Genomic DNA, 118,484 nt, shown 5'->3' with positions numbered 1-118,484 from the left:
AACATACTAAAAGTTTACCAAAGTTTGACTCCAAGAAAGGCCCCGTTTTTCAAAATGGCTGCCACCAGGTCCTTAAAATGACCATTACTCCTTGGTTTTCCTCGAAGACCAGAAATATTAGTGCCTGATACATGTTTTCGCCATGTAATATTATAACTAGCATATTTGCATGATAGATAAGTGATTACAAGTCCAATTATATATTAAAGCAATTGGTTACAAGCATATGTATGGGGAAAAAAAAATTCCCTTAAGTACATGGAGGTACATGTAAAAAAAAAAAAAAAAAATCATGGAAAAGTTTTTTATTTTTTTGTAATTTAATTTAAAAAAGCAAACATTTTATATTCTACATTTATTGCACATGCACAAACTGAAATATGTAAAGAGTTTTTGTTTGAGTTCTGATGGTTACGACTTACAGCTTCAGTCTATTAGTCATCCTGTTCCTCTCTAATGCCCTGTCTGACTGAACAGCCCAGGTGTGTTCCTGTTTCTCACACGCACATACTGTCGTCAATCTTTAGAGGCGGTAAAAATATCAGTTGGCGTTCACCATACCTACATTACATTGTTGCTTTGTTTGTATGGTCGTTTATGCAGAAGTTTAGTTACACTTACAACTTGCTTGATGACAGTTTTCTCTTTAGCCAGATTCTATGGTTTCCTTGGACTGAGTAGTAGGACACTAGCTTCATATTTTTCAGTGTCCACCACTAGATGCCAGTAGCACACCACTGGAGATTTAAGGTAAGAAGCACACATCTAAGAATTGACAAGAAAATAAGTGAACTAATTGGGCATGAAAACAAAAATAGGTTTCAATGCACCGTTAACTTATTAGAGCTTCCAGTCTGGAACCTATGAGCAATCAAAGCTTAATGTGTGGAACTTGTCAGTGCTTCATTGAAACCTAAATTACTATCGACAGCCTTTCAGCCATTTGGTAAGTTTGTCCAAATGAATTCTTCTTATATATTCACATGACAGCTCTTCAGTAATTTGATTAACCTTTAAGTTCTTTCTGAAGACCTAAATTACAATATTCCCAAAGTTCATGTGTGGATGAGCTTGCCCGTGGCCCAAACATACACTCCAGTGGGTGTGTTGTTTATCCTGACAGCATCGCCTCTAATCTTTAAGAGTGCCTGCTGGGATGCAAAACAAAGATACGCCATTATAATCCTCCGAGAGTTTGCATGGCACTTAAATTTGCAGGTGAAAGCTCCTGGTAAGTTGCAAAACACAAGCATTGGCTCATAGAGACACTTTCCTGGATACCCGCTTTTGTGGAAGCAAGCAGAGCATGAAACAATTCATATTTTCATTGAACAGTTTTGCAGTTCCAAGTTTACATAGAGAGTATGACATAGTTTACAAAGTTCCAGTTGAACGAAGCTGAGTGCCAATTAGCATTTTAAAGGCCTGATTTCTTGTGGAGCAAGATTATAAAGCTCTGTGCACACCTTTTAAGCACCTGTTTTAAAACTGTTGGAAAGAGTGTGATTAGATTCACAAATTAGAACACTTTCAAAGCTCCAATGAAAACTCTCTGGCAGTTTTTTGCTCTCGGGTTTTGGAGTGCTCTTAAATACAGGTCACCATTGAAAAGGATACCCTGTCCACCTACACATAGATCTGAACACTTTAAAAGCAACTAATCTATTTTGAAACCATGCCATGAAGCATAATCCAAATGATAAGGGCAATTGCAAATCATGTTTTTGAGATGCTGGTCTACTGAACAGCAGTGCCAAGAGAACATTAGCATCTTGTTATGCAATACATTTTCACGTTCCTAATCATACATTATGTCATAATATATTACACAGATTTTTAAATTCAAACTTTTTGAAAATGTAAACCATATTAATTCCCAATTAATTGAACACAAGGCTTGTGAGAGAAAAAAAAAACATGTTGCAATTTTTTACTAGCTGTGCTAATTAGGCTAACTGTGCTATGCTAACTTTTAAATGTTAACCCAGTAAGCTTAAAATTGTGCTGTGAAATAAGTTATGGCAGATCATTTTTTTTTTTTCAGATCATGTACTGTGATGAAGATATGAATTTACAAATGGATTACTGAAGAAGAAAAAAAGACGAATTTTATAAGTCAATACATCAGCAGAGATAAGTCTGCCATTTCACCAGAAAAATTTAAAGAAATTAAAAGAAACACACAGATTTATCATTCACAATAAGATAAAAGAAGTTAATTAGGTTCAGTTTTCCCTTTCTGACTTTAACAAAATCATCCTCTAGGAAGTGACATCATTTTGGAGGGAAAAATGGAATGCACAATGAAAGTATTAACAAACGATTTAATGCCCCTTATCTTTGATTGTTTAATTTTGTTTGTGTCACTCTAAAGTTATAGAGTTCAAAAGCAACTGCGTAACAGGAACAACCCTTTGAACAACAAAGAGACAGGAAGAGACTGAGTTTGAAGCCATATAATAAGGTAAAGAAACATATGACAGTGCAGCACAGATGAGAGACACACTTCATGCTTTCATTTCTCTTGCTCGGCCGGAGAACCTTATGAGGGTCTCTCTAGTGCCCTTGCTGACCATTAAAGGCAACTAATTGGAGCCCAGGGACAGACAGCTCTGAGGGCTGTAGAAACCTCTCAAAGAAAAGAGTCCCCAGATGAGATCTCTACAAGGAAAAAAAGTAAATACTACTGCAGTGTAGGAACACAGTCTATCATGTACCTTCTTGCTACCCCAACTCAAGGGAGGAAAAAGAAAGGGAAAAAGTCTTGAGGTGATGGGTTTCTGGGATATATGGTTTACTCATCATGCTTGAGAGTTCTGAACTATGGCCAGAAAACTGCACTCCTTTCTTCTCAGCTTTTCCCTTTTCTCCTCTAATCTCCTGTGAGGTGGTTTTAACTCATTGTATAGTGAAAATATAGTATCCATGTTTCTTTTGGGATACTGATCACCATTTGTATAACCACAGTTTAAATGCCATGGCCAAACTATTGTTAATGTAGCAAAACCATGGTTAATTTTTGTAAGGGAACAGTCAGCATAGACTTAGTTTTAGCAGATGTGTACACAAACATGTAGCTACGTGAACAGCCTCTTAAACGCCACTAATCGGTTCTCAGACTAGCATACAGTGACATTTAGAAGCAACGTCTTCATTCATCTTTCTGAATGAATGGTTCATTCAGGAATAATGTACAGTTAGCTGGTCATTAACGCAAAATAAACCCAGACAAGGTGATCAGGACCTTGGCATAAAGCAGATGGCTCTTGTAGCACTCTGAAGGGGTTTGCTAATGCTAATGAGCAGCTAACTGCTGGCACAGCTATTTACAACATACATAAATACATACAAGTTTAGATACTTGATTAAACACTTTTTTTTTTAAAGCATTTCAGAAATGAGGAAATCAACCAACACAGTAAAACAAATTTAGCTTAATGCTTGTGCTAATCTGAAATCCAAGGTAACAACATTTTAAGTGACAAAGTAACTTGTCTTCATCCATTTAAAGTTCTTTTGCATCCAGCTCATTGTGTTTCTTACCATCCAAGCAATGTTGAGGTTCTGCAATCTCTAACTGCTTTGAGAGCTAATGTAAGTTGCTAACCGCTAATCAGCCAAGACCATAGAAAACAAAGTTGCTGATCAGTAAAATATCTCACCTCATAACTTAAGTCAAGTTCAAATAATAGATCAAATCAAGCTGCTCATCTTTCAATATGACCTCTAGACAAGCAAAATGTGATTAGAGAGAGTATCTAGAATTATCTAAACAATCCCCAACAGGTTTAAATATAACACATGGAGTGAGAATCACAGCTTGACAAAAAGATGTTAGAAAGCTGTCATCATATTCAGCATAGTTAACACATCCCAATATACTAAATAACAACACTGATCGAGATAATAATGCAAATGTATGGCTTAATCTTTCTCTTTATTTAAAAGACCTTGAGACATAAGAATATTAAAGCAATAATGAGAGGTGGTGTGTTATAATACAAAGTGAAGCTGATTAGATAAACCCCCCTTTGTTATTAACCCCCTTTATTATTAAATGGTTTCAGCTGAAGTATCATAAAGAAGTGTTTGATAATAATAATTACATAATACAAATACAATACATTAGCTTGACTATTTACCATTGATTTTTCCAATAAGCATAAACAAGAGAACCACTTATTACTTATCTTAAAATGAAGCATATGTCTACTGAAATAATTATGTGCATGATTCTTGCACATGACTGATTAAAATCAAATTAGATGCATACCCAGAAGATTCAATCTGTTGAACATTAAATGGAAATATATCATTAAATGAAATAAATATATATATATTTTTTTTTTATTAGGTCAAAGCATCATAAAAAGTTTATAGCTGTTGAGGCCACTTCAAAATCAAAAGAAAAAATAAATAAATTATGTTTTACACATATAATGCTGTTCTTAGGACCACTAAAAGGATGGTTCACCTGAAAAATAAAATTCTGTCAAAACATTTAATTGATCAAAAAAAAAAAAAAAAAAAAATTATAATGAATAGCCAAATTAGTATAATTGAATTAGCCTATAGGCCAATAAATTAAATGACATAAACATTAAATTTCTCATTTAATTTGTACAAATTATTTTTTCAAGTATTTTATTTATTTTAATATTATAAAGGTGAAGTATGACATTTCTTGATTTGAGATGTGCACCCTCAGACGGTTTATTCTGTAATGTAAACGAACACCACAGTCAACTAACATAATAATACAACTCTGCCATGGTTTCAGTCAGTCCTGATACTCATGTAGGCTACAGTGAGACAAAAAGAATAGCTGATTGAAAGACATCAATTTAGCTTCAAAAGCATTAAGATCAGAGCACAAGAACAGACTTTGTGCATATGTTGCTTGTTTCTTTGGCACCCGCTCTAATTTATATTTCACGCACGCGCACTTTACTCTCTTTCTGTGGACGTGTCTACTGGGCTGTCTGTCGGCGAATGACTGGCCTTGATGATGTCTAAAGTATAGATAAAGTATACCCCCCCCACCCCCCATGATCTTCGTGTTCCTATTCCTACTCTGTGAAAACTCACACCACCTGTGGTTGTAATCTACAACCTGAGCCTGAAAGTGAGATGATGAAATTCATTGTCATGCCATCTTAGCGGGAGGTACGAGACAGGGAGCTACGCCTCTCCATGGAAACGAACACACTTTCAGTCACACCCATGGGCGGACACATTGGGAAGGTGCTTAAAGTTGTGAACTTGACGAATTATCTTACTGTGCAGGAATTCTTGATGTCTTCAATTAAAGATTTGTCCCATATGACTTTCCTTAATATATCGTAAAAGTCACAAAGCCCTGTGCGACAACATGTAGACCTTAAAGAGAAAGTTCTCCTAAGAATTACAAATCTTTAATCACGTTCTGCTTATACTCCACCTTATCCAGCAGCCATATCACCCTGCAGGCCAAGACTGCTTGCCCACTGAAGCTCAGCAGGGTTGAGCCTGGTCAGTTCCTGGATGGGAGACCTCCTGAGAAAACTAGGTTATTGCTAGAAGAGGTGCTAGTGAGGCCAGCAGGGGGTGCTCACCCTGTGGTCTGTGTGGGTCCTAGCGCCCCAGCGTAGTGATGGGGACACTATACTGTCAACAAGCACCGTCCTTCGGATTCATCACTCTGTCTCCTCTCCACCAGTAAGCTGGTGTGTGGTGGGCATTCAGGCGCAATGGCTACCGGTTACGAAAATTAGACCTAATGGCTATCGTAAAAGTGTAGGAACTGTAGTCATTTTTGGCGTTTACCATTTTTATAACCACAGTTACAAATACCATGGTTAAACTACGGTAAGTGTAGCAACAACATGGTTTAAGTAACCATTTTTTTTTTATTATTATTATTTATTTGTAGTAAAACCATGGTTAATTTTCACAAGTTCACATAGATTACTTCCGTGTTGCAAAATTAGTTTAGACAATTGCATTTTGTAGAATAAACATGAGGCTGTGAGGGATAAAGGCTGTGTGGCTGCATAAAGGCCCTACATCATGTAATTTTCACAACTTTCAAAGCTGTTTTAAGTGTTTTTTTTTTGTTTGTTTTTTTTCCAGAAAGTTGTTACATTGGTTGAACAATCTGTAAGTTGTATCTAAAGTATCTAATGAATGCGCTGTACTGATATATTTCATAGCCTAATTTTCATACCTGTCAGAAATTAAATATAGCCCTACATTGACTAATTCTATAATATCGACTGCTTCTATTCTATAATATCGACTGACAAAACTTAAGGTTTGTAAGTTTTATTTTTATTGAAATGTTTTTGGAAGACATATGTGTTCACCAAAGATTAAAATATAGTACAAATTATAATATTATGAGATGCTATTACAATTTAAAATGATTGTGAATATATTTTAAATCTAATATATTCCTGTGATGCAAAACTGTATTTTCCGCATAATTACTGCATTATTCAGTGTCACGTGATCTTTCATAAATCATTTGAATATGCTGATTCGCTACTCAAGAAACTTTTCTCACAATCAGTGTTAAAAACATTTGTCCATACTGTGATGCATCATTCTTTGATGAATAGAAAGTTTAAAAGTACCATGTTTATATGAAACTTTTGTCACTTTATAAATGTCTTTACTGTCACTTTCAAGCATTTTAATTCGTCCTAGCAGAATAAACGTCTTTTAGAAAAACTCCAAACTTTTGAACAGTTGTGTGTGCATTTCATAAATATTCATAATTAATAAATCAAACACTAATCAGCCTCCTCGTAACCCTTTCAAACTAGTGATGAACAGTTTATTGTCCTCTGCGTTAAAAAACAGCGAGCTGTTTAATGTTTGCCGTCCTTTTCTCTTTATTTTTGCGCACCTCAGCTAATCGTATACGAACAGCTGGATTATTAGCTATGCATGAGAGGAACTATCTGCGGCTGACTCATTAATGGCAGCCATCAATGGCCGTTAATTAGTTCAGATGCTTGTTTGTGTTGTCACCGAGATGTCTGTTTATATTTGCCAAGCGATCTGCGCTAAACCTGCAGCCACTGCACGCTCCGCCAGGCGTGACACAAACAGCATGTTTACGTGGTTTTTTAACATTCCAGTCACATTAAAGGGGACGTCCTCTGAGAAAGAGAGTGCAGCCGAATTTCAGGCCACGTAGTTGGAGGAAGGATGACAAAGGATGCTAAATTGTCTATGCCTTGGCTTGAATAACAAGAGAGATCGTTTTTCGGTCAAACTCTGCTTTACACTGCAGTGTGTTACAAATCAAATCTGGCCAAACAAATCGAAGGTCATTTTTAGAGGTGAAGCATGACATTTATTTGCCACTGCTGTCCATCACTAAACGGAATTGCAAAAAATATTTAGATCTTCTGGGTAAAGTGCGAGAATGATGGACGTTAGAATGAACTGCAAAGTGTTTCGTAAAATACACCCATTTATTTTGTTCGGAATCATTTTCACCAATATAGAAAAGTTTGAAAACCGTGAAATAAAAACATTATATTATACCTTGTACATAAATTAATATCTTCAGATATGATATTTACAAATTGAAACAGATGGTGTAACCCTGTCAGGTTGATAAGTAGTAAAATATGGGCCCAGTGTCCTCAGTGCAGCAATGACTCGTGGCATTTCCTTACCCTCTCTGGACAGGAAGCTGCAAAATAATATATATTTTTTTAATGCATTATTTTTCTAATAAAAATATGTATTTATTCATTTTAATTAATTACCTTCTTAGAGCAAAGGGTTCCCATGTAACCACTTCTGCAAGCGCACACATTAGGTTGAACACATCGGCTTCCGTATAAACACCTCTGTTCACAGATTGCTGTGGAAAAATCATGTCATTAATTACCGTTTTATTAGATATGTTTTAGATGACAGATTTTGAACGGAGTAAGTACAAATATAAAACATGATGAAATATGCATATATATATATATATATATATAGACGGATAGGAAGATAAGAAGACATTTTGAAGAATGTCATGGTTGCTCTTTTCCATGTTAAAGTAAACAAATGCTGTCAAGAAAAAAATCTAAACATAAATCATAAATGGTATCAAAAATGAGTCCATATTTTTAGCTTTACGGATGAACTGAATATATATATATATATATTAAATCCATTGTAGCTTCCCGATTGTCATTCAAATATGTCATTTCATGTATCTAAAGTTTCATGTTAAATGAACTATTCCTATGCTGCGGTCTTAGGTTCGCATTTCTGTTGCTCGGATGGGAGTCACTTACGGATTTGGCAGAGAGTTCCCTTCCAGCCGGGACGGCAGTGGCAGGTGTTCGTCCCCACACATTCACCTCCGTTTAAACACTTCTGCAGACACACAGCTGGAGGACCAGAAACGGAGAGAGAAACTACATCAAACAAACAAACAAGGCTCTGATCACTGGAACACACGACCAAATGTGTGATTTTGTTAAGATTATACAAGTAGAACTGTTAGTTTCTGTTAAATATTACACAGGAACTGTAGGATTTCTGTTTTAAGGAAATCCCTGTGACTGGAATGTTTCCACTCTTAAACCGTTGCTAACATGAGGTAAGGAGGTCACTTCAAGGTCTTGGTTTAGGATGAGGTTTGGTTACTCACGTTTATCACATCTCTTTCCACTCCAGCCTGACGCGCAGTCACACACATCTGGTCCGACGCATCGCCCTCCGTTCATACACACCGGCTCACACACACCTGTGGAGGGATGGAAAGGTAAAGCTTTGGATTTACTGATTGACTGATGTAATAAAATAACTCCGTTCTAGTTTTTTGTAGACACATGAAGGATTTTAGAGTTGGATTGGTCGATATGTGTCTGAAATACTGATTTCAATTTTGACAACAGTAACAGATCATATTACAATGATTTCTAAATAAAACAAATAAAAAAAAAACATTAAAAAAACATGAATAATAATAATGTACTAATTCATAGACTTTTTCATTTTGATTTTTAAAAGATTGAATACGATTATAATAATTATAATAATGATTATTATTATTATTATTATTATTATTATTAATGTTTAATTCAATTATACTATTTATTCATACTTCCTGATACAAACACATTTTTTATTTATTTTTTATTATTTAATACAAAATATGACATTCTTCTTATCATAACTGATAAAAGGCTTTAAATCAAATGTTTATTATTAATACGTTATTCTATTATTTTTATATTTAAAATTTGTTTAAATTATTATTTCTAATTAATGTCAAATATTATTAGTATAGCTATTTAATTTAATACATGTTTAATTATTGATAAATTATTCATGTTATGATTTATTTTTACATTTGAAATGTTCTTTATAATAATTTATATATAATACATTTTGATGTTATTATTAACATTATTATTATAAACATTATTATTGTAGTAGTTGCTGTTACTATTATTATTATAAAAAAACATTTTTACTTGGATGTTTTATTCATAAATTAGTAATTTAAATGTTTTTTATTATAAATTACATTTTATTATTATTTGAATATTATTATTATAATTTAAATATACATTATTTATCTGTTTACATTTTTCTTCATTATTGACTATGATAATATTGAATTATTATTACTATTATTATTATCATTACCATTAGCATTTTCTCTATTCCAACTATATTTAAAAGCAAAAATTAATTAGCTGCTTACTGACTATGGTGTGAAGTATATTTAGAAAAAAATGGTTTACGTTTGACCCCAACATAATGACATTATCAATGTATCTTAAATGTTATTTTAATTTGAATATTCATTTAATGAAACTTGCCATCCAAGTGACTTGATCCAGTCCTTATCCCATATGTCTCGTAATTCTCGCACTGAAATAACTCACTGTCTTTTCTTAGTTTCATCTCTCTTCCTTCTTGATCAGACAGACCATATGTAAATCCTCAGCTAACATCTGATATTGGCTCCCAGAGCGCCATTTTCTGTCATTTTGATCAACAAAACAACTCTATACTTTCCTTCCATATGCTGTGACTTAAATCCCATCACGTCTTGTGTTTCAAAGGGGGCTTAGAGATATAAACCTATACGTTTATGATTTAAGATTTACCAAAACCTGACAACACTTACTTTTCTCACAGCGTGGCCCAGAATATCCCTCCACACATGAGCAGATGTTATTTCGTATACAGTGTCCGTTGTTCTTGCAGGGTGGGCTGCAAACGGCTGAAAGAAAGAGAAGCACATAAAAGTCCAGCGTTTGATGAATGAAAATCACACCTGTGTTCTCTGAACTGATGACGGACACATCAAACAGCCGTAAGGTCAAAATCTGACATGCCTCGGTAAACTCACTCTAAAAGCTCCTACATTTCACAAAACTTGAAGCAACCCAGACATTAGAGTCATTCCCCATCATCAAAAACATCTTTACCAAGCCGCTGTTTCAAGCCATTACGTGAATCATTCCTCACCCCATGAAGCTGCTGCAGAGGAATCGATAAATACACATCAAACGTCCTGAATCTGGGGCTACGACATCTGGGGCGAGCAAGACTTCAGTAGAATCCAAATGTTTTTTAAGGCCCATCCATTTTATTGTTTTAAAGGTGCTATAGTCATGCTTCACCTCACACTCTTAAGAAATTGATATCCGGCCTTTGTAGGCTCTCAGAAAACAAGGCGATGCATCAGGAAAGTTGATTCAAAAAGAAGTGCCGTTACCGGTTTGACACCGAGCCCCGTAGAAACCAGGCTGGCAGGTGCAGGAGTTCGGCCGAATGCAGGTTCCACCGTTGAGACACACGGGGTCACACAGAGCTGCAGACAGACACATTTATTAAATAAAACGAGAATGAAACCTCGGCTGGCGTTTTGGGGTCAGATCTCACTGTTGAGTGTTTGTTGAGGTCAAAATCCCAGCAGAGGTGGTAGAAAATATTCTGCAAAGAGAGTAAATCTGGCCTATCAATGACTTTCAAAGAAATTAATTATTGTTCAATGTCAAACTAAAAACCTTTTGAAATTCATAAATAGAAATTGTTCATGATGTTTATACAATAGTGAGAGCCTAGGCTAGAATTATACACACACACACATACACACAGATATATATATATATATATAAATAGAGAGAGAGAGAGAGAGTGAGAGAGAGAAAGAAAGTGTGGTGAAATTAAACAACATTAGAAATAACAGATGAAAACCTATAAAAATAGAAAATTAGAAATGTTGCATTTGCAGTTAACTGAAATAAGCTCTAAGATATATAATTCTCAAGTACTAAACATACTAAAAGTATATATATATATATATATATATATATATATATATATATATATATATATATATATATATATATATATATATATATATATATATATATATAAATACACCTACACATAATAACAAAAGACACAATCTCATAACGAAATTAGTAAAACTTTAAAATAAAAGCATTCAAATAAAAATTTACTACATAATGATAATATAATATAAAGTTAATTCACTGTCTCTTCCTAAAAGAAAACACCCCTTACCTATAGCAACATTTTATTGCATCACCTTATTGCTTTGTTTAGAGAGTCAGAGTTGACTTCTATTGGTTTAAAGTATTATTTATGTGCATAGAAACTACAGTTGTTACTTTGAGGCTTTCTACTCAATTGCTAGTAATTGATCCTCACAGGTTGATGAGAGGAAGTTATCATCAGGCTGAAATAATAGCTGATGTCTTCTCTGCACCACCAGAAAAATGAAAAGATAGAGGTTCTACATCAGCTAAATGCCACCAGGAAGAAGCACACACAGATATGATGGATTTAGTGAGAAGAGATTGGTCCCACAGGGAGCCAACCACACACACTCTCTCACCGGTCTCGCACGATGGTCCCGTCCACCCCACCAGACATTCGCACTCATCCGGTGATGCACACTTCCCACCGTTTTGACAGTGACTGTTGCACACAACTGTGTAAATGAAACCAAAACACATGTGATACCATCCGTGGCCACTAGGGGTGCAAGAGATCACGTTTAACATCCGCATGTGCATGAAATCCAAGAAAACGTGATTTATCAGGACTCACTGGTTTCACATCTGGGCCCTACGAAGCCATAGGGACACGAACAGGTGTTTCGTCCCACGCAGGTGCCTCCATGCAGGCAAGGCAAACTGCAGAGAGCTACGGGAATATTCATACGACCAAATGCACATAAAATAAAGTCATATATCACAAAAAGCAAACCGCTAACGCATACCTCATCAAGCCTGTGCAGATTATTCGGCTCTAGCCTCTTTATGGAAGGCACAAATGGTACAGATTTGCAAAATGGTACCAAAAAACATAATGCTTGAGGCCATCTGTGTGCGATTTGACAGAAAATAAACCTTCACTGATATAAAACGGACAATCATTTTCCTCATCATAAAATGTGTATGGAAACATTCGTCAAATGAAATGCTTTCAAAACAATGTTGTCTCCTATTAAATTTATAAATGCCACTTCAACTTGTAATAAAAGCAGCAAATCATGGTTCATAAAAGTCTGTGATGTAAACAAAAGGCTATTGACCATTAACGGTTCATAAACTAAAGGCTGTTACAGACAAAAGGCTACTGACCATTGTTTAAAAAGACCTGAAAAACAGCACTTATCAAGCCATTTCATAGGATCATTAACTCAAAAACGCCTACGAACTACAAAAAAGTGGAAAAATGCACTTCTTTACACAATATTTAAACTAGAGCTGAATGGCAATGCAATTTCAGCCCTCTTACCGCTTTCACAAGCCTCTCCATGGTAACCTGACATGCAATCGCATACATCTGGCGCCACACATTTCCCTCCGTTCAGGCAAGCTGGACTGCAGATTGCTGTGAGAATCCAAAATGATGTTATTCAGCAAATGAGTCTTGAGATTATACCTATGACCATATTTACAACATCATAAACACTTGTGCGTTTTTGTTTGTGACCTGTTTTACAATTGGGACCACGATATCCCTTCTTGCAGCGACATGTGTTGGGGGCCGCACACTCCATGTTTCTACCGCAGGCATGTCTGCACACGGCTGAAGGCACAAATGGCATGCAAACACAAATAACACATGGTCAGATTCACTCTGTCAAAAGGCAAACACATATTTTCCGCCATCTGCGGCCCTGAAGCACAGGAAGCGAAAACATACACAAATTCTCTATGTACTATACTTATTTTAAGTGAGCACCTTTTAATTAAAGCAAGTCGTTTTTAAAGTTCAGGAGACACTAGTGTTATATTTTTAGAGAATTACCATGCTTGCCGTTTAAGATTCACCCTTAATTGTTCCTTCAAGCAATCAGAAAAAATACAGGACTGATTTGAATAGTTGGGTATTGTTCACCACATAAATTTTGTAGAGTTCAACGCAAAACACCTGTGACTATTTTGTGCATGTTGACGCTATATTCATACCTTCAAAACAGTGCCAGAATATAATCCGTGAATGCATAAGTAATTATTGTCCTGAGTGAATTTCAACATTGTAATGCAATAACACGGGATTACAAAAGCAAACATGTTTCTAGTGATTCTTCCACCCACTGCTCCTAGTTTTCTCAGGTTCGCGAACCCATGGGATAGAGCTCAAGGAATGTATTTATTCCTTATGCCTAGAGCATGCTCGGGGAATTAATTTATTGTTTACACCAGTTACTGTCAGTTGTCAGTCTTAAACTCCACATGCTGCACACTTTTCCGTAGTCTAGACCTCAGAAATCATGCCCACTATCTGTTCACAGACATTTTACACATAAAATCAGCAATTACTATACAGATATTGATCGTTAAAATCAGACTAAATGGCTTTGCACTGTTTCTGGGAGTCGGGGTCCACCATTTTGCCTGGGAACCTAATCAGGAATGTACTGGTTTAATAAAATGAACAAAGTTTGCCAGGTTAGGGGCATCTAAATTATGGTATTTCAACTATTTCAGGTAAACCATCCCTGAAATTACATATGGCTAGCTGACCATACTTGTCGACACTCTTAGCAGGGCAGTTTTTTTTAAAAGGGACAATTTTGTATTTTTGTCTTAGAAGCACCTTAAGGTACCTAAACACACTGCATGATTTTCGGCTGTCCCAGATGAAAGATTGGTATTGCGAATTAATCATGGCGATTTCTGTGATTGTGGCTCCTAATCGGTTGTCCTGTGTCATACAGTGAGAGAGGTTCAAAGATGGCCGTTGTCATGATTTTGCGACCAAAGTTAGCCTACAATACAGCATGATCATTGCACAATGTGTTTGCTGGTACAATCCACGTTTACTGACCAACCAACCAATTATTGGATTCATGTCGGACCCTAAGTGTGACCTGCAGTGATTTGAAGGATTGCTAAAATTTTTGGGCTATTAAAAAGTTATTAATATGCACATTTTAGGGGAGGGTAAGATGCATAATAAAAGATACATAAGAGACATTTGCACATTTTGCAGTGTAACTGGGCAATCTTTTTTCTCAGACGTTTATGTCATGGATAAGTAAGTCTCTAATGTTGGACTTGCATGGATAACTAATCAATAAATAAAGAAAAGTAATCTTGCAAATCTAAAAATTACCTCTGCACATTTGCCCATCTCCAATGTATCCCAAAGGACACCTTCCACATATAGGTTTCCCATCCCCTGCAAGCTCACAGTGGACTCCTGGGAAGCAAGGGACATCTGCACAAGTGAAACTTCTTTCCTCTAAGAGAACCACATTTTTGCTCTTGCTTTGGTGTCTACCATTCTGAAGAGTTGGTTGGTTTTCCAAGATTTTGGTTTGGCTTTGCCCACCAAGGTAGGTGTAACTCTCCTGAGGTAGTGGTTGCGTCTCATAGGGGTCTTGGATTCCGGCCCCAAGGCCTCCATCTGCAGAGAACTCAGTCTCCGGAAAGGAGAAAGAAAGGGAGGTTAGGGCTGCTGTTAGGGGTTTCTGGGAGTCTAGAGGTGTCCAAGGTCGAGGTCGGATAATTGTGACCAGACTGGATTGCTCTGGTGACTTCCTTAGTGCTTTAATGTGCCTTGAAGTGTGAGGTAATGTGACTTTTCCAGGCGTGACGCCTGCAAATCCACCTGCAGAGACTTTAAATGAAGCATCTCGCTCCTCTGGACTCGGAAGAACATTTAGTTGACTGTGAGAGCGAGAGAGGAGGCGATCCCTGCTGCTGGTTGAGGCTGGTGTGTGTCCTCCAGTCAGCTCCAACTCCTCTTTCCCAGTGACAGGTGGAAAGGTTGGTGAGAGGGGGATGCGAGTGGTGACCTGATGGAGTGGGACCCTCGCTGGTGAGGATAGGCGTCTCTGAGGTTGCCTGAATGGAAGAACGGGTAGGTGCAGATGGGGAAAGCCGTGGGAGACATGGGGTAGGTTGTTCGTGGCTTGGGTCAGTTGTGGTGAGTAGCGGGGTGCTAGATAAGAGGACAAGCTTATTATCCAAGAAGAAAAGCAACTTGTCAAGCTTATGAACAGTAAATAATTTTAATATATCTTTCAAATTTTTACTTGTCAGCCCCAACAAAGCTCAAAATGAAAAGAACAGATTGATAGTGTATTCTGCAGTTATGATTCATCAACATCTTCTGGATGTATTAAACAGACTATTGAAGATTTTTTCACAATGAGATCACCAGAAATACAGTTATGATGCAATGGTGCTCAGTACCAGCTTAAAACCTCATGGTGGTGCTGGTATATTTACTTATAAACAACAGAAAGTCACTGTGGCTGCTCGACAATATTTATTTTGTCCCCCATCCACATGCGAGAGACAAAGACACAATACAACAGAATGCAATCCCGACAACAGAGACACACAGTTGTTTCTGAGTGTGTAAGAATCTGGGATGCATGTGGCGACAATAAGGGAATTAGCTTACAAAATGAAGCTGTTTCTTTTCTAGTTCCCACTGTGTCTGCTCATGGATTTACTCCTGATAACGGCACTATTAGGAATGATTCCAGCAGTGGCCCATTCATAGGGAAAAATGCATTAAAAGTCATTAGCCCGCTCTGAAGGCTTTTACCGTCGTGCTGCGATACTGCAACCAAGGAAAATGTATTCGAGGGATTTTTCACGCAAAGGAACAGATTAAGAAGTCTAACAACATTTCCATTGAGTAAAATGTAACATACTGTACTCTGGGGATAAGAAGGGATAAGATGCAGTCTGGTAGTTTTGCTTTTTTTTTTAAATATAAAAGGAGAATCAAAGACTAAAAAAACAGAAACAAGAAAAAACACCGATACTCTGTTAAAAACCCAGTTTTCTGTTCACTCTTCCTCACTGTCTTCACCCCTACTCACCCCCTATCTAAATGAGTTTGCACACTTTTTCCCTAATTCCTTACTGTCTTCTTCTGTTCCCTATACTCGTCAGCCAAAAGCACATTGTTGGTCAGCAACCACCGATCCGCAGCCTGTGCATGACGGAGCATTAGACGTTTCCAGGTCTCACTTATCAACCGTATCAAAGCACCTGTCGCGTTCTGAGGATTACGACAGGCTTGTTTCCCGTTCGTTATGTTTTTCTCTAATTACTGGAGCTCTGCGCATTCAGGGGATAAAACGAGGAGGATTAAGAAAGGATTTAAGAGGAAAACATCGACAGACTCATTTTTAAACAAAGCTAAAAAATGTAAGTTAAGTCTTCATGATGATACAACAACTCCGAAAAAGTTGTATTGTTCAGTTTTGTGTGTGAGCTTGTGCGTGCATTTATATATTTATATACAGTTTTGAAAGACTGATTGCAATGTTGTTAAGTTAAAAAAGTACTTACTGCTTTGCTTTGATTGTTTTGTGCAGGTGCGCCCATTGCCCTGGTATCCTGGAGGACATCGTCCACAGACGTAGCCAGTGTAGGGCGGCCGGAGGTCAATGCACTGAACACCTGGAAAACACGGCCTACTTGCACACTTGGATGTCGCGTTTAGTCCTTTGGGAAAACCTGCACCATAAAGAAACATTGGTTTTTAAATTTCCCATTAATATATAGACGTGATGTTCTGTTAGCATTCACTCGTTAGCATCTTAATAGAAGATTGATGTGAATTTAGGGTCAGAAGCCCCCTGGGTTTTGCGTCCTCCCTCACCTTCAACTCCTACCAACAATTTCAGACTCCTATATGGCCTCCGCAGGCTACAAACAGTTACCCAACCACAACAGACTGGTGAAGGATTAGCTATGCGGGGAATCGAGGTCTCACTCATACACTAGGGAAGATGTCCTGATGTCAGAAGGTGTGAAGCAACACCCTGAAATCTTTACCTCATTTCCTGTGACTAAAAATGACCCCATTGTTTTATACACCACTGAACAAACCAGTGTCCTTTTTACTCTACCACATATAGGTTACAGCATCCATCTGAGCACTTTTGGAGCACGCAGGAAATTCTTTTTTGCAGCAGGATATGGGGTCACATCATCATATTTTATTGAATAAGTACACCCTCATCTTGCTCATGATCATCCAGACGCACGCTCCTGTTCTGTCGAGCATCACGTGCCGTGTCAAATAAAACAAGAAGCCTGCCCTCTGCCAGCAGAGCAGAGAAAGATGAAAGCGTTAGCAGCTGTCTTCCATTAAAAATAGATTTATCGGCCCTGTGATTACACATATGAAGGGTTATTGCCTGGGCTTTTTGTCCCATTTCCGCAAGGTCAGCGCAAATCCCTTAGACAACGACGGGATTTATCGGCCGAGGTGGGTGACAGCTTGCATCCCCTCTGCTTGCCATCTCATCTTCCTCCATAAGTGTGATGGCAGGCAATTTGCAATCCGGCAAGACTGTATTAGCAAGAGATGAGGTGCTCCCAAGGATGATAGCGGCTTTCCAGAGAGGTCTATTTGTCCCCGTTCCTCAAACTCTGGCCTTATCTACCTTTTGGAAAAGATGACTCATGGGATAGCAAATCTCTGTGGACTTTACAAATCCCCCCTAATCCTCCATCTCAATCCTTTCGTCTCCTTTCCTGCATCAATTATGACAGAGACAAGAAAGGTAGGTGTAAATGAGGGTTTGACAAAATAAAAGGAGACGTACTGTTTGAATTGCTACTCGTGCAGCCTGGGGACAAATGGCCATTGGGGACACTGTCTAATTTCATTTTCAATTAGTATTTACAAAAGAACGACCAGGGTTCCTGAGAATGACAGGAATTCATTTAACCTTTGGGATTGTAGCACACAGTAAACTCAAATGAAGGAGTCTTTTTTTTTTTTTGGATCCTATTATTGGATGTTTCTACATAGGTAATAGCCTTTAAAACAGACAGCAATTCAAAACAATTACAAGGGGTCCCCCATCTACAGTGACCCTCTTAGTTTGTAAAATTAAAATGTTCTTTGCATAGAGTGAGAGGTCCATTGTGTTGAGTCATTCAGTTATGAGACAATCAACACCTTCCCATAGGAAAGAACAATCCCAAATGAGAGCTCATGAATATCTGAGTGATTTCTCTATGACTCAAATTAGAATTCAGTGGGGATCAAATTAAGATTCTTCCTACATACGGTGTTTCTAATATTTTTTCCTCCTAAAATTTCAACACTGTCAAACTGTGTTTATTTTTTGCAATAATAAAGTTAAAAATATCTAATTATGAACACACACATTTCTAATGAAAATCTTTATAGGCCAAAGATCTTGAAATTGAAAATTATGTTCAATTTATAGCCCTAAAGTCAGTGTGCATTTGTCTATTTTATTTCTCCAAGATAATATCAAAGAAAATGAAACAAAATGTTGAGGCAAATATTGAAAGATGATGTCGTGGTGATAAAATAATAACAATAAAAAAGGCTTCAAAGATGTCTTTGCAAAGCTGGTTAGAGTACAAATGTTCCCTGGGAACCCCACTCAAGTCTCTCTGGTTGATGTTTCATCTTTCTTTCTTTCCATTTTATTCCCAGAGGACATTACCTGAGGGAGTGAAAGGGAGGAGAGAGGGAAGATGAGAGGAGGGAATGGGGCCATAAAGCTAATTTACATTCCCCATTCTGATGTCCTCCAGGGGCCTGTTGTGCCAGTCCCAGCAAATATTGTTAGCCCCTGAGCTATTTGCAGCAAAGTGCCATAAACATAGGTCTCATGTCTTGTGTGCTCTAATCTTTGTGTCTTTGTCTTTGACAGGCCTGTTGTGAGGAAAAGAAAAACATTCTAATTGAAAATTATATTTTTCCTTATCATGTTTAAATCAGATGATTGGTGGTTTAACACAAGTAAGTTTTGCACTGCTCAAAATGCTACATTTTACAGTTTATTTTAAGATTTAGAGGTTTTGAATGCAGACTACCTTGACATTCTGACATTGCCGAGATATCCTCCAAAGCTCAGAGGACATGTTTAAGATTACTTTGACTTTTTTTTTCCCCCTCAGGAGATCCCTTTAAAACTCATTTGTTGTTGTTAAAATGGAGCCTTCTGAAAAATCTCAGTAATCTTGCATACGTCTCTAAAAATAAAGATGTTGGAGCTATGTTGGAGCTCATACTGGATTCTTTGTCTTTTGATTGCAAATGTATGTCTTAGCAAATGTGAGGGCAATTTGAGACATTGTTGAGATCTCTTTGCAAACTCATGAGAAGTCAGGAGGTCTCCTTAATATATCAGTTGTTTCTCCTAGACACCAGTAAAGTGATCAGGGGAAAAGATCCCAGTAGTTTCACTTCTAGAGTTCAAGAATTTGCAGAGTTCATATTGAGAACATATTGATTGTAGACTCTGATGTCTTGGCAAATATGAGGACAGTTTGGGACATCTGATCTTTTCCAAAACTCTAAAGAAAACTACTAAAAAGATTATCTTGGAAAATCTCCTCTAAGATAACCAAATAAGAAAATAACATCGCAGTTATTTCTCATAGACAACAGATTTGATGGGATCAAATTGATTTCATTGTTTTCATTTCCTGATTCTTCGTTTTTAGTTTTCTATTGAGAAAAAGATGCCAGTATTCATTTTTAGAGTATCTCCTCTAAAACGTGATAGAATGAGATATCTGAGATTTAACAGACAATAGCATAGATAGATTACAGAGATTTGTAATTTCACTTTCCTGTGGGATTATATATGCAATACAAAACACATTTGACTGTGTGTCTCTAGACTATTACTCTTCCAAACAGAGAGTGTGAGACGTCCTTTACATAACCTTGCTCTGTTGAGTTTCATAGAGAGTCTGAATGCCTGGCATGGCTAATTAGAATCGCTTATTTCAGGCATTATACCCAGACGAGAGGGTAAGAGGTGCCAGCACAAAGGCAAGCCAGCAGGCCTTGTCTTGCTTTATGCTTAGCAGCTGGAGGAAAGTCATTTCCTGGGAACATCACACGCACAAAAAAACCTAGCGCAGGAAATGACTCGAGGGGGATTGAAGGGACATCACACTGCGTCAGTGAAAGACAAAGAATCGTTTTCCGCAATGCCATGACACCAGCAGTGGGCGATCTGGCTCCGAATGAAACCCTCACGGTTTTGTTTCCTGGCCATCTGTGGACATGTAGGGACAGAACAATGGAAACAACAACTTGCCAGTTCTCTGACTCGTGCTGGTGGCGGCTTTGCTGACCGAGGTCTTGCTTGGAGATTCGTCGGTCTCCGGCGGGAGGTGAGTGGAGGTCGTTTTAGAAAGGGGGACGGGCGTTTTGTTGATGGGCCACACAGCGGGTCGCGTTGATGAGGTGATTGGACGAGATGTGACCAATCTTGCTGGTGCTGATGAAAAAGAGAGAAAGAAATGATTCAAAATCAACTCGACAGCTTTTGCCACTGATCCCTCAAGTGCAGAATAAAGGATAAGAAGGAGTGGGGTACGATATGTCGCACCCATAATCTCGCAAACTGTCGACAATTTTGGTCACATGACCAGATGTTTAGAAAGGACCCATTAAAATAAAAATAAAAAATGTAGAGAAAAAATTAATTTGATAAAAAAATATTTAGCAAGTTGCTATTTTTTTTCCGAAAATTTGCTAATTAAAGGGTTATCTCAGTTAAATACTTCTGGTCTTTCTAAATGACAATTAAATCATTTGTTCTGTTGCCGCATGGGTAAAAACAAAGTTGTTGTTGTTCAGCGGTCTCATTAAAGAAAGCACAAAAGTCATTTAATCAAAAAATAATTAATAATAACTTTCTTCACTCTTGTAGGCTGTTGATGTCACCATGTTGGCATAAAGATAAAATACCCTTATTAACATGAACTTTGTTCTCTAATACAATATGTTCTGAATAATACAGCATTTGATATATCTTCACAAACTTATGGTTAAACTTTCACTTTGGTTTCCACCGAAGAAAATCCTAGAGAATGAAAAGATTAAGATGGAAGATCTTTATGTCTTTTTCCATTTTGAAGACTCCCACCTTGCGTTCTGTGAACATCTTGTGCCATACTCAGCCTGATACAACAACTGCCTAACCATTTCTCTAGCTCTGAAATGTTCTCCAAGGAACGATTTCAGAGTTGAGGCTGTCGTCTCCTCAGCTTGTCAGTAAAGCCGCACACAAGAGCCGTGAGAGTTTCACTTCCTCGCTGTCTCTCTCTCTTAACACGGAAACTACCGGGGAGCTGTTTTATCAATTATCTCTGGACGAGCGCAGTGTCTGGTGTGGAGTCTGTTTGTGCACAAGGTGGATAACTATCTTGTGCCATCTGGATTGTATTGCTCTCCCTCCCGCGGTTCTGCTGGTCATAATCAAAGCGGGGTGGCAGATCCAGCTCTCGCTGCTCTGTTGTATTTCTGTATGCTGCAATCAGACAGATTGTGTTGGTAATAGAGGCCCGGGCCTGGATGAAGGAGTCATCAAATCTTTGTCCCTCTGATGGAGGAAACCGTGAACACAGAGCTCCCCTGAATGAGGGTTTATCACTCGCAGATTACGGTCAAAAGACATTTGCAGAACATTTTGTCAAGGCACATGGAGGAAGATGGAAAACAGCTGTGAGGAGCCCCTTGAGCAACAGTGCAGAGAAAAATACAATGATTTGTAAAACACAAATAACTAATCACTGAGCTTTAAGGTTCGTGGTTTATGAAGGGCTCGATGACAATAGATGTCTGATGTGAAACGAATTTGATTGTTTAAAATGCATACAGGATCTCAGAAATCAACTATTCTGTATTCACATTCAAAAAAATGCATTGTCAATAAACAATTTCATTTAATTACTTTAATGTAAAGTGGAAAGTCTTCCCGATTCAAGAGGACAGCATAAATGTTTCCAAAATAAATAACACTATATATATATATTTACTTGCATGATTTACTTATTTGTTCCCTCAATGTACTAAAACGTGCACACGATTACTATTGCATTCCCTCGATTTACTGTTGCGTTCACTCAATTTATAAATTGTGCGCACAATTTACTAATTCGTTCTCTAGATTTGCTAAATTATGCGCATGATTTAGCAAATCGAGGGAACGCAATAGTAAATTGAGGGAATGCAATAGTAAACCGAGGGAATGCAATAGTAATCGTGTGCACATTTTAGTAAATTGAGGGAACGAATTAGTAAATCGTGCGCACAATTTTTTTTTCTTGCATGTCATGTGCGGGGCTCCGTAATTTCCCCCCATATTTTGAGTTTACATTTTTTTTGGTATGTATTTATTATTTTATTTTATTTTTTAAACCAATACTTTATCTTTTAATTTGGTCAACAATTTTGTCTTTTAGGCCCCCCCCCCCCCTTACATCCTTTGGAATGAATACGCCATATAGACTTTTCTTAATGAATAAATCCTTTGGTTTAAAATTAAACATCATGTATTGTTGATCTGATTAATGTTCAAAAGCAGATTATTTAAAACACATTGCACATAATTTTTTGATAAATGTATTTTTAATCTTAATATATTATATTAATTTCTTAAATAATAATAATAATAATAATGATAATGATAATAATGATGATGATAATAATAATAATAATAATAATAATAATAATAATAAAACTTATATATACACTCCCACACACATTTAACAATCCAAAGTATAAATGTAGCCATTATTTTATAAAATATATTATTTTGACTCCTGTTTGGCAATTCTGTGAGCATATTATTCAAGGATACTCTCAAGCTGAGACTTTGATGCTTGAAAACTAAAAGCCCAGCATTCTCCAAAGTAAACTCTGGGCAGAACTGCAGGATTGTGATGCTTTGGCATCTGTGGGTGAACTTGAAACAAGAAAAGAAAACAGTTTTCCACTTTTTGTGTGTACAACAAAACTGAGGTCATATTTAGTTTGGGACTGTTTAACTTCTCAGCAAAAGCCTCTTCTTCAGAAGTAGATGTGCTTTGGGAGGAAACCTTGTTTTCCCACCTTTGCAGGAGATCCCATCTCCTTGCAGGCCCCGAGGGCAGGGGCCGCACCTGAAGGAGCCGAAGCCATTCACACACCTGACGCCAGGAAAACATGGGCGTCTCTCACACTCATTCACATCGTCCTGACATGTGGCACCTGTGGACATTAAACAAATAAGCATTATTATAGAAATCAATGGATTCCACATGCAGAAATAGTAAATGTGACCGCAACTTTAATACAGTAATCAATGAATCATTCACTTAAACATACGCACAAAACACTGATTCTTTCAGAAACAAAACTACCGTATTTTTCGGACTATAAGTCGCACCTGAGTATAAGTCGCATCAGTCCAAAAATACGTCATGACGAGGAAAAAAACATATATAAGTCGCACCGGACTATAAGTCGCATTTATTTAGAACCAAGAACCAAGATAAAACATTACCGTCTCCAGCCGCGAGAGGGCGCTCTATGTCTTCAGTGTAGACTACAGGAGAACTGAGCAGCATAGAGCACCCTCTCGTGGCTGAAGACGGTAAGGTTTATTGTTAGTTCATTTCTCTCAGTTCATGTCAAATAAATTTTGATAAGTCGCACCTGACTATAAGTCGCAGGACCAGCTAAACTATGAAAAAGGGGGGCCTTTGGTCCAGAAAATACGGTAGTTACTATTTTATAAGTAACTGAATCATTCACTTAAACAGTTGCTCAAAACACTGATTGTTTCAGAAACAAATTAATCTACAGTCTTATAGGTAATTGATTCATTCACTCAAATGATTCATTCAAAACACTGATTCTTTCAGAGAATAATCAAGTCACAGTCTTAACAGAAATCGAATCATACACTCAAACGATTATTCCAAACACTGATTCTTTCAGAAACAAATCATGTGACTGTCTTGAGTTTACATGGATTTCTACAAAAATTAAAGGATTTCATGTAGGAAAATGGTAAACATGAAAAGCAACTTTAATGCGGTAACTAATGGATTATTCACTCAAATGATTTGCTCAAAGCACTGATTCTTTTAGAAACTAATCAAGCTACAGTCTTATGAAAGTAATTGAATCACTCACTCAAACGATTCTTTCAAACAAAACGATTCCCTCAGGAACCAAATGCCTGTAACTGTATGATGCTCAGAGATGTGTTTCTACTCAGTCTTTGGAACTATTTTAACCGCGGGAGCAAAAATACACAAGGTAAGTGACGATACTGTGTTTAAACGGTTAGTTATTCAGTATTAACTCACTGCTATAAATTATGATAGAGACTGCATAGCAATTACCTAGCTACCACCAGAATCATAGCTGCAAGTTTTCATCAATCGTTTACCTCAGAACGTGTGACTAGTAACGTGTTGGCCAATATCTTGATTCATTATGCATGGAGGTATGTTTATGAATATTTGTGTCACTGTCTGGGAAAAACAATGGCATTTAGAGCCAATATAACGCTTCCACCTCTAAAAAAAAAAAAAAAAACACGATTATCGAATAACTGTTCAAAGTTAAACATTACGTGTTTAAACACTTCTCAGACGCAAAACTTTGAGGCGGCAGGCTCATTTGAAATTCAAATACTTAGGAAAACACTAAAATTGTGGTGAAGCATTGTTTATAGAGAAAGATAATTATTTCCCCCACTTCTTTCCTCTGCTAAAACATCAAGTGGCCACACAAAGCACTGTTTTCAGCGAAGATAAAACATCCCTGAGCCGATTCATCACTGGGTTTTGGCCTGTTTACTACTCCCAGCAGCAGAATAGCTTACAGATGCTCTTTCCTTTGTGTGGATTCAGTAGCTGCTGGGCATTTGTCCATTTTTTTTTTCAATTTGTATTTGTGTTGTTTGTGGCTTCTCTTAGAAATGTGTTTGAAGGGGATCTTTAATAATGTCCAAACCATCTGCAAAGGCCCAAAGTATTACGAGCCACAGAAAAACACAAACTTTTATTCAGTCAGCAGTGTTGGTTTATCTCACGCAAGCATCCCCATTAGTGGAAATGGACAAACTCTTCTGACCGGTTCAATCCTTTGATAATAAACACAGAAAACACTAAGGTAAAAGCTTCAGTCTTGACAGGAAGGCTTCGCATTTCAACTTCAAGCAACAACAGTCATTGCATTCAGCCAGGAAAGATTAATTCGCACACCGGCAGCGAAGAGATTTCAACCACCTTTCTCAGAATAGACACTGCGTGAAAACATCAACTGTTCAGCTTTTGTCTGAAATTCCCAGGCAGGAGCGTTTGTTGCTTTTGAGCCTTTTTGTTTTCACCCACATACGCTCGGCTGCTTTCAAGCTTGGAGAAATTAAATGAGCCGATCCTCTCGGTCATAACCAGGAATGGGTTTTGGCAAAATATGACTTTGTAATTGGATCAAGAATGAAACCGAGCCAAGAGTTTGTGTTTATTTAGAGGACCTGCTTTGTAATCAATAAAAAACATGCACACGCCAACAAAAAAATGCTAAATATTGATTCAAGGATGAAGTACCAGAGCAATAATGTGAGAAAAAACAATAAAACCTTAGTCATAACTCTTAATTGCTCCATGTGGATTTGTATTATTGTCAATATAATTATTTAACATATAGTATACACACCTATACTCCAATTATAAGGAAACTCTTAAAGAAATAGCAGCCAAAAACAACAACAACAACAAAATTGTTAAGGAAATCAATAACTTGTGCAGCTTTTAACATTTAATAATTTAACATTTTAACATTTAAATTTAATTAGGAATTCAGTGTTTGACAACTTTATTCAATTTCTGTATATTTCATACTTGCTGAAGGGAACATACAGCTAAATATGAAATGTATTACAATGGTTTTTGTGAACAGTGTTTTAATTTCGCTTAAATTATAAGTTATTTTAAGAAGTATAATAAACATTAAGATTGATAGCTCTTTTAAAGCTGAATGGGTAAATATTAGGGGGAGAAAAACAATTTCATAGAGACATCAGTAGCATTGGTATGAACTTCAATCATTTGAAAGTTTCCATCATACAAATATTAAACATAGGCTATATCATATTTATGCTATTTTTACATTAATTTGAAGATAGGATGTGAAATTATTGCAATGTAAAAGTATTATAATTTTTTTTTTTTTTTTTTTTTTTATGGGATTAATGGAATTGGTGGGATTAATCACAATTAATTTGATTGACAGCACTACTTTTAAAACAGTAATACCATAAGCTTTTAATGAAGCAACTCAACGTTCCTTCAGTACTAGTTCCAAAATGACGTTTTCGAATTACCAACAGAGGTTTGCGCTCAACTTTAGATGTGAATCCATGGGAAGTAGTTCCACACACACTCGTGTTGACAAATTGTTGTATAAATGCAATATCACACTCATGGCCATGCAATATTGCTGTATATCAGCACGCTGTGATTACCTCCTGCCGAATCACAACTGTACTGAGTGTGATGGGGAGTAAATGGAAATGAATTTGTGCATTGCAGGTTGAACTAAATACCTGTGAGTCCAGCAGGACACTGGCATTGGAAGCCGTCTACCAGATCTACACACACTCCTGCTCCACACGGGCTGGAGCTGCATTCATTCTGCTCTTCCTGGCACAGGTCACCAGAAATTCCAGCCGGGCACACGCACAGGTACTCGCCACTGCCCGCAGGATACTTGATGTTAGTCACACACGTCCCTCCGTTCATGCAGCCGCACGGTCGCACCATCACCTGTAACATGGAAACATGGACAGAACTGTAAGCTGACGCAGATAAAAATCCAACAAAATTAATGGTCTCAAAATAGCAACAATCTGATTTTTGGTTGAGATCTGATTTTTTATTATTGCATCATAATTTACTGTATTAAAGAACAATACTAATATATTTGAATATTACACACTTTTTGCAATCCTACATTTTCCAATATTTAAATTACCTAACGGACCCAAAATATCATCTTTTCTTTTTTTCAGCAGTGTTGCTAATTGCATCCAGTTGCTCTCTCTCTCACACACACACTCTCTCTCTCTCTCTCTCTCGCCTGTCCTCAAACGACTGTATCTCTCAAACTCAGACAGTCTTTAATAAGCGCTAGGAGGCAGGAAGCAGATGCTTGTTAGCTGTCTAGGGCCCACAGAGGAGATGGAGAGAACGTTTGTCTTTCGTTGCACCGCATTGCTGTGAGACAAGACTCAGGAGAATCTGGGCAGCTCAGTTCTGCTGTCCTTATGTCATTTTGTGAAAGATATTAAACTCTATAACTCAGTATACTCAGTAGTACCATGGTAATCTTTCAACATGGAACGACATACCATTTTTAGTCATCTAATGTCATCTAGGCAAATTGCATATTGTATCTAGTAAGAAAAATGCCTTGAAGGAACTACAATCCAGTCCTGTTACAATAATTATTTTAATCTTTTTATGAATAAATGACCAGTCCTTGAAAGAGATCATGAAATTTAAATATACAAGCTTGGCATTTACATTTATTCATTTTAGAAGACTGTTTATCCAAAGCGATGAACAAATTGATTCACTAAAATGAATTAGATTTGCCAATCCTACATAAGACGGAGAAAACTCTTTAGGAGAGTATATTTCATTACTGCTTCCACTCGCACGATAAAATGTGACAAGAATGTGATGTAACACTATGTAATGCCACAATAATGCTCATTGAAAAAAAAAAATAGCTTGTTGCAGGAAATGCAACACTTATATGCTACTAAAATATGTTAAACAATTGTTACTGGAATAAATTAAAAATATCGAACAAAAAATACTTTGGAGATGTTATTTCAGAAAAAAAGTTTTACTGTTTATTTTTATTGTAAAAATAATTGAATCATTTGACCTAAACATCAACATCTGTCAGGCGTGAGTTTCTCAGAGTCTCTCACCTCGGCCGTAAATCTGCTCTGGGCATCACACTCATCAGACACAGTGAATTGAAAACTGCGCGTTTCCTCCTCATCCACTTTCCAGATGAGGAGCCCGGCCGGGGAAATCGAGGCCCCAGGGGGTCCCGTCTCCAGCTGGAAGAGCAGGGCCGAGCCCTCAGGGTCCGTGGCTGTGAATTGGTACACAAAGTTCTCACCTACAAAGGTCTGCAGGCCGTCCCGTGGCGCGTGGAAGGTCGGTGGACGATTAGCTGAGGATATGAGAGGGAATAACATGAACAAATCAACAATGCCCAGAGCTGATTTTCAGGCTACGCAATATATATCAGTCAAATATTTTGTTTATTGATGAATATGTCTGATAATATTTAGTAATGTCATTTTCATTAATTGTAGTCCATTGTATTTGGACTGAAATGAAATATATTTTTATTTGGCTAAGTTATTTATTATCATTATCTGTTTATTAATTGCAAATTGTAAAAGACCCAATTTATTCATTTATTATTCATTTTTTTATTGTAAAAATTTGTATAAATGATTGTTGATATTCTAAAAATGTATTACAACAAATACATTACAATTGTTAATTTTCAAAATAGAAAACAATACATTTAATATTTCACTTTTTTCCCTAAACATTATTATTATTTTTTATTTGCATATTTAAATTAATAAATTCTGACTAATAATTTTATCCAAAAAAATAAATAAATAAATAAATAAATTATATATATATATATATATATATATATATATATATATATATATATATATATATATATATATAACAATATTATTGTTATTTGTATCTTTTATTATTGCTAATATTTATTAATTCAAACATAAGCACATAAAGATACATAAATATTCAAATATATAAATTCTTAACTCATAATCTTCAGGATTTCAGAAAGCAAAATGAGACATTTCTAAGTGCTAAATAGTTATTATTCTTTATTGTTAAAATAAATAACCATTACGTATATATGTAATTTTGGCCATGTTATTTCTGAGAGCAAAATGAGAAATGTCTCACATGGAACAAACAGGCACACAAGGAAAATGTGTTTTCCTAATATCTGGCATGATGAAATTTGTGGGCTAAAATGTCATACAGCATCGTGCGTTACTATCTGACGGTTATTTCCCGCTTCTTCTTTCGTGTGAAACTTGACAAAAACAAAATCCGCAAAACTGAACAAAAACAATATCCATGACATGCAATTATCCACAACAAAACCCTAGAAAATAAACCAGCCCTGATCTTGAAATATGAAAGCATTTTCTGCCCCAATCCGTCACTCATATTCAAAATCTCATTCTCGAGCAGCATGACGTATACGAGCTTGTGAGTTTCTGGCTGGGAAACGTTGACTAACAACAAAATGGATCCATAAATCTGTTCTGACAGAAGTAAACAAACCCAATGCAAAATAACACGCTAAAACACGAATGCAAACCAAGTGCAAAAACAAATGCTAATTGTTTCAAAATGGTCTGATGTCTATTTCGCTCAGTAATGTAACACTGCTTCTGCAGAACGAATGCTCATTTGAATCACTTAACATTCAATTTCTAGATTTTCCTCTGATGATTATCTTGTCTAAATTCAATTTGTCTGCATGAATAAACGGACTCTCAGTTTTGCCACAGAATGATGAAAAAAAAGCCCGGCAGAAAGCGTGGGGGAAATAACCAGCAGCAGGTAAGTGGATGTGAGGTGAATGCTTGTAATCTTCCTTAAAGCTGAATGTGTGTGGAGTCTCAGATAGCATCGGAGCGCAGGCAAACAGACGGATGTTTGCTGTCATCGAGCGCTCTCTCTCTCTCTCTCTCTCTCTCTCTCTCTCTCTCTGAACACAGCGCTGTGGTTAAAGAGGAGGGAGTTTAATTCCCAAAGAACTCGCTAATAATAACAACTTGTGTGTGTGTGTTTGTTTTGCTTTCTTATGAAGAATTTTATTTTTAATTGTTTGAGTCCCCATTTACAGTATATAGTGAAATATTTTTATACTTACTCTTAAGAGAGATAGTGGCTGGTCTTCTAGTTTGAATAAATCTTAATTCAAATGCCATAAACATCTGACTCTAATATCTGATTAGATGAGATGAACATTGTTTACGCACATCAGCTGAGTTTTATATTAACACGGTTAAAACAATTTAAAAAAAATCACACATTTTTATGAAGATGATGAACGATTTATAAACGATTAATAAAAAAGTAACAATAATCAATAATTTCTGATAAAAAAATGTTATTTAAATAAATAATATTTGATGATGATGATATTTTGCTTATAATTAATAATAATTACAATAATATAAATACTATTCATATTTAAAAAATAATTGTGATGATGAAGATTGTTATTTTTATTATTATTTTATTATTAATGATACTATTGTTGAAAGAGAGTGTGTGTGTGATATATAACAAAATATATATAATAATAAATATCAGCATTAAGCACACATTAATTACTAATAAACTGTTTATTATTGAATATGTTTAATGTTAATATTACATAATATTATATATTATTATATTAACATTAAAAATAACAAACAATTGTAACAGCTCTACATTGTTTATTACTAAATTATTTATTGACATTATAAAATCAATTGATATATATATATATATATATATATATATATATATATATATATATATATCAACAAGATACAAGGTGTGCAACAAGGTGTGCATCAATATGTTTTTATCACAGTAAAGGCGTATTAATATTTACGCTGCTTTGCATCACGGTCAACAACAACACATCTGAACTGTGATGAATTCACTTCATCCCATCATCTCATGACAGTCCAATACTTCATCCGTATCCTATAAAAGTCTCCTGATATAAAAGCAGTATTTTAAAAAAAATCTACTGAAATATTACTCATCATTACAGAGCCAGAGTCTTCTCAGGGTGCTTATAATCCCAAAACTAAAGTTTATTTCCAAGTTCTTTGCTTCATTTTTTGCAATGCTGTAAAATCTGAAAACGTAACGTCAGCTAATTGAAATTCAGAGCGAGCGTTTTCCAGCTGACTCACCATATAAAGTCTGTATTTAGCTGCTGAAATAAGGTCTGTTAGTTAAGCTGTGGGCTTTTAACTTCAAACATACTGAAAGTAATAGCAAGACATCATGTCTTTTCAGATTTACCCTACTACCTTTTACAGTTTGATTAGAACTGCCAAAATAATGGCCTTATGCAATTTTCAATTAAATACACATTGTTAAGGTCACATTTACTCAGTCTTAACAGTTCTTAAAGCTTTTTTAGATATCAGGAATGGGATTCAAACCCAAATCTGCCACATTAACATGAATTAAAAATTATGAAAATTAAATATTAAGACTTCAGCTTTGTATCTTTGTGTTAATGCCATTATGTTTGTTTGATTTAGCTTTAAATGTGATTGTGCTGCAGAAGGTTGTTGGGTTGAGTCCCAAATCTGCTAAAACTTGCAACTACTTTGCAGGTTATTGCTGTGCTGTGTAAGTGTGTACAGGTTCAGATAATATTCAATATTGCTAATCTCATCAGATCTCGACTGTGTTTACCTTGATTAATGGACCAGGTGTATTTGGAGGCCGTGGAGTTACACAGGAGACAAGGAACGGAAGGACTGGAGTCTCCCTCAGCAAAACACATCCCATCTATATTACACGTTCTCTCCTGAGAGAGAGAGAGAGAGAGAGAGAGAGAGAGAGAGAGAGAGAGAGAGAGAGAGAGAGGTGTAATGATCAGTAATGAAAACTAAATACAAACATTAAAACTAAGTAAACTAAAAAAAATGGAATCTAAAATAATGATAAATAAAATAAATAAAAACAAATGGGAAAACAAAGCAAGCTGAAACTACATTAAACAACACTAAACATTTCAACATAAAACTTTGACTAATACAAACAAAAAGGGAAAATTCACAAGTGACCTTAATTATTAAACTAATTTAACTTAATTAAACTATGTTCTTTTTATTTTTTCAATATTTCTATTTAGGTTTAATATATGTCTTTTTGTTTCAGTTGTAATAATTTTATTACTTTAACTTCAGCTTGTTTTATTTGATTTTAGCTGTCAATGCAACATTTCTAGTTTTCATTTTTTTTAAAGTTTAATATTTGTATCTAATGTAACCATAACAATGCTGTACAAGACACCTGTATTAAACATATCACATTTCAAATGATACTAACTAAGAAACTAAACTTAAACTTACTGAATAAAGAAACTAGAAAACTAAGACTAATAATAAAAAAACTCAATTTAAAAATAAAATAGAAAATATACATATATATATATATATATATATATATATATAATTAATCCTGCATAAATTTTCATCAATAGCAACATTCAATTTGTGCTTTTACTGGGAATCGAACTCACAACCTTTTCATTGTTTATGCAAAAGTAAAAAAAAAAAGAAAAAAAGAAAATCCAGGACAGAAGGAAAAAAGAAAGAAGGAAAGACAGAATGTGTGTTATTGAACTGTGCCATTGAGCGCTCCTGCGGTATCCAACAGCGTGGAGATGTTTTGCTACTGCTCACGGTTATACACTGTATCTCAAGCCAACTTCCTCTGTCAAACCTTTTTAGATAATCCTCAGCAGTCTTTGCTATAAATCACCAAAGCATAAAGCCTGGCACTGATACAATCTCTATATTTCAAGTTTTTAATATCCAGCGGGACGTGTAAGTCGCAACGCCTGGAGGACAACCGTGGCAAAGCAGAGAAGATAAACAGAGACCAAACTGATCCAGCTAGATAACTCATCTCTCACGCTGAGATTACACGCTATGTGGCAGCTGAAAACCCCGAGAAAGAAAGCCAGAGAAGGGGAGGACATCGGGTGCTCAAGGGATAGGTTACTCTGTCAGTCTCTGGTTTTGATGTTGGGAATAATATTGTCTGTTTTCCACATCCATGCTCTGGGTTTTTCCAGCACACACCCCAGTGGCCTCACGTATCGCTGTTGTCCTGATGCACCGAGAGCAGTTTAGACACTAAACGGCTATGACAGACCTTTTGCCTTTTGAGTCTATAAACTCGCATCCTCTGTGACTTATTTTCCAGAGGAAAATCCAGGCTGTTAATATAGGAAGTGTTATTCCGCACAGTGTTTACAAAGTACAGGATGATGGACAGATGGACAAATGAACAGAAGGTCCATGAGGGAAGCTGTGCGTGTGCAATCATGGATGTTTTTACACACAGTACTACAAATATCCGTCATTCAAAAGCCATTTAGAATCTGTTTAAGGGCTTTCTGAACAACTGCTGTATTGAAATGTTCCTTCTTTATATTATTCTCCACATTCTTTCTGTAATTAATTCAGATTAACCTAAATGTATCTTGAAATTAAGATTAGGATATTTGTGATATTTGATCAATTAATAATTATTATTAAAAAATAATATTGTTTCTATTTTAATAATAATAATAATAATAATAATAATAATATAGAGAGATTGTTATAAATGTTAATATTACATTTTAATAAACTTAAGCATTTCAAATCAAACATCAGCAGTAATATCAATGTTTGTAGCATTTTTGTTTTTGTTGCAAAAATGGTTAATTTATCAATAATGTAATATTGATATTTGTTATCAGTTTTATATTAATACTTTTATTATTTCTAAGATGTGCATGTAAAATAGAATTATGGATATTATTTATTAATAATATTAGTGTGTGTGTATAATTAATAATATTTATAATCATATTAACATTCATATAATAGTCATTAATAATAATATCATTATTAAGAAATGTATTATACATTAAAATATATGTTCATTAAAATGTATGAAAATTATAGATATCTTCTTAAATTGTAATAATATATTTTAATAAACTATATATATATATATATATATATATATATATATATATATATATATATATATATATATATATATATATATGAGAAATGAATTATCAATAATAAATATAATTTATAAAATATTTTCTATATCATATGTGACCTTTGAATTGCAAATGTAGTTACAATGCATACAATAAATAGTTGGGAGAAATGCTATGTGCATTTGTATTTTTATTTCACTTTTTTTGTGCTAATCATGAGCAAAATATGAGATAGAAGGACCGTTCAAAGTCTATAGGTCTATTTATGCATGCATTACTAATATGTGTTTACACAGCATTACCTTCAGCTTGCAAAGTCCAGAGGCAGTCACACACAGCTGGCAAATACCGTCATAAAGGGTTAAAAATTTCCCCTCGCTGTACTGATGACCATCATTAGTCACCTAAAGGAGAAAAAGAGAATTAGAAAGGTTTAGATATCTATCCTGAGCCAATACAGTATATCTAATAAATGTATTTTATTGCTTAAAGCCTAAAATGCAGCTTTTATGTGTGTGGTTGATTCCACATAAAGCTGTTTATTATATCCTTACCAAAATGCTCAATAACTTGACATGAACATTGATTCGAGTCATAATGAGGGAAAAAAAGACAAGAACTACAAAAAATTATAATTAATAATAATATTTGGACATATCAACCAAAGAAATGTGAAATAAGGATCATGCGAAATAAATGCATATTAAGAAATATTTATGGTCATTAAACCTCAGATTGTTCGCCACTGGCGGGTGATGCAAAAAAGTACATCTTCCTGTAATACTTCAGACTTCAGTGTCTTTAGCAGCACTAGTTTGCGCAAATCCAAAAGCAAGGTTAATTTTTCACCCCCTCAGTGAGAGTTAATCCCACAAGCCTTTGAGATTAATGCGGGCAGGAGTTATGTGGATTTCGAGATGTATTACCTCACGGATATGTCTTTGCGCTGACCTTCAGAGACACCCTGTGGCTCTTTCAACATCTAAATTTATGTTAATGATTCTCCTCATCACAGGCCATCCATTTTTTTACATCAGTAAACACACTCATTAACACGTACACACATAGATCAAGCCCCACTTTGGGATTGAGCGCCGAGGTCAATGATCAAAAGACCTGAATGGAGTTTACGAACTTTTTAATGTTTATGTTAGCCATATACTTAAAGATAAAGCCAAATTGGTTTTCAATATGAACCGTCAAAGTATAAAAATGATTCAATTGATTGTGTTGCCTTTATGGCTGTCATTCAGAATGGAAAAGCTCTCCTCCATCTCACGGCTCGGCGATTTCGGCGTGATATAATATTTTAACGCACCAGGTACGCATCATTTATCTTGGCCTTAAACAGCGGCCGGCATAAATTCAAGCTGATTTTAAACGTTAAAACCCACAACTGTGAAGGAGACTTTCTGCGTAATTGCATTTCGCGAATGTCCGCAATTCAATGGGCGCTTCATCTTTCAATCGAAATGGAAAGTTTCGAAAAAGATGGCTGGCTTTTATCTTAACGATGACATTTTGATTCATTCAGTCACAGCTAAAAGTGGCACTGGAAAATCAATAACATGAACCCTCGGACAGATCTCTGTCCTTGAGATTGATGGACAGGTACCTTAATCTCCCATCTGGCATAGGGCTGCTCGCTGGCCATCATGATGTCCATCATGTCGACGTCCATGTTGCTGAGTCTCGGGACGGAGCAGTCCACCGCTTTAGAGCTCAGGAAGGTTGCTTTGGTTCTGACTTCCTCTTTAGGGATCCAAACTCCATTCATGTGCTAAAAAAACATCAATGAAAATAAATTGTTTATCTTGAAAGGGACACACACAAAGAAGTAAATTATAATAATGTAGAAATATTTTTTTAACAGAATATACTTAAGTGTGAACGGAATGTAATGTTTTTGCTCACTTAATTGTTATCTACATTTAAATGCAAATGTATTATTATAGTTTAAATTCATGTTTAGTTCCGCGAGTTAAACTTAAGTAGTTTTTAAGAAGTTTTACTCACTTAAGTAGGATTTAAGTACATCTTTAATTTTAATTTTCTAATGTCAAATGTATTTGTATTAATAAAAGTTTATTATAAACTAAAATATACTTATTCTAATTTCTTTATATATATATATAAGCACAGCATTTTTTTGGCAATTAATTTGACATTGACAGTACACTTCATAAAATAACTTAAGCATGTTAACAAATAGTAATGCAATGAATGCAATTTAAGTACACTGAATTTTATTTCATTAATACTATACTATCAGCAAGTACAGTTTTTTTTAATTAATATTGTACATACTTTTAATATTTGAAGTTGCACATTACATGTGCAAAGTGAATATAATTAAGCACAATTCTTTCTTTCTTTCTTTCTTTCTTTCTTTCAGGCCAACAAATGCATAGTTTTATCTGAAGCAGAACATCCTGTCAACTTCCCCTCATTCAGGTCATTACAAACATGTTCTGTTTCTTACATGCAAAAAAAAAAAAAAAAAACACACATTGGAATTACAATTTTAGGTAAACTTTTTCTTTACATTTTTCCACATTTATCAGAAGTTATGCTGCAAGTTTAGTATGGGCATCTGTGCTTCAGCTGTTCACAACTGTTTGAGATAAAAACTGCAATTAGAGCAATCTTCACCCCTGGGCCTTCATTCTCTGAGAAAAACAGAAACAGCTAGAATAATGAATGTCAAACCAATTTGCTCAAATGGGATGACCTCACACAGCAGGCGAAACACCCCCTGAGAAAATACGGCGAGAAAAGTGGCTGGTTCGGAAATATCTGAGCGGTTGAATTCAAATGAGATGAAAGCATGCAGGGAGCAGATTCACATTTGCATGGTGGGATTCGTTAGTTACATTAGCTTTTTAACCATGATGTTTTCAGGTCCCAAACACTTCAAATTATAATATTAATTTAGAAATTACCCTTTGGTTTGCTATTAAATGCATTTCAATTGTTCTTCTGAAGTCAAAAAGAAAGTAGACCTGATCTTTTCATAATTTCAGAAGTATTCAAAGTTAATGAAAGTATGTTTTTGAACTATTCAGGGGCTGTAGGTTTTTTTTTAGACCATGAGAGTTAAACTCAACCCTTCAGGGCATCAATTTTTGATCATTCAATTAACTTAAGCCCAAAACTTTTAAGTAAACCCGACAATTTAATAAAGGAGTCACCAGCGCATATAAATTCTCAGATAATTACAGCACATTATGTGTGTATTGCATGTTGTTTACTGGTCTTATTGTGTGCTGTTTTCTTTGTATGTGCTCTGCTGTGTTGACTGATTACTGTTTTTATTGCTTTGGTTATCTCCTCAGATGTCCCCTATGCCTTTCCTCCCTCATTCTTCTAATTAAATATACAAACAGATGGCAAGCAGGTATTAAAAAAAGCCATGCTAAGATTCATAAAGACTCCTTGATGAAATATTAAAGAAGACTGGCTTAGAAGAGTTGAACTTGTTCACTATAAAAAGCACAAAAATTGCAATTAAAAGATGGATGGATCAGTGTAATATGTGTATACTAGATGTGCAAATAATGTATATGTTTATACAAATTTAATATTATTATAATATATATTTTTTGTGATGTCTAAGTGATCATGTCTGAGATATATATATATATATATATATATATATATATATATATATATATATATATATATATATATATATATATATATATTCACACATGGTAGTATATAAAATTTTTATAAAACAAGAAATGTTATACTATAATATTATGTAGTCTATTATACCAAATTTATTTAGTATAAAATATTTTAAAGTAATACAATACTATTGTTTTAATTATTCAATTATATAAAAACAAAAATAACTTAAAATGTTTATAATATTAAATTATTCAAATTATTTAATTATGGATAGTTTTTTATTTTCTAAAAAAAAAAAAAAAAAAAAACTTATAAAATACTACATTTGTCTTAATATACATTTTGCCGAATAAACAAAAGTGACATTTGTGTCTTACCTTTAGTCTGGTTACAAGACAAGCAAGGTCAGGTGAGTCGATGAATCCCAGCCCAAAAACCCTCACACTGTCACAGTCGAACTCACGAACGTCACACAAACCGTCGTTCTCCAGACCTGTGATTTCTATTGGCTGACCTGTGTAAACAAAATAAAACACACAATTATTCAAATAACCTTAAAAAGAGCATAAGTAACAGTAGCAGTGGTTCGTTGAAGTATATGAGGGCGTGGCCTATCCAAGGGGTGTGGCCTTTTTGCTGGGTGTGGTCTCTTAAGTGACTTTTCAGACCTCAGCGACTTTTTTTCCAAAAAAGCGACTAACGACAAATCGCGACTTTCTTGGATAAACCTTACTTTGTCTCTGAGACTCTCCAGTACTGCCGCACGAGCGCAAGGTCTTGGTTTCCCAGCGCACACACCTCTCTGTGCATCTGCAAAATGATATTCTGTTGCTTCTAATTCTATTTTACATGCAAGTAAAGCCAAAATCACAGTATAACCATTGTCTTAATCTTCTGTGTATTTTATTTCATTAGACAATGTCATTAAATTTTAGTGCAGATTAATATCTTTGAGAGCTGGTTATATAGTCTTAATGGTCCTCATTTCAGTCATTATAATATTCATTTCATTGTCATTTCATTAAAATATTATAATAAAAACAGTTTTATTGAGAATTTGGCTGCATTAAAATATAGTACATTAGCACAGGGAGGCAAGACAATAGACGCACTTACGTAATTAATATGCTAATTAGCGTATGACATCATCTAGCGACATTTAGCGACTTCTCAGGGAGGGATAAACTACTTTCCATTGAAAGAAGTTGGTAACAACACTGGTCCTTGACACTGCAGTTGTACAGCTCAAGACAACCAAACTCAGACACCTAAATACACACACTCGCTTGGTAGAAAACAATTTGGGGCGTAAATGGAAAAAGTACAGACTTTTCTGGGTCACAGGGTCAAATCCAATTTGTTCTCTGTCATTCAACTCAACAACCTCATTCAAAACCTCACAGAAAAAGTCTTTCAGTCGAATGAGCCTTCAAAAATGACAGTCTGCCTTCTACTCATTGTTGATTCATTGAAAAGCCACTATGGGAGTCTTGTTAAACCCAAAAACTCCATTGTAAATTTATGTGAAGTCTTTAATAATGTGCGCACCCCATCTTTCCAAGAAGCCCCAGTGAATAAAGTTTACAAGACTCAAATGGAAAAATGCAACACCGGCAGTTTGAAAGATGCCGTTAAACCAAATGAAAGTCATTTCGAAGTACATCACCGCTAACAAACAAACAAACAAAACAATCCCAGCTTTAAGCTATACAATACAGTACATCACTAAATATTCAGAATGCTGGATTCTGACCTTGCCAGCCCGCGTTTGTCATTAAATAGGGAACAGATTCATTCTGTAAACATTACGGTATAATTAGTGCTGGGGAAAATGACGTTCTCCATAACTGAGGCTCCCAAATAATGCAAACGAGTAAATACAAGCTTGTTTGGGCGTCTCTCAGGCCTTATAAAACACAACAACATTTAATATAGTTTCAGTGACAGGCTAAAATGACTGTGCCTTGGCTGCATTGCGCTTGATTAATGCCATTATCGTTCCCATCTCGGCTCATTTCAAATCAGTGTTTTTATTACCAGAGCATAACCTTACGTTCAGATCTCCGCGGGGCGGAAGTCTATTTAAATCGCATATCTGAAACAAACGAAAATGGATGTACTGGGACGGGATACTAAACTAAGCCAGAAGTGTAGTGAATATCTAAAAATGAAGAAGGAAAACAATGAGAGATATCAGAGAAAATGGTCCTCGGAGGAGAACAATTAAGCACAGAGTGAGTGCTAATGAATTTTGGCCTCATCAAAGAACCTCCTCCAGATGGTCTCATTTTGTGTAATTTTACACTGGTTAAAAAAGTAATAACAAAATAATTACAAAAACAAAGTCGCCACCCAACACTGTTTAGAAAAGATATACTACCATCAGAGACAATTAAGTTAGTTTTAAAATATTTTTAAAGAGTCATGCAATGAAAGCTACAACATCTGATAAAGAAAATATTATATTAAGTATTTAGTTAGATTAAAAAAATATACAAATAAAAAATATTAAAGTATGAAAAATATTATTTTTGATGCTGTATTTTTCATAAACGTTAAAAACATATTAGCATATTTTACACAGGTATCAACATTTAGCCTCTATAAACTGTAGAATATAATATGTGCATATTTTATGCATTTGTCTAAATGCATGAAATGAATTAAATAAATGAAATATTAATTATATAAAAATTATTTACATTTATAATTATAAACTATAAATGAAGTCTAGCATATATAGACTTAAATGCCTTTATTATATCAAAAATGCGGAGCACGAATTCTGAGTATGGGCTGCATGTCACGTCACTTTTAAAATGTTTAAAATATATAGAAATTTCATTTACCTTTTCAAAACTCATAAGGCCTATTTCAATGATTCTTACAACTTCTGAGTTAAACAATTAGCATGTTACGTGACATAATTTGCCAATCAGTTAGCTAACCATTAAAAAGATATTAGCAGTTGAAACAAGGATAATAAGCCAAAGATTCTAGGACCTTAAAAAAAAGCATTACTCCCACTGCATGAGTACCATACATATACTTTCCTAATCGCCTTGGAGATCAAACGTTTCCAGCTCAGCAGGTCAGTGAGGTGATTTTCTGATTTTCCCATGATTCACTCTGCTCCCGAGCTCCTAAAATGCAGGTCTGAACCAGACAAGCCTCAAGCACTGACGCAGTGTACACACACACTTACATACTCTCACACAGTGTCCCTGACCATCCAGGAAGGGAGCGTGAGAGATATTCAGGAGTTTTTCATCTCTGCCACAAGGGCAAACCAAGTGCTTTATGTTTGAAGAGAAATGATGAATGAGGAGCGATCGGGATGACTCACTGAACCGGCTGTATATATATATATATATATTGAATCTAAGAGGAGTCCTTTCTACAGAATGTGACCCCTGCCTCACAGCTGAATAAAGGCAAAAGTGAGGTTTTCCATACTGTTCCACTATTGAATGAAACCCCGATATGCACAGGTATTGAATCCGGTCTGATTGCCTTTTCAATAGACTTGATTTTTACTCTTCCTGGAATTATATGAAATAAAGAGTAGTACAGCTTCATTCCTGGCACCTTTCATGTTGGCTATAATAGCATAAAATCTGCCACAAGACTAAGGAGAATATGTGATGTGCAGTTTCCTGGGAGGTGCGAAAATGTAAATTGAATCCCTTTAGTTCCTTTTCCCCATCATTTTCAAATCTTGAGGTGAATCTAATGAACACACAGCCTGAAAAGGTAGTCAGGATCCACCATTTGTATACTACAGGAATCATTCAGACAAAATGAAAACCCATTATTTAATCACCCTCATTTCGTTCAAAACCTGTATAGAGTCATTTTGGTGTTATCAATCTTGAAAGATCACTTCAAGCTCCCATTGTATGAGGAGAGCTATGTAATCTTCAAAATATTAGCTTATTTTGTTTTACATGCAGAAAAAAATATACATATATTATTATAATATATAATATATTCTGTGGTATACTCCACTCTTTGGCTAATAGTAGGTCACCAAGTCAAAAATATTGCATACAGTACACAATATACATGCTATATTCAATAGAAATAAATGTAGCATGTTAGCACGCTAACATATTTACAAATCACAAGGCCAAAGGTGAACACAAACAAAATGAAGCCCTGCAAAAAACACACATTTGACTAGATGAAGTGGAAATAAAGTCAACTGAAAATGCTTAGGCATAAACGTGTCATAGGCTTCCGAAATAAACTAATGGATGGCGATCCCAGATGTGAAAGAGGCATCAGCCGATGATCAGTTGCGCAATTAAGCAGATTTATCTAGCCATCCTCCCTGTGCTACCTTGCACGTTGATCCTAGCGTGGTTATCATAAATCAGAGCTCGCTCTCGGAGAGGTTGAAAATTGTCAGTCTGTGATAAACAGCCCTCTCTAGCTCTCCTAATCTGTTCGCTAATTTGTGTTAAAACTTCCGTTTTGTCACCAAGGCAGCCCCAGGGAGCGTGCGAAAAACATCGAGGGAGATAACGGCTTAGCGAAGATCCCAATGCTAATCAGAGCGTCTGGCACAAAGTCATGCGTTAGCATACCTGCATAACAATATCTCATTGATTTGAAGGTTGGCTGGGAAAGCTAATGGCACTTGTGAGCCTCGCAGCTATTGCCAGAAACAATCAGTCAATACACACGCTCAATGACTTTGCCGTTTGAAAAAGAGTTCCATACAACAATTCAAATAATTCACAAAATCAATAAAAAAACACACTTGCTCAATCGTACGCCATCTGTGGTATCTTTGAAGACACGCTTGAGGGAGTAGGAAATTATTCTTTGCTGAGTGTAAGGACAAGGAATGCAAAACAACAGCATCCAGAGCGAAATATAATTACACGGAATTGAAAGCATACAACAAACAACAAGACCCTAAAAATACATGATGAAAATAGCTGGCACAGGGAAAAAAAACAATCTAATGCCACAAAAATGCTCTGACATGTTGGCCACCATCTGGTAATGGCAGCTGTAGTGAACACTGTACTTGTGCCAATGAACAGGATTTTAATTACACAAATTTGGCCAAAAGAGCAGCAAAAGTATTGACCCATAGAGATGCAACATCACGTCACACTAGACAGTCATCTCCCATGCTTGTAAATGCAATAATAAATTGCCGAATTTGTAACGTCAGCTGCTATCACACAAGACATATTTCCAGAGCCCTAGAGTTATCTATAGAGGAAATAAAAATGATAAGTTCAGCAGGATTTCCTTCAAAATGTGGTGTACTGCTCACATTGCACCTGCTTTATCTCCAGGAGCAGGAAGTGATGTGCCTTTAAACATGAATTGATAGTGCAAAGCTTTTCCTAAGGTTCTCCTGTTCTTCTAAGAAATATACCCTTATAATCTCACTGGAATCACAACAATCTCACAGATTTGTGCTCTGATCTACCAAGATACTATAAACACTATGCCAATCCCCAAGACCAAATTACTTAAGAAAATACTACATCTTACTTTTGAATTTAAAGCTTTGCTCTCTTATATGTCAACAATTTTCTCACTTCTTTTTCAACTTTAGAAGTTGACAGTCACCTGAGATATGAATGAACAACCTCTGATCAATAAATCTCCTCTCAGACCACACATCTTAAGTAGAAAACTTTCAAATGACTCCATAATTTCCAGAGAGAGTGAGAACAAAGGTGGACGTTCCCTAGTCACCCGAAACAAAGCCTCAAAGATAACTTTGATCCGCAACTGTTTCCTGTTCAATTCTCACACCCCCTGCAGGCACGTCATACAAAACATGTTGTAGTACCCCATATGAATTTCTTATTAATAAGCCTAGAGTGTGTCTCATAATTGAGGATCCCTGTGGATCACGTTTGAAGCAACAGATGGATGTCAAAACGATCACTTACTGATAGTAAGACTGCAGTCGTAAAAGCTGTAGCCTGGATAGCACTGACATCCCTGCTCTACACATTCCCCATTTCCATTACAGAAATTTGGACAACGTAGGGCTGTTGCGATATCCGCCAATGGACTTGAAGCCTGGGAATGCTGGTTTCGGTTCTCCAGCCACTTCCGTTCACATTCGTTCTCCAGGAAGGACACAAGGGCATCCTCCCAGGCCAAATCATCTTTCAACTGAAGATCCAGGATGCAGAGATCCACAGCTTCTTCCAGGCGCCGACCCAGCAGACTCTTGCATACTGTGCCCACGGTTGAGTTCGCCAAGGCCAGCTGGCAGACCTCCAAAGCTTTGGCAGAATTGAGGCCACTAGCTGTCGGCCAGGAAGGGTGGGCAGCTGGATGGCTGGAAGAGCGGTGGTCATCTGGAAAGAAGTAGGCAAAACTTTCGAGGTCAGTCTGGCTTAGGGCCTGGACGGTGTAAATGGGCAAAATGTCAAGGGTTTGTCTTTTAGACCTTCCACCTGAGCTTGGTAAGGGCACCTTAGATTCATTCAAGCGAGGGGCATCAACTTTAAATAATGAGTCTAATTCTAATTCCTCTAAAGAAGGAGAGTTTTCTGCCAGACCTTGGGACACTTGAGACTTCAGTTTAACGCCTAATTCTGACACTTCAATCAACGCCTCCCGCTTCTGGACGTTACGGGTGGAGACAGTTTTAACGGTGTACTCGGCAGTGGCATCTTTGTAAGGGAATAGGGTTGTGTAATCTGTGTCGTCGTGAGATAGGCAGCGAGAGATGGCAGGCGGGTTTAATAGGTCTTCGGAGGCACGTGCTGAATGGAGGGACAGGCTGTATCCCCTTTGACAAGCACAGAAATTCCACTTTATCTCCTCATCCACGGCAGGTGGCGTGCTGTCAAACAGGCTCTCCCCAGGCGTGATCCTGACATGAGAAATAAAACAAAAATATGACTGTCTCAAATCAGCCTTTGAATTAAACCCTCAAGCACTAGCTGCGTCAAGAGAGGATTTAGAGTTCGAGAAAGGTTAGCCCTTTAGATTAGAGACTTTCCTCTGTTTTAATTATATTTGTCATTAAAACTAGCGAATCAAGGTTAAGTGGTGATGCAAAACCGAACTGATATCCAAGCCTCCTATTAACTCCTACTTATTCGGCATCTTTTGGAAGTTTACAGATTGTAAATGTGTGACAATTTTTGTACATAAATCTGACCATGTTCATAGTTCTTACCAGCATTATAGCACCATATTTCTGAGCAGGACCATTAGTTGAATCTTCAGGTACACCTTAGAGAATGGCACTTCAACTCCAGTCCTGTGGGGCAAGTGTCCTCCTGAGTTTAAAACTTACCCCAACCTAACAACCCCAAGCCAACTAATTAAGGTGTTCACAATTACTTGCAAATTACAGAAAGGTGCGTTAAATTGGGAATGGTACTAAAGTTTGCAGGACAATAGCCCTCCAGGACTGGAGTTGAGGAGCCTTAGAGGACCTTAGTGGCACATCTCATGACAGCTTTGGTTCTGACTAGATTTATTAACCGTCTTAAACTCTGTATATTGTTTCTAGTGAAAATATAGACTACATGGATGTTAAAAAAGCATTTCTCACCTCCAGTCCTGAATGAATTCCTCTAGGTTTTTGTCATGGTAGCTTGTGCCTGCAGGATGGTGGAGGTCATTGTGGCTGTTCCGGTCAAATAACCCACACAGGCCTCTGGTGGCGTTAAAGTCCTGACTTGGAGCCCTGACGGACAGACTCATTCCCCAATCACTGACGTCTGCTCGCACAAATGCCCCTGAGGCAAAAACGATCTGCAGGGGTCAGACGAAAATCACATAACATTCTTACATATTTAATGTTGAACATTAAACCATCAAACATTAAATCATCAAAATCAGGTAATGTTGACCCTTAAATATGTAAAGCTTTTTTTTAATATATATATATAGATGGAGGAAAGATTTCAAAGAGAAAAACTAAACGTCACTTTACCCCAACTTTAATCATAAACTAAATGCACACGTTAGTAAAAGATTCCATTTCTCTGGCAGCTGGTTATGAGGACATTAGCGGCAATTTGTCAAGGGTCTACATCAGAATATTACAAATCTAGATAAATGTATCCATCACAAGCCACTTCCTCATTCAAACTGTGTCACAATGCAACAATGACAACATCTGCTGCACTGACAGGCCGATGGTCTATGGAGACCGAGAACTTTCAAAATCTTTTTGCAGGGAAAAAAACCCCTCTTTTCGAAGCAGATGAGGTCTGTGTTTACTTTTCAGACAATTTTGCCAAGAAATTGAAACTTGAACTGCGTACATTTCACACTGAGCTTGACTGAGATTTCCTGAGATTGCATGTCAATGTGGTATCATACGGTCTATTGTGTATTCAGTTAAATCAAATATATATTTTACAATACGAGCAGTGTTTGGGAAAGTTACTTTTTAAAGTAATGCATTACAATATTGTATTGCTCCATGTGAAAGTTTACAAATTGCATTACTTAGATACATTTTCTAGAAAGTAATGCATTAAATTACTTTTGAGATACTTTTTGTCACCTGGGCTGGGCTGGGCTTGCTTATTTGTTTTTAATAACAAAACAACCACAAAAGTTATATTTTTGGCGATTGTAATGGCCATTTCACACCTCACTCCCAATTTCTCTCAATGGGGAGAGGCGTGAGTGAATAAATGGGAACAATAACTTGAAAAAGTAACTCAGATATTTTGTTGTAAATTTAAACGCAATACATTACTAGTTACTTGAAAAAGTAATCTGATTAACTCGCGTTACATGCAATGCTTTACCCCAACACTGAATGAATTAGTGAAACAAATGTTTTACTGCATCATAAAATAGTCTACGAATAAAGCCTCATTTTTTAAAACCTATCCATATTAATTCATAATTATTAGCTACCACAGCACTGTATTGTAACCGTACCGTGACTTTCTTCCCTTGATGCGTCTCATGGATCTTAATCTGATTTGTTATGGATGGTCCCAATGCCTTGACGGACAAGTGGGGGCGAGTTTCTCGCAGCTGCCCATTGCACATGTCAAAGGTCACAACCTCGTTGCCCTCTCGAGCCGCCACTCCGCAGGTACACGCCACAGAGTAATGTCGGCTCCCACAGTCCCATTGCCTCGTATGGACCTCAAAAACACGCTTTGTGCTCTTATAAAGCAAAAATGTGCCTGTTTGCTGGTTCTCGTATCGCCTGAGTGGAATAAGGTTAAAGTAAGATTAATAGATGACAATTTTAAAATGAATGACATGTAACAAGATACACAGAAAGAGATACACAGACTGATAGCTATCTTGCTTCTTTTCCAAGTTCTGTTTTGCTCTGCTAAAAGTCATGGTGATTAAAATAAATGAAATTCAGAAAACCTCTGTATGCACTCTATAAACAACCTTTAAAGACTAGACAGCTGAATACAACCTCTCAGAGGACTACTTGAACTTAATAGCAAAGTGGAGAAGAGGCAAGAAGAAAGAGTCTTCTTAAAAAGAACTGTAAGATAAAACAAGAGCAAGAAATTGAGGGAGAGAAACCGAGGCAGCCATTTTCACAAGACAGTTTCAGCATCATTTACTTTGATGGTGACCGTGACACCTTGCAGTTATTGCTCTGTGCGGTGGCTTTGCTGTAAACACACATTGCTCGATACATCGCGCTATAGTGTGTGTTTAAATCCATATCTATTGTCCATTCAGGCCATGTGTGCTTCTCCACTGGAGGAAATTGTGGCACAGGGCCGACATCTGTCAAGGACATATCCGCTAATGAGGACAGTTCCCGTACACTTTCATGAAGATCCCTCCTTCTGAGCCAAATTCAAAGTGTACAAACTGCGCCACACCAATCTGAAATCTAAAGTGACCTTTACGTTTCTGCCTCATTACCTGAAAATGTACCATTTGAGCATATGTCTTGTAAAAGTCACATAACTTATGTCGAAATAATCACAGGCGATCTAAAACATTTAAATTGTCCTTTGCAAATGCCAAAGACAGAAATAAAAAGCTCTCAGTAAATTATTTGTGCTACTTCACAAAGAATCAAAAGTCGTTGTTCTGTTCATTGTTTGCGCAATTCTTTACCAGATGAGCTCCAAAAAACAACAACTTGTACAAATTTTACCTGCCATCAAATTAAATTTAAGAGGACAAATGATAGATCTGCGCTACACAAATGTGAAATCCAAAGTGACCTTTACGTTTGTGCCTCATTACCTGAAAATGTAACATTTGAGCATCTGTCATGTAAAAGTCACACAACTTAAGTCACACAACCAGACAATTTATAAGAATTCAATTCATCAATTACAAATAGCAAAGAAATAAATTAAAAAAGCCTAAAAAAACCCCAGTAAATTTTCTTTGTGCTCACTTTTGGGAATCGAACCCACAACCTTGGCGATGTTAGCCATTATCACAATGCTTTACCAGTTAAGGTACAAAAAAGAAAGGACCTCCTTTTCTGAAAACTTGTAAATGTTTTACCTAAAAGTGCAAGTGATCAATCCATACCACATAAATCTGAAATCCAAAGTGACCTAAACATTTGGGCCTCATTAACTGAAAATGTACCATTTGAGCATCAGCCATGTAAAACTCACATAATTTGTTAATCTCAGGCAATCTAGCAGAATTCATTTTGTCCACTGAAATGCCACAACAAAAGGGAATAAAAATCTTTCAGTATATTTATTGTGGTCCTTTGGATTCAATCCTATGACCTTACCATTGTTGTTGTCATATTATCAGAAAGCTTTACCAGTTAACAAGAAAGAAACTTGTCTAAAAATTCAGAAATATTTTACCTGCCATCGAATGTAATGACATGAGGGTCAGTTAGGGAGTAACAGGTTGCCGTTGGAACATCTTGAACTGTGATCTATATTCAGAAAAAAAAGATTTAATTGGTAATGAATCATTCATACTGGCAGCTATTTGCACTGCAAATTTATCCATTGCTTACATAGAGAAATGACTCATAAAAAAGTAGCGAAACCATCTCAGGGAATCAAATTTCACAATTTAGATGCCATTGATGGGAATAATAGTTGCGGAGCTATGCTGTCTCTTGCCTAATTATAATGCTGAAGAGTATACAGTCTCTTCCCATTATTAAAGGGCACTGAGCGGCTTTCATGTTTACAGACAACACAGATGGTGGTCTGGGGCCGGCGGTGACACATTATTTAAGAAGACTGGTGGTTTATGTGTGTTTATGTTTCTTTCCTTCATAATTACCACATTCTTGTCTGTCCTTTCGGTGTCGGCCTTATTAGAGGCTCTCTCTTCTTTTCAGAAGGGGTCAATTATAAGAGCTGTAAGGCCGAGTAACATTGGCTACGGTGACATGCGCAATTTTTGGACTGAACTCATTCCGAACGCTAAATAAAGTTATTGGGTTGATGTGCACGTTTATATGTTCAAGCTTCGAATCTGATTTTTTTTTTTTTTTTGACATGCGCATACTGCACAAATATACAGTTCATCACCCACGGCCAAAACGGGTTGTCTTTACTTGAGTCTCCAAAACAAGGTTGTCCTGCTCCACAGTTGCCGAGTGAAAGGACAGGACACGCATTTATACAACACTTTATTCAAAAGGAATAGCAGTTCGTTCTGTGCATCATACATCATTACATAATTTCTCCGTCATTGCACATGCGTAGTACTTTTAGTTTTGTGGTTCAATCCGATCGAGTGTTTATATGCACTCTCAATCATATTAGAAGAGAAATAACCCAACCCCTTCAATCGGATCTAAATGTCCTTCGTATCAAGCTCAGGTCGATTAAGGTGTTTACATGAAGGCTTTCAGTCCGATTGAGACTTCAATCTGATTACAAACGGATTATTTGGTTGCATGTAAATGTAGACAGTGTATCTCAAACCTGAAGAATTACAAAAAAAAAAAAAAAAATCAACCCATTGCTGAAACTCTACTATACCATACAACACAGAGTGTGAGAGAGAGAGAGAGAGAGAGAGAGAATAAAATGCTCATGTCAAACTGTCTCTCTAAATTCTATTTGAGCAGTTTTAAATTTTATATAAATATATTTTATTTTATTTTTCAACCGTTACAAAAAAAGTATGACTGGATGAATGAATAAATAAAATAAATAAATAAATAGCTAAACAGAAGAAAATACAAATATATATACCAATTTCGAGTATGGGTTACCGTACAGTACTTGGCCAATGTCACGACTTTCACTTAAACTTATTTTACCCAAAAATAACTGAACAAAAATCATTTTCAAATTTTCCTGTGATCCTTTTTTATTTATGTTTTCCTTCTGGTAAAAGTGTTGAATGTTTTACTAATGCAATCATTACAACATAATTTGTAAAATAAAATTACTAAAATGTATTAACATCCCACCTTGAAGTAGAAATGGTCCAAATGGTGCTACGTCTTGGGTACTGTACCTTTAAGACATCTATATGCAAATAACCTTTGCTATGATTGGTTAATGTCAGAGTACCACCAGGGCACACTGGGGTTTCCTCAGGATGGGTCAAATTGTAAAAAGAGCAAGAAAAATTCCCCTTGAAAACATTATCATGTAAATATATTCTAATCTTAAGCACTTCATTGTCCTTAAGGCCATTTCAAAGAGCACTTATCAAATTACAGATATTAATTAAGTACAAAACCACTCAAGCAACTATTATTAAATTTGAAATGCCTGCTAAAGTTGGGCTAACCTTCAGTGCAGGAGGGTTGTAACCTCTCCAGAGACGAGGGCTGCCTTCGGCGGGCTGAGTGGAGAGGAAGCTGACCCGGTCCCCGTCCCGGGTGAAATCAGTAACAGCGCTGAGAGTCACGGTACCCTGAGCACAGACGCTGTTTCGACAGGGCTGGGACAGGAGCTCGACCGAGCAGGATGATAAGGCCACGTTTGAAACCTTCACAACTACATTGTCTGAGACACACGGACAGAGATTATCAGTAGATACATCCTCAACCAAAATGAAAAAACAAAATGTCCTTGAGAGGAAAAGGACAATTCATGCACATGTGGTCACATTCAAGACATTTTACCTAAGCTACTGTACATAAAGCTTGGCAACAGTTTTTACAGAAGTGACTGAAGCAAATAAACATACACACACACACACACACACACACATATATATATATATATATATATATATATATATATATATATATATATATATATATATATATATATATATATATGAAAGTGAAAATGAACCTGTTAAATAGTTTATGACACAAACAATTAAAGCTTTACTTACCCATAGATTCAAAATGTACGATAATAAAAAATAACACTAATACACACACACCTGCTTCATGTACGCTGAGAGCAAGAGTCACTTTGCAGCGCCGGTTGTGCTCAAACCCATGGCAGGGAATAGGGACAGTGCTGTGTACGGCCAAAACGTGCTTTTTAGCATCCTCACGGATGTGCAGGACATCTGGAACAAACTGCACAAAAAGTGTTGTGTGGTTGGCCGAAGCACCATCGTACAGCTCTTTTAGGCACGGGTAATTATGCAACATAATGTTTGCAATGCTGCAATGTGTATTTAGCCAGTAATTATCGCTTCAGATGTTGTGCATGATCCATCATAATTATGAAGAATTAGATGTAACAGGATTTACCTTAATTCCTGCGAAAAACCCAGCGCTTTCTTTAGATGCCGACTGCATGCTGGAGGAGTTTAACAGGAAGGTGGACACGCTGCAGGAAAACTGTCAATCACACAAGACTGTCATGAAGGTCATGCTGACTGAGCAAAGAGATAGAAACTAGAAATCAATAGAAATCAATAATAGACTTGTATTGCAGGGACCATGTATGTTTTTTTTAAATTATTATTATTAAGTTAATAATAAAATGTAAATAATTCAAATAACATCTTGAAAATGTATTATTTTGTTATATATATTTTTTTATTTATATATGTTTTTTGTTTATTCATGTATGGGAATGTAATAAAATATTGTATAAATATAACTTTATTAAATATGTATTATTATTATTATTATTATTATTTCATATATGGATATATAATTTAAAATATGTTAAAATAATAAATAGCATAATGATAATAATAATAATAGTACTACAAGGAAATATTAATTACTAAACAAAAATGAGAACTAAAACCTGAGATGGCAAAAATCAATGTTTTTTTTAATAATAATAATAATAATAATAATAATAATAATAATACAAAACAAATAATGAAAAATATCAATATATAGTGAATTTACTTTTACTTTTATTGTAAGGAACACTTGACTATTTATAAATAATTAAAATACAATATACATTAAATGAATTATTTTATTTTAATTTGATTAATATATATATATATATATATATATATATATATATATATATATATATATATATATATATATATATATATATATATAATTTTTTTATTTTTTTTAATGTTAATAATTTTATTTATATATGAGAATGTACCCTTGCTGATATGTCAACACATATCTTTCCAAATAAAAGAAATACATAACTTTTTAAAATAATAAATATTAATTAAATAGTTTTTGTTTAAAACATTTATAAATAAATAATTTATTTATTTTTCTTTAATATATATATATAATACAATACAATATACAGGGACCCATTAGTTACAAAACAAAGATGAGAATTAAATCATAATGCACCAAAGTATTTGACATACTACATCATTACATGGCATTTAAAGCCATATACGGCACTGAATTTGCTTTTGTGTGTGTATGAAGGATTTTCAGGTCTGTTTTGCCTGTATATGGTAATTACAGAGAGCACGAGGTGTGCTTGTATGACTGTGTGTGTGTGTGTGTGTGTGTTTGACTAAGTCCAGCTGTGACATGTTTAAGGGAACCTCACAACCCAAATCAGAATGATGGTGTTCCTCAAACGGGGGTCTCTGTGATCTACAAACACTTTTTTTTATGACTGCAGGTAGCAAAGAACATCTAAAACTCAAACTTCACGTCAAAATGAGCAAATCAGAATCAAACTTCTAGATAAAACTCCCTAATGTTATTTATGGTTTGTACACATGTGGCTTTGATTTGACCTTTCCTCTCTCTTGACCCACTCTCACTTCCGCTGAAACTCTTTCTAAACTCACATTAGAGGTCAAAGAGCATCATGACTGAAGACACCCCTCACCAAAAACCCTCTCCTTTCTTGGTCTGGTGAGAAGAGAGTCAAACGGCTCTCTATTGAGCCTGTCTGTGATGCCAGAAAAATAAATAAATAATAATAATTCAAAAGACAATGATAGAGCTTTAAGATTCACCAGTTGTGGCCAAAATTCAAACATATTTGTTATCACTCCTGGAAAATGTATAGCTATAGTCAAAAAACTAAAATAAAAAATCAACAACATTCATTTTAAGTTGACTTCATATATTAAACGTTGTTTTAAGATTTCAGGGTCTAGCCAGGTTAAAATTTATATATATATTTTACAAATTATAAAAAAAATTCAAATGTATATGAATATGTGTGTGTATATTCTCTACACTTTTTTACATTTCTGTACTAATTGTGGAATATCATAGTAAATTATCCTTGGTTTTGTCTGCCTTTAGCAAATAACATTTCCAAATTGTGCATATAAAAACGTATACACTCACTTAAGAAATAAATATTTTAGTATGGCAAGAAGCCACATTATATATATATATATATATATATATATATATATATATATATATATATATATATATATATATATATATATATATATATATATATAGATAGATAGATAGATAGATATATATATATATATATATATATATATATATATATAGTGCTGGGAAACAAATTTTTTTAAAAAAAAAATCGCGATTAATCGCATAATTGTCTGCGATTAATCGCAAATCATCACATTGATATGCACAAAACTAATAATGCATTCAAAAGTAGTATATTGTGCAATTTTTATATAAAAAGTACTACTATGTGAACAAAAATGTAATACAATTTGGTTTGCAAACACTTTAAACAAATAAGGTTTTTTTTTTTTTTTTTTACAGCACTATTCCATTTACATAATAGATGTTTAAATATTTCTTGTAAATCTTAACTTATAACATTAATGTAATTAAAATAAAAAGTAAAACTAGCTATTTGTCACTGCCAGGATATTAATGTTTTTATAGAATATATATATATTTTTTTTTTTTTATAGATAAACAAGTTATGCTCAGAGTCCAGAGCCTTGATCTTCACATTATACAGGCATCTTCCGAGTAGAGACCTGCGTGATCGCAGGACCCATCGCAGCAGAGTGCAGCGCGGGACAACACTTGTGGGGCAGGTACACACTCACGTGAGTGCAGGTGTTCTGATACGAGCTGCATGATTGCGTGAATATTTCTGATCAGCAAAAGCGATAGATGTGTACAGCAATATATTGACAGGCACATGTTCAATGCATGCACTATACAATATGTCCGTCAAAGAAGTTATGTGACTGAATAGTTCACTAATCATTTACAAACATAACATTTGTTAGAGCAATTTATATCTATATATCTATATCTATATCTATCTATCTATCTATCTATCTATCTATATATATATATATATATATATATATATATATATATATATATATATATATATATATATATATATATATATTTATATAAATTAATTTATAAATTAAATTCATCACCTTAAAGGAAATGTTACGAAAAGCGACAAACATCCAATCAGAACACGTTATGTATGTTTAATATGCAGATATGTGCTGCAGGATTTTAGACCAAGAAGATTACACTGTGGGCAGGGCTAACCGGGCTCAAATGTATGTGCATAACATTGGGAATTTTGCAGCAATTCACTAAAAATTCTAGCCCTTTTCATCATTCCCAACAAATCCAAAGTAAAATTAGATTTTCAAAATTTTATTTTACATTTAAACCACATTCTACAATCATCTCTTTACCGTTTCTCCCAGTCTGAAGTGAACTCCGTCCATCTCCACCAGTGAGTAGAGTCTGGTGGTTGTGTCTCGTCTGATCTCCACCTTCATGGTGTTGGAGGAGTATCTGGCCCACACAACCTGATACCCCACCGGCCACATGGACGTCACCCCAGTAAAGGAGCAGCGGAGGTGGACACTGCTACCGACCAGCTCTGGGGTCACCAAGGGTTTTGAGGTCAGTGACGGGACGTTTGCTTCACAGAAAAACAAGACAAAAAAAGGTCATAGGATGAAATTGAAATGCATTTGTGAACCTGGATCACAAAACCAGTCTTAAGTCGCTGGGTATATTTTTAGCAATAGCAAAAAAAAAACATTGCATTGTTCAAAATGATAGATTTTTTTTTTCTGCCAGAAATCTATTTTAAGTAAAGATCACTTTCCATGAAGATATTTTGTAAATTTCCTACTGTAAATCAAAACGTAATTTTTGATTAGTAATATGCATTGCTAAGAATTAATTTGGACAATTTTAAAGTCAATTTCCTCAGTATTTAGATTTTTATTTTACATTTTTTTGCACCCTCAGATTCCGGATTTTCAAATAGTTTATCTTGGCCAAATGTATTCCAATCCTAATAAATCATACATCAATTGAAACCTTATTTATTCAGCTTCAGCTTTCAGATGATTTATTTACTTTCAAATTTTTTTTTTTAAACTGACACTTAAGACTGGTTTTGTGCTCCAGGGTCACATATATGTATTGTATTGTATTGTATTGCATGTAGAACATTCTAGAACTTAAAACTTACCCTTACATACACTGTTAACTATTGTTTCTCCAGGTGGGCACAATTTAGGTGTGTATGGTGAAGCAACTAATTAAACAAAAACAAACAACAACAACAAAAATCATTAAACTTCCTTTTTATATTTTACTAGTATAAAGAAATCAATACTTATCATGTAATGTGTAAATATTATATATATATATATATATATATATATATATTTTTTTTTATTATTTAGATTTTTTTTCTTTCTAGAAGACCAGTTACCTTCCTGCTTATACTTTCCTATTATAAATAAATAGATATATAAAATTGAATATACAAGTGTGTTTTTTATTAAACAAATTAATAATTTATATTTTTTAGGCAGGCAGGCAGATAGATAGATAGATGTCACCTTAAATAATGCATAGTGCTACGGGATGAAGCCCTCACTTTCATGCCGTGCCAATACTCTAAAATCCAGACAGTTTCCTTCTCCCTGAAGCCATCATAGAAGTGTCATAAATCTGTGAAATATTGCTACATAAATCCAGTAATCTGATTTGCGCCCCTGCAGAACTTCGGTCACCCAAAATCGATCCTAAGCTAAAAGCGACCCAAATACTCTCACACATGGTTGATGATACAGTCATTTATATGGATCTAGGAGATGTTTGAGAAAGTCAGAGAGGAAACGCAGCCAAAGAAAGTGAAATATTGATCACCCACTACAAATTAGATGGCAGTTTCTCACTGGGCTGTTGTGTAGGGAACATCTTTAGACGTGCTATTAAATGGGCCTAAAAGAAACTCTTCATTGTTTCTTCTACTGGTGCAAGCCTCGCTGTTTTAGAGGCTATTACAGATGAAGTATATCACTAAGATGCAAATCAATAGGAATTACATTTAATTCTGCCTTTTCATTTCAAACATTGTGGTCTCACGCTAAAATCAGAAGTACCGTATTTTTCGGACTATAAGTCGCACCTGAGTATAAGTCGCATCAGTCCAAAAATACGTCATGATGAGGAAAAAAACATATATAAGTCGCACTGGACTATAAGTCGCATTTATTTAGACCTAAAAACCAAGAGAAAACATTACCGTCTACAGCCGTGAGAGGGCTCTCTACGTCTTTAGTGTAGACTACAGGAGCACTGAACAGCATATAGCGCCCTCTCGTGGCTGTAGATGGTAATGTTTTCTCTCGGGTCATTTCTCTTGATTCATGTCAAATTAATTTTGATAAATAAATAATATCTATAAAAATCCATCCAAATAATAAGATAAAAATCCAGCATATTTATTAGTATAATATATACCTTCCGCACAGTATCCCATGCAACCCTGTGTCGGCTGCAGGAAGTAGAGCAGGAACTTTCCACAATTCCGGACAGAGATTGGTATACGGAAGAGGCAGCAGTCTTTGGTGCTTCCATGGAAGAACTGCCAAGTGGCACAGGCCGAGAGCTGCTTGACCTCTCCAGGCCTCGGAAGAGAGCTGTCCTTTAGAGACAACCACACTGGAGCCTGTGTCCCACAGCGGTTCATCTACAAAAAGAAACCGAGATCAAGAAACCCGCAGTTTGGAAACCAGTCCGAACTAATCGACAACTTCCCACCTCAACGCAGCGGGTCGGCATCTCCGCGGGCTTGTTGTTTATGGAAAATCGGTACCATCCGGCTGGCAGCGAATGGTCACATATCAGATCCTGTATCGCTGTGTTCTGAAGTTCAGTAGAGTCGAAATCAACGCTACGGTATGCATTTCTCAATGTCCTGTATCCGCCCGGATAGCACTCTGGAGCTGGAAGAACCAAGGACACAGTCGAACCACGGACTGAATTACAACCTTCAATATTCATGAAAGAGTTTAAAACAACCTTTTGGCAAAGACAAAGGTCAGGGCTCAGAAGACAGCGAGCGAAAAGGTAGAAAACTGTGTCATTATGGTGGCTTGAAAACGTCACTCAGGTTCATTAAAACCCAAATGGGGGTTAAAGTGACCTCCTCAGCTGCACACATTTATCTAGGGTAAAAATAAAGCACCTTTATCGGACCCCCTTTTCATTGCACCTAACTTTACATCATAAAGGTCGGCAGAATCAGTAATGTGTGTCCGTGTCTAACGGCAAAACAGAGGAACAAAAAGTGACGTGTGACTTTCAGGCTAAAACGTTTATAATCCCTTGCCTTTTCCTAAGACAGCACATCTGTAACACCTTCTACTTCTCCTTCCTGTATCTCAGAGCCGAAGTGGGTCGGATGTCTCTATTGCGGCTAATTATGAGGGAAGGGAGATCGACAGGACCTGTCTCGCTTTTTTGTATGAGGATGCCTGAGGCCAGCAGTACACTGGTAATCCTCTAATGCTCCTCCTGAACATGCTAATAGAAAGTTTGGGTTGGATATCATGCCATCTCTGCTCTGTGAACGTGGGAAACAGAGACAGGGCAGATAGCAGACATTATAGACACAATAAACTGGTGGGAAAATGTAGACTTTAGACAGTACACAAGACTTTCACTTGGTTCTTACATCAGCAAAGCATTAAAAAAAAAAAAAAAGAAAAAAAAAAAATTAAGCAACACAACGAAACAAAATAAAACAAGAGAGTAAAACCAAAACAAACACACACACACACACACACACACAATACAAAAATGTCACCAAAGCCTAATGAAACAAAAACAAAGCAAAAAAACAAACAAAAAAAAACACTAAAGCAACAAAACAAAAACAAAAAAAGAGAATGAAAAAAAAAACAAAAAAAGAAACAAAACAAAATGTTAGTAAACAATTAAATTGTTAACAAAACACAATAAAGCAGTAAATTGCAATTAAACAAAAAAGCAAAGCAAAACATTGCAAAAACACAAATAAAACACAAAACAAACATCCGCAAAGAACAACAAAACAGAAAAGAAAAAAGAAAAGCAACAAATAAATTGTCACCAAAGCACAATTAAACAAATAAAACTGTCAGCAAGTAAAAAAAAAACATAAAAAAAAACACAAACAAGTCAAAAAAAATAAATAAATAAAAAAAAACATCAGCAAAGCACAAAAAAAGAAAAAAGCCAAACGAAGCAATATTAAATCGTTATAGTATCCTCTGACGAGATTTCATAGTTTTGACCAGTGTGGTCTAAAAGAACAGAGACATTAGAGACTTAAACAAGTATGTAGTCAACCATTTAAGCATCAAGTTTTGCGTAGTAAAACACTCATATTTTCATCTAAAAATGTTAAGAACTAGTTTAAGCTACATCTCTCAGTGAAGCCTCAAATACAGAGTTTGTTCAGAGGAACACATTTCCCCTAACTATCTAAAAGTCCTCATAAAGAATAAGGGCAGGTGACCTTTGACCAGCATGGAAAAAGAGCAGAAAATATCTCCTTTAATCCTGTCTGCTTTCCAGAGGGTAGACGAAGACGGGCCGAGACGGCTTTCTGCCCCGCTGGAGTGCTGATGAGATCATGTCTCGGCTGGTTTAGAGCCTCTCCAGCCTAATTCAAGGATCATTACTCTGCAATTACGTTTTAAGCTTTACCCTTAGAGGTGTAATGGGGCAAGATGAAGATAAGGACATTTAAGTGTTCATTTTATAAATTCCTAATAATGGTTTGGTGGGGAGATGCAGGGATGATTTGAAGGGACATTTCTTAAGAGGAGGTAATGGAGTTTCAAGGTGGCCGCCTTAAAGACAAGATGAAAGCAAAAGCAGCTACTGCCAAACCAAAAACCCATGTCATAGAAACAGAGCAGAAGTTTCGTTCGTTTAAAAGATCTGAGCACATTTGGTCTCTGTCTGTATTTGCAGGGGTGACAACCACGGTCAGATTTTGCTACCCAAGGTCAAAGGTCCCAAAAACACTTTCAGCCCTCAGCCCTCAAACCAAAGCTGGGACAGCGCTGCTGGGTAAACACCTCAGACCGCTCGGTTAATTTGTTGACTTAAGGACGGGGTGAATTTCAGATACTTCCTCACAAGGGAATTCCACTGAAAACATGTCCCTGCTGTTGCACACCACACTACCTTTGAACAATGCACACACTTTTTTTTGTGCTAAGCCAGTTACTGCAAAAGACTAGAAGATGAATGGAATAATTTCCATATTTGGTCAAAACCTTTGACATCTTTAAGTGGTTTAAGAAATGAAATATAAATAGACCAAAATGGGTTTGACAGCCTGATGTCCTAGTAGAACCTAAGTTGTACAATTAACCTTTTATAGTTCTATGTGCTGGTGTTTTAAATTAACCACAAATCAATGCTCTGATCGTATGACATGCATACTGCATTCTGATATATACCTGACAACATGCTCGCCTACTCAACCATCAATCAAATGAGTTTATCCTCTTAAACTCTGCAGACCCGGTACCGGGTCCGAAAATAGCATGCCACATGTTTGTGTCTCATTTGCATATCCTTCCTTATATGGCATTTGCCCAAAAATGGGTTCATTTGAAAGCTTAGAGTGTTTTCTTTACAAAGAATACCATTAATTGGGGTTTTATGATACATAAAGTAGTCAAATTAAGCTAAGAAATACATTTCCCCCCCCATAAATTTCCATCTAACGATTGCGAATACGTTTTCGTAAGAATGTGTATTTAAAATATTTTTCACAAAACAGTCAAGTCATATATCACAAGAAAGCTCTCATTCTCAGGAATCTGATGATGTAGATCATTTTATTGTGTGACAATCACAGATCGAATGATCTTCAACAGAATCGCGATGTAAAATTTCTCACCTTATTATTTATACATTTTGCACCGCTTCAGTCAGCCGCAAACAGCCACGCATACCTATATACTCGATATAATCTTTTAGATTAGAATCTCTTCTTTCAAACAAGACCATTTTTACGTTTCTGCGTGCTTCCATTGCTGAGATATAAAGCGTTTTGTACAAGTGCGCAAAAGCGCTCCAAGGGCTGTATTATTGAAAAGCTCTTCAAGTCATATAGACGGGTCTAAATGCCTTTCTTCTGCTATAGACGTCTGACCTCTTTTGTGAAGCGCTATTTGTCCTAATTGCTGTCATTCACAAGTCGTTCCCTCCAATCGAAGGTGTGAATTCAGCACCGCGGGGGTGCTGGAACTGGACAGCGACTGCCCACTCTTTTCCGCTTGTGGAGACGCAATGGTCTCTGGGAAACTGAGTCTTTGGCTGCTTCTAAACAAAGGACACGCGAGGAAAAAACTACTAATGGCCGAAGCTCCGGATTTATAATGCATAATATTCATAAAACAAGTCCTGGGTGGCCAACTTCGCCGTGGAGAGGTCAGGACGCGCATCTGGTAAGCCTATACGCGTGCTACTCGCTTTCATACATTTGATTCTTTATTCTGAGGCTTGGAAGCTTCGCTAGCAATAAGCTAATATGTTTATTTTCATAACTGTGCAGTGTTCGACCGCATCTCAGTGAATGTACAGTAATCCGTACAGTACTGGGGGAATAAACATAAATTAGTTTGTTGACGCTCCGAAGTTCGCGCAAAAGCTTCGGGGAGCTTGTTTACGCTATATAGAAACCGAAACCAAAATACACGCTGATAAAAAATCAAAATATGAAATATGAAAGAGACAGGCGAGGACTCTCAATCTCTACACGATACAGAATAGACATAAATGAAACGATATGAAGCTGGAGATTGTGTATTCTATTTTAGATTGTGATAGACCAGATATTTTAATAATTCTATGCATTTCGCTATTGCGCAATATGATTTATTCTCTTTGAAAGACTGTTCAGAAAACCCACACACAAAAAAAGCACATTGTATTGAGATGGTTCATCATATGTGAAACAACATAAATAATACTATTTGTCACAAACAGCAGCTTTTTATGTAACTTCTGAGTGTTTTCTGTCAAATAATATACAGAGATCACATTATTCCATACTGCAAGTGTGCAAAAGATGACTTCATACTTATTTAGACAAAAATTTTATACAAAAATGGTATTATTCCTTCCTTCAGTTGGAATAGAATAACTTTTGCATAGATTAGGATAGAAAGAAATTTCTGTTTTCCTCTAATAGCAGACAGTTGGAAGAATCACAAGACATTGGTCTGAAGTTGCCAGCCCCTTCAATGCCTGAGTTATACCATTTCAAACTTCAGTTTACACAAATAAAATAAAAAAGCGCCTTGTTTTTTTCCCTATTTATTATAACACAGACAGCATATATTGTCATTTTTATCAATTTCAACAGTGTTTTATGTAATTTCAAAGGGTTTCCTTTGAAATTATACCAAACTTTCTGAGCTTACACTGTAGCATTAGTATAGGCAGGCATTCAAAATTAGGTAGGAAAATGAAAAACGGAAATCCCCAAAATAGCATTTGTGCTTAAGAGTTAAACTTAATAATTTCCTGGAAAAATTTGGAAAAGTGCATACACACGTGCAAAAGATGCAAACGTTTTCAGGCCAAACTAAAAATAAATGGAAAACAAAATAATTATATAATACAATTTTAATATGAATTACTCATATTATAATAAATAAAGTCACATTCTGAAATGTAAAGTCTAAAGAAAACATTGAAAAAGTTTTGAAAGCAAATGCTAAGCTTCTTACAGGGAATGCAAGCAAATTGTCGATTTATCGGGTTCAACAAAACGTTCAAAAGCAAAGGGTTTTTGCTGTCATTCGCAAAATTTCTAAATGTTGAGAGAACACAAATGCTTTGAGAGCGAAATAGCATTTCCTTGAATCTGGATGGTACACCATCACAAATATCACTTACAAAGATTTTGAAAAATTCTGACAAAATGCGAAAGTTTTGCGACAAAATGCAAATTTCTCTCAGAAAACTTTTGCGTTTACTTACATAAGTCTCTAAAAGTTTTGGGTACACACAAAGGTGTTGTCAGCGAGGAGAGCAATAAACGTTTGAGGGCAGATGCTACAGCAATATTTTTTTCCATCACCATGTTAGATATAAAGTTATATAAAGACATAAAGTCATGGTTTAATCTACCAAAAACCATATAGCCAACTCAAGACTCAACTCAACTCCTACAAAGCAAAAAAACAAATCAATAAAAAGGAACCTGCTGAACCAAACAAGCTGCAAGGAATCTTTGTTTTAAGCATGTAGTGTTTAAGGATTCTTAAAACTGGAGACCTTTCACACAAGTTCGTGTGGGAGGGTTGTAGCGCTGCTAAATGTGAGTTATCTGTTGTGACAGTCCGCCTCTCGGCAGAATGAAGAGCTGATTACACTGCAGGAGAGGAACAGCTCCAGATATTTACTCTCTCTGGCCCTAGAGAGAGATTCATTCCAAAAAAAATTGGTTTGTTGGGTCTGGGGCTGGGTCTGTTGCGTTTATGAAATATCAGTGACCACAGGAAACCGTCCTTGATATTAAAGCGAAAGACTTTCTCAGTCGCAAACGCACTCATCTGTTTCCTCCTCTCACTCAGCCAGGAATTCAACCAAACCCAGAGGACTCAGTGATGTCTCTTTTTCACTCGATTTTGTTGAGTGAGGCTTATGAGGGATGAGATCGCATGATCCAAACACACGGCTGTCACACATTTAATAAAGACTGAAAAGTCAACGCTGATGATTCACTGAAGAAATATCATGGAGAAGGGCTCGTTCACGCTCTGCTGAATGAAAGGACACCACTGGGAGGATTTTGTGAAAGAGACAATACCAGAAATTGAGACATTTATATATTTTATGTACAGCTTTGTTTATTCCTGAAACTCCAAACAATAGAAATATTACTTGCCAAAATGTGTAGTTTAGCACAAAATAATTAATATACAATAGGTCGAAACTTTAATATACAATAATGCCAGCGCCGGCGCTCCCACCACGCGCATCACGCACTCACAAGTGCTGAGGGGGCACCAAAAATAGCCTAATGATTTTTTTTTTTTTAAATGCCAGTATTATTTCATTAGCATATAGAAATATTAGCCACCTTTTAGCCATGTATATGTAACAAAAAAGGGGGAACAAGAAAGATATTTAATAATTGCTCTAGTCTAGTCTAGAAAGTGCCAGATGGTCCGTTCCGGTTGTTCACGCACGCGGACGTTTTTTTTTGTCGGGGTGGGGGGCATCATAAAGGAATTATGCTTAGGGCACCAAAATGGCTAGCAGCGGCACTGGATAATGCCATTCATTACCTACAATAATGTTTTTCCTGGAGACCCTAACAAACAAAATGCAACCAAAATCACCATATACCTTATACAGATGATCAGGTAAAATGAATTGCAATTGACTGAAAAAAATAAATAATAATAATAATAATAATAATAATAATAATAATAATAATAACAATAATAAATAAATAATAATAATAATAATAATAATAATAGTATTATATATATATATATATATATATATATATATATATATATATATATATATATATATATATATATATATATATTTTTTTTTTTTTTTTTTATTATTATTATTTTTTTTTTTATACGATATTTACCATTAGACTTTTGCTACATTTAAGTGATAATTATGTTTTGAATATGGATATTTTTCTTAAAACCCCCTAAACCTCCCCAAGGCCCCCCATTTTTGTATTTTTTATGGATGGCCGCTTTTTATTTAACTTCTTTTGGACTGATGCACTGTTACACACACTGAGTGCCATTAAACAGCTTGAAAGATCAAGGACTATATTTAACATAACTCTGAATGGATTCCTCTGAAAGAAATATGTCATATACACCCAGGATACTTTGAGGGTGAGTAATTTATGGGCTGATTTTCATTTTTGCGTGAACTAACTCTTTTTGTCCCTTTTGGTCATAAAAGGCACTGCAGGACATGCAAAATAATAAACAAATATAATAATATCAAACTAATAAACAAAATAAAAATAATTAATCAAACAATAACCCAGTTAATAACATAAATAAAAAACAAACAATAAGACAAAAATCACGAAAACCCACAAAACTACTTAATAATACAATAAATCTAAACAAGAAATGCAATAATAATTGAAACGATAAAAATGCATTACAACAATATTTTTCCAGTTAACAGATAAAATGCAACCAAAATTGCCTCATTCCTGGTAAAAAACAAAACAAAAAAACTGCTAAAATGATTTACAATTTTGACTGGATTAAAAAAAAAAGAAAAAGAAAGAAAAGAAAAGAAAAATCTCAATATTTTCCTCTTGATTTATGATGAAAAGGTACTGCAAGCTATGTACTAAGAAAATCAGGGTATAATCAGGGTATCTTCCGTCCATTCCAAATCCGTTTCAAATTAAAAAACAGAAAACGAAAAACTCAAGAGGATTCAAGTGAGAGAACATGAATTCAATAACGAGAAATGGAAAAATGGCTCGTTTATTCGTTATTCCATCTAGGTTAACAAACGGAAAATGAGTTTTTGACTTGATTTCTCATTTTGTCGTTTTGGGTTTAAAAAACGGCTTATGGCTTCAATATTTCATTCGCACTTGTGGGCGGAGCTGAAACGCTCCTTTCATCTGATTGGTCGGATCGCTCCGCCTTCAACTCGGTCTCCTCAGTCGTTCAGAATAAGAGTCTTACAAGAGCAATGTCTGAAACCAGATGTAGCTTGACACATAATTCGTGTTGCTGCGACTTGCAAGTCACCCCTTTAAATTATTTCTAGGTTATAGTATTGTATGAATATTGTCCCACTGTAAATACAGTGCAAATAGTTCTGTCTCCTTGGATAAAAGTGAAGTGGAAATAAAAATCAATAATAGACTGAACAGTTCCATGTTAATATGTCTGTAACATTTACCACTCTCGTCTTTTAAGTCTAAAGGCACTAGGTAGGTGTGTGTGTGACATTAAAAATTAATTGGGAAAATTTATATAGTTCATTTTATGAAATAAATTTGTAATATTAGTTTTATTACATACTAAATTGAATGATATTATTCTTTTAGTCTTCTTTGTTGGCCTTGAGAAAGCCGACATATATTTGAACATTATTATCATTTATTATGAGAGTAATTGACAACGACTAAAATTTTAATGTTTCACCAAATTCAGCTCAGATCTTCAGACTCGTCTGACTCATGCTGTAACTGGTCAGACTTTGTCCTTCTCAAAAAATCCTAGTGACTTTCATTATCTGAGCAATGAAAGTCTTACACTTAAGGTCCACTAGAGGGGGAGACAGGATTTCTGTTTATGTAAGTTTAAATGACAGATAAATACATGAATTTCATGTGTAACACAGGTTCTTCAATGATAGATGGTGTGGTAGGGGGTATACCTTAGCTCAATGATAGCTGTATAATATAAAACAACATTAACTACTGCAGCTGGTGCCAAATAAAAATGATAAAGTTTTGGAAAACTGCAAGTCAAATGTACTTGCACAAATGACTTGCTGTTACATAATACCCCATATGCGTTGTTGGGGACGTTTTCGTCATCTAGGGGGTAAAGTTGAGTCTTATTTTGGCCACAACTTTCTCTGTGTTGCAGCTAATGGAATGATTGGTGACAAATCTTATTTTTACACTTATTTTGGGAAAATGCTTGAAATTTTTCAAAAACTCAACAGTATACTGTGGGTAAATTCACTAGCCTTTTGTTATGTTCGGGATGAAAACACCCACTAAATTAAAATGCTGTAAAAATGTCTCAGATAAAGATTTTTTTTATTTTGTTTTGCATAAATCTATTAATCACCCTCAGTCCTGATCAAAACTACCAAATGTTTAAAAAGAAAATCCAAGATTTTAACTCTTTAATTACCAAGTTCATAAATGATGTCACTGATTTGAGAAGAAAAAACACACACAAAATGACATTTTCAATATAAAAAGTAATTGTGGACTGGATATTTTTTTTACCTTTTATGACAGTCTTGGGCATGTCAAAGATTAGTAACTGTAGATTGGCTTTGATGTATTGTTAGTTTTTGTGCAGCATTAGATTTTAATTTTTTCTCCCTCATTTATTGTTGGTGGCTGTTTTTGTCCCATTGACTTCCATTATAACGACATTTTTTGATGCTAAGCCATGACACCATATAATCATGCACTCTTGATTGTTGGTGGTTTCCCCTGTTGGGAAGAGGTAACATTTGTTATTTTTACAGTTGATCACTAGGTGGGACCATTAACCCTTTAGATAGGCCTGTGCAAAAAAAAAGGCTTAGTTTCTGGCCTGTATATAGAGTTATATGGAGTTTAACAGCAAATTATAGTGTGTGTGTGTGTGTGTGTGTGTGTGTGTGTGTGTGTGTGTGTGTGTGTTTGAGAGAGAGAGAGAAAGAGAGAGAGAGAGAGAGAGAGGGTGAGAGAGACCTTTGTGCACTTACCTTGACGTATCTGAAAAAACCAACAAGGAAAACCACAAACAATCAAGAATGCATGATTATGTGTCATGGCTTTGCAATCAAAAATGTAATTATAATGGAAGTCAGTGAAAAAACATCCACCAACAATAAATTAGGGGAAATTTTTTTTTAATCTAATGCTTACAGCAGTTTAATTGAGTGAATGTTTTCATCCCAAACATAATGAAAGGGTAGTGAATTTGAACAATGCACAAGGGATACATAATAATTTTTATTTGGCACCAGCCGCAATTAATGTTGACAGCTAGCAGGAGTGTGGTGGGGTGCGAGGTCTGTTTTGACCAATGGATGGAGACCTCAAGGCAGTGGCCTTAATGCTTATCTGAAGATTTGTCTTTATAGATTACAGTTTACATTGTACTTACTGAAGTACACCTCTGCATGCAGACACCCAATTGTACAAATTCATTTATAGATTTAAAACCCAGTCCTGAACCGGAAGAACCATGTTCTGCAGAGTTCAGTTCCAACACACTTGCTTGGACATTGCTACTGATCCTGAAGACCTTGCTTAGCTTAGGTGTGTTTATTTGGGGTAGCTAAACTTTGCAGGACACTGGCCATCCAAGAGGAGGACTGAGAGTCCTGACATTAGCACTTTACATTCAGTGCATGTGATTTATCAACACCGAGTACATCTTAAAATGTACAGCTCATGAAAAATGGACAAACAGATGGACAAATGGACAAACATTAAATGCATAAACCAGTGTGAATAAAAAATATATTAAAATACATTTGGAGGTAGGTTGAAAAAGCCAGAATGGGAAGTTTTAAAGTACAGCTTGAAGTGTGAAGTTTATTCTTGTACACAGATATGGCATATTCATGGTAGTACACATGAAATTAATGTATTTATTTGCCATTTTACGTAAATAGAAATCCTGTCTCCCCCTCTAGTGGACATTAAGTGTAAGACCTTCATTGCTCAGATAATGAAAGTCACTAGGATTTTTTGAGAAGGAAATTTGGTGAAACATTAAAATTTTAGTCGTTGTCAATTACTCTCATAATAAATGATAATAATGTTCAAATATATGTTGGCTTTCTCAAGGCCAACAAAGAAGACTAAAAGAAAAACCATTCAATTTAGTATGTAATAAAACGAATATTACTAATTTATTTCATAAATTTAACTATAGTAATTTTCCCAATTAATTATTAATGTCACACACACCTACCTAGTGCCTTTTGACTTAAAAGATGAGAGTGGTAAATGTTACAGACATATTATCATGGAACTGTTCAGTCTATTATTGATTTTTATTTCCTCTTCACTTTTATCCAAGGAGACAAAACTATTTCCACTGTATTTACAGTGGGACAATATTCATACAATACTATAACCTAGAAATAATTTAAAGGCGTGACTTGGAAGTCACAGCAGCACGAATTATGTGCGCAGCAACATCTGACTCAAATATTATGTTAATTTACAGTGAGCGGTGGTTTCAGACACTACTCTTATAAGACTCTTATTCTGAAAGAATGTAAAATCGAGTTGAAGGCGGAGCGATCCGACCAATCAGATGAAAGGAGCGTTTCAGCTCCGCCCACAAGTGCGAATGAAATATTGAAGCCATAAGCCGTTTTTTAAACCCAAAACGACAAAATGAGAAATCAAGTCAAAAACTCATTTTCCGTTTGTTAACCTAGATGGAATAACGAATAAACGAGCCATTTTTCCATTTCTCGTTATTGAATTCATGTTCTCTCACTTGAATCCTCTTGAGTTTTTCGTTTTCTGTTTTTTAATTTGAAACGGATTTGGAATGGACGGAAGATACCCTGATTTAAGAAGGTACAGAAATTACATAAACAAAAATTAAATCAAACTTAAATATGGAAGCAACTTCAATTTCAAACGGAAAGCAATTTAAAAATGATAAATGAAATATATAATTCAATCTAATTAAATTATAGAAATGTATCATCCATCCATCCATCTATGCAATGAAAAAAATTAAATTACAAACAAAATATTATTAAATAAATGTTATGTAATTTATTGTATTCTATTTTACTTTATTTACAGACCAATACAGACTATAAAAAATAGTAATAATTAAATTAAATTATTAAACAAATCAAAAAGCAAAACAGTATAGTGTACTGTGCACGATGTATAGTCCAAGTGTTCTAACATTTACACAGGTCTATAGCCTGCAATGGCACTGAGGTATGAGCTGGAGGAAAGGACAGTAAAGATATCACAGCCTCACTAATCAGTCTGACCCCACAATCATGAGGCTCACATTCCCACAATTACTGCACCCCTGAGGCTTAATACTCACCTACTGACTGCTCTAATGACTGCTGAAAACATCTGCACGCACACACAGAGACAGAGAGAGAGAGGGAGGGAGAGAGATAGAGAGAGAGAGCGTGCGTGCGTTCTTTTCTCCACAGAGCACGTTTCCATCACTGCGCAGACAGACTCTCCATTTGGTGCGCAAATGGATGTCAGTGCGCAGAGTTACAACGAGGTTTAGCACAGGTTTCAAACAGCTGTTCAATCCCGCTGGACCGGAATATTGAGCACTAATGAAAACAACGTCTCGCGGATTGAAAGCACATTATCTCAACACCACGCTCCCGACGCAGACAGACAAAAATCTTATGCACACCTTTTAAACGGTTATGAGCTAAAATAACTATAAAAAAGCCTACATTTATTTCAACATAATAATAATGCGCAGAGAAAAAATAAATAAATATAAGCAAAAATAAATAATGACAAAATGAAAAAAAGGAAAAATACAAACTTTCTATGCAAATGGTCTGTGAATCTTTAAATTTCCCACTGGGAATGTGGGGAAATCTTGAGTAAACAAGCAAGCATCGCCTTTTAGCATTCAGAGCTTAGAAGTTGTATTTCCATCAATAACGCATCTGCAGCATTATACAGAAATCGTCTTAAAACCGCGCCAAATGATGCCTTCAAAACAGCGTTAGTATTTAATAAAAGCATGCTTTTGACTTACCCAGCTGCGCAAGTAACTTCAGCGGGAATAAACACAGGCACCAGACGCAGATGGGTGAGTTTAAAAAGACGCTGAAAAGTTCCATGTCTGAGACTCACAGTTGCGCGGTTTTCCACGAGGAACTCATCGGAAAGTTTGGGGCAGCTTGCTAACACAGGAAAAAAGTTCGCGGGGTGATTGAACACTCTGCTCCTGATGTTGGCATTCCTACAACAAAAGCCTAAGGAAGATCCCTCGCGCGCAACATATTGTCCTTAATTTATGGGCAGTAAGAAGAAACCTGGACCATTTTTGTCCCCCTCGTGTGTGTGTGTGTGTGTGTGTGTGTGTGTGTGTGTGAACACTCAGCTGTTTTGAGGAGTGAAGGGGGCACTCCGAGTCAGAAGCCCTCAATTAACTGGAGAGCTGGAGGACACTTACAGGGTCTCTCTAGTGAAACAAACTCCCGAAAAGCAATGAATAGCTCAGAGAAAGGTAATTTACTGGAGCTAAAATGGAGAAAAGATGATTATTTCCACATTAAATTATGTGAAATCGCTTTTGCATGGAGGCATGTTTCTGCACAAGGTTCCACATTGAAACAACCTTTCTAAATAGAAGCGAAAAGGTGTTTTACAATAGAGGGAACTTCTAAAGGTTAACAAAGATCTATAATGCTCTTGAATTGATGGGTCGTGGGTGTTTTCTAGGGTCACGGACAGGAAAACAATGCCAAATGCACCACAACTAATGCATAGCCTACTGTGTGTGTGTGTGTGCGCGCGTGTGTGTATGTATATATATATATATATATATATATATATATATATATATATATATATATATATATAGAAAACCAATTAAAACAGGAAACAGAAATGACCAGAAAATCACAATAAGAGCCAAAACATAATTCAAATGAAATCGAGTCAAATGGCTTAATGACAATAAATGGGTGGTAGATTATCATCATGGATGGATTAATCTACGTTTGAACTTTTTCGTGGAACATTTTGACTGGTAACACAAGTTCTTCAAAGCCCCTGAATGGGCTTAATTTTACCTCTGTTAAAGGTTGATACCTAAGACCAATGCACTGAACTATGGGAAAATAAATAAAAATAAAAAAGAAAGAAAGACAGACAATCCAAAGATACACATATAACATCCATACATTAGTTCTTGAACCTTATTCTGCAAAGAACCAGCTAGGAACCTTCATTTGAATGCTGTTGAGATGACGTTTCACCACTCTTTCAGTGTGAATTCCCCTATCTGAGAATATCTGGCACTTTTCAATATCAGCTGATCTTCTTGAAAGCATCCAGCTTTTGGTCTCAGACCTTCAGCCCTCCAGAGCTCATGATAAGGCCAACACGTTGCCTCTCTGGGCTTGTTCTTCTCCAAACCAAATTCCTGACTTGCCAAATGTGTATATCCCTCTCAATCTCTTGGCACGGAGCGACTCGGATGCCACCTGGAAGAGGGTGAGAATGCTGAACTGTCTAAGGCTGAAGATTAAGCCATTATATCCGCTTCTAATGCCCCCAGTCTGGCTGAGAGAAGAAGTTGAGGTCCCTGTCATGAACTGGCTTTAGTAAAGGTCTTTGGGTCTCATTCTCCCTCAAGCTGTTGGATTAAAGTTCAAACCTCATGCCAAGGGAGAGCCTTTGGAGTTAGGCTGAAAAAAGTCTCCATCCTTCCTCGCAATTGATGAGCATCTCTGAGAAGGGATTTTCCTTTAAGCTGGAGCTTTGAATAGAAGATCCCCCGAAGATGTGATCAAGGACCAGTGCTATGTTCCAAAATCCTTTACCATCATAAGAGAAATATAAAACTTTTCTCAGATCATCTGCCTGGGACGTCAAACACTTTACACTTGAGAGAAGCCTTCAGAGATCCAGTTTGTTTTTCTTCCTGAGAAGTCACTTACCAGATAAAACTGTGGAAAACGTCCACATTCTCAAAGTCTGGAGGTGATTTTCATTCCAGTGTGTCCAAAATATACCTTGTGGTGAATATAAATGAAAGTTTTCTCATAAATTTGTTATAAAAGGTGGGCAAATGAGGACCTGGAACATTTTGAGTGATGATTACACAACCTTCTAGCAATGCAATTCAATCTTAAAAATAAAGGTGCTATACGATGCCTTATAATAATCTTTTTGTCTAAATGGTTTCATAAAGAACCTAAAAGGTTTTTTGGTAACACTTTATTTTGATAGTCCACTTTAGACATTCTACTAGCAGTAAGTAACTTTGCAACTTCATGTCAACTAGCACTTAGTAGAGTATTAGTAGACTGTCTGCTTAATATCTTCTAACACTTTCTTTGTCAACTTATTGTCAACTTATACTAACCCCTCAACCTACCCCTAACACTAACCCTAAACCTACCCTAACAGTCTACTCTGAGAGTTAGAAGACATGTAGTTGCAAATTTCTGAGATTTAGTTGATATGTAGTTGACATGCAGTTACAAAGTCAGTAGAATGTCTAAAGTGGATTATCGAAATAAAGTGTAACCGGTTTTTTAAGTAAGGCAGGAATCACAATGTTTTACTCAGGACCAATAAAAACTTATATTTTTTTAGACTTAAAGTATTAAATGCAAGCTCAGACAAGCAACCAATCAAACAAACAAATTGTATTTATATGCATTGTAAGTGCAATTCTAGTTCATAATTTGGATATTTATTTTCTTTTTTTTTTAAATAGACAAATGACAAACCCATTCACCTTGTAAAAGTAATCATCTAAAGGTATTCAATCAAAATATGAGCTACAAACTTAAAAGAAAAACTGTAAAAAAAATAATAAAAAAAACTTCTAAAATCATCTTGCATTGGGATGCTAAATCAAAATTTCATGTTTTAAAAGGTCATGTCTCTCTGAAAGCTCTCTAAAGTCTTTTATTCTTTTATATACGCTCATCCCTCTCCTGCATATTTTTTTCCTCTTACTTTGTGTTAGCAGCACTAGGTTTCTTTATTCTCAAAGCTTAAAAACACATTAATATTTGACGAAAAAAGATAAAATCGACATTCAATGAAATTGACATACAATTAATTATTTCCTCAGTGCAGCTGGAGCTATAAAATACACTTTTCTGTCAGTTTAAGTTCAGATCAACGGAGGTCTATTTAACTTTAACGTCTCTAAAGCTATTTTAGGCAAAAAATATTCTTAATGTCTTTCCTGCTGAGCTTTTGACTGAGATTGCCTTGCTATCTCAAACACAAACAAACATGTGATTTTCCCCCACGTGAAACTGGCTTTTGTGACAAGCGCCAGTCTTGCTTTCTTTACTCATAAACAAACTTCACAGGGGGTTGAGTGTCAAATCAGCAGGTAACAAGCCAAGCAGTCTCAGTTCTTCAAGGCACACTGAGCGTTGTGTCGTTAAAGGTAGAATTTGGTAATTAATAAATTGTTAATATGTTTGCTCAGGCCTAAATCTGTCAAAGCGTAGTCCTGTTTCAATCGAGCTTCCACAAAAAAAAAAAAAAAAAAAAAAAATTGAGAGGAAAATTATTAACTGCAGCTCTTACTGTACTAATATATTCAATGTTATATCAGAACAAGTTTTTCAGAAGATGATCAACTAATAAATGATTTGTGTTCATAACCATCATCTTAATTTGATCAATTTTGTTTTTGTAAATAAAAATGAAATGGTGCATTCTTGTGATACCATTTATATTTGAAAATTTCTGAAAAATATTTAGATTTTTTACCATATATATATATATATATATATATATATATATATATATATATATATATATATGTTCACACAACGTCCACCCACAATCTAGTTTAACCCTCAGATGTCATGCCCACGGACCGTTGGCAAAATGTCTGATGCATATGGGACACAAAAGTGGAAACACTTCAGGAATGTCGAAGTCGTCATCGGATTGGTTGAATTCTACAGGATTTCCGGGAGACGTGTGTCGCGTTCTTTAATGTTCTGCCTGGAAACAACGATGCCGTTGCGCCAAACCCCCTCACGAAAGAAAAAAGCCGTAGTGTTTACAACAGTGACAAACAGCACTTATCAGGATCAACTAAACGCTGGATATTCAAAAGTATGTGAAATATTTAAAGTTTGCGGCATAGAATCTTTCAATTATGTCCGACCGTTTTACACACCGATCTGTTATTGAGGTGACATTTCCACGCCCTGAAATGTGGTGCTTTACGAAACAAACTGCGATTAACATGTCGTTCTAATGGCTTCACGGGCGGGCCATGGCCAAGGAAAGCTGCCTTGAATTCCAGACCTTCAGCCATCAGTCTAAAGGTCTGGCTACGCGAGACTACCCACAATCTTACCAACCCCCCAAATATTCCCATCTGAGGCTGGATTTTACCACTGTCTCTCCAAACAGTGGGGTAAACAAAGAAACATCTTTATGACCGCCTGTTTAAAAGCTCTGTAAAGCTGTGACTGTAAATGTTTTCAGGCCAAAACCGGAAAGTCATCAGTGTCTGAGCATTATCAAGCTCAGGAAAGACTCTGATAGCTTGTCCTCTCCTAGAGCTTTCCCCTGACCACTTCAAGCAACTTCACAAGGGAGAAAACATCATCCGGATGCTTTGATCCTAAACCTCTCCCAGGGAATCACAGACTACGGGGCTGAAACCTGTTCCAGATGTCACCCGTGCTGTTTACGATGAGAAAACGCAAAACGAAAACCACGTGTAAGCCTGTAAGTTCGTAAGTAAGAGTGTAATTGTTTGGTTAAAATTTCAATATACAGAGAAAATGAAGACTAAATTGTTAGTAAACTGATTCCCCTAGAAAAGTGTAAACATAAAAACATTCCTTTGTTTGTTTAAAAATTCAACCAGTCTGACATAGCAACACTGGCTCAACCAATGGTGTGAGTTTAGGGCGGGGCTGTCAGTCCGGCCAACCAATTACAGAGAGGGCAGCCCAGAATATATACATTTACTCTTCAAATTAACTCTGGAAAACATTACATTTGTCTTTAAAGCATTATTATAATTGTAAAAAATATATAAAAAAAATAAAATAAAATGTAACAAACTTTAGACATGTAACAGCTGCAGAGAACTTTACAGAGCAAACACTAAAAGCCAGTAATTTTGCTGAGATGTCCTCCGTCTCAGAGGTGTCTGGGAAACACTATAATGAGGGTATAAAGTGGTTTTACGGGCCCACATCATTCACAGAGCGAGCAGCAGGACGTTCTGAGGTTCGTTACAGTAGGCCGCAGGAGTTCTTCTCCAGTGCCCGCCATGTGTGTTTTATCATTAATTAAACATCATTACAGATCAGGCTGGACCAGTTTTATGAAACCATGTGCTCACAAGTTATTAATCATCCTCATCTATCAAAAGATTAAATGTATACTCATAAATGTTAAATAGCGTTTATGTGATTTAATAAAAAATATAATACCATTGTACAGTGATTTTGTCAGGGAATAATATGGTGTATATATTTTAGGTTTGTTTTTAATATTTTTTTTATAAAGTAACTACAGGTCTTGGAGCTGTTTTGGTCATTGCAATGGGTAAATCCAGTGTTATCAAAAATATCCTGTTTTTCAGTAAGAAAACGGATCAAATAGACACAGAGGTGGATGTTTTGAAGGCAAGATCAGGCATGACACTGCATGTCAGATATGGATGTCACGGTTTTACGCTGCCTGAAGGAATACGGAGTCGAGGATAAACAGAATAAGGCTTTTAATATATCCAACACAGGGGATATCCAACATGGAGCACAGAGGTAGACACACGTAAGTAGCAAGTGCAAATGAAGACCCGACAAAACAGAACTGAAAGGACAAGGCTTAAGTACAAAGGATAATTGGGGAAACACAGGTGGATGGAATCATAAATTAACAGGGACATGGAACACATGAGGAAGATAATGGACACACCTGGGAACTAATCAAACACGAAAAGACAGAAACTGGGTCATGGGCAAAAACACATTAAATGAGTCCAGGTGTGTGACAGTACTCCCCCCTCCCGGTAGGTGCGTCCTCGCACCGTAGAAACAACAGAGGGAGGCGTGGGTGGGAACTTGGGAGGAGGTTCCGGTGGAGGACGGACTTCCAGGAGGGGGCCAGCAGACAGGGACCACAGAAGGAGGAGCCAGGGAGGAGATGGAGGAAGGAGCCAGGGAGGAGACAGGAGCAGGAAGAGCCAGATGGTCCACCAGAGACCAGCCAGGACGGAGATCCAAGGTGGAGTCGACGGCGGGAGGAGCCATGGTGAAGGAAGGGTCGACGACACCAGGGAGCCGACAGGCGGAGACTGCACCGGTGGGTGAGGAGCCCAAGATGGAGCAGCACAGCCGCAGAGCCAGGGTGACGACGAGGTTCCGGAGGGCCTAGGTGGAGCAGAAGGCTCAGGCGACCAAGGCGGAGGCGGGGTCCTGGCAGACCGCTGTGGAGCCGGAGCGACCGAGGATGGAGGTGGAACCGGAGGGAAGGAGGAGCCTGACAGAGCCGGAGGGATGGAGTGACGAGGTGGAACCAGAGGAGAGGAGTCCCGAGGTGGCGGATGGTCGACGACTGACCAAGGTGAAGCCGGAGGGACGAGGGAGCCCGGTGGAGCAGGTGGGATGACAGGCCACGGTGGAGACGAGGGAGCTAAGAGCCAAGGCGGAGCCGCTGGGTCGAAGGACCGAGGAGGAGTCCAGGGCTCGGAGGCTGGAGGCGGAGACAGGGCCTTAACGCGCCAAGGCGGAGCTGGAGACTGGCAGTCCAGCGGCGAACCATCGCGCCCCGATGGCGCGGACTGAGGGTGAGCTGCGGGACTGACTGGCACCAGCAGGGATGGCGAGGAACTGGCTGGTCTAGGAGGAGGAGAGAGGAGAAGGATGGGAGGAAGGACAGGAGGATCAGGACTGGACGGAACCAGCGAAAGAGTAGAGGGACCAGCAGGCTTGGGGAGAGGCGGGAGAGGGAGGCTGGGAGGGAATACAGGAGACATAGAAGATTCAGGGCTGGGCGGAACCAGCGGAGACACAGAAGATTCAGGGCTGGGTGGAACCAGCGGAGACACAGAAGATTCAGAGCTGGGCGGAACCAGCGGAGACACAGAAGATTCAGAGCTGGGCGGAACCAGCGGAGACACAGGAAACTCAGGGCTGGGCGTAACCAGCGGAGAAACGGAAAACTCAGGGCTGGGCGTAACCAGCGGAGAAACAGAAAACTCAGGGCTGAGCGGAACCAGCGGAGAAACAGAAGATTCAGAGCTGGGCGGAGCTACAGGAAACTCAGGGCTGGGCGGAACCAGCGGAGAAACAGAAAACTCAGGGCTGGGCGTAACCAGCGGAGAAACAGAAAACTCAGGGCTGGGCGTAACCAGCGGAGAAACAGAAAACTCAGGGCTGGGCGGAACCAGCGGAGACACAGAAAACTCAGGGCTGGGCGGAACCAGCGGAGACACAGAAGATTCAGAGCTGGGCGGAACCAGCGGAGAAACAGAAAACTCAGGGCTGGGCGTAACCAGCGGAAATGGAGCAGAGGAAATGACTGGAGGAGGTAGGAGTGGGAGACTGAGAGGGTATACAGGGGAATCAGGGCTGGACGGAACCAGCGGGGAAACAGGAAAATTAGGGATTACCTCCATAGACCAGTCCATCAGATCCAGAACTTGCTCCATACGATCTTCAGAGACTGTATACAGCTCACCCTCAGTCGCAGGAGTGTGGGCAGGGCTTTCCTCCACGCCCTCGATCTCCACGAGGACTCCCACGATGCACGGTGTTGCCGGCTCACACACCTGGTCAGTCGCGCTCTCGAGATCCTGTTCCCTGTCAATGGATGGCTCGGGCTCTGCGGCTGCGGTGGGCTCTGGCTCCGTGTAGCGAGATGGTGGCTGGCTGGTCTCTGGGTCGGGAGTGGGGCTGGCGAGGTCCTCTATGGGGCAGACGGTGAGAGATGAGCCATTTCTCGCCAGAGTCCACTCCACGTATGCGGCGAAATTCTCTCGAGGACCATCTTCGGACGACAACGCTCTGCATTTGGAGTTCAGGCTGGTGTTGTAGAAGGTGCAGAGCGCGCCGTCCGGGTAGCTGGTGGCATTTGCTAATAGGAGAAACCATCTGGTGTGGTCCTCGAGAGAGCGTTCTTCCTGCTTCAGCAGAAGGATGAGGAATTCGGGACGATAGAGGGGATCCATAGAAACACTAAGAAAAGAAAAGACTTTGAAAACACAAAAACAAAACGGAGGGAAGAACACGCAGTTTTCTATTTTCTCTTTTGAGGTCGGGTCTTCTGTCACGGTCTTACGCTGCCTGAAGGAATACGGAGTCGAGGATAAACAGAATAAGGCTTTTAATATATCCAACACAGGGGATATCCAACATGGAGCACAGAGGTAGACACACGTAAGTAGCAAGTGCAAATGAAGACCCGACAAAACAGAACTGAAAGGACAAGGCTTAAGTACAAAGGATAATTGGGGAAACACAGGTGGATGGAATCATAAATTAACAGGGACATGGAACACATGAGGAAGATAATGGACACACCTGGGAACTAATCAAACACGAAAAGACAGAAACTGGGTCATGGGCAAAAACACATTAAATGAGTCCAGGTGTGTGACAATGGACTAGTGCAGAGAAACCGAATGAGAGAGAGGGGGGCTGATGCAGGGGTCAGTGGGGGGCTGTCTGGTTGTTGGTTTGTTGAAAGTCAATACAATTTTCACTGCGGGGGTTTCAGCATCATGATAAGGAGAGCTGTGGTTTGTTATTTACTGCTTTTAGTGTCCCAAATATCTATTAAACTAATTCAGAAGCCTGCATGCACGAGCACTCATTTATATTGCTGCTGATCAAGGTGGACAATTTTATAATTCTAGAATTTTCCAAAACAGTTTTTGTGTCAGACTGCCAAAATTTGTCACAAAAGTTACCTAATCACAGTTTTCCATTTAGCATATCTTAAAATGCTTAAAATGAGATACATCTACTTAACAAAACTGCAAAATTCACTATGCAAAGCAGCTTACAAAATAGGAAACAAGTGATTCTAGTGATTTTAAAGAGGCAAAACACAACCGCAAGCAATACAAAGTTGAAAACATTTTCCAGAATAGCCTATCACAAGAGAGGGTTTTAAACTTTAAACTTTTGTGAGATAGGTCAAAAAAATATATAAGATTTGAAATGATGCAATGCTAATGCAAAAACACCACATTAGCAACATTGGCTAGGAAGGCAGCACAACCATGTGATTTGAACTGTGCAATTAGCAAGAAGCTAAAACTTAACTTACGTTAAAACTCTATATTATCAGTTTGTCTGTTTCTGCTCTGAAAGCAAATCTATTTCCAGACAAAACTAACAGAACGGTCAAGCGCCGGCGAACAAAAACAGTGGTGATTCATTCTTGGATGGATCAGCGTGTTTGAGTAATTAACGATTCAAAGAATAACTCATAAACATAAACTTATGTGTATATGACAGATATTGCATTTAATTCACTTCATCTGTGATTAAGCATGCAATCACTGCGTGAGTGTCACTAATGGTAGCAAAAAGTGTCCAGTTTTATGGCTCCATTTTCAACTCTGTCCCCGACTGCAAGCGGCTGCTTTCGCCGATCACCTTCTGTAGCCGTGCTTCAAGTCAAATGCACCCAATGGTTGACTCACTCATAAAGACCCTAATTACATTCCTGAACAATTCAAGGCTGCCAAACGAATCAGTTTGAGTAATTGATTTAAATGACTCACTCATAATGACAGTCGCTTGTCGCCACCTACTGGGAGAAATACAAATACTAAGCAACAACACCATACGAGGTCACAGCCTTAAGGTTGAGAACATGAGCTTTTAACTGCATAAAATATCCTTTTTGATGTATTTTCAAATGGATTTGACTGAGCTGAGCAGATTACTTTATTGATCTGTGTCAGTCTGACAGATTCATGAATTGTCATATCTGTGCACACCTACGAACATAGAACCACATGTTACCTTCAAAACTGCATAAACCGCACACATTTCATCTCTGGACCAGGTGCTCTTGCAGATAAGACCTGAGGAGGTGTGAATACACGAAAAGCCAGATGAAAGATAAGAAAAAAAAAAAAAACTAGTAGATCCTAGTATTCATTGCTTATTTTATGATTCATTTATGAACAGTTTTGATAAAAGGTAAATAACATATTATGAAAAACAGTCACAGTTTTTGACTTATATACATATATAATGAATAAACTTTTTAGAGTAAGGATCTCAGAATCTCAAGTGCCCTTATTCTAATTCAATCAATGCCTGTTTCTAAACAGTAATTACACTGATTAAGAAAATGAAGTGTGTTTGAGGGGAAAAGTAAGAGGTTTTCTTTGCTGCTTCTACTCTCGGTTAATTACAAGCACTTTGTGAGCCGACTGGCAGCCAAATGTTACACAACACTTTCTTGCATCCTCTAATCGAAAGTGTAAACTACTCATCAGTTGTAAATGTTTTACAAACCTTCCGGTTACAGGTTGTGTGTGTGTGTGTGTGTGTGTCTGTGTGTGTGTGTACAGAACCTGTAATCGGACTGATGACTAGTTTACACTTTAGATTAGGGGATGCAGAAAGTGTTGTAAATGATTTATTCATGCATTTACACAACAAGTTTTGAATACTTTTTAGTGTGTACTGCAATGTATAAGCTGAATAGAGAGGGTGGAGCCAGATGTTTTCTATGACACACATGGAGTACTTTAACGCTGTTAATTCATTATTATTACTTTTTCCCTTTTAATTTTTCTGGATCCCATTTAAATGGTCAAATTAAATTGTATTAATCAAAAAGCATGTCTAATTAATTCAAACCATGTGTCATGGGGCATCCCCTAATATAATGGCAGGGAAAAAACTGCTTTGCATTTTAAAATCAACTTCTAAATGGCTGTTCAGTGGTCCCTATAACATGACACAGTTTCCAGATCACAAACAATCTGTTCAAAATTTAGTTAATAATATTAGGCAATTAATGGTTGACTTTTCTTATTTTTAAAAAGTACAAAATTAAGGTCCCTGCATATCATCAGTTTAAGGATCTTAACCTTTGTTTCTAATCTTGTTCAGAGAAGGGTTTTTATGATCCTGTTCACCGGCTGGAGTGTGACTGGGATTTAGTTTGACAGGAACTTTTAGTGCCCTCTGCTGCCTTTAAATACTCACAAAAGTTGCTGAAGAACTCCTGGGGACTTGAGTCGGACAGCTCTTTCTCTGGATTACTTGCTAGTTGACTCGCAGGTGACATGAGGTGTAGATAAAACATACAAGATGTGGAAGTATTAAAGGATTCATTTCAACACTTTCTTATCAAAGTTCTTCAAATCTGCAGTGAAAAACTTTGAAACTCTACTGAAATGAGTGTAATTTTTTGTAGGCTATAGCCTACACCTGAAGAAATCAGCTGTAATTAAAATAATATTTTTGACTGTATGACAAACTAAAAATGGGTAGGCTATAAGTTTAATAAAAGTTTGAAAAACCTAAAGTTAATGACACACCGTGGAAAACTGTCAATGTGTCTTTTTAGCAGTTGTGGATAGATCAGAGCAAGTCCATTTCACTCTGAGATTAAATATTTGCACTGAGGTTTCTACAAATTAAACAACATTTGGAGAAATACATTTTTGGATGCCTTTTTTTTTTTCAAGACAAACCTGTTCTGAGGGATAACAAGACTTGGCACAATCAAAAGGAAATATATTAACTTTAAAGAGAATACGAGCGCTATGATGTTGCTGTTCATCTAGATGAAATGCTGTAAATTAGCCAATCTTATCCTGTTCTGTAAAAAAAAATTTGCAGGACTTTTTTTCTTTTCTATACCAGCATGCAATTCAAAAAGGCTTTAATTATCAGGAAGTACAGTAAAAAAAATAAATAAAAAAAAAACCTTACAAGACGGAATAATGTTACCTATAGTGTATTATGCATATATAGCAATTGCATTACATTTAGAAAGTTACTGATTTTGTTAACATTTTCCCTCTTGTACATACATACATAATAAGAGCAATGATTTTGGCAAACCAAGCAATAGTTAGAGAGATTCTACATTTTAAGAAAGTTCCATCCCCTGCCTCAGCATTGAGGTTTCTACAAATTAAACGACATATGGAGAAATACATTTTTAGATGGTTTTTTTTTTTTTTTTTTTTTTTTTTTAGCTGTAACATACGTTTTATGTTTCACTTACATTTTTTATATTATAAAGAGAAAATGTAAAGGGAATGTCAATTAAGTGTATAGTCAGTACCTTATATAAACAGAGCAAATGATAAATAAACCTGACTTTTCTCTTACACTTTTAATTGTACACTTAGGAAAGTATCACATGATAATAAAGTTATTCAATAAACACAAAGTATCACACAACACATACATGGACGCATGCATAATCCCTGGCAAATCTTTGAAAATGTACTATTGTGGATCGTAGTATTTCAGTGTGATTTGTTGCTTTTAAAGAAAGTTGTATTGTTTTACATTTTACATTACATTTATTCATTAGCTGACACTTTTACCCAAAGTGACTTGCAATTGCTATATATGTCAGAGGTTGCACGCCTCTGGAGCAACTAGGGGTTAAGTGTCTTGCTCAGGGACACATTGGTGTCACACAGTGGATTCAAACCTGGGTCTCTCTGACCAATGGCATGTGTCTTATCCACTGCGCCAACACCACCCCAACACCACCCCTTTTTCACTGTAATTCAAAGTCACCTGATGTAAACTTACAGTAAATACTTACTGTAGAATAAAGCATTAGCCTACTACAATATGTGACTAATGATATTGAAGCAAATCCTACATATACACACACACACACACACACATATATATATATATATATATATATATATATATATATATATATATATATATATATATATATATATATATATATATATATATATATATATATATATATATATATATATATATATATTTTTTTATTTTTTATTTTTTTTTATTATTTTTTTTTTTCTCAGAGCATCCAGTCATATTGATGAAACATCTACAAATGTAAAAAAGTATTTCAGTGTGATTTGTTGCTTTTAAAGAAAGTTGTGTTTTTTCACTGTAATTCAAAGTCACATTATGTAAACTTTACTGTAAATACTTACTGTAGAATAAAGCATTAGCCTACTACAATACTGTGACTAATGAAATTGAAGCAAATCCTACAGATGACAGAATAAAACAAATAAAATGCAAATGAGAAAATACTTGCACTTTCGGAAATAGAATATATAGAGAATATAAACACAACACATGATCTGGAAATGATCTATTAAACTTTATCTTCTATTTCTTCTATAACTTGACTTGGATTTCTGTGTCGGGAGCCGTCATCATGAAACTTGCCCATCTCATGTTGCACACTTTGTTTCTTGCGTGAGTCTGCCAACATATCACGCCGTTCCTCGCCTTCATTTTCTGGAGCTGCATTTCTGCAGCAGGCTGAATTGCGACCTCTGTTGCAGTCATTAGCAGTCACAATAATAATTGCTATAACGCAGAAGACAAATGCCAGACTATAACCTATAAACTAAAAAAAAGAGAGAAAAAAAGAGAAGAAGGTAAGATTCAATGATTAAGGAAAGCATTTGAACAAATACCTACAATGCTGTTTACCAATTCTGAGTTCAGTGTTGCTAAAGAGTTTCCCATGAAATTGGAATACTTTTACACTGTTGCCACATGTTGTCAAAAATAATTTTGCATGACCTTTATAGCCACAATGAAATCAACATTATATAGTTTACGTTAGATCTTTAAAATAAATTAAAGCAAACTGTATGTTTAAACTGTCAACACTGCGACCCAACAATGCATTCCATAAAAAAAGATGGTATCAGTCACTCTGTAGGGCCTGTGTAATATTTCTAAAGTTAATTTTTTTTAATTTTTTTTATATTTGAATTAAATCCTAAACTAATCAATTTTGTTGACTGCAGTGTGAATCCAGAGAGAGCCAACCCACATGCTTCTGATTGGCTGTGATATTTGATTGATTTGAAAATGAAACCAATTGACAGTCCGTTAAAGATTCTTGAATGTGTATTTTCCCACATATATGCGGACATAACACCTTAATAAATCAGTTTTTAAAATTGTAAAAAAACAAAACAAAACATTTGATCACTGATTCCCAAGCAAATTATTGCTATAAGCCAGTTTATATGATTAAAAAAATATATAGTATATATATATATATATAGTTTAGAGATGCAGTCGTTGGTGTACAGGGAGAAGAGCAGAGGGGAGAGAACACATCCCTGAGGGGCACCAGTGTTGGTGGAGCAGCTGTTTGATGTGTATTTCCCCAGATTAATAATCTATACAATTCCCATCCTTAACTGTATGTTGTATATTTGTACTTTCATATGTAATCCTTAGCCAAATATGTATCTGTTGTGGTTCTTGTGGTTGTGTGTTCTGAGGTTATGTTGGTCTTTGAGGTAAAACCCTCTGACATTTACCTTTGATTTGTCAATCAACTCTCTTGTTCGTTCATATAATTCAGTCTCATTTCCTCTTTCCTGGTTTAATTCAGTAGGTTTGCACCAGTTCACACAAATCGGATGCAGGTCCTTATCACAGGCATAGCGTCCATTCCAGTCTGTCAATCCACATGCAAGATAATCCCCATCAATTAAAAAATGCAGACCCACACAATCGGTGGAATCAGACAGGCCATCAAAACGGTCCCAAAACTCTGCATCATTTCTTCAGACTCATATATTGCACGTTTGTCCTGTTCTTGAGATGGACCACTTTCGTCTTGTTCGTGGGAGGCTTCATTGTTGTCCTGACCTTGCGTTCTTCCACCGCTGTTCTGTCTTTCAGAACGGCTGCATTTATATTTACAGGGCCTCAGAAGCATGAGCATTATGACGAAAGCGAAGAGACTGGGTACAACAAAGAGGAAACCTGATATAAGTGAATTCCACTTAACTTTGCATGGGCATGCAAACTGGACATCAAGCAACGCCTGCAAGCCCAATAACATAAAGCTCAATGGAACAGAGGTGATGGCATTTTTCTTGGAAATCATCTTAACTGCTGATTTAAAAAAGGTTTTTTTTTTTTCATCTTCAAAGCCGTAGGAATTCTGTCACAAAGCTGTTCCTCTCTTACAGTTTGGGAAAATCTTCCACAAGATACAATAGTGAGAATCCTATTCAATGAAAAGGACAAAAATAATTTTCAACATTTCTTCAATACAGGTACTACAATAACAGAGTAAAAAAAAAAAAGTTTTTTTAATACTTACTTATACAGGTGATAAGAGTGTCGCATACAGGTAAGTGTTATTTGATTATCTTTCCTTTTTTCCACATTTATACTTTCACTCTTCCAGTACTTACTATTGGTCAGCCGATCCTTCAATCTCAATAACTAATTCTGATTTGTGCATTCAGAATCACAGGTTTCAGATTTCTAAATACAACAGGAGCGATCGCCGGCCACCCTGTGCAGTTTCAGTGTTATAGTACATATTAAAAATCACTGTGTGGGAATTAATATTCTTATGAAAAAAGCTGAAATGCATTAGCATTTATTGATGAGTTTGTTACTTCTTTGAGAAAGTAAACAGTTAAAATAAAAATAAAAATATATAAAACATATTTAACTTATGAATTAAACGCTAGAGAAGTTTAATTAGACTTTTCCCTAGACTTTAACTAATTTTAAAAAAATGCATTTCAGTCATTGCTGTCAAAGATTGTTGTTTCACCTTAATTTTATTCTTTGATGCAGACATATGGTAAAAAATAACTCTTTATTTAAAAATGTTTGAGCCAAGTTTAAAATAATTCAATATATTAAACAGCAATTTTGAGAGAGTAACATTGCTTTGTGAGAAACATTAAGACGATATTTTAAAACAACCATTGGGCTTGCATTGTTTTAACTGTTTATTATATTTCACATCCACACTATTTTCATACATTTTACTTAACACAGTTAGAAGGTCAATTTGAATTGAAATAGTTACCAAGACCGAACAGCAAACCACAAAGGTCCATTAGCAAACAATCCATCAAGCAAAAATGCAGTGAATCCAGAAAGTTTTGTCAAAACAACAGACATCACATTAGAAATGACCCATCACCCAAATTGTCCCATGTAACAGTCTTAATCTAGGTGTATCTGTATGCAGATCAGCCTGATGAGTTCAGACATGCCACTGCAGTTCAACCTCAGAACCGTAGATGGATGAATTCCACTTTTCTTGATGCTCCAGACATCTTGACCTAGAACCCCAAAAGCTTACAGCAGCAAATTATAACATTGGCAGAGGTGTCAAGTAACGAAGTACAAATACTTCGTTACTGTACTTAAGTAGAAATTTGGGGTATCTATACTTTACTTGAGTAATTATTTTTTCAGCCGACTTTTTACTTCTACTCCTTACATTTTCAGGCAAGTATCTGTACTTTCTACTCCTTACATTTTAAAAATAGCTTCGTTACTGCTATTTCATTTCGGCTTGTTTTCATTCCGGGTGTCATCATTCAAAAAAAAAAAAAAAAACTATAGTACCCAGATAAATCGCGCCATACGGAAGCAGTGAATTTGACTGTGGTTGGATGAGAAGTATAAACATATACCATTCTGACACCCTATTGGTTTGTACGTGATCCATCGCACCTGCACATGACACAAATCACATCACACTCCAGCAAGGACATAGCCAGTTTTGGGCTCGTTTATCAAAAAATATATATTTCTTAAAAGTAGGGTTGGGTTTGGAACCGGTATCCGATCGCCTCAGAGTCAGTGCCCTTAAATTTCACATGAAACCAGCGTCAGACCGGTCTCCTCCCGTCTTTCAGCGCGCTCTTCAATCCACAGAGGCGCAGATCGCGAATGGAGCAGCGCATGCGCACTTAAATAAACAGAGGACACAAGGTATGTGTTTAATAATCACTCGGTTTCTCATCTGTAAAGTTTTCGCTCATCACACCACAGCCGTTTCCTCCAGCGAAAATCTAGCCCTTAACACATATGAACGAACACATACTTTAATTACACTTATTTAAATATACTTAATTTAATCATACGTACTTTATACATACACTACTGTGCAAAAGTCTTAGACACATTAGTATTTTCACTTAAAAGAATGGTGTTCGGCCAGTAATTTATATATATTGCTGTATTGTGTCAGTATAAAATATCAGTTTACATTTCCAAACATTCATTTTGCTGTTGTCAAGCTGCTTGTGCATTCAAAATCGCACTAGATTATTATTAAAATTAATGGCAAACTGATATTTCCTACTGACACACTGCAGCAAAAGATATAAATAACTGGCTTAAAACCCTTTTTGGGGTGAAAATACTAATTTTTCCATAAGACTTTTGCACAGTACTGTATTTTAAAAACGACATTTTTGCTACTTTATAAAGAATGAGCATACAGTAATTCACAGAACTGATAAAAGACAGTGACAGACAGCACTCATCTTAACTAAATATCAGAGTGATTGACAGAGATACAGTAGAAATATTATGTGTGGTTTTGTATTAAATAATGACCCAGATTGTGAAATACGTTTATTAGCCTTAGATTAAGGGAAGCACAACTTGGGAAATGAGAGCATCCAAGCTGAAAGCTATGGATTTATTTTAAATATTTGTAATGTTCTTTAAGGTTATCCATAGTTTTTTTTGTGGTTCTTTTTTTTAAAGGGGGGGTGAAATGCTATTTCATGCATACTGAGTTTTTTACACTGTTAAAGAGTTGGATTCCCATGCTAAACATGGACAAAGTTTCAAAAATTAAGTTGTACGTTTGAAGGAGTATTTTTGTTCCCAAAATACTCCTTACGGTTTGTCACAAGTTTCGGAAAGTTTTTTTTCGAGTATGGCTCTGTGTGACGTTAGATGGAGCGGAATTTCCTTATATGGGTCCTAAGGGCACGTCTGCCGGAAGAGCACGCGCTCCCATATAGCAGAGCACTGAGAGCACAACAGACTTCACTGATCAGAGCGAGAGCGTCGCGAAAAGTCACAAAAGAAGTGTGTTTTTGGTTGCCAGGGCAAGACAACCCTGCACAGATTACCAAAGAAAAAACAGCATTAAGGGACCAGTGGATGGAGTTTATTTTTACAAAGCATCAACGGAGTTGTGCAAGTGTTTTTGTTTGTTCCCTGCATTTCGAAGATGCTTGTTTTACAAACAAGGCCCAGTTTGACGCCGGATTTGCGTATCGTTTATTTCTTAAGGATGATGCAATCCCAATGAAAAAGGGTCACGATCGTGTGTTGGAACCGCAGGCGGTGAGTAAAACTGCTTCAAATATCTCTGCCTCCTTGTTAGTGCGTCCGCCTCCCATGCCGGAGACCGGGTTCGAGCCCCGCTCGGAGCGAGTCGTTGCTGCTGCTGCTCTCGTTCAGTTTCAGCGTCAGGATCTGATTCTGGATCATAAATAAACGGCTGAATCTGACTGTAAGCCATAGATTGTTTTGGATGATGTTTTTTTCCTCACAGTAATGTCACAGCTTCCACATGCTCTCAACGCAAAAGCCTACTGGCGCTCGTGATTCTTTAGCTCCGCCTACACGTCACGCCTCCAGCCGCTCGTGTTTTTCCGGGAAAAATCGTTACAGACTATCTTTCTCTTATGAATATAATAAAACTAAAGACTTTTTGGAGTTATGAAGGATGCAGTACTACTCTATAGGTACTCAAGATTTACAGGATATTGAGTGAAAACGAGCATTTCACCCCCCCTTTAAAGTATCGGTTCAGGCACTGTTTAGGAGTACCGTTTTAAAAGTATCGAAAAGGCACTGGACCCTACTTAAAAGTTATTATTTCTCACTGGCTCATTTACCAAATGAGTGCTTTTTCTTCGTCCTCCACAAATTAAGCTACTGTAGGTAGTTCGGTAACGAGACGTTTGAATAAATTAGCATTTTCGATTGACGATGCGATTGACAATGTTGTGATAGGCTTTACCAACTTTGTAACTCGTTCCCCCCCCCCGAACACTGGACATAGCAGACGTATGTACCAAATACAAGAAGCTATCAATCAAGAAGGTATCAGGATTATGATTTCTTTTTCAGTTTTAGTTTTTGATTATTCACTTGGAATAATCATTCATTTTGACAGCACTATAATGTTTATTGTAAATAGACAGCCATACAAGTGTAATTGTTACTAAGCCTGCACCAATGTTCTTGTCCATTGCCCTCGCAGATTCCTGCAGCTAAGCTTGGATGTACATTTACATTCCATTAAGGGTTATTGATGACATACCTCTAAAGTTTGACTTTTTGCACCATAACAATACTTATTGGCAACTAGTCATATCTCTAGTCCTTTAATGTATTTGCATTGTACTAAAGTGTGTTCATTTTAAATGGGCATATATGCGGCTGAGGAAGACCTGAAGGTCGAAACGTTGCTTGATTAAATTCCTCTGGAGCAGTAGTTTTCAGTGTTCAGACTTCACTTCTTTATTTGTCTATATCATTTAGTTGTCTTGCACCTGCGTCCTAATTGGATGTTTGGGATGTGCACACCATTTTTGTATTTTCATATATGCGGCTGAAACAGGAAGCCTAGTGCATCCCAAATTTTTCAACATGAACATTTTAATACAACATTATAATCATTATGGCCTATGGCCTTTAGAAAAATGTTTTTTGAGGAGGTGGGGTAGTGCACAATAGGCCCCTGTGGCACGGCCTAAGCTTTTGTTCTTAATGGCATTTTTTCCCTTACATTACTTTTACTTTTATACTTTAAGTAGTTTTTTAAACCAGTACTTTTACACTTTTACTTGAGTAAAAAGCTTGAGTTGATACTTCAACTTCTACAAAAGTCTTTTTAAACCCTAGTATCTATACTTCTACTTGAGTAATGAATGTCAGTACTTTTGACACCACTGAACATTGGCGAGGAATGCGAGCAGCACTAAATATGAATATATATATATATATATATATATATATATATATATATATATATATATATATATATATATATAATAAAGCCCAAGACAAATAGCATTAATAAAGAAACCATAAATCAGATAAAAAGCTAATTCAGTGCATTGATATAATACAAAAACAATTATGATAATGCATACTTAAAGTGACAGTACTTCAATTCTAATTCAACATATGCTTAACCCCTTAACTGTCACTCACATTTTTGACCATAGACTTTTTATAATTTTTATATAAATTTTTATAATTCATAAATGAAAAAAAATGTGTAACATGATATTGATGGTCTATTTTCATTGTAATGCAATGTCTGATTTTAAATGGGTTTTAAAGGATGAATTTTGAGATTTTAAGTTTTCAGTTGATATATAATTTTCTGATGATTTCTAAAATGTGTTAGAGAAAAAGGCAACGAAGAAGTCTTTTTTTTTAAACAAAGGTCAAAACTACTGTTATACTGTAGATTTTTGAGGGTTCACTCTTGTCATAAATTAATCTATTACTTTTCCTACATAACTTAAAAAAAAAAAAAAACATTGGTAAAATATATGTTTGTAGATTAAATGTCATTGTAATAGAGTGAAGTAAATGTAGGCGTCCCGTATATGGGACAGGGTGACAGTTAGTAAGCTCATTCTTATTTCTTGCACAATACATATACTACTACATAGTATTTGTTAAACTTTGTGTGCATCGCATTTTTTAATGATGTAAACATAAACTAAACATTTCGGAAGATAGGAACATGGAGAAATCTTCCAGCATATGACTTACCTGTGATTTGGCAATAATGTTAATTGTCAGAGCTTGTAGTTCGGTCTCATTCTTTCGTGGAACTGGTTCAGTGGGTTTGCACCATTTCACATGTTGCTGATCATCTGAAATATACACTCCATTCCAGTCTGTTATTTGACTGGCAGTATAATTACCATCAATGAGCACAAGCATGATCCACACAAAAATTGAAGTTAGGGTAAGCAAGAAATGTTTCCCAAACTTCCTAAAATACTGTATAGTTCCTTCCTAAAATACTGTATAGACTCTGCGGTGCTATCGAGCAGGCGAGGAAGTGTGCCACCATGAACGCTCGAGGCAGTGGGCTGGAGTGAGTTGCCGGGGACGGGCGACCTCGATGCCGGCCGCCCATGATGTGTAGGGGGCGGCTGCCGTCCTTGAGGGAGCAGAGGGGCCAGTAGAGTGGAGGAGAGCTCAGTCTCGAGGGTACCCCACGGCCTGCGAGGGGCGATGGGTATATGTGACGAGTGGGGAGGGGCCGAGGGCCGTGGGAACGAGGAGCGAAGCCGGTGTAGTGATTAGAGATGAGCGACACCTGCTCGACCCATAGGTCTCGAGTCCCACGGAGGAGATGGAGGGATATAAAACCGGAGCGACGACAGTGACAGACGAGAGAGGACCAGGCCTGGGCTTTATTTTATGTTTTGGTTTTTATTTGTGCGCATCAGCACATCTGTTTTGTGTTTTTATAGTAACACAAATCAATCAATTACCAGATACACTAAGCGTTTCAACTTTAATAGAGATTAACAATAATAGATATCTATTCATTACTCCCTGCAGTTGGATCTTTTTCATGTCCATCTACTCAATTAGAATAAAAATGTATAATAATTGTATATATTATTATTAATAAGCAAATAATTGGCCTGTTTACTCTATTGCAAATTTTAATGTCGTGTGCAGAATATACAAAGTCGGAAGCAGTCTTATTTACATTCAAATGAGCTTACTTTGCATACTGCACATGCTTTGTTTTATCTTTATAATAAATACCAAAATAACTGATAAAATGATTTGTACAAGCAAAATAAAAATAAAAATAACCCTACATACTGTAGTCATATTTAAATGCAGACTAAACAATGCACTTGTTAACCTGGGCCTAAGAACAAAGATGTGACTCAACTGACACTAGAGTTTTCTGTGTTTCACTTTCTTTCTTTTTGTGTTTCTCGTGACACACCTGCTTCAGGAATGTACTCTTTCCTACCTCCTTTCTTCTCTTTCTCTTAACTATAACAGTAAACATTTTTTGGCGAGCACGTTGGGGCACGTTGTATGTTATACTACATCATGTAGACACTCACTAAAGAAAAAGTGGCAGCTTTTTAGTGGTTATGAGTACTCAAGCAAGCTTTCTAGTCTATAATCAATTTAAAATGTAGAACTTGCACGTTGCAAAGTTTCGTGAGATGTCTGCATATTTATATGGGATTGGCTTTCAAAGAAGCAGTGATTGGGGCAATGTCCTGCAAAGTTTAGCTCCAGCCAGCTCAAACACATTTGCCAGGAAGCTTCAATCAAGTCTGAAGACCTTGATTACTATCAAGCAAAACAATGCAGGACATGTCCCAAGATGTCCCTCTAGGAACAGGTTTGGACACCCTTGAACTAGGGGTGCACCCTCCTCTTCCCATATGTCCACCTTCTACTCTTAAATGGTTCTGTGACTAAAAACAGTAGCATTAATCTTAGTTAATTAATTAATCTCTTTTTTGTACATTTTGCAGCATGTGTAACTCTCTCTCTTGTGGTTGAACAGTGCTGAACGTGTCATTGGATAGTTGATGTGGTTTCATTGTCCAGCTCTACATGCTGCTCAAATCACAATTTTTGAGAGAAACAGAAATCTCAATATAACCAAAGTGCTGAATAAATCAATAAATCTTTATTTAAATGCATTGAATTTACTACATGTGAGAAATACTTACCTTTAATTTAGCCGTTGTCACACAAGGCAGATGAGGAAATCATGCCATGGTGGAGCCGATGGAGGGAGGAGCCATGGAGGAGGATTGGGGGCCAACCAATGGCGGCAGAGCAGGTGGAGGAGGAGCCTGAGGCAGAGACGGAGAGCCAACGAGCCAGGGAACAAAGTGGAGGAACAAGGTGGAGCTGGCAGGAGGAAGGAGCCCAATGGAGCCGGTGGGACAGAGCAATGAGGTGCAGCCAGAAGAGAGGAGTCCAGAGATGATGGCAGGACGATGCTTGAACAAGTCGGAGCTGGAGGGACATGGAGCTGATGGATCGATGGGTGACGGTGGAGGTGAGGGAGCTAGGATCCGAGGTGGAACCAATGGGTCTGCGGGCCGAGGCAAAGTCCGGGCCTCAAAGGCTGAAGGCAGGGGAGATGGATACTCCGACCACAATGACGCTGGAGGATGGCAGTCCCACGGACCTCGCTCTGCAATGATGGTGGGCTGAGGGGAGCAGATGGGCTGCCAGATGACAGCAGTGAAAGAGGCTGGAGTGGGTGGCATTTTCAAGGAGTGGGCACTGAAGGGCACATTCTTGGAGTCGTCACTTGAGAATCAGAACCCTCCACAGTGCTGGGCAAGGGAACCATGGACAAAGGAGGGCTGGATGGTACCAGCGGAGACAACGGAGAGAGGAGAGGGGGCAGTTCAATCTCCAGTTCAGAATATAAGTCTATTAGATTCCCCTTCCAGTTTTGGCTCCATCAACGCTCCATGCTCAGCTCACCCTCAGCCGCGATGCAGGGGGCGGAGATCCTCACTGCACTCATACCATCCTCTGCTTTCTCCTTCATGGTGGGAGCAAAAGCGGCGGAAAACTGTTACGGTCCCTACAAAGGTCTAGGATTTTAAAGGGACGCATAACATAATAGATGGACACAGCTGGAGTATCCCAAATTAATCCTTTATTTTAACACAAAATTCTCACATTTTTTTTTTTTAATTATGAGATAGGGAGCCCAGCAATACAATAAAGAAATAACTAAACTAATAGAAACAGGCTGGGGCTCCCCACTCCAAAATAACAAGATAAGAGCAGGAGACGATGTGGCAGTGGAGAAGTCTATGGCTGGAAGAGAGAGAATGAAAGGGTCCGCCTCCTTCCATTTATAGCCTCATTTCCCCAGCTCAACCAATCAGAATCTGAAGAAGACAAAAAAAAAAAAAAAAGAGCACTACTAATTATTTGAGGGGCGTAAGTGATACGTGCATAACAGGGACCATCCTCACACGGCGGCGCTCTGTACGAGATGTTCAAACTGGCGTTGTAGAACGCACAGACCAACCACATAGTTCGAGTAGTTGGTTAGGCTTGCCAGTACCAAGGAACAGTCTGGGTTCGGGATCCAAATGATTTCTCCCCCTGCTACAGCAGGAGGATGAGGTATTCTGAGCGAAGGAGGGGATTCATGGGACACAACGTAAAGAAAAACACTGGGGAAAAAATAAACAAAACGGAGGGACAGACAAGGAATTCATGAAACGAGAGTCTTTAATAATCCAAATGGGGAACTTAGAGCACATGGAATACATCAAGAACTGACAAATGCAAACTGAAAGGACTAGGGCTTATACACACAGGATAATTGGGGAAACACAGGTGCATGCAATAACTAATTAACAGGGACACGGAACACATGTGGATGGAAAACACAACACAATGAGTCCAGGGGTGTAACACCAGTGTACTTTTCGTCCAGATCTGGTAGTTTTGTCCCAATTTATTCATAGAACACTCTCAAATTATACAGCAGTATGTTGTTCAACAAACAACATATTTGCTTAAATAACACTTAGATTTGCTCGACTCTCTTATGGTCTATTTCCCATGATGATAGGTCCAGATATTGATAAGAAACAACAGGATTTTAAAATATCCAATAAACAGAACACAAATGACTAGTTTTAGCTTTATATTTAGAAAATATTAAATAATGATAATAATAATAATAATAATAATAATAATAATAATAATAATAATAATAATAATACAGCTTTTATGAAGTTTAGACAATTTTAGAGTGACTACAAGGTCATAAAAAAACAAATAAGACCTACATACAAATGTCATTAGTGTAAAAATAAATAAAATAAAAGAAGCACCATCCCTTCGACCTGCCGTTCTCTTACATTACCTTCTATGTAGTAGACATGTACTTTATAATGATCCATAAATCCTCTAATATAGCAACTATTGGGTTTGAATGTAATTGTTTATTACATACCCACACTGTTAACCCACTTGCATTTTAGGAGTAATGGGGTACACAACTGAGCATATTACCTTCAAAAACCATTATTAAACAGTAGACGTCATCATAAAATTGACCCATGTGAATTTTCCCATTTTTAATTTGTCAATTAATGTGAATTTGTATGTAAATGACCCCAATGATTTTAGGTGGACCGCTGTAGTTCAACCTCTGAACTATAGTAATCTCCCTTCCAGTGTGCCATGCGACATGCAACATATTGATGGCGGAATCAGACTAAATAAAAAGAGCCCAGCACAATGAGAAGATGAACGTCTGCAAGGTCTTTGAAAGAACATCGTCATAGTCAGAGCCAGGGTTACATGGGCAGGAAAACTCCTGATCCATCAACTTCTTCAGGCCAATTAGCTTTCCTTACAATCTCGCAAACTCACCTGTTGAACATTCATCTGTTTCCATTAGTTTCATGATAGCTGGGTCATTGGCATGTTGGAGTATTCTTACTAAATCACAATCATTATTAGTTTACTGTTTAACACTAGATAAACTATAAGGCAAAAAGAATAAGAATTTGTACAAAAAGTTAAATGTACAAAACACATGTTTCAAAACAAAAGTAACACATATAAAACACAGCGCCACCGTTGGTGATTAAGGGAAGTTCAGCTGATAATATGAAAGTTTGGTCTCAATTCTTCACTTTTAGAAGTCACTCCAAAAATTCAACAGCATCATCAGAACCATCAGAAATAAAAAATTAAAGAAAACGAACTGCTTTATGAAGTGGCATTCCTCTTGATTGGAATATAAATTGGCATTGTTTCATGAATACTTCATGAATGCAGTATACGTTTCATGATCGTCACCTGGAGTGCCCATGATGATGGCCCACATTGCCATGTACCTTACATGTGCAGTGACAATAAAGTTGAATCTAATCTAAATCTAAATCTAGAGGGCACTTCACTCAGGAATCTTGAATTTGGTGTCCATTCCCATTTCCAACTCCATTTCCCATAATCCCGTGCTTAGGGTTAATCACCGCCAGGTGTTCCCCATTACTGTGTTTGGACTCTCAATGAGTGCGAAGTCTTGTTTAGCCTCGTCTAGCATTTCTGAGCATTTTCTTAGTGTTTGTTCTTTCCGTGTCTGGTATTGGATTGTTTATACCACCTGTGATTCTCTGCCGCCTGCCCTGACCTCTGCCTGTTTTTGTTTCTGATTCTGGATATCTTTTGACGTACTTGACACTATTCTCTGATAACTGCCTGTTTGACCATTCTATATTAAACTACTGCCAATGGTTCCAAACGTCTCTGACTCCATGTTACAATAAGCATGTTTGCAGTCTGGGTTCATGATTGTACCAGATCGGTGAAGTAAATATAATGCATGTTATTAGCCACTCTTACTAATATTTCACCTTATAATATCCACCAAAAAAAAAAGGAAAAAAAGAAAAAGAGAGTGCCTAGGTAGTAAATATAAAAATTAGTCAAAACACGATTTACATATAATTTAAAGATAAACTACATATATATATATATATATATATATATATATATATATATATATATATATATTATGTGCGTGTTTGTGTGTGTTTGTGTTAAAAAACACTGTTCATGCAAAGATGTTGCTTTTTGTGTAGGTTTAGTAATTATTTTTTTTTGCAAGTTTACAAAGACTGCTTCTTTCAGCACATTGTGGACTATGTTGTAAGGACCAAAACAACAAATTCTGGATCATTTTAAACCACTCACGGAGGAACTGGGCATCAGTTGTTCTTTCATTTTCTGTGCTGTGTTGTTGTTAGCTCAGCATATAATGCCAACAAGTCACATGGATGTCTGGTTCGAGTGAGAAGCGTGCAATCTGAAATCGCTAATGCAATCGCTTTTTTTGTGCATGCATTTTTTTTTTTTTTTACTTTCACTTTCGCTTTTGAAATTGATCACATTAAGTTGGGAGGGCAGATGAGGCATGTTCCTCTTTTGGAGCTGCATTAATATTATATAATGATCCAATAATAGGTAAGATAGATAGATGTTCATGGTTGTGTCCATTTGTGTTCAGCCACGTCCAGCTCTGGAACAGCAGGCAGATTTTCCACAGCAGTCAATAATTCCCACACAGATAATTGGAAAGACGATGAAGACCGTGCTCACACCATAACCATATATCTGAAGAAGAACAAAACATAAGAGAAAAATAACTATAAGTTGAGGTTTGTCGAAGGTTAAACTGTTCATAAGCACAGGAAAATAATATGCATGTGTAAGAAGAAACATTGTAATTTAATTTCCTGTCTGACATATGTGGGGTGAAAGGAATTAATTACATATTTCTATTATGATATTATGATAACAGGAAACACATGTACAGTTTTATTTACCTGAGATTGATGGATATGTGTTTGAGTCAAATTTCGAAGCGCTGTCACATTTCTGAACTTTTCGATAGGTTTACACCACGATCTGTTGAGCTGACTGTCAAATGTGGAAATTCCCTTCCAATATGTCATGGCACAAGCAAAGTAATCTCCATCGAGTAACAAAATGATGGCCCACATTATAGGTGGAATCAGACATGATGTGAAAGCTTTAGGACAGTTCTGCTGAGTATCATCATCTGCTCCTTCAGAAAAATGACTGCATTTCTCTCTAAAAGGCCTTAAAAAGAGGAAGAGTAGTTCGAAAATAAAGAGAGCAGGTCCGATGAAGACGCACGCCGTTAGTTGTACATTCAGATCATGTCTGCACGGGCATGAAAAAACTTTTGCTTCCAGGAACTCTTCAAATCCGATTAACAAAAGACTCAATAGAAAAATGAATACAAAAGAATATCGTTTCAGAAATGCAAATATTTTCTTAAAAACTGAAGAAAAACATTTAGTTAGTGGCATCTCTGTCTCACTGATGTCTTTATATGGTGCACAGATCCCCTTCAATGAAGAAAATATTTTATTTAATTTCATTCCTTTCTGAATACACACACTATAGTGCAATATACATACATACATACACACACACACACATATATATATATATATATATATATATATATATATATATATATATATATATATATATAAACTTTTTTTTTAAGTAAATCTTAATGAAAGTTAGTATTTTTAGACTTACGATTGTGTTCTTCTTTTCTGTAGTGATATGTTGTCGATGTGTGGTTAAATTCTGCTTCTGCATTAATATTTAAAGGATGCTTTGCCATACATTTGAACAGAAAATAAAAAAAAGAAGTGGTTTTTCAGTGAGAACAACTTGTGACAGAAAAAAACGTGACACTACCTACACTTCTGCTCTGTATATACATACAGTTTGCTGAAGTTTCCATTGTCAGTGAAGACTGCTATAAAACACTAGCAATTTTATTCATTTTACAAATCTGATATTTAAAGTCCCATCTAGTGCTGTATTATTTTGATATTGCTTCATATATTCAAAAAGGCGGAGGGAAGAGGTGCACCAAGAATCTCAGGAATAAGTGTTAAATCTTTTTATTCTCAGAAAACCAGACAATTTTTTTTTGATTCTGCCTTATTTTCTATGTTTTATTACAATTATGATATAATTTACACTTGAATGGTTTGATTGAACAGAAATATTAAAAAGTCTTCAGACTGTATCGTTTATCTTACTGCTTACAGTCTATGTTAATTTATTAGGTCATATAAAGTGCAGGCATGTATACATCCCAAATACAAGTTTTTGTTTACTTAATATATGTGTGTGTGTGTGCTGTATATATTTATTATGTATATACAAACACAGGCATGTATATATTTAAGAAAAGGATGCTATGTAAAAAATAAATAAAATAAATAATTACTTTCATTTTGTATGTGATTGTCACACCACAGAACTTTCTTGTTGTGTTTTCATTCCTCATATTTTCTGTCACCTAGTTTCTGTCTCGTGTTGATTGTGTCATTATGTTCAGGAGTGTCTTGTCAGTGTCTTGTACCCTCATTAACGTTTACCTTATAAGATGCATTTAGTTCAGTGTTTGGTTGTCCGGTCTCGTCAATGTGTATGTGTGTTTCTGCCTCCTTATCGATTACTCCTATGCGGATTATTAAAGACTTTCTTTCATCTTCTTCCTCGATTATGTGCTTCTCTCCCGCACCACACCGTGTCAGCGATTACATTTACATTTTCATTTTTATTTACATTTACTCATTTAGCAGACGCTTTTATCCAAAGTAATTTAACTAATGTAAATACAATGTGAATAGGTTTGGTCTTGGTGGACTAGATCTGCTTTGCTGCGGCAATCCCCCATAGCAGATATAGGCAGGTGGTGCTGGGGAGGTGGAGGGCTACACGCAAAGTGCACAGATATGACATAGGTAAACAGTAATGAGTACGTATCTTATTGGTTAACAAAACTGAATTGAACAACCAGTTAGAATGCAAATAGAGTTGAAAAATACATTTCTCATATCTTTCCAGCAGATAACAAAACTATTACTGAAAAGCTAAAAGAACAATCGAAATCAGTCTACTTTATGTATTTGTCGATTTATGTTTCTTACAACATATTCACACAGCTCGTATATATGGGGTAGTAGGATGTAGCCTACATATTTGTTCCTGTCAATTCAATAAATGAACGTCTTTATTTATACACTTTGTTTTAAAAAAAAATAAAAAAAAATAAAACTTTTTGTAAGCGTATTAATAACTAATAAAAGCTACATGTTTTATCAAGATAAAAATGGAATTAACTCTCAAGGTCTTGAGGCATGTTTTTTCTTAACTTGATGTGGCTTTCTGACATGAAAAGAGGTCAATGGTCAAAAGATGTCCTCTGAACCTACGTTTGCATAGAAAAACTACAATTATGGCAAAAACTTGTAGTGTTTAAACACAGAAGTGTGTAAACAGTCCCTTAGTGTGTTAAACGGAAAGTTCACAAAAAAAAAAAAAAAAAAAAAAGAAAAAAGAAAATTCAAGATTCTAAGACCTTCTGAAAGAACCAGTTTGCGGAAAAGAATTGGATTTCCTTGAGGATATTGATTACAGGTAATCATGTTGTAAATAATGTTCCATTTCTTGCACAGACTGAACTTTTCACTTCACAAGTACTCAATATATCATCAGGAGCCTCGGGTATTCATTTTGTGTCCCTGTTGTTTTCTGTTTTTCTTTATTTTATTTTATTTACTTCTTTCTTGTTCTACTGAATCTTTGTATCTACTTTATGACTCTGTCTATGCAACATAAAGGGATAGTTCACCCAAAAATTAAAATAACCCAGAGATTCACTCACTATCAAAGCCATCATAGGTGCATATTACTTTCTTTTTTTTTTTTTTTTTTTTTTGATGAATAAAATCAGACTTGTCCTGGCGGTGAATGGGTGTTAATAAAACATTATCTTATTTAAATTAATTTGAAAAATGAGTTAGCAATCTAACAAAAGTAATCTAAAAGTAATTAAAAAAAACAGTCTGTTTATAATAGCTAATGAACAGTAATGGATTACATTACTAACTGAAATTTTTATAATGATATTGTAATACAGCAACAATAAAATTCATAACCAAATCAAAAATGTGTTTGTTTCCAGTGATCAGTAAAGATCTGTAGTTTGAATAAATGTTTGAGATGTAAATAGGATTTTATTTGTTAAAATTGTGCAAGTATAACAGATTATTCATGTATTTTAAACAGAAAAATAAATAACAATGAAGTTAATTTAAAAGTGTAGGCTAAAGTGAAAAAAAAGAAAACTTTTCCTTATCTTTAAAACTCATGCAGCGTAATCATTTCTGCATAATTTGTGTACAGTCTTACCCTCTTAAGATATGATAGTTGACAGGCACACAGGAAAGCCCAATATTATTTGACTCAGAAATAGTATATAAATATAACCCTAACCCTCACCAGGATAACATGGTAAAATCAAAAGACATTTTGCTGTTTATACTTGTACTCTGAGATAGCTAACAAATGTGATGCTAGAGAAAAAAAGAGAGATCAAGTGAACCTGAATTAAGTTTTCTTATACAGGTTGATTTAAATCAAGGGTTCTCAAACCTTAATAGTTAGTTCACAAAAAAAAAAAAAAAAAAAAAAAAAAAACACATTGAGGCAATTTGACTTTTCACTCTTTTTTTGGGGGGGGGGGGCAGCTTTCTTTCTTAGTTTACATGAAAGTCAGACATCATGGTACTGGCAGAATAATCAGCCTATATATATTGTGTAATGTGCCAGCTTGAAAAGGCCAGTTAAAGCTTATTATTTTTATTTTTAAAGCTTATTATTTATTTATTTATAGTAGCTAGACTATCTTTACCATTGACAATTATTTACCCATTTATTATTAATTCATGTACATGACCCTCTTTCAAAGATTCTGTGCATCCTCCTGAGAGGGAGGGACCACCGCCTGGTTTTGTATAGTGCTTTGCACAGCATTAAGGCTTAGAGAATCTGCTCCAGAATCTTGTTGCTCACTCTGTGTCTCCATCGTTTGTCCGCAGAAGCATGACAGTCCACGTGGGCGCCATTTACATTTTCCACTAATGTAGCAGTCATAAATACCCACCACGGCAATCACCAAGACACTGAAGACGGTGATCCAGACGTAACCTGCATGCTGAGGAAAAGAAAGAAATAATGTCACATGACGTGATAAATGTGATCAATTCTCGCACATCAAACAAGCACTTATAAGCTTCTGTTTATCTGATGTGCTCTGTCTAGGTGTGTACCAATGTTCATATGAAAATAAAAGCCTAAATTAAATCTGTTTCATCATACTGTATAAAGGGATCACATCAGTTCTCACATCTGTTTTACTTTTACAACATGTTTTTTTTTTTTTTTTTTTGATCTTCATTTGCGTTCTGAAGATTACATTTTATTTGTACTGTTGTTTTGCTTTTTAATTTTTATTTTGTGAACTAACCCCTTCCATTCTTTCCATTATAGAACTATAATATTAATGATATACTTATTTACATAAAGTTAATACAGCACATTTTATTACCTGTGATTTATGAATGTATTTGCGAGTCAAATCACGTAGCACGGTCTCGTTTTGTGTTTTTTCAGTAGGTTTACACCAAGGCCTGTTGAGCTCCTGATCGTACACATAAACTCCCTTCCAGTCTGTCATGCCACAAGCAAAATAATCACCATCAAGGAACAAGAGGAAGATCCATATCACAGGTGGAATCAGACAAGCTGCAAAGGCTTTAGGACAGTTCTGCTGAGTATCATCATATACTCCAGCACAACAACGACTGCACTCTTGTTTACAAGGTCTTAAAAGGATTAACATTAAAGTTAATATAAAAAGAGCTGGCCCAATGAAGACAGATGCTGTTAGTAATGCATTTAGCTCAACTACGCATGGGCATGAGAAAAGTTCTATTTCAGTCAGCTTCTCCAATCCAATTAACAAAATACTCAAAGGAAAAGACAACGAAAAAACAGCAGTTCCTTTCAGAAATTTGTGTACTTCCTTTAAAACAACTTGTGGCGACAGCATCTTCTGAACATCTGTATTGTGTACAGATTGCCTTAAATGATAAAGAAAACATTTATTATTAATAAACCATAATTATTTACATCATAAAATACAATATTTTAGTCTTTAATATAGTATTTTATAGTTTTTTTTCTTTCTTTTTTAGTAAGTGTAAAGAATACTTTGATGTTCTAAAGAATCTTTTTTTTTACTTTAAAGATTCTTTTGTGCAATGGAAAGTTTCTGTAAATGTCAAAGGTTCTTTGTGGAACCATACATGCCAGTAAAGAAGCTATTGAAAGGGTGTTTGTTCTCAGTAATGGAAGCCAATTTGATCTACTATAAATATATTATTATTATTAGTAGTAGTAGTAGTAGTAGTAGTAGTAGTATTACAGTATTTTCAAATCAATAAGTTGATTTGATGATGCTTTTGGCTGTAAAATTATAACATCAAAATAAATTACGTTTACAGTTTTTTTTTTTTTTTTTTTTGCTATTACTATATTTAATTATTATTATTATTATTATTTTTTTTTTTTTATTTTTTTTTTTACTTACTTGTGCAGGTGATGCGTACGGGTGATGTTGTGTGCCCATATGTGTTGTTGTTTTTTCTTTGTCATTCTCTTTATCCAATTTGAAGTTTCACTCTTTAGATGGAACTGCTTAACATTGAAACCTAAAGAAATTACATCAGTGTTAGGAAGTCAAAATACAGTATATCCCAATAGCATTCCTATAACAAAAGTGGCACATAAACTGATATAATGTGAAAGTGAAAGTGACGTGACATTCAGCCAAGTATGGTGACCCATACTCAGAATTTGTGCTCTGCATTTAACCCATCCGAAATGCACACACACAGAGCAGTGAACACACACACACACACTGTGAGCACACACCCGGAACAGTGGGCAGCCATTTATGCAGTTATAATAAAGTGAAGTTATAGGTTTACTGGCAGTTTACTAATTAAATACTGTGTACACTTTGAAGTATATTCTCAGTAAACTACTAGTTTAGTAGTTTTATACAAGTATACTCATAAGTTTTCTTTAAGTGAACTTTACATCATACTTTAAGTATAGAACTATGACCCTTTTTAGATTTGAATTTGAATATATTTAGTTATATGAATATCTGAACATACAAGACATCCAAAGAAAGAACAGGGTGTCTTCTTGTAAACAAAAACAATTTATTTTAGCTTCTTCTCTGTCTCAGCTCCAGGATGTGGAATGCTCTACCATCCAGAATCAGAGATTCTCCTACTTTGAATTGCTTTAAGACATTTTTAAATACTTACCTTTTTAGAGTTGCTTACAGTAACTGAGTATGTCTATACAGTTTTTTTATTGTGTGTTTATTGCTGTTATTGTATTATGCATGTTGTTGCACTATGAATTATGAAACCTATGTTTGTTGTTGTTCTACATGCCCATAATTGTAGTGCTTTGGGTTAAGAAAAGCACATGATAAATAAAATGCATTATTATTATTATTATTATTATTATTATTATTATTATTATTATTATTATTATTATTATAAGAAAGAAAGAAAGGAAGAAAGAAAGAACGAAAGTCAGTATTAAATAATACTAATGTCATCATCTTGATATTCCACTGTGCTTGTTTAAAAGTGAATATATGTTTTTAGACTTACTCTGGTCTTGTCTTTCAGGATGTGTTGTCTGTATCTTTCTGATCCTTCATCAAAGTTTCAGGGTGGCTGTGCTGCACGTCTCAACCGAAAAGAGACAGGAAGTGTTCCCTTATCTAGAACATGCATTTCCAGTACACAAGATCATTGCAAATGTGAGAAAACACACCACCATTAGTGGCTCCTTACCGTTAATTTAGGTGGGGCAGATTCTGGGTCATAGCACTAATATATGAAAAACAGTTAGTAAACTTTATAATCTAATCTCTGAAAACATGTGGACAAAATTTTGGCAGAGATGTCCTTGCGTTATCCAGTGGGCAGGGCCGTAGCTGGGGTCAGCGGGGCCCCGGTGAAGGTTGTACCAGTGGGCCCTGTTTGAAATTTTTTATTTGTATGCTCGTTCTTTTTATTTATTAGTGCTATTTATAAGAGTTCACGTTGTTTTCAAGTCTGTAGGTGTCCAGGTACAGAAACCGAATAATCAAATGTAAAATAACACTACATAGTCTTTAATGTAACATAAAATATACAATAAAACCAAAATGTATTCAGACACCAACATTTCTCACATTATCAGTTTATTTGCTATAGTTTGGAAAAGGGTAATAAAATGACAAGAACTCAACCAACCAAAACTTCAGACAACTGCTATCATGACAATATTTACACAACTATCAATACTTTGTTGACCAGTTACCAAGCAATGCTTCATTTTGTTCAGAATGTGGGGTGAAAAGGTTTAACATTAACAATTCAGGAAAAAAGACACGTAAGCAAAACATGGTGCTTTATATGGTGCTGATTATTTTTGGTCCCAATTTTATTATTATTATTAATCAATTTCACTAGTAGTCCACTGTATGAATAATTTTGGGGTATAATATATCACAGTTCACTGTATTATAGTTGTAAGGAGGATTTAGGCTGAGTGGATTCCATAAGCGGGTCTTTATTATAGGATCTGAGCATAAAATCCAAACAATATTCACAACTCGTGGTCAGGTCACAGGCTTGGGTCAAAACACAGGCAAAACAATCCACTGGCAGACAAATCCAAAACAGTAGTCCAAAAACGTTAGTCCACAGAGCAAAAGCAAAGATCATAACAAGTATCAACAAAGGAACAAGGAAATAACACTTAGTAAGACAGTGAACAGGCAATACTTCGCAAAATGGCAGTGCAAACAAATGACTTCTATACAGGGTGACAGGAAATGACAAGACAGGAAATGATGTGGCAGGAACAGGAAATGGCAGAGTTCAATATTCAGGTGAAGGCTCCCTCTGGTGGACTGGAGCCTGATCAAACGTTACAGATTCCCTCCCCCTAGGAACACCTCTAGGTGTTCTTCTAGGACGACCCCTTGGTCTGGGTGCCGGACGATCTGGGTGAGTTTGGTGAAAGTCTCTAATAAGTGATGAATCCAAGATGTCCTTAGTTGAATCCCACGATCTCTCCTCCGGGCCGTATCCCTTCCAGTCAATGAGATATTGCATCTGACCCCTCCTCCTGCGAGAATCTAGGATCTCCCGGACTAGGTAGGCAGGAGCTCCCTCGATCTCAAGCTGTGGAGGCAGTTCTTCTTCAGTGGTTTCGGGGCTCAATGGGCCGTGGGCCAGTTTCAGGAGGGACACATGAAAGGACGGAGAGATGCGATAATTAGCAGGCAACTCTAAATGGTACGTAACAGGATTAACTTGACGTATAATCTTAAAAGGACCAACGTACCTTGGACTTAATTTCTTGCACGGTAGTTTCAGGCGTAGGTCACGAGTGGAAAGCCACACCATTTGACCTGGCTGATACTCAGGATGTGGACGTCTGTGTCGATCAGCTTGGATCTTTTGAGATTGAATAGCCCGCTGGAGACGGACATGAGCATTGTCCCAGACCTGTTCACTTCTTCTAATCCAGTCATCCACAGCAGGCACTTCAGATGGCTCCCCAGACCAGGGAAACAGAGGAGGCTGATATCCAAGAACACATTGGAAGGGGGTAAGCCCAGTTGAAAAGTGAGGGAGGGAATTTTGGGCATACTCTGCCCATGGGAGGAATATGCTCCATTTCTCCTGTTCATGGCTACAGTATGATCTCAAGTATCTTCCAATCTCCTGATTAAGACGCTCTACTTGACCATTAGCTTGAGGATGATAGCCAGATATGAGGCTGACGTTGATGTTTAAATGTTTGCAAAAAGCTCTCCAAACACGGGATGTGAACTGTGGCCCACGATCAGTCACAATATCATCTGGTAGTCCGTAAATCCTAAATACTTGATTGAACAAAACTTGGGCAGTTTACATGGCAGTGGGTATTTCTTTCGATGGAATGAGACGACAAGACTTTGAGAAGCGGTCAACGGAGACCATAATGGTGGTGAATCGTTGAGAGTTAGGCAGATCAGTGACAAAGTCAATAGACAGGTGTGACCAGGGCCGTGGTGCGATTAATTCCAGGGTGTCCAGAAGCAGGGGATGTGTGAACCCATTGAATGGTTCTGTTACGCAGACTGGTTGGAACATAGATTTTCCCAGCTGGGTACTCTGGAGGGGATGGCTCTTCGTGTTGGGCATGTTGAATCTCTTCCATAATGTCCCACTGGATGGGTGCGATGATGATGGATGGTGGTAAGATGGTTTCTGGTCTCATCTGTGAATTGGCAGAGTCATAGATACGTGACAATGCATCTGCCTTACTATTTTTGCTCCCTGGACGGTATGTGACTGCGAAATTGAACCGAGTGAAAAAGAGTGCCCATCTTGCCTGACGAGAATTCAAACGCTTGGCATTCTTGATATACTCTAGATTTTTGTGATCTGTAATGACCTGAAAGGGATGAAGGGCACCTTCTAGCCAGTGTCTCCATTCTTCAAGAGTGGCCTTGATGGATAATAATTCCTTGTTACCAATATCGTAATTTCTTTCGGCTGGAGTTAACTTTCTTGAGAAGAATGCACAAGGGTGTAACTTGCTGGGTGTTCCATGACGCTGAGAGAGGACAGCACCGATTCCACAGTCAGAGGCATCAACCTCGACGATGAAGGGAAGTTTAGGATCTGGATGCTTAAGATTGGGAGCTGTGGTGAAACTGGACTTTAGCTTATTGATTGCTGAAGTAGCTGCCTCTGTCCATACTAACTTCTTGGGTTTTCCTTTAAGTAGTGAGGTGAGAGGTGCAGCTATGGTACTGAAATCACGGATGAATCTACGGTAGAAGTTTGCAAATCCTAGAAATCGTTGTAACTCCTTAACAGTGCTGGGTGTGGGCCAGTCCGTGACAGCTTTTACTTTGATGTCATCCATCTCAACTCCTGAATGGCTAATATTGTATCCCAGGAACTTAATTGATGTAACATGAAACTCACAATTTTCCGCCTTGACAAAAAGACCATTCTGGAGTAGGCGTGACAACACAGTTCTTACATGAGAGATATGATCCTCCATGGAGCAAGAGTAGATCAAGATATCGTCTATGTAGACAATCACATACTGATTCAAGAGATCCTAGAAAACTTCATTAACGAAGGACTGGAAGATTGAAGGTGCATTGGCCAACCCAAATGGCATAACCAAATACTCGTAGTGCCCCCTGCTGGTGAGAAAAGCTGTCTTCCATTCATTACCCTCACGGATTCTGATGAGATTGTAGGCAGATCTGAGATCCAATTTTGTAAAATAGCTGGCCTTACGTAATTGCTCCAGAGAAGAAGGGATAAGAGGCAAAGGATGGCGATTCTTAACAGTGATAGCGTTGAGTGCTCGATAGTCAATACAAGGTCTTAAACCACCATCTTTCTTGTCAACAAAAAAGAACCCAGATGCAGCGGGAGAGGTGGATGGCCTAATAAACCCATAAGATAAGGCCTCTTCAATGTATTCTTCCATGGCCTTGGTTTCAGGAATAGACAGCGGATAAACACGACTCATAGGTGGAGAGGTGTTAGGAAGGAGGTCAATGGCACAGTCCCAGGGGCGATGAGGTGGCAACTTGGTGGCCTTGTCTTTGCTAAACACCTCGGCTAAGTCAGCATACTCAGTAGGGACATTAGTGGGTGGTGAAGTTGGATTCTTGGCTAGATGAGTCGTGCAGACTGGAAGCTTGGTGGGCAGCTCTAGACACTGAGAGTGACAATGAGGTGACCAACTGACCAACTCCTTCTCCCTCCAGGAAAACTGTGGTTCGTGCATAGACAACCAAGGATATCCTAGGATAACTGGGTTTCGTGGTGATGATATAACATATAGAGTGATTTCTTCCATGTGAAACAGGCCAACTCTAAGTTTTAGGGGAAGTGTTTGATGAGTGATATGACCTTTACCGACAGGACCATCATCAACGGCAGTAACAGCAATAGGTGGCTCACATTTGATTGTAGGAATGTTCAACTGCTTAACTAAATCTTGATGGATCACATTTGCAGCAGCTCCAGAATCTATTAACGCTGAAAAATTATGGTTTTCATTAGCAACTGACAAAATGATGGGAAGTGACAAGCATAAACTGATTTGTAAAGTATTGAACATGTGACTCTCTCGATAACTTTTCTGTGAGGGGTTTGCAGCAGGTTTAACAGGACAGTTGGAACAGCGATGTCCTGATTCACCACAGTAGAAACGGAGTTGATTGAGTAATCTTCTCCTCCATTCATCAGGTGTTAAGTGAGTTCGTCCAATTTACATGGCTTCAGAAGGAACAGACTGACATGGTGTTTGCGCAGTAATAGTAGGCACATAAGCGAAGTTAGACTTGGGACTTGGTTGAGTTCGTAAAAGATTGTCAATCTTGATAGCAAGGGTAACAATCTGGGAGAAGTCGAGGGAGTCATCTTTACATAGTAATTCCGCTTGTAATTTAGCAGACAGACTTGAACGAAAGATGTGCTTCAAAGCAACATCATTAAACCCACTTTGTGCTGCGAGAGTGCGAAACTGGATAGCATAGTCAGAAGCTGGCCTGTTGTCTTGGCGTAACTGAGTTAGTTGAGTTGCTGCATTCATGCCCCCAGCAGGATATTGGAAGACATCACGAATCAATTGAGTGAAATTACTATAAGACTGCTGGATATGTGTATCATGATCCCAAACAGCAGTAGCCCACTCTAATGCTTTCCCGGGAAGCAAGGTCATGATAAATTAACACTTTATATGGTCTTGATGATAAGTTTCAGGTTGGTTAGAGAAATAGATAGAACACTGTCGTAGGAAAACAGTACAGTTGTCAGGAGAGCCATCAAACTTATCAGGTAACGCGAATCTTACCGGGTCAGGTCTTGGGGCAGGGAGAGGCCGAATGTACTGTGTCAAATGCTCATTGGTGGCTTGTAGCGTCAATAACTGGTGTTGAAAACCATTCAGCAGATCCTTTTGATACTCGATGGTAGAAAAGAGTTGAGAGACTTCCGCTGGATCTGCACCGGGCGAAGTATTCTGTAAGGAGGATTTAGGCTGAGTGGATTCCATAAGCGGGTCTTTATTATAGGATCTGAGCATAAAATCCAAACAATATTCACAACTCGTGGTCAGGTCACAGGCTTGGGTCAAAACACAGGCAAAACAATCCACTGGCAGACAAATCCAAAACAGTAGTCCAAAAACTTGAGTCCAAAGAGCAAAAGCAAAGATCATAACAAGTATCAACAAAGGAACAAGGAAATAACGTTTAGTAAGACAGTGAACTGGCAATACTTTGCAAAATGGCAGTGCACACAAATGACTTATATACAGGGTGACAGGAAATGACAAGACAGGAAATGATGTGGCAGGAACAGGAAATGGCAGAGTTCAATATTCAGGTGAAGGCTCCCTCTGGTGGACTGGAGCCTGATCAAACGTTACAATAGTGTTCTGCACCTATATATAAATGTATATTAAATTATATCTGGTGTCTGAATAATTGTTGGTTTGACTGTGCATTAATTCTTGTTAAAATATTAAAGTACAAGATCAGTGAGTTATTTTCTTTCTTTATTTTTCTTGGATTGACATTACAGCAGAAAGTAGCTAAATTAGACTCTGTCACTTTAAGAGACGATGAACACATACAATATAATACACATCCCATTTTTTTCTAAACTGTTTACTTTCACTTCTCTGCCCTTGACCTCACCTCCTATAAAATGTTTTTTTTTGTTGTTTTTGTTTTTCGAAAACCTCATACAATATAAATTAATATTAAAATAATTTTCTAAACTCAAAATATGTAATGTAGACCATATTGTTTTTACTTATTGTTTATACTCTACTTGTCTGTTATAGTGTTTAATACTGCTTCTGCACCAGCAGTTTTGGTTAATCAAAGCACTTGTCTTTCTTTTTCTTTTTTTATTGACCTGAACAGACACTCGCAAACAGACGTAATATAAGCCTGAGGACATATCCATCAACAATTTCTGTTAGCAAATTTTGTCAACAAAAAGCAGATTTTGTGTTGGTTACTCAAGGTCGAGAAGATTTCTCATGAAACAAATCATTTTAACCACTCATGAGCATCACTGAAAACAAAAGGGTGTTTAACTGATATGATTTAATAACGCACATCAGTTTCACGTTAATCAAGAAGTATACAGAGACATAATTTGTTCAGGTAACATAGAATTAAGTTATTATTTAGCCTCAAAGTGATTTGTTTCTGATCAGATTAATTTAATCAATATCAATTAAGTGAATAAATGTTACATTTGTAAATATTAAAATTACATTATACATTCTTCCCCTTATCATTTAGGTAATAAAAATGTATTATACTCTTATTACAAAATGTATTTTAAATAAATTACAGCAACAATAATATTATATAATCAAAAGAAGATATTTTACAGAATGTTGGCAAACAAACAGTTGCTGAGCTTCTCTGGACTCTGAAATAAATAAATAAAATACGGTAACACTTTAGTAAAGGAACCAATTCTAACCATTAACTACTTGCTTATTAACATTCCTGTTATTAACACATTGCCTCTTTAGTAATAGTTATAAAGCACATATTTTGCATGACCACATCCCTAATTCTATCCAATAACTAAACCTAACAATTACCTAACTAACTATTTATTATTAATTATTAATTAGGAGTTTATCAAGGCAAGAGTCATAGTTAATGGTATGTTAATAGCAAGAAATGAATCTTAAAATAAAATGTGAACAAAAATACTAGATGGGGACCAGCAACTGTTTGGTTACTCACATTCTTGGGGGTGGGGGGTGGTAACTATTTCTTAAACTTACTGTATCAAACATCCCTCCCAGCTTCTCATACAGCGAAATGGCTAAGTATGTTGCTGAAGAAACCAGAGAAAAACTGACAGATCTTCATTTGTTATGTCATTACAAGGTCAATTCAAATGACTTGTCTCTATAGTACTGGAGGAAGGATCCAGTATTGAGCAGTACTCAGGGCTGTTTTTGACAAGGATGGTGTTGTAGGAGGTGGATTTCAGAGGTGTCGGGGGTGGAAGCGCCCCTTTCTCCGTCGTTGGTGCTTCTTTAACTGAGGTCTCTTTAGGCCACCAAGACTGCCAGATTCGTTTTGTCTAGAGCGCTCTAATAATACATTTGAAGAGTCATAGGTTTTTCCACTGAAGCAGTCATAAATACCCACTACGATAATCACCAGAACACTATAGACTGCGAGCACAACATAACCTAAAAACTGAAAGAGAGAGAGAAAAAATACATTAAGAAAAAATAAATGCATGTAGTGCATTATGCAGAGGTATAACATATCTATTATTAGATCCACAAAGCTCATGTTTTGTTAACTGAAGTTTGTTTTGGGTTTAAATCCTACATAACGAACAGAAAATGTATAACAATAGGATTATAATTTTTCTGTGAGGTAGAGAAAGAATTAATCCAGTATTCCTATTATGATTTTACAATAACAGAACAAGCTCTTGTGGTTTATTATATTTACCTGAGATTCATGAATAAATTCGCGAGTCTGATCTCGCAGCTCGGTCTTATTTGCATACATCTCCGCAGTGGGTTTACACCAGAACCTGTTCAGCTCATCATCAAACACATACACTCCCATCCAGTCTGTCATGGCACAAGCAACATAATCGCCATCAAGTAACAAGAAGACGCTCCACATTACAGGCAGAATCAGACAAGGCGCAAAAGCTGTAGGACAGCTCTGTTGAGTTTCATCGTTTGCAAACAAACAAAGTCCATGTCTAAAAGGCCTTAAAAGGAGGAACATTAAAGCAAAACTAAAAAGAGCAGGTCCAATGAAGATGGATGCTGTTAGTTTTTTATTAAGGTTGACTGTGCATGGGCATGAGAAGATGATTTCAATCAACTTCTCCAATCCATATAACAGAAGGCTCAAAGGAAAAGCGATGAAACCCTCAGGTTGTTTTAGAAATGCATGCAATTTCCTTAAAAGATCCCGTGGCGTAGCCATCTTCTGATGGAAGTTTGATGTTGATACACTTAGCTGTTTCTGACTCTTATGATCTTTAGAAATGTTCACAAGATTTGATGGACAGATCTCCTTCAATCAAGTAGATAAAAATTACTTTGCATATCAGTGGAATGGATAATAAATCATTTATTTTTGAATACACAAACAATGAGCACTATTCAGATCAAAAAGAATTAGATGGATCTAATGTGTGTTTTTAATTTAGCTTTCTAATGATACTGGGTATAAACATTTGCTGCAAAAATGTACCACTTAAAATGTTATAAATCCTTTAGGAACACTATAAATGACGTCATTGCAGATGTCATTTTGAGCAACTATGAACATCCCGAAACCAAAAACTACGGCTGTAAAAATTGTAACAATAGTTTTTTTCTTGGAAATGAACAGAACAATTGTTGTACACTTACCTGAGCGTGATGTGGCTTTGTTCAGCCAGTCAATATATTCAGACTGAAAGTTGTTCATAGGAAGCTATAATATTTTCAGATTCACCTAATAATACATCAGCTCAATTAAAAAAAATAATAATAATAATATAAAAAAAAAAACAAAGGTAAAGAGAATAAATGTAAATGTAAATGTAAATGTAAATGCAAATGCAATGAAAAAGAGTAAAAAAAAACAGCTGTTGTAGTCAGCTGGTCCTGTATCTGGTTTAGAATGGCTCTGAGTAAAGATCACCTTTGTATGCACAATACAAATGGTGAGTGTTTGATGCTGCTCCAGTGTTTTATAATCTGTCAAATGGCCACAGTCTAAATATCTGCATACCATCAGCATTAACTCAAGATTCTTTACATGTTACTCTATAAAGAAAAAGACATGATAGAGATAGGTGTCTGTCATTCTTCTTTGATCTTTCACATTAGTCATGATAAGCATTTAATATATGTATATATATATATATATATATATATATATATATATATATATATATATATATATATATATATATATATATAGATAGATAGATAGATAGATAGATACAAAAAGTTTTTGTTTACATATACAGTATATGATATAAACACACACATACTGTATATATTTTGAAAATATTTGCATGTATATACATTTATATATGTATATTCTTATATTTTATATAAAAATATATTTACTATATCAACATAACATATATAGATATAGATATCAAAGACACATACACACACACACACACACACACACACACAGAAATATATCAAGTTTAGAGTATTTTTCACATATTTAATAAAAGGCAAAAATATTATTTTATACAAGAAAATAAATAATAATAATAATAATAATAATAATAATAATAATAATAATAATAATAATAATACAATTACACTTTTAGTGTTCTCTGTCGAAAATGACAGGGCTACAAAAAAAAAAAAAAAAAAAAAAAAATAGAAAGAATAAAACTCTTTGTGTGTTATATTATCACCTGGGATTGGATTCAATCTCCCCCATACATTTTCAAAGGATGGTCATCTTTGACCAGTTTAAGTTCAGATCAATGAGGCCTACAGTAAGTCAATATAAAATTAAATACAAATCCTGTCATAACACAAAGATCGAATCCATTAGTTGATTTTAATGCCTAGCAAGAGCTTTTTATATATATTGACAAAATTATCATTTTTTTCACTCAAAAGCTGAGGTACACAAGCTCATATTAATGAAGCATGTGATGAATCCGTTCCAAAAAATAAAAATAGAAAATAAGTACAAAACCAGTCCAATTGAAAGAAAACAAGTTGACAAAAACATTGAATCCCATATTTGGTGATAATATAGAATAGCAAATTATTTATAAACTACTTTTAGACTGCACAATTTTGACCGGAAACTGGTCGGTGTGTCACAAGGTGCAATATTTTTTTTTCTTTTTTTTTTTTTCTTATTGAGTTCTTAATCATCATTTTATGCACATGCAGTGAGCATTTTCACTTTCAGTTCTACAGCAATGACTCTTTACATCGGTATGAAAACCCTGCAGACATACAGTACGTCATTGTCTACAGGTGGAACAACTCAAAATATGTTTTTCTTTGTCAAACTGCAGGCATGACTAATTATCAGGAAGCAACATGGACACTGTCATTGCTCCAGTACGTATTTATTTTGTGTTGGACATTGTTCGTTTTACATTCAGTACATTCCTAAGCACAATACAAATACATGTGAATGGAAATGTGCATGAACTGACAGTGCATGGGCATGAATGTGGATTTCAATAAACTCCTCCAATCCAAATAGCAAAAGACTTAATGAAAATGTTATGAAAACAAGAAGATACAATAGTAGTTAATTAGTTATATGAAAAAAGTTAGTTCTCACTGAACCCGAGCTCTGGGATTTACAACACGCAAATTCATCCTCTCCCCCTGAAACACATTGAGGTAGGTCTCTAGTAAACTCGAGAAGAATAAACTTTATAGTTACCTACAAAATCTGTATATTGCAGTTTCCATACACATCAGCTTGTGTTTTACAGACTGTAAATGATTGGTTTTGCTAGTACTTATATATATGAAACCTAAAATAAGCATTATATTGTTGAAAACACTGAATATTTGTGATAATACGTCAAGCACTCAGTGGGTCCAATCTGGCGCTGTGCCAGCCAAAGAGCAAAAGTGGATTTAAATTCAGCAGATGATGACATGACGCAGTGAAAGTTCTAATCACACCGGTGTGATTGTACGCTTCAGGGACCAGCCAAGACTGGGTTAAGCATTAGGTGGTCCACCTAGGATTTAGTGTTCAGCATCTGAGATTGAAGTTCAGTAGGCTGACCACTGAGGGAAAGAAACTGTTCCTGTGTCTGCTGGTGTGACATTGAAGGCTCCTACAGTGTAACATATTCCTGAAGGGAGATGAGTGAACAGTCTGTTAATTGAGTGAGAGGAGTCTTTGATGGTACTTCTCCTTAGGCGCCATTTGTGGTAAAAATCTTTGATGGAGGGTAGCACGTCTCCGGTGATGTATTGGGTTGTATTGGCCCAGTATGTGGAATGTGGATCACCCTGGACAACCTGCTTCACCCGCAACTACCAGAGCATTACAAGTACTCCATCCTGCTTAAACATGTGATGGTACCTTATGCTCACAGACTGGTGCTAGCACATGCAGAATCAGTTATGCCTTACCATAATGCTCTACAAGCATTTGACAGAAGGTATGGCCGGCCCTACCAGTTTGTTCTAAGGGAAATAGAGACTTTGGAGTATCTGTACCTATTCATTCTGGTGATAAGCGGACATTTGATTATTTTTCCCTTAGAGTCCAAGCCACAGTCGGTATGCTCAAAGCCCTGAAGGAGAAGGGGATTGAAGAACTGCACATTGGGTCAAATGTGGAATACCTTCTGAACCATCTTCCTCATTCAAAACAAACCCAATTCACAAGGCATCCCCTCAAAAGAAACCCTAGATAAGACTAAGTTCTCCCTCCTCGAGTTTGCAGATTGGCTACAGCTAGAAGCCAACTGTATGGAATTCGACCCAACAGATGAGACAAGAACCATAAACCGAGAACAAAGGGCAGTGATTCAGGGACAAAGCAAACAAACAACCATACTGCATGATGAAGAATAAAGACAGAACCATTACCTTAATCCAAAGCAGTCCATCCCAAATTACCTACCAAGCCCAAAGCTGTCTGTCCATACTGTTGTGCAGAACATTACCTCAGCCAGTGTACCATATTCACAGCATTAACTAAGGAGCAAATGGTTGGAAGGATCAAAGACAATAAACAATGCTGGAAATATGCACAAAGACAAAGACTGTGACCTACGAGACTTTGCCATCTTTGCCAAGCCAAACACCTCTCCATACTCCACGACATCAACCAAAGGAAAGGTGAGGTTCCCAATGAGAACAATAGCCTGTACAACTCCACCACAGAGACTCTTTACTTAGACCAACCTCGTTGTGGTGGGAAGGTGTTCCTGAAAGTTGTCAAGATTACCATCCATCATGAACAGAAAGCTTTGGACACATTTTCTGCACTTGATGACGGTTCAGAGCGCACCATACTGCTTGACACAGCTGCACAGCATCTCGGATTAAAAGGCAAACCCGAGCAGCTGAATTTACGGCGAGTACACCACGACATCAGGACATTATATGGCATTTCCGTAAACGTCATCTTATCCACTCCAATTAACCCTAGGAAAAGGTTCAGGATTCAGGGGGCCTTCACAGCCGGTCAGTTTGGTTTAGCAGAGTACACCTACCCCGTGAGTACCCTACAGGAAAGGTACAGACACTTGAGAGGTTAAAGACACTACCTATCGTTAAACCTTGTCCGCTTCTTATTATTGGTTCGGATCACACTGAGCTCATCACCCCAATTTAACCAGAGAGAATGGGTCCACCTGCAGGTCCAGCTTCAGTCAGAACTCACCTTAGCTGGATCTTGCAAGTCCCTTCCAAATATATGCAGGATCAACTCTCAGTATCCCATTGTCTGTTCACATCCAACTGCTCCCCATCTGTAGAACTGTATCATCAAGTTGAACGGTTATGGCGGATGGACATCCTGCCTTATCGCTGAAAAGGTGGTAATAAGGTCACAACAGGACAGAGAAGCACTGAACATGCTGGAGGCACAGACTGTGCAAGTAAAAGTAGATGGAGTTGAACAATACGCCACTCTGCTTTTGAGAGTTAAAACTATGCCTCTGCTACATGCTCCAAAGAACGCTGTTATGTGCCATCTCCGTAGCAATGAATGTCGGTTAGCAAAGGACCTACCATTAGCTAACAAGTACAGAGAAGATATCCAGAAATTGGAGAGAGCTGGTTATGCCACTAAGATATCACCTGAAAAAGCAGTCCAATCTACAGAATCGTGATATCTACCCCACCATATTGTCACCCACAATGGTAAACAGAGCAGTGTTTAACCCTCTGGAGTCTAAGGGAATTGTTGGGGCCTAGAGAAGTTTTGTAATGCCCTGACATTTGTGCTTTTTTCAGTTTCGTATACACATCTAAATGGCTAAAGTCTAAACTCACAGTAATCAGCACAAGTTTGGCTACAATAATATGTGAGCAGCATAAATGTTCTCACCAGCCAGTATGACCCCTTGGGTTAAATAATACCTTTCACAACCAGGGCTAAAACCTTAGTGCGACAACTGTGGGTGAAGGAAAGAGAATGGGATGACCCCCTTCTTCCTTCAGATCTGCTACAGGCCTGGCAAAAATGGGAAGCAGAACTGGAACATCTACCACTGATCACCATACCTCAGTGTTATGTGTCAGCCATGCTAGATGTCCCAGAGGCAGAACGAGAACTTCACATCTTCTGTGACGCCTCTGAGACAGCCTATGGATCAGTAGCATACCCCCGTACTGAACACCAAGGCCAAGTGGAACTGGCATTCATCCACACCAGATCAAGAGTATCTCCAAAAAGGCAACAATCCTCACTGGAGTGCAGTTAGCCAAGATACTTCATAACTCCTTTACGTGCAAGCATCGCCGACGGCCCCAGTTTATTATCGTTTCACTTTCACAGCACGTTAAACATCACTCCCTTACTTGATCTGGACAAACTGTGCATCACTTGAAAGTTTGAAGCTTCTATCTTCGATATTTGACCAATATTTTGATAATTTGACCAATAATTTGAAAACATTGTTGTAGTGACAGTTATTTAGTAATTTATGTCAGGAGTGCAAAATGATAAATCTGTATTATGCCACATTTTGAATAGAAACTTACCACTCATTCATATTCAGTCACGTCTGCAGCGGTTTATTTGTGTTCACATAGACTCACTGAACAGCGTCAATAAGGATTTATAGACCAAAGATGCATATCCGCGGAGATATATGGATATATTTACTGATGTTTACTTAATATTTCTTCAGACAGAATCATCATTTCTATTCATTTTCCACTGATTTACGCGATCTGATGATAAATAGCCTCTCCCAGTGCTGTCTCTGTGTGTTTGCTTCTGTGTACTCAAGCTGTGACCCAGTCAGACTCTGATTGGACGTTCGGCTTGTCAGTCTGACAGTCCCAAAACCGGACAGCGTCAGATCGTGTCACATGGTTCGAGAACACTTTCTGGTTCATATCTGCTCACAACAACGTAAAATGTACA

At 36.6% G+C, this 118,484-nt stretch overlaps 4 protein-coding genes across 7 annotated transcripts; all 4 read right to left on the bottom strand.

Annotated features, from left to right (window-relative positions):
* Positions 1 to 7,444: 7,444 nt before the first annotated feature.
* Positions 7,445 to 70,365, bottom strand: LOC113040173 (von Willebrand factor D and EGF domain-containing protein). Of its 2 annotated transcripts, none has more exons than XM_026198467.1 (32): positions 69,832 to 70,365; positions 57,104 to 57,288; positions 56,804 to 57,032; positions 55,521 to 55,586; positions 54,727 to 54,959; positions 51,404 to 51,493; positions 51,085 to 51,226; positions 50,479 to 50,696; positions 48,576 to 48,649; positions 46,690 to 46,966; positions 45,341 to 45,543; positions 43,713 to 44,650; positions 38,166 to 38,302; positions 35,771 to 35,935; positions 34,458 to 34,559; positions 31,839 to 31,953; positions 28,259 to 28,509; positions 26,864 to 27,083; positions 23,374 to 23,511; positions 20,573 to 20,755; positions 16,818 to 16,985; positions 14,617 to 15,447; positions 12,988 to 13,083; positions 12,790 to 12,885; positions 12,097 to 12,192; positions 11,882 to 11,977; positions 10,733 to 10,828; positions 10,139 to 10,234; positions 8,648 to 8,743; positions 8,289 to 8,411; positions 7,764 to 7,861; positions 7,445 to 7,687 (listed from the first exon to the last, which is right to left on the bottom strand). In XM_026198467.1, exons 1-32 carry the CDS (start codon positions 69,914 to 69,916, stop codon positions 7,667 to 7,669), a joined length of 5,964 nt encoding a protein of 1,987 aa, XP_026054252.1. In that variant the 5' UTR covers positions 69,917 to 70,365; the 3' UTR covers positions 7,445 to 7,666. The 2 variants fall into 2 exon arrangements, with proteins under 2 accessions (XP_026054252.1, XP_026054251.1); XM_026198466.1 differs by lacking the exon at positions 69,832 to 70,365 and adding an exon at positions 62,336 to 62,522 and having other exon boundaries at positions 8,289 to 8,384.
* Positions 70,366 to 96,383: 26,018 nt separating this feature from the next.
* LOC113040172 (calcium homeostasis modulator protein 5-like) lies at positions 96,384 to 104,195 on the bottom strand. 2 transcript variants are annotated; one of them, XR_003275160.1, is made up of 6 exons: positions 103,954 to 104,195; positions 102,849 to 102,969; positions 101,805 to 101,926; positions 97,931 to 101,411; positions 97,183 to 97,731; positions 96,384 to 96,970 (listed from the first exon to the last, which is right to left on the bottom strand). XR_003275160.1 is itself a non-coding variant. In XM_026198465.1 (4 exons), exons 2-4 carry the CDS (start codon positions 102,911 to 102,913, stop codon positions 101,160 to 101,162), a joined length of 852 nt encoding a protein of 283 aa, XP_026054250.1. In that variant the 5' UTR covers positions 102,914 to 102,969; positions 103,954 to 104,171; the 3' UTR covers positions 100,485 to 101,159. The 2 variants fall into 2 exon arrangements, 1 of the variants encoding a protein (XP_026054250.1); XM_026198465.1 differs by lacking the exons at positions 96,384 to 96,970; positions 97,183 to 97,731 and having other exon boundaries at positions 100,485 to 101,411; positions 101,805 to 102,339; positions 103,954 to 104,171.
* Positions 104,196 to 104,663: 468 nt separating this feature from the next.
* On the bottom strand, positions 104,664 to 105,779 carry LOC113040171 (heterochromatin protein 1-like). Its single transcript, XM_026198464.1, has one exon. The coding sequence runs from the start codon at positions 105,742 to 105,744 to the stop codon at positions 105,214 to 105,216; it is 531 nt and encodes a 176-aa protein (XP_026054249.1). The 5' UTR covers positions 105,745 to 105,779; the 3' UTR covers positions 104,664 to 105,213.
* Positions 105,780 to 110,706: 4,927 nt separating this feature from the next.
* Positions 110,707 to 112,960, bottom strand: LOC113040695 (calcium homeostasis modulator protein 6-like). Of its 2 annotated transcripts, none has more exons than XM_026198968.1 (3): positions 112,790 to 112,960; positions 111,867 to 111,991; positions 110,707 to 111,602 (listed from the first exon to the last, which is right to left on the bottom strand). In XM_026198968.1, exons 1-3 carry the CDS (start codon positions 112,845 to 112,847, stop codon positions 111,387 to 111,389), a joined length of 399 nt encoding a protein of 132 aa, XP_026054753.1. In that variant the 5' UTR covers positions 112,848 to 112,960; the 3' UTR covers positions 110,707 to 111,386. The 2 variants fall into 2 exon arrangements, with proteins under 2 accessions (XP_026054753.1, XP_026054752.1); XM_026198967.1 differs by having other exon boundaries at positions 111,867 to 112,448; positions 112,790 to 112,951.
* Between the last annotated feature and the right edge of the window lie 5,524 nt (positions 112,961 to 118,484).

Source organism: Carassius auratus, chromosome 22 (assembly GCF_003368295.1).
Source record: "Carassius auratus strain Wakin chromosome 22, ASM336829v1, whole genome shotgun sequence".
Classification (NCBI taxonomy): domain Eukaryota; kingdom Metazoa; phylum Chordata; class Actinopteri; order Cypriniformes; family Cyprinidae; genus Carassius; species Carassius auratus.
The sequence above is the reverse complement of the archived record's forward strand: the minus strand, read 5'-3'. Positions and strand labels throughout refer to the sequence as shown.

Coding starts and splice junctions, on each gene's coding strand:
- LOC113040173 (XM_026198466.1), bottom strand. CDS start 62,495: ATGGTTTTTGGTAGATTAAACCATGACTTTATGTCTTTATATAACTTT. Junction 45,544..46,689: donor ATCAAGGGAAGAAAGTCACG/GTACGGTTACAA, acceptor TGACCCCTGCAG/ATCGTTTTTGCCTCAGGGGC. Junction 15,448..16,817: donor AAAACAATCAAAGCAAAGCA/GTAAGTACTTTT, acceptor CCTCTTATCTAG/CACCCCGCTACTCACCACAA.
- LOC113040172 (XM_026198465.1), bottom strand. CDS start 102,913: ATGACAAAGAAAAAACAACAACACATATGGGCACACAACATCACCCGT. Junction 102,340..102,848: donor CGTACGCATCACCTGCACAA/GTAAGTAAAAAA, acceptor TTATCATTTAAG/GCAATCTGTACACAATACAG. Junction 101,412..101,804: donor AATACATTCATAAATCACAG/GTAATAAAATGT, acceptor TCTTTTCCTCAG/CATGCAGGTTACGTCTGGAT.
- LOC113040171 (XM_026198464.1), bottom strand. CDS start 105,744: ATGGTGTGGCTTTCCACTCGTGACCTACGCCTGAAACTACCGTGCAAG.
- LOC113040695 (XM_026198967.1), bottom strand. CDS start 112,358: ATGGCTACGCCACGGGATCTTTTAAGGAAATTGCATGCATTTCTAAAA. Junction 111,603..111,866: donor AATTTATTCATGAATCTCAG/GTAAATATAATA, acceptor TCTCTCTTTCAG/TTTTTAGGTTATGTTGTGCT.